At 42.7% G+C, this 142,378-nt stretch overlaps 6 protein-coding genes across 25 annotated transcripts in view; 3 read left to right on the top strand and 3 right to left on the bottom strand.

Moving 5' to 3' along the window:
- TULP3 (TUB like protein 3) overlaps window positions 1-28,407 on the bottom strand; it is a 33,179-nt gene extending 4,772 nt beyond the window's left edge. The window contains exons 1-10 of one of the 10 annotated variants that reach the window (XM_065849210.2): window positions 27,198-27,777; window positions 16,462-16,606; window positions 15,608-15,659; window positions 9,510-9,672; window positions 7,396-7,572; window positions 5,443-5,573; window positions 3,562-3,759; window positions 2,939-3,051; window positions 2,435-2,549; window positions 442-540 (exon numbers count right to left, since the gene is read on the bottom strand). In XM_065849210.2, coding sequence (XP_065705282.2) covers window positions 442-540; window positions 2,435-2,549; window positions 2,939-3,051; window positions 3,562-3,759; window positions 5,443-5,573; window positions 7,396-7,572; window positions 9,510-9,672; window positions 15,608-15,659; window positions 16,462-16,535 — 1,122 coding nt within the window. In that variant the 5' untranslated portion in view covers window positions 16,536-16,606; window positions 27,198-27,777. Of the gene's footprint in view, window positions 1-441; window positions 541-2,434; window positions 2,550-2,938; window positions 3,052-3,561; window positions 3,760-5,442; window positions 5,574-7,395; window positions 7,573-9,509; window positions 9,673-13,212; window positions 13,364-15,607; window positions 15,660-16,221; window positions 16,315-16,362; window positions 16,408-16,461; window positions 16,607-18,619; window positions 26,603-27,197; window positions 27,789-28,156 lie in introns of those variants that run through there. The other 9 variants (XM_071814995.1, XM_065849235.2, XM_065849295.2 and 6 more) reach the window with 9 other exon arrangements.
- A 3,489-nt stretch (window positions 28,408-31,896) lies between these two features.
- FOXM1 (forkhead box M1) lies at window positions 31,897-40,843 on the top strand. 3 transcript variants are annotated; one of them, XM_065857471.2, is made up of 9 exons: window positions 31,897-32,021; window positions 33,056-33,652; window positions 34,606-34,754; window positions 34,971-35,192; window positions 35,601-35,729; window positions 36,290-36,334; window positions 37,267-37,342; window positions 37,957-38,138; window positions 38,671-40,843. In XM_065857471.2, exons 2-9 carry the CDS (start codon window positions 33,103-33,105, stop codon window positions 39,715-39,717), a joined length of 2,400 nt encoding a protein of 799 aa, XP_065713543.2. In that variant the 5' UTR covers window positions 31,897-32,021; window positions 33,056-33,102; the 3' UTR covers window positions 39,718-40,843. The 3 variants fall into 3 exon arrangements, with proteins under 3 accessions (XP_065713543.2, XP_065713550.2, XP_065713564.2); XM_065857478.2 differs by lacking the exon at window positions 36,290-36,334; XM_065857492.2 differs by lacking the exons at window positions 36,290-36,334; window positions 37,267-37,342; window positions 37,957-38,138.
- Window positions 40,844-56,108: 15,265 nt separating this feature from the next.
- Window positions 56,109-81,181, top strand: NRIP2 (nuclear receptor interacting protein 2). Of its 3 annotated transcripts, none has more exons than XR_011741428.1 (7): window positions 56,109-56,766; window positions 61,722-61,898; window positions 67,697-67,779; window positions 68,229-68,356; window positions 71,128-71,180; window positions 72,022-72,174; window positions 72,926-81,181. XR_011741428.1 is itself a non-coding variant. In XM_071814975.1 (6 exons), exons 1-6 carry the CDS (start codon window positions 56,536-56,538, stop codon window positions 72,112-72,114), a joined length of 765 nt encoding a protein of 254 aa, XP_071671076.1. In that variant the 5' UTR covers window positions 56,109-56,535; the 3' UTR covers window positions 72,115-81,181. The 3 variants fall into 3 exon arrangements, 1 of the variants encoding a protein (XP_071671076.1); XR_011741427.1 differs by having other exon boundaries at window positions 72,897-81,181; XM_071814975.1 differs by having other exon boundaries at window positions 72,022-81,181.
- ITFG2 (integrin alpha FG-GAP repeat containing 2) lies at window positions 77,312-103,257 on the bottom strand. 7 transcript variants are annotated; one of them, XR_011741417.1, is made up of 15 exons: window positions 100,565-100,782; window positions 98,960-99,055; window positions 98,472-98,513; window positions 97,486-97,663; window positions 97,033-97,172; window positions 96,435-96,583; window positions 95,237-95,331; window positions 92,691-92,744; window positions 91,672-91,763; window positions 91,035-91,152; window positions 90,182-90,355; window positions 86,388-90,032; window positions 86,244-86,297; window positions 85,249-85,341; window positions 77,312-84,712 (listed from the first exon to the last, which is right to left on the bottom strand). XR_011741417.1 is itself a non-coding variant. In XM_071814962.1 (12 exons), the coding sequence occupies exons 1-12, from the start codon at window positions 101,338-101,340 to the stop codon at window positions 89,887-89,889; spliced, it is 1,353 nt and encodes a 450-aa protein (XP_071671063.1). In that variant the 5' UTR covers window positions 101,341-103,257; the 3' UTR covers window positions 86,333-89,886. The 7 variants fall into 7 exon arrangements, 4 of the variants coding, with proteins under 4 accessions (XP_071671063.1, XP_065705401.1, XP_071671068.1 ...); XR_011741418.1 differs by lacking the exon at window positions 86,244-86,297; XR_011741419.1 differs by lacking the exon at window positions 86,244-86,297 and having other exon boundaries at window positions 88,920-90,032.
- Window positions 103,258-103,375: 118 nt separating this feature from the next.
- On the bottom strand, window positions 103,376-120,997 carry FKBP4 (FKBP prolyl isomerase 4). The gene is made up of 10 exons (XM_065849390.2): window positions 120,735-120,997; window positions 117,169-117,313; window positions 115,805-115,947; window positions 111,334-111,454; window positions 110,652-110,808; window positions 109,234-109,324; window positions 108,810-108,893; window positions 107,864-108,049; window positions 107,145-107,384; window positions 103,376-104,031 (listed from the first exon to the last, which is right to left on the bottom strand). The coding sequence occupies exons 1-10, from the start codon at window positions 120,816-120,818 to the stop codon at window positions 103,933-103,935; spliced, it is 1,350 nt and encodes a 449-aa protein (XP_065705462.1). The 5' UTR covers window positions 120,819-120,997; the 3' UTR covers window positions 103,376-103,932.
- Window positions 120,998-131,109: 10,112 nt separating this feature from the next.
- Window positions 131,110-141,978, top strand: LOC136103935 (TRPM8 channel-associated factor 2). The gene is given in 11 exon segments (XM_065842490.2): window positions 131,110-131,312; window positions 131,314-131,675; window positions 131,897-131,951; window positions 134,778-135,641; window positions 135,674-135,780; window positions 137,803-137,880; window positions 138,426-138,686; window positions 139,479-139,718; window positions 141,506-141,679; window positions 141,682-141,842; window positions 141,946-141,978. Coding segments are annotated over 11 exon segments (2,538 nt in total).
- Window positions 141,979-142,378: the final 400 nt, after the last annotated feature.

The following is a 142,378-nucleotide window of genomic DNA, read 5'->3' as shown; positions in this document are numbered from 1 at the left end:
TTGCTACTACACCAGAATACCACCTTATCTATTTATTATCTATCTGTTGTAATACTGGCTAAGAATGTACGCTCCTGGGAGAAGCAAGTTTGTTCTGTGTTCATCCAGCTCTCAGCATAACAGAGTCCTGCTCATGAGGAGGTGGTGTAGGTACAACAGCGACACCACACACTAGCCATTGCAATAGCTAACTAAATAATATTTACACTGACCAAAGGACAAGTAAGGATACCAACACTACTAAGAAAGCTACAAATTAGGTAAAAAAAATTGATCAACACCTTCAGGCTACATGGTATTTACTCTCTATGAAACTCACTAAAGCCTAGGGTATTAACAACCCTGCACTAAAAACCTTAATTGTCAGTGACACCCAAACCTCTTCCGGAATGTTTTAACCTCTTCCTCCAATCTGAAACATGACCAAACTCCATAACTCACATTTCGTGGATGGATTGGAATTCGCTTATGATTCATATTCATTCCTGGAATGATCACAGACATTTTTCTGGGACCCTTGAATCCTAACACATTGGTTTCCTGAAAGACAAGGAAAGACATTGTTTTCAGTAAATGGAATACTCAATCTCAGAGAAGGAATGGCAGCAAAACTGTACTTGAATCCACATTTATATTGGCTTTAGAGATGTGCTAGCTGCAACTGTAGTAGCAGTTATCTAACTAGAACTGTGTTTAATCACTGAGAATAGCTTTCTCTCCCATTTTGAGAACTGCATTAAAAGACATACATACTATTAACTAATTTTGAGCACATCTGTTATCCTAATGAAACATTTATAATGAAATCAGACAAGTGTAATTTCCAGACATAAATTTTTGCATCTGAGGCAAAAACATGTTAAAATCCTGGTAGTGAACAAGTGTTAAGTATGATAAAAGGGAAACATCTTTGACCCAAGTCTATATTATCTATATATCAGCATTTAGGCTAAAATGTTCCTGAAGAATGACTGACATTCTTCTTTAGGTGCTGGTTTTTGCGTTTAAGAACATGCCTACAATTTTCTCTCAAATCACACTTCCATAAATGACTAAGAACAGACCCAGAAGGCAAAGTATTCAGCATCTGTCCAAGCTTCAATCTTAAAACAAGCAGATTTTTTTCAGAGTACTTCAGGATGGTGCTCCAAGTGGGTTTAGCATAAAAAGCAAAGGAAAAAAGTCTTGGCATTCTCAAACCACCCATTTAATAATGTCAACCAAAATCCAAGGGTCCATTTAAAGTGTTCTGTAACAATGTCAATGATAACCTTTAAAATTCCTAAAGACCAATTAAAAAGCCAGAATCTTTTTGAAGTACTGAATCGATTGATAGGAGTGATATAGCTTCTCCTAACATGCTGGTGCATTTTACACACAGGTCTTTGGAGCTGCAAGCTCTATTATTTCACTTCAGAAAATCTAGGGACATATATGAGAATGAGAGTACTGATTTTATACATATATAAACTTTACAAACTTCTTGTAGATAAAAGTTCAGAAATCTGAAAAGTTGACTTCATATTATCTGCTGTAGTAATTTTAACACCTTGCTGTGTACAGTTATGTACAAAACTGAAGAATACTGTATCTAGTGATACTTCTTTAAACAGGCTAGTACTGGAATTATCACATATATTTTTTTTCCCAAGTGGCACCAAGATCAACAGTAAAAAAATCTAGATCATGCTCCAGTAGGCTAGTGTGCCTTTAAATTTCTGCTGCTGTACCTGTGTTAAAAATAAAAATCCTTCACTTGACTGGACAGCATTTTGTAAAGAACCTCAAATTTTACTCAAACTTTAAGACTGGAATATGAAACAATGTGAAGTTGAGATCTCTCACATAATTCTAGAGTTGCCACAAGTGCCTCCTCACTCTGAAGCCTACAGTGAGGTGATGCACAAGACTAGAAGAAGAAACCATCTCCAGGACAAAGCTAGCGAATCACAATTGCCCTTGGAAATATATCCTTACCAACACCTTTCAGCTGCTACTGAAATAATGCCAGCTTCTTCCTATCCACCAAAATTCCTTTGGTTCTGCAAAACATAATTCTTCTTCACAGGGTACTCCCAATGCCTTTTTTGTGTCCACCAGATACCAGCTGGACAACATGCAGTTCATGCTTTGGCTGGCTCTATGCAAAGGATATGCTGAATAGTCACACACCAAACGACAGGCCAGGTAAGGTGGTCATTGGGCTGTTAGTTTGTGTCCCTCTCTCTCCCCTGGCATTGACTCTTTTTTTTCATTAAACTTGTAAGAACTTGTCTTTGAGGCCTCTGCCCTTCGTTGTATCTGGTTCAAATTGGTCAGTTGGTTCCAAAGTTAAGTGGGGGAGGCTGCCAGGAAGTATGATTTTGTGGGTCTGGTTTCCTCAGTAACCAGGCAGCAAAAAAGGAAGGGGCAAAAGGGGAGAGGCACTACTTACATAACAAATAGCTGCAAGCTCCTGTCTCATATAAGCCTTCTCCACTAGACCTTGTGCCTTGACTGGGCTAACTCCATGGTCATAGACTGTAAATTTAGTTCCCATGAGGTTTGACCTAATGTCAGGTTTTGGAAAGACAAAGAGAGAGGCATCAGTGGAAAGTTATGTCATCTTCTGAAGGTATTTGTACAGCACAGTGAAAACACACACCTTCTGCTATCTGAATCTTCCTATTACTAGCTCAGTAAGGAGCAAGTGCCCATATCAAACTGAGGCTGTAACCTATCCTGGAAATGCATCAAGCCAGAATTCCTTCTCTGAATTGCCACAGTCAATGGTAATACTGAAGAAAGGTTGCCAAACCATGTGAATACAGATTTCATTAAGCAGGTCAATACAAGTTCACTCTTTCTAAATTGATACCAGATTGCTATTTATAACCCCAGTTCAACTAAAAAGAAAATCCTATCTCTCCTGTCAGTAGTTTTCACCTGTGGTTCTCACCTGAGTTTTCCAATGAAACTTTCCCCTTCCCGGGATAAATCAGTTGGATCAACTGATATGAGGTAATTGGATGTTTTGCTCTTTTTTCGTTTTCTCCCTGCAAGAAGGAATGTCTGGAAATACAAAACTTTGATCAAGACCGGAGTTTTGTAAGAATGCAGAGGTATTGCTATCCAAACTGTTATCTCTTCATTTCCCACATCCATTGCCCTTTTTGTTCTGTGCTGTTATTACCGTCTCCAAAGTTTTGATCTCTTCCACAAGTGCACACCCTGAAATCCTGTTCCTCCAATCAGCTCACTCAGCAGTCTAGATTTAATACAACTGTCCTTTCTAGTCTTCCCCCCTTTTCTTCTGGAGCAGCTCAGTCTCCCTGCTCTTCTTTATCGTTGACTTTTTCATACTTTTAAAATTTCATCTTTCATTCCCTCATCATCCCTTCATCATCAGTTCCCTGCTTAATGCCTTAGCCAAATATAAGCTGTCCTCATCTGTATGCTGGCTCTCCTAAGCTTCTGGTTTTGGTTTGGTTTTTTTTTTTTTACCAGAAGTTCTCTCTTACACCAAAAATGTTCTGTGGTAGGAATACAATAGCCAAGATAACTGTGTGCTGTTTCCAATACCTTTCTGTTGTCGTCTCTTTCCAGATGCATGTAATAAGTAGGAAAGAGGCCACGGTCCATTCCCTTCTTATCTCTAGTGATTCGACATTTGACTGTAATACCACGGGGTGCAGGGCATAATGCAAAATCCTCCAAGTTCTCTACTTCTCCCAGCTGTACATCTGTCTGAGTGGATGGACTACAGGAAGCACCTGTTTCCTGTGGGAAGAACCATCATATTAGCAAATTAATATCAGATCCAAGGTTCTGGTATTCCCAAAGAAAAGAAAAGTCTGTTGAAACAGAAGATGTCGTGTCTCAAGAAAGTATTTGGGAAAGGGAGGTTAAATGAAAGGCCACATGTGTTTCCCTCCAGAAAGTGGCTGAAAGTGACTTTTACTCCGAGGAAAGACTAGCCCTCCAAGGGGTGGGGAGAGAAAATACCCATTAACCAGGCATGAGTAAATTGCTAAGAAGGGAAAAATATTATGATACTGGAAATACTCTAAGCAAAGAGCCTCTCTGCTTTTAGAGGTTCAATCACTGTAGGAAATAGGCAGCATGATTGTCATTGTTTAACTGGAGCTAGCAATAAAACCACAATAGCCACTCACTCATCTCCTCCCCCAATAAGGGAGAGAATCAAAAGGGAAGGGGAAAGCTTGGATTGAGATAAACACAGCTTAATACAATAACAAAATACTAATACACTACTAGTAAATATATATATATATATATATATATATATAAAATAGAAATAAAAGATACTCAAGGCAATTCCTCACAAACACGCTGAGCAGTGAGTCCCAGGAAACAGCACCTGGTTCCACAGCCAATCCCAGAGAGAGAAAAGAGGAAAAAGAAAAGCCCAGAGGTCTCTGCAGGATGGCAAAAGGCCAAGCTAAACGTCCCGACCAAACTTCTCCGGCTACCCCCAGAGAAAGAGAGAAAAGCAGAAGAGCAGAGAGTGTGAGAAACCAGAAGGCCCCACTCTTAAATCTGAAGCATGACGCTAATGGGATGGAATACTCTCATTGATCAGTCTGGATGTCAGTCAAGCTCTGCCCCATCTCTGCCCTCCCTTCTTCGATGCCTCACATCTGTGGGCAGAGCACTCAGTGGGTCTTCCTGATGCTGGTCTCTTCCAACTCACATAGTTTGTCAGTATATATATGTATGTATCTCACACACACACACGAACACAAGAACACATTAACACAGGAAATAGTTAGAACCAGAGTTTTAGAAGATGGTAGGATATGTTGCAGTAATCAGGCACAAGGCTTGGCCACACAACCATACTGTCTTGCAGCTGTTTACATGCATCAAGTACTTTTTAATCCCTCTACTCCTTATTTTCCCAGGCTTCTCACTCTGATCCACCTTGACCTCTTTCTTGTCCCTCTTGAGTCCCTTCCCCTAAACACCCCATAAAGAGTTTTGTCCAATCCCAGAATTCTCTGTTTCATCCCAAAATTCTGGTCCTCCTTGCATCCCACAATAAATGCTACAAATCTTCAGGCAGTTATCTCTCCTAAGTTTGCATGGCATTTCAGTTTCTGTTAGTCATCTTGGTGGATTTTACACCAGAGAAAAATGGCCTGATCTGTCTCCTTTGAGGGTCATAAGAGCAGCTGATTATGTTCCCACTTTCACTGATCAGGCTACTTGGCTTCCTCCACCCACCGTTGTTCTTTTGGTCATTACTAGGTCTTTGTATTTAACTCAAAGGCCCTCTCAGTCAGATAACCTGACAGTCATGACCTTCTTCTGCCTTCAAGGATTAATAAACTAGCTACTGTAGTTGCAACTATTACTTTTTTTAACTCAGTGCTCAAGGGGTTAGTACTAAAATCAAGCATGTGCCCAGCCATTATCAGAAATGTATTTTTATACACTTACTGCAAAAGATTTCTCGCTGGTTGCAGAACTAGGCCTCTCAGATTCAGGATACGGACAATGAGATGCTGGTCTCTTACCAGCTTCTTCCTCTTCTGTGTCCTCCTCATCAAAATTCAGACTGCCTGAAATTCCTGTCAGAATGCAGGAACAAACAGTTAACCTCTGGAAGAAGGTGTCATGAGTTCATGGGATCACTAATTCATATCTTACTCTTGCAAAGCCATTCAGCTCTTGCTCTTTTAATTAATTTCTGTTGTTTCAACTGCTGATTTTCTTAATGTGCTACATATTGCTTCCTGGGTCTTGTAATTCAATCCCCTGGTGCCACTGTGCAGATGATTAAGCATACTCTACAAGATATAGCATACTGCTTAGTGTATGTTGTCATTGAATTAATTTTGCCTATTTTCACACAAAAAGCCCTCCATGTCTTAAGAACAAAAAAAGAAAATCCAGATCAATATGCTGACACCTATGCCATAAGTTGGACTCTACAGAGTTTACATCCTTTACCATTTCCTCGTAGTCTTATACACACTGAAGTGGAGTATGGTAATTTTGCAGTAGGGCCCCTCCTAGTTTTACATCAGTAGCAATAACTCAGGTCTTGTGAATACTACTAATGATTTGATTTTTAAAATAGAAGTGCAGACTGAGTAGCTCCAATACTCATTTATTTAAGGTTAAACCTCAGCACAGTTATGTAGAGATGACTGTGGGTATATAACTGAAATAACTCCAGATAAAGACATTTTTAAAAATCTGCTGTAGACATCACTGTTTGGTGTTTCCTTCCACTTGAAACTGCATAATCTGGTTCTGCGATCCCATTCTTTAATTTGGTTGTAGAATGGAAAAGGACATTAAGCACTATGTCAAATGAACACAGCCTGCTAAGCTGAATTAATTTCTGAGAGCCAATATTAAAACAGTGCTCCCACATGGCACTGCATAGAAGGGGCATTGCTGGAAGTTCTTTGTCTCAGATGAAACAGAAAAATACAGCTTTAACAACCTGCCAGTAAACTTCCCAAAGCACATTTGGAAAGAGGAAAAGCATTAACCCTAGTACTCCAGCCAATATTAAAATTCACTGTTTATATTCTACCTCCACTAATTTCCCCTGAAGTTTCTGGGTATTTTTTTCTTGCTTCCTTTACTAACTCTTGGATAATGTTGCTATCCATAGGTAGGCAGCTGTTGCATCTCACAAATGAATGGAAGTATTTCCATCCTTATATATATGGTAGTACCTTAACACAAAGTATACTGGAAACATTCTGGAAGACAGGCTCTGCAAAATAAAAACAAGCCATGTACCTTATTAAACAGTAGCCATTATTTTGTTGCAAAGTGCTTAGGCTGCATGCAACAAAAAAAGTTTCCTGTGGCACTGGCAGCAACGTTAAGTACTTGGCAGACAGAGATGGACACTCCACCAGGAGACTACTCAGTGGGAAACAATTACTGAATACAAAACTCTAAAACTGTTGATTGCAAAAGCTTCTGACTCAGGAAAAACACTTTTCATGTTGGTCTCCTAAACAGTTAAATTACGGCATTTACTGGCTACAGAGGGTTCTGCTGTTGTGAAAATATTCAAGCATCGTATCCAGATATAATATATTTGGAATAAAAATATGGCAAATGTTAGCAAAATGTGAAGCATAGCATTTTGTCACCAGCTCTTTGGAAAGGTCAGAAATTATACAGCACATTGATAAACCTTTAAAATGTAATTGGTATGTTCCAGTTAATATCAGAAGAAGGAACTGCAATTCTGCATTTCCACATGCTATAAATTCTACTAGCTCTGGATTTAAAAGTAATATCCAGATACCTGTTTCATGATTCCTCATATTTTTTAGTTTTTTTAATGCTACTGAAAGAAAAAAAAAAAACATAAGAAGTAGGAGAGCCCTAAAAAAGACCTTTGTCCTTGTAATCTGTTACCTCGTTTCTGTAAGATTTCTTGCAGATCTGGCTTGCCTGATGTGTCTGTTAGAGCCTCTCCATAATTTTCCTGATCTGCATTGTATTCTGTTTTGGAAGATCCAGCAGAGAGATTTTGGAGCTTGGTATCCAAATCTTGCATTTCTGATTTCAGGAAGGCAGCCGGTCCATCAATGCCTGCCGGTCAAAAGGAAATGGAATACTAAAGTCTATTTTATTATGGCTAAAGACACATTCCAGGATAGTTCTGCTTTTCATTTTTCTTTGCTCAAGCATCCCTTTAAAGTATTGATATATACTTGTTCAACTTTTGCCAGAAGACTTAGGAGGAGTCAGGCCTGACTCTGGTACAGACCACCTATTAGCTTAAACATATCAGGCATCAGTTTCTCTATTTATAAGTATAGTGATTGTATCTACCTTTTCACAAGGCCTTAAGCAATTTAAACAAGTTGTATTTGTCATGCACCTTGATGTCTTTCAACTTATTTATGGGAAACTACTCTATTTTCTTTTCCTTCAGGTTCCTTGTTTACTCCTGTGCCAATAAGTGAGTGCTCTACAGTGAACATCGCAAATCAATTTGATAAAAATATCTAAACCCACAGGCAGAAAGACACTAAATGTATGCCCTCTATCTTTTTGGTAGAAATGAAGTTTTCATGTTTAATCATGCAACACAGCTGTGCACTGCACTTTGTAATTGGTGGAGATGTCTTGATGTCAGGGTCTGGCATAATACTTAATACATGTTTGTGTAGCGCACAATATGTAAATGTAGTTCCAGCTTTGGATTTCTTGCTTTCCCACTGCTTTCTTTCTTAAAACTTTACTGCTTTATCTAGTCACCAGATTTCTGACATGTTTACTGCTGTTATCACTTTTTAACAGGATTTGTTACTACTGAAGTACTATGGAAGCTAGTGAGGAAGCAGTTTTCATTTTTCTTTCTTTTAGTTTCAGTACTACTGAAGTTTCCTAACTCAGAAGTTATATCAATCTTTTATCTCACTCTCTTTTCCACTTAAAAGTGTCTTTCAACAGAAGCTTTCTCCCACCTGATTTTAAACACATAAATGATACCATCCACATCACCACACTCCTCCCCATCCTATGATCATGAAAGACATCTGGAGAACAAGAAAAGCGTTCAAAAGGCAGGGGATAACATAGTTCCAAATGTGACCTTCCAATCAGGTATTGCTGGTTTGTTTGGGCTGTTAAAATCCTACTCTACGCTTTAATTCCCTATTAATATAGTGGTGTTATTATAACATCCTGCGATAACATACATCTCAAAGCCTTAGGATGCTTCCTGTTACTTTCTTGATGGGCTGATGGGATCCTGACTCTGATAAACTACTTCCTGACGTTTCCACTGGAATATAGGCATTTCATTGCTGTTCTTTTTTCCATCCTGTGACATGCAAGTTTTAAGGCTGTCACTACTGCATTTCTTTTCACTCCTAACAGAATGGTCACTATTTTACTGTAATATTTTGAGACCACTGAGTTACGGCCTTTGATACCACCTTTGTGCTTGTGACTTTCTAGACCACTACAGCTTGTGATGTTTCAGTTGTCTCCCTGAAGCCCACAGAAAACAATAGATGAGGTAAAAACCAGCAAGAACCTAATTCGGTATTCATAAGACTTTAGTTTTGCTCTTGTCTACTTCATCATTCTGTCATATGCAGTCTTGAGATACATACCATGATACAGTGAAGGAAAGTACAGGCAGTCGCTAGCTCCCTTTTCTTTACCCTACAGCTTCAGAAGACTATCTTGCTTCAGATTTGTATCTCCCTACCTTTATAGAAGTTCCTAACCCATTTCTATAGTTCTTCTTAGCTTAACACAAGAGAGGGACTACTCAAAGGCACATGAAGATACATTCTCAGCTGTCACAAAATTCAGGTTAATGCTTTTGTTTGCTTTTACAGTTCAGTGTTGCTCAACCATACTGTACTCCAATGCTACTTCTGTACATACAAAGGTGTGTAATGAATGTTGTTTATCACTTGACCACTGTCAAAGCAATGTAGGTACCCATCTGTGACATAAAATGCACTGACATTTTGAGGAACATTGTTGCTAACCAGCTGATTACTTACCATGCAACATAACTTCACTGTGGAAAGGTGTAGGACTTTCTACTAAAGGAGTCTGCTCTTCACGCCCTTTGGGCTTTGACTTACACAGCTTCGCCTCAGGATTTGGCTGTACCATCAAGGGATCAAGACGTTTCTTCCTCTGCTTCTTCTCTAGAAGAGCTCTCTGAGAGAGAAAGAAAAAACATGAAATAAGGATGAGTAACCACTAGGTTTGTTCAGCCTGGAGTAGACTGAGGAGAGACCTCATGGCCACCTACCCTTTCCTCACAAGGGAAGGAGGAGGGGTAGGTGCTGATCTCTTCTTTCTGGCGATTAATGATAGGATCTCAGGGAATGGCAGGAAGATGTGCCAGGGGAGGTTCAGGTTGGACATTAGGAAAAGGTTCTTCACCCAGAGGGTGGTGGAGCACTGGAACATGCTCTCCAGGGAGGTAGTCACAGCCCCAAGCCCCAAGAGACTGGACAATGCCCTCAGACACATGGTGTGAATTTTGGGGTTGTCATATGCAGTGATAGGAGTTGGACTTGATGATCCTTGTGGGTCCCTACCAACTCAGGACATTCTATATTCTATGATCCAGAGAGGCAGAAACCATGCCTCAGCAATTGGCAATTACATGCCACTGATCAGTCAGGATCTCAAATCAACCTGAAATACCCTTGTGATATCTTACAAAAATCCTAGACAGAGAAATCACTGTGTCTTTGGAGTGAGACATTGCCTTTGATTCTTCATCAGTGGTTGATGGGTGATGAGAATGATATGTGTGTATTTTCTGACCTATCCTCAGACCACCAGCAGATAATTTAAACTCCTTTCATCCAGTCTAACTGCAGCAATCCTTAATATAAATAGACAAATTCAGCAGTCATTTATAATCCAATATGAAACATTTCACAAAGTAAATGTTACAAGATGCAGCATGGTCATGCAATTTTATTACTCCATGCATCCTACTTACTTAAGCTGATAGAGTGGGCAAAACAGGTCACAAGGACTCTTTGGTCTTTCCACTGCAGTTATGATTGGACTAAACATTCTGTCATTTAGGGCAACTTCCTGTGCATACAGGGAATGTATAATTTTTCCTCCCTATTTTGTACAGTTAAGGTAACTTTGTATTAAGAGAACTATCTCCAACACTATCTGTAAATGCTAAGTAAAAATGAGAGCCCTTGCCCTATGCATTATATGGCAATTAAGTCTTTTACTATATTAGTATAACATTTCTAAAAATCCTTAATCAGGTTTTATACTGCCACTGCAGTTATAAATGCTGTTACAATGCAGCAAAAGCAAGTCAGGGCTTGGAAAGGAAAAGGCTTCTACCTCTAAAGCTATCATCTTATGGGGAGAACTGAAAACAAATAGTTTCCAAAAACTGATGTTAAGAGATAAGACTTTGAGGGGAAAAAAAATGCAGTCATTAAAATATTATAGGACTGATCCAGTAAAAGGAAAATTTATCTACGTTGCAAAAATTGTCCATCTAATTCCAGATTAAAAGGAATGAACAGTAAAGCAAAACGTTAAAAAATAAACAGTTTTTCCAAGATACAAATACATTTGATGCTTATGACCGCCTACTAAATGAGAACAGAAACAACTTAAATCAAGGCAAATGGTGACATTGCACCATTTTAAAGACAGCCACGCTTAATCCTGAAAAGTTAAGGTGATGCATGAAGAAGAAGGAAAAACCATATTCTAATATTCTGTAATGCACCACTATGGAAACAATGTGCATGTGCCTTGCCATAGATGCAGTTTATCCATGCCTGCTTCTTAGGCACCTGAACACCCCGGAAAGTCATTCTTGATGACAGAAACCCTTTATCCATCACATTTATTTTCAATCTCCAAGGACCCATGAGATAAACCATACCAACAATTCAATCCACTTGAGATACGGACATCTTTGGAACCCTTTCCTCTCCTATTATGCTTTTTTTCTCTCTCTTGTTGGTTCTTTCCTCTCCTATTAAGCTTTTTGTCTTAAGCGAGGTTAGTTTCTCAGGCAACTTCTCCCTGAAGAAATTCGCACACAACTCAGCCATTGGTCCTTTATTCTTTATGCTTTTTGAGCATGGAGCTAAAAAGCAAGCAAGCAACCAGCCACGAAAACAAAACAACATTTTCTATTTAAGTTCATGATTACACTTGGAATACTGGACTGCAATACATGTAGTGTTTGTTGCTGCAGGATTTTTTGCAAGGATTGTCCTGCAGGTCAAAAATTACATAGAATTCCAAAGAGATTATCACATTGCTCTAGATGAAGAAAATAAAAATAAGCAGAAGAAGTCAAATTCTTAGCAAACACTAATTACAAATAAAATTTGTTTTCTAGAAAGGTAGTCAGACCCTCCAGAAGAATTTACATTGGTTTTTGTTGTTTGTTTGATTTTTTTTAAATTAAAGCTGGGCAAAAGTAAAAAAAAGAAATTGTGAGAGTTTATAAATCTCTAATAGTTTAAATAAAAGTACAGAGGGAAAACAAGAATCAAAACATTATATTCAGAATAGGGGCTTGAGAAAACTTTTTGCCAAGGCAACTACCTAACAAATAGATAGACATAAAAAAACAAACAAACAAACAGACACATCCTAAAGGCAGTAAGAAAGTATACAGCTACTCCTTGAATGGGAAAGTGAATTTGGGATGTAATAACTTTCAGGATTAACTGATTATTGTATTAGATGAGGTTTTTTAAACATTTCACTGCTCACCAGTCTATTTTTTTTTTCTTATTATACTACATTCTGTTTCATCAAAGAGTTTCTAGGACTCACCAATCCAACGGGATCATATTGGTTTATACTGAAACACATACTTTATTGCCGGTAGATGCAACCGACCTTCTTGCAGGAACTTCAGGATAATCTAAGTTACAAAACCCAACAGTAATTTAATTTGTTTTAAAAAGGCTTCTCTCTACTACCGTGCTTAATGAGGTAGAAAAAAATCTACAAGCCTGCTGACAGGATAGTAGCAGTTCATTTTCTCTACATCAGGTGGCAGAGCAGCCTTACATTCAGTACTATGTATTCTCAGACTTATTCCACTAAGATGAGTCAAAAAATGGCAATTTTAATTTTGTCTACTAACTAGCTACTAACACTTTGTCCTCCAGCTTTGTGTTACAGTAAAAATTCATGTAACACTACAACAAAAAATTTAACTAGTTCATGAACCAGTACATATAACCTGTTAAATAAATAATAGATACAGATTATAATGATTTGTTCAGGATTTTGTGAACTCCATGTATTAAATACTTTCAAAACCATTTTCTTTGCACCACAGAAAAACATAACATCAGAATACAGGATGATTAAAAGATCATAAAATACCAACTACAGTTCTAATGAGCTTCCAACAAGCTAAGAAGCCCAATATGTTAGATGAATATATCATAGTAGACTTTCAAGACAACTATTTTAGTATTCTTTCTACAACTGCGATGAACAGGAAGACGGTATACGAGAAGGTTCCAACTACTCCACCCTTGAAGTTGCAATGCCATTCTACTTATTATTTGGCAGGGTCCTACCTTAGTAGACCATGCAGGACAGATTCTAGCTATGAAACATCCTCTCCACTCTTCCAGCTCCTCTTTAGTTCGTGCTGAGGCAGTAGTGACTGTACTAGTGATGATGGCATTAACAAAATTTCATGTCAAGAGTAAGTAAGTACCTTACCAGGTGTATTCAGAAGTATGCCTTCAGCTTCACGCCCTCCACTCACAGGGAGACAGCAGCAGTGCACTTTGAGCTGCCGGTGCCTCAAAAGACAGGAAAACACCTTCTACTGTTGGGAAAGTAAGCACTGCCTGAGCAGTCACACACTGTCTCCTCAAAGAAAAGACAGTAGTCTAGAAAAAACGTCCTGATAGGCAGAGCTGACCCACAGATGGAACTTGATGCTATGCATTATTATAAATACTATTTAACTGCAATTACATGGTTTCCAAACCTATCAAGAAAAATGAATGACAGGCATGTGCCTTTGCTGTGGCAAATTCTCTCTATGGTCAGATGTTCTAAACATGATCCTGCTGGATTAAAACTTTTTGCATTTTTTATCCCAATTCCTGTAAATGCTTAGGACAAATTAGTCAAGCAAGGCATCAGCTGCCACCAGCAATGAGTCCATCATGTCCAACAGTGATCTCCTACTGACCTCTGTTTCTTCAGATGGCATGGTACTATTCATGTAAAGGTTAAAAACAGACTTTCAAAGGTAATATTCAAACCTAAATATGCAATTCTAAATTAGAGACTGTTAGCATTTCTCAAGAAATCTCATTTGCAAAGAGAGGGTGTGGTGTTACAATATATTTTACTGACATTTTCTAGCTGTTGTTTTTGCAGGTGATTGCAATCTTAACCAAATCCAAGAGAGCCTGAAACAAAATTGCAAAAGGGTATAAATTCTTTGAACTCAGCTCTTCATGATTCAATTGACAGTTGCTCCAAGGAAATGCCACCCAGCCCAGCAGATTTTTTTTTGGTGAAACAGTAATGCACCCCTATGACAAGGTCTAAAACTATGCACACATTGACCACAGTGTCTAGCACTAGAAGCCAGTGATTACTACCAGCTTGTGACCCAAGACAACAGTCCTCAGACACTAAAGTTCATCATCAAGCAGTCAGACCATCATCAGGTTTGGACCTTCTACTGAGTAGCATTTGGCACTAAATGCTCTTTTACTGAGTACTTGAACTAATGCTGCTTGCCTTTTTAAAACAAACAAACAAACAAAACTAAACCAAACCAAAACCCCAAAACAAAACAAAAGAACTACTGTTGCTGGATAGCCTACAAGTAAAAGGATTATAAATATGACCAAAGATAGAATCATAGAGTCATTTTGTTTGGAAGAGACCCTCAGGATCATCAAGTCCAACCATAATCTAACCTAACTAGCACTAAACCATGTCCCTAAGCCTTTTAAACGCCTCCAGGGATGGTGAGTCCACCAGTTCCCTGGGCGGCCTGTTCCAATGCCTGACAGCCCTTTCTGTGAAGAAGATGAAATGCCTACATATACACAGATGAAGTTGGTAATAACTCCACTGGCTGAAGCCAAAGCTAAGCAAACTCAGACTAGAAATAACAAACAAATCCTCATAAAGAAGGTTATTTTCCACCACAACAGTCCCCTGAAGATTCTTATGTCTGGATTTAAAGATCCTCAGCTCTGAGAGAGAGCTCTTATAAAAAAGATACTTTAATTTGAACACAGATTAATGCAAGACAATGATTTGTAGTCTGTGGAAAATGGCCAGCTACAGAATCACAATAATCTCACATCTTCTGATCTATTTATAAGCATTTAAAATTTTATAGAGGAAGAATATTAAGGATGGACACTTCATTGCTTTGAAGAACATGGTGATCCAGCAAACAGTGCTTTAAAAACTGAAATCTATAACCTCATATTTGACAAATGCTGGGCTGTAGATGTTTTCTTTATAGGGAACAAACAAAAAAAAAAGGCAAAATATGATGGAAATCTTGCTCAACAGTAGTGTTAAGGAGGACTTTCTATAACTCAGGGAAACCTTTTCTTTTAGGATTAAAATGTACGATCTCCTGCAGCCTTCCTTTCTTTTGATTCATTCTTGCATTGTGGTGACTCCATCTGAATGAAATAAGTAGGATGTATGAAAAATAAATGTATCAAAGAAATCAAGCCTACAAGCCACAGCAAGGTTCACTTAAACTAATGAAAGCCATGAAAATCTTTAAAGAAAAACATTAGCAATGAGTTCTTATTTGTAATCTTTAGACCAAGCATTTTTAGCACTTCACCCCTATATGAGAGTGGTGAAGCACAAGAACAGGCTGACCAAAGAAGCTGTGAATGCCCCATCCCTTGGAAGTGTTCAAGGCCAGGTTGGATGTGGCTCTGATCCAACTGGTCTAGTGAAAGGTGTCCCTGCCCATGGCAGGGGGGTAAGAACTAGATGGTCTTTAAAGTCCCTTGCAACCCAAACCACTCTAGGATTCTATGATTTCTCAAGTCTCTAGATGGCTAATTTTTGTTTTCATATATTTATTTTTACCAGCTTCAGCACTATCACTTACCTGATTCTCTAGTTTCAGCTGTCGTAGTTTCATGCTTTCATCCTCAAAGATTCTGAGAAAGGGAAAGAAACAAAATAATTACTGCTCGTAAACTGTTTGCATTGCAAGAGTACAGGTTATTCAGAGACTACAACTTCACCATCAAGATTTTAAAACAACTGTAAAACATAACTTCTATCCCACAAGAAGACCAAGTTACAAGGCATTAAAAAGAAAACATACTTCACATTCTGTCATAAATAGGACCAAACTGTAGTTTAAACTTCTTAGTAAACTGTTTTGAAAACATTATATAAGTAAAAAAAGGCTTAATTACTGGCAGATGGAATATGAGCCATTCTTGAGGTGGGCTATGAGACAATTTCTATCCAATGGCTTAGCAAAGTTCAGACCAATTCAGTAAAATCCCTGCTTCTTCATAAAATACTCAATTCCAAATTAACTCAGAATTGTAGATTTTGTCTTGGAATCAAACCTGCACCATTTCCCCCTCCTGCCTGACTTCCCAGAACTATTTTTAATACCTGAATCTGTATTTGCAACACCTGATATTAATTTCTACAGATGAAAAAAACTACTTAAGTGTTTTATACACAACTTTCATAAGGACTCACTTTTTTGTTCTAAGTTGTGTTGCATATAGACTTCCCATTTCCTTTTGCACAATCATGAATTATTATGTAAAGTGCAATTTAGAGCAGTTAACCCTACAAAGGGAAAAGATTAAATAACAAGTAAGCACATATTCTGCCTACCACAGTTGTGCAGTTTCCCCCTACACAGCTTTGACAGAGACCTCTCTGGAAGTAAGAAAGCATCAGGAAGAAAATATTTAATATGAGAAACAGACAAACATTATATATTTTATTGATATCATGTAGAAAAGGAAGGCTAGCCAAAAATTCAACTTAAACAGGAAATTCTCCATCTGGTTTAGGTATGCAGAAATGTCCAATGATGTGAAGTCACCAGCTGGCAGACAGTGCTGAACATATAACCCTAACAAGGAAAAAAAAAGAGATGGTGAGAAACAGGGAGAGAGGTGGGGTGGTGTTTCTGCAACACATATGCCATGGAAATTTGATCACAGCACAGAGAGCTAATGAGCAGAGAAAGGGCTCAGAATCCCATTAATCCCTAGTAAATCCACATTTGACTCAGCTTCCAGACAGGCAGATGACAGTCTGGAGGTCCTTACAGACAGACTACCCTAGCCAGCACAGGTCCTTGTTCTTGAAGGCTTAAAAGTGCAGAACAAAAGTTTTATATACAGACATATAACAGTTTATATACTCTAAAATTGGTGCTTATTGCCAACTAATGCTATTTTACAGCAAGTTACCACTGGCCTGGTTTTTTACTTTGCCGTTTTCCTTATTTCTATAATTTTTGTCTAATATATTTCAAGTATTGTCACATAACAGGTCTAGGACCTTGAAAACACTTTGCTTCTAAAAACTGACGTTATTCCTCACATGAACCAGTAATAGGTAGCACCTTGGATTTAAAGGTAATGGAGGGCCTGGAAGAATGAATGTTAAGAGGAAGAGAGAGCTGTTGCATGTCCCCACCGCAAACGTTATACACTTGTCTTCACCTGCAAACATCCACAATTTAAGAAAGAAACATGCAGAGACACACCTTTCCAGTGCAGCAAAATATACTTTAGTTGTCATGTGAAATTTCAACATAAATTTAAAATGTGACATGCTTTTTATTTAAAGCATAGGCGATGGAAAAGGCCATCTTTGGTAGTCTGAAAAATGCCTGAAAGCTCCAGGTAAAATATTCATGACAAAAAAAAAAAAAAAAGGCAGGGGGAAGGGAGGGGGAAGGGAATATTCCTTTTCATATGCCTACTGACTTAAGAAATAAATGACATTTGTTAACTGTAGACAAGAGTTTGTTATAAAGCAATCTCTGTAGCTCTCAGAGTTATGGACACATTCTTATATAATTAAAAAGAACTACAAAGGTGTCCTGTGTAGATACAAGCTACTGTCTGAGGTTTTGTTGCTTTTCCTAAAAGAAAATGCATCCCAAAAATTAGTCTCTTCTTCAGAAAATAAAAAGCAATAAAAACACCACAACTTTTGGAAATAAGCTTCCAGGTTTTCCTTTTTACCTGGAAGATGGCAAAATGCTAATATTTTATGACTGACATATATGCCTTATGGAAAACCTCAATGAAAATTATTTCCTTCATATTTTTAATTTATTTCCTACCCACACTGGAATAAAGTTACAGAACATCAAAGACAGGTCTGAAGACTGTTGGAACAGGACCATAATGCAAATTAAATGATGCCTTACCACCAGCTGCTAAACTGAGACTCAGACATGTTTGAAACACAGAAGATTCTAACATATCACAGAGCCTGGTAAAGCAAAAGATAACAAGATTGTTCTCTTTCACAATCATCTTGTAGCAGGCCACAAAATGAAAGCAGCCATCACTTGCCATTATAAAGTGCAAGGATTCATACAAGGAGCAAAATAAAAAGAAACAAAGCCATGAGCACTATGGCACTTTAAATAAAATAGTAGCTTAAAAAAAAATTACACTATTTTTACCTACTCTTTCTGCACTTGAAAGTGTAACATAATAACCAGATAAAAAAGAGCTTCCAGCACATGAACACACTTCAAACTTTTTATACCCACCACAGTAGGGTTGGTGTTGTTACAGACTTTACAGGAAATGGCTGTGCCAGAATCACTCCTACAGTTCACTCACTGCTCAGGAATGCAAGTAGTGTGCTAATACAGCTGTAGGCTTCACACATCCTTTCAGATCGATTAACTACACAGGCCAGTATATCTACATGCTCTGCCAACATACCCACACAAAACCACTGTGCTCTTCGCTGTGCTTTTCTGTTTTAAGGGTTTATGCACAGTAAGAGGGATTCCAGTAGGAACAGGAAGAATAAGCAGCATTTTCACAGATACAATACCACAGTTCAAAACAGGAAAAAAAACCCACAACCACTAAACCAGCTGCCCGTTTACCTTTGATAAATAAGAACTGAAAATATTCAAGTAGCCTATTGCGACCTTCCTCTTCCCAGCCGCTGCAGTGGAGCAGACTACAGAAGACACGGCCCACTAACACCTCAACTACATTTACCAGAATCCACTGGCTCTCCTACTAAAGCTGCATGATGGGTAATGGACACGTGTCACAGAGGAAGGAAAAAGTACCCAGAATGTAACACAGAAATGAAGACTAGCAATTACCCAGGATACAGAATAAATATGAGAGTAGGAAAGCAACTATTTAACAAAAACACTCAACTGCAACTGAGAAGATACAACAGCATGTCTGAATGTGAGAGAAGACAGCAAGACAAAGAGGTTTGCAGATCCACTCCTCCTCACAGATCCGTTTTCACATTCAACATAGTCCAACATGAAGCAAAACGTTTCGTTTTCAACTGATACCACCTCAAATTCCTGCTGAAATCAGAATTAGTCTTCATATCGTAAGCAGAAATTAGTGTTGCAACAGAACATGAATGACAGATTTATTTGATCTTTCCTAACCATTTTCAGAATATCAAACTAAACACAATGAAGAGATAACACACAAGTTATGGAACAGTGCCATTCATATGTGCCATTAAGGCTTCATTTTTATGCAGTTTATTTTCATTCATGTAAAAAAAAGCACATAGTTATTTCAAAATGCACGTATTATTTTTCAATAACACACTGCAATTCTGGAATTATAAACTATGTTGTAAAGCATACGTATGGATAGGCAGAGTTAACACTCTTGTTTTCATAGCAACTTCTCTGTGTTCCTGAATATATTACACTTAAAAGAAAAAAAAAAGAAAAGTTATATTCTAAGCACTTGGCAATAATTATCATTGAATCAGCCAAATACAAACTAGTGGAATAAAGCAACTCTGAGAATAATGAAATACCCTGATAGTAAAGCAGAACAACATAGAAAATAGGGCAAGAAAGCAATCTACCAGTCTGAAAATGGTCTTGGTGTTTTGTCTGAAGTCCCACATGGGAAAGGATTCTGAAGAACTGAAAAGGGTTCAACAGAAAGCTGAACAAATTGATCAAGGCCTGGAAAATTTACCTCTTAGCAAGATTCAAATGCATCCTACGGTTTATTCATGAGAAAAATAATGAGTACACTCCACTGCATTCCATGGATTTGAGGCCACAAATGACTATTGATGAGAGAGGAAAAGAAAATAAAATCCAGGCATATGTAACTGAAGCTAAACAAATTCTGATTGCAAATAAAATTTTTATTTAACACTGTGACTAATTAACCATTGGGATACATCGCGGAGCTGTGGATTTCAATAGAAAACAACAGGTTTTAGTCAAGGTTGATTATTATTATGCTAAAAACTGCTGTCATGGAGTAAGGCTGTGGTTTCTTTCAGATTTCAGGTGTGGTTATCCCTGATGGGAGAGCTAAGCATTCTTCTTCAAGTTATATCAAGGGACCAATTAAGTCCCCTTTCTACTGTGACTGTTGAAGCTCTAGAGAGGCAAATAAAATGTTGCCTTTATTATGGTTAGTTTTGCAAGGAATTGACTGGTTGCAGCTGTGAGCAAGAGGCCACAAGGAGAGGAAGCAAGAAAAGGCACAGAAGAGCAGCCTGTAGAAAGAAAATGTTCTACATGATCTTTCATGTAGATCTACATGTCTTTCACTGGCAAGACAGATTTTAAATATGGTGTGGCAGTTGCACATCCCCCTGAGTTTCAGAGCCTTCAATGGGGCAGTTAGCTCTTCAGCACCTTTTTTGCCCCACTGTGCCTGTCCCCACATACACACTTAGGATGGTACCAAAGTGCTGACAGTCACATCCTCCCCTACCCCAGGGCAGGGTCAGTTCACCTCCACTAGCTGGTGGGGCAGGAGGGGCGGGACCCTCAGTCAATTGACAGGGTCCTGTTAAGAACCCTGAGTCAATTGATAGGGTCGTTAACAAAGGAGGTGCCCAGAGTAGCTGCGAAGCTTCTGGACTATGCTGTAATGCCCACAGCAGGATCTGACCAGACTATAAAACCCCCTTTGAGTGGTCTTCTCGGAGCAGCGGGTCTGTGAACTGGAGCCCTCTCCTTAGACTGGGACACCATACATTATATGTATAACGCCCTAATAGTAAGTGAAGTGTACCTAAAAGTAACAGGCTGTTGAGGTTAAAACAGCCCAGCAAGAACACATTTGGCCTAAAGCAGTTCCCTTGAAAATGCGTCTCTTTTGGGGTGACTGTTCACATGCCAAATGTAACTAGGTAAATAATGTTGCAGTCTAGTACTGACTGACTGCATCTAAGTTAATGCAGAAAAGAGTATTTATCAGTAAAGGAGACACAAATGTCTCTTTAAAGTACTTGCTCCAGTGATTTTTTAATGTAAAATGAAACGGTGTAGGCAAGATGAAACAACCACTCAGAAGAATCTTCAGTTTCAAAATGGTTATCTGTGGAATCACAAAACCATAGTATAATATCATCTCAAAAATGCAATGGGATATGCTCTGCACTATTACATATCTACACCAACACGCCTTGAAATAGGAAGAATTTATTTGGCAGGAGATTGTCAGGTGAACTAAACAGGAAACTGCTAGTAAAGTAGCAGAAGATTAAAAAATGAAGGGTCTATGGGACAAAAGTTGAATTATGGTGAAACAAAGAATAAAACATATGCAATTTGGTAAGATTCCTTTTCTAGAAATTGATTCATACTGTCTTGGTGGACAAGTTGACCTTCAGCCAGAAATGCACTCTCAAGGCAAAGGTGGCTAACAGCATCCTGGGCTGCTTTAGGGAAAGCACTCCCAGGTCGTGGGACGTGACCCTAACTCTCTGCTCAGCATTGGCAAAGCCACACATGAAGTGCTGTGTCCAGTTCTGGCTCCTCAGCACAAGAAAGATATGGACATTGTGGAGCAAGTCCATCAAAGGGTCATAAAAATAATTAAAGGAGTGGAGTATATTTCATGTGAGGTGAGATGGTTGAGCCTGGAGAAGGCTCAGGGGTGATGTATATACATATATAAAAATATAAACATATATAAATGTGTATAAATACCTGATGGGAGGGTGTAAAGGAGATGAAACCAGAGGTGCCAGCTGACAGGACAAGAGACAATAGGCACAAACTAAACCACATGAAGTTCTATCCAAACGCAAGAAAAAACTCCTACTGAGAGAGTGGTCAAACACTGGAACAGGTTGCCCCAGGAGGTTGTGGAGTCTCCATCTTTGGAGACATTCAAATCCTGACTGGACAACATCCTGTGCAACCTGCTGCAGCTGATGCAGCTTGAGCAGTGGATCCATTGGACCAGATGATCTCAAGAAGCCGCTTTCAACCTCCATGATTCTGTGTTTCTGTCTATTCAGATTCTGGAGATCACAAGGTAAATGGAGATAGTTTAGAGCCTGAGTCTGAGAGAACAAACTAGATGACAATAAGAGAATACAGGCTGTTACAAGAAAATGCAACAAGCATAATGAAAAGTTTAAATTCTGAGTTCAGAAATATTTTACTACTGTACTTCTTAGTGTTTCATACACCATCGAAAAACTGACTCACCAAGTATAAAAGACTAGCTCCTCCTACTTGGAACAAGGGAACAGAGTGATTAAAATAAAGCAGCACTCTCTGGACAGAAGCTAGTAAAACTTCCATCTGGACTATAAAGAAGAATGCAAACAAAACATTCCCTACTATCCTGGGAGAGCAGAAAGTAGATCCTTGTTTTCCTTAGCCACAAAAGTCTCAAGTAATTTGTTACAGCATCCCTAAGGTGAAGAGAGTCTTCTTTTCCTGGAAGAAAGGCCAAGAGAAGCCAAAAATTCACACAGACCATTAATCACTAAAGCCATCATGGATGCTCGGAGGGTGGCACAGAGAAAGACAATAATAAGAATATGCACATAAACTTATCTTAATGTGTGTAGCCAAACAAGGGGTTTTAAACTGGGGTTTTATTACAATAATTGTAAGAAAAGGGAGACAAGGAATCTCCTGCCAGACACATTACTTTGAGAGTTCACAGCTGGTGACTCCCAGCGATCTTGACACTAACAGGGAAGATACAAATTCACAACATAGATTTTCAGCTCTTAACCACCAATACAATTACAGAATGCTGTGCTTCCAAAATCACGTCTATTCATATGAATTTAATGAAGCTTAGGTTTCCGTTAAAGAAAAGAAACTTTATTTCATAAGCAGAACACCAGCTTTCTATTTAATGCCCTATCAACTATACACTCCAAATCCCCATAGTCATTTCATTGATAGAAATTGTGCTTTCCAAGGAAAGCGCAAAGCAACATCCACAAGGGCTTAGAATCCTGACTCCTATGATCCTCTGTTTATGAATTATTAAACCTTGTCTATCATTCTTGTTGACATCGTAGCCCATTACAACATAAAACCAGCTAAACATAAAGCAGTTGCTATTCTCTCCTAGCAACAAAGTCAGCAGTTAAATAGCACACAGTATTTTAACCCAGCCTAGATAACAAAATTCAAAGTTTCCTGAAAATAAGCATATCATATGTCATGCCATGAATTGCACTTGTTTTATAGGCTTTTGAACTAGAATGAGGTAAATAATATAAATGAAATTTTCTGAACTGACACTGTAGAACTGATTGTGGACTTTCAGTTGCAGTATAGTTTTTTATTTTTAAAGGATTGAAAATGGAAGCCATTAAAGAGAAACAGCAAATTTTAATTTCCATTCCAAACTTGATGACTCGGCAAGATACTGCTGCTAGATTTAGATTCTTGTTCTTTTTTCTTCTCCTCGGATTTCACCTAAGAATGCTAAATGAGAAAGGAGTACAAAAGTGACCACAGATTTCTCTAACAATAACACAGGCAGTTAGAGTTCTAGCATCCCACAGATATGTTTTAAACAACGCTAGGAGTAAGGGTAAATGCTCTTTCAGTAGTCTAAGACAACAGCTCTAGGCATATCAACAAATTCACTTAGAAGAGAATTCCTCCCATGATCCAACTACAACACAATCAACAATTTTATTTTGGAGATCACCCAACTGTACCTCAGTGACAAAACAAGTCAGGAACTATCCCAGTGCAAGTCTGGTCACAGGAAGTTATCACACATATAAAGCCATAATTATGCTGAAATTAGGTCATTTGTCCCTCCGACAGATACCATATCAAAGGAAAAAAAAAAAAGGAAAAAGAAATAATGGTTGTCCCTATAAAGATGGGTCATCAGTAACTTAAATTCTAAATTGTAAGAGATGGGAGAAGAACCTATTAGAAACTGAAGAGACAATTCAAACAAGGTTCAACTTTAAGACAACTCTTTCATTGTTCTAACAATTGCAGTTAACAAGTTCATTTCAAGTAGTATTTGGAAATTTTAGTGACAGGTGTAACAGCGTTGCTACTTTTTCTCTCCTGTCACATCATAGGAAGTGAAGGTGATTCCTTCTTCACTCACACTGACAGCAGTGGTATAAAATTGCAGTCGCAAAAGGTTTTCTTTTGAAACTGTACTCCTAGGAGTACATCTCAACATCTATAAAATATTTACGGATTCCTCTCATTTTGGACAGATTTCTTGATTATAATGTTCAGACTTGAAAGGGATGAAGCAAACAAGATATTAAGCCAATTCTCTTTTATCTAAGGATAAGATTTGTAGAATTAAAAAACCTGGAGTTTACAAAACCGTGATTGTTAATTGCAAGGTCACCTGTGGCCAAACAAAAATACCCAAGGACTAACAGAGATACTGATAGGTTTTAAAAGGAAGTTTAAAATTCTCTGTCTTCCCTTGATTACAAGTATAGCTAAAATCATTAGCAAAGTATTTTGTGTTTTTTCCTCAAAATGATAATTAAGGTTCATCTATACAAAACAGTCAAGCCCAGCAGCCATCAAGATTCCTGACAACTGCAACTGCACTAAAGTTTTTTAAATATAGAAAGGGCTTTTGGCTGGACAGCTATAGATGAAGTTACTGTTGAGTATTTTTCAGTCCACGGGCTCATAATCTTTTGAAAATTTAGCTTTTTGACAACAGGTCCTTTTTTGAAGACACTGAGGAAGTGTCTCAGAGTTCCTGAGTTCACAAACAGAAAACCACTAACCCATGGACGTCTAGTGACCCGAGAAGCAAAGAAATTAGGGGAGGGACTGCTGTACTTGACACAGAGTTTTGTAGTCTCTGTAGACTCAGTTCAAGATTTTTGTACCTTGAAAATTGTATTCCTTATACATGACACCTGCAAATCAGAAGCTGAAGCACATTTGTAAGGCAGCATGTGAGAAGCTTTTACTGTTCCAGCACAAAAAAGGTAAAGTTCAGTCTCCAAGATTCTAAAATACACACATACTACCATAAGAACCAAATTCCCTTCTCAATATTTTAAAGGCTTACAATGATTTAGGATGACTTTTATCTGAAAGTTTCTACTGTATTCAACGTAATTAATTTCCCGTAAGTCTCAAAATGAAGAAAGAAGGTATAGCACCTATCAAAAACATGAAATAGCACTAACAACCTTATTGTTTTCTAAAGCATTAATATAGTTGTGCCATGTCTACCCAAAAGTCAATAAAACTTTAAAATTACCTTGAACAATTTCAGCTGCAGTCACCTTAAATGGAAGACAGTGTTGGTAGACAAGCAGTTGGTTAACACAATGCCATAGTTGCAAGGGACAGCCTGTCTCAGAGATGGCCTAAAGCCAAGATATCAGCTGTCTATCCATCAAGTATTCTACAACACGTTTACAAAACTGTATTTAGGTTTTACTTCTCCCCTTTACCTCTGTCTACCAGAAATAAAATACTTTTTATATCTTAATGTGTATTTTACATACTGCTCAATAGTAAAAGTAGTTCACACCAGGAAAGATGCACACACAAAAGACAACTGGTTCTCCAGTACAGCCCTTTTTTAACTTTACAGGTAGTATCTTCATTTCTACAAACTGCCAGTTATTATGTATCACATTTACTTTTTCTATTGCAACCCACTGTTTGGACAACTGAAAATTATTTTACCAAACAGGAGTTCTAATTACTAAATTAGTGATTTATGAATAATTTAACTATTCTCTTCTCAGGAAAATAAGATCCTTCTTTAAAATGCAGTCTTTTTCTTCCTGCAATTTATTATAGTGCTGCTGAATATTCTAAGTTCTAAGTCAGACTCCTAAAAATAATAGGCCTTAAGGTTCTATTTTAAAACTACATACCTTTATTTGGATTCATGTATTCTAGTTTTCTTGCTTTAGCCATTGAGACTAAGAAAGTTCAGGTAACGGACTTTGTTTCATAAACTGGGGGTGGGAGGGAAGCAGATACCACATGAACTGCCATTATATTTACGTTATTTCTGTGATTCACCCATGAAAGTATGCAAACATGTTTCTAAGTAGAAAGAAATTGTACTAGTACAATTATTATCAGAAAAGATGCACCATTTCCTGTAGCTTCAACTCTGTCAAAATTAGATGTCTACTATCTATCCAAGGACATTCATGTGCCAGGTCATCGGGTTTTAAAAAACTGTTTCCAGAAGTGATATACAAATCCCAGCCTTTGAAGTCTGCATAAAGAATCATCTTCTAACGTTTCACAGCATATTTTGTTGACTCAAGCAACTAGGGGACCCCTTCTACCTCTATGGCCTGTTTACATGCTCAACTAAAACTACCAATTATATCTCATAAATAAACACAATTTCTTCTCTACGCTGTGTTCGCTATAATCCAACTACTAGAAGTCTAGGTTTCTCTTTATTTGCTTTTCCTTTCTCTATCCAGAGGCCCAAAATGCATTTTTTCTTGTGCTTTTACAATCACACTGATTCTGTCAAAACCCATTTTCACTGCCTGCCTGCGTCCTCACATTCAATTTCAAATAATTTTGGTTTTGAGCTATTCAAGTGCCACAGGCATAAACTCTTTCCAAAATCTCTGCTCCAAAATTGACAGTTGTTTTTCCTCTTACATCAGTTAAGTTCCATTCAGTCATTTCCTTTTCCTTTGCAATGGCATACGGAGTATGTCACCACAGACCCGAAGAGCTTAATCAGGAACAGAAGAGCATAATAACATTGCAAGAATGCTTCACAGCAACACCTAGAAACAAGCAGAGTGAACCGAGACCACACAAACCCAGTTTAATCTATATTGAGAGGAGGCATACATAATACATAACGTCGAAGAGTTAAGTGCATACAGTACAACCGGGTTACACAGCCGTTACGCGCGGGCAGGAAGCGGGTGTTACGAGTGCACCACCGCCCCAACAGCGCAACGTTACCCGGCGGGTGTTCACGCCACTGCTCGCTGCCCTGCGCGCGCCAGCAGCCTCAGTGACGCCACACAGCGGCATGCGGCTCTGTCCGCCCAGGCCTCGCTGCGGCCGCTCAACTCACCATCTGGCGCTCTACAGCCGGGTGGGCGCCGCTTCTGATGCAAGGCAGAGCTGGACGCAGCCCCGGGTCAGGTCGCCTCCCCGAAACTGCACCCGCCCGCCGGCACCCCTGGCCTCGGCCAGGCACCCGCGGGTTCCTGCCGCCCACGACCCCTCTTACCTGTCGTCGATAGGGCCACTTCGGCCCCTCGGGCCCTCCATCCCCAGCCTCGCTGTTGCTATGGGTCCAGGCCGCCGCACCCAGCTCCGGCCTCACCGCTACCCTTGGCAACGGAACTCGGTACTGAAGTGCGGCGCCATTGGTTGAAAGCGCAGCACACGGGCCGTCTATTGGCCGCGGCGCCTCGGCAGGACAAGAGCCACTTGCGCCGGGCCCGAGCCCAGGCCCGCCCCCTTCTCCCGCGCGCCGTAGGGCGAGGGCGGGTCTTTGCGCCAGCAGCGCCGGGGGGCGCATGGGGGAGAGTAAGGGCAAGGCTGTGGTGCTCACTACCCTCTGCCTCGTCCAGAGTTGGAGTAACAACCCCTTCAAGAAGCCACGTCGCTTAGAAAGCTCTTTTCAGAGCCCCCTTCCCCAAGGGAGCCTGGCCCAACATACCCCATCCCCAAGAAAATACCCTCTGCACCTTTGTGGCATTCATCAGGAGAAGGCAGCTAGCATTAGCACAGGGCTTGACTTAAATCATCTACCCTCTTCATCCTTGAAAGTAACATTGGAACATGTCTTTTCCCACCAAGTTAGATGTCAGCCTGCCTCCTTGAGAGCTCAGGGTTTGCCTTCACCAGTACATCAGCAGCACGCAGCTTCCCTCTTTCCTGCAGGTATTTCATTAGTTGAGGCCGCTGTCTCCAAGTAACCTTTACTCCATACTCATGCTCGGGAGTATCTGTAACTAGTATTGCTGCTGACTCCCCTCTCCCACAGGGATCAATACCGAATGCCAGCTCTTTTTCTGCATGCCAAGCATGGCTACTTAGTTGTGGTAGAGTGCTGCTGCACCTCCAGTGTGTTACGGAAGGCACCTGTGGAGTGTCTACATCTGAGGGACTATAGACTTCTGGCTCCACAGGCTGAGGAGCAGGTAACAAAGGTATTTCACTACAGTTTTCCAGACTGTTCACCTGGAGGTTGGCTTTTGCTGTTGTCCCTTTTTTGGGCTGGCTGTGAGAGCGCTGTGTGTTCTTTCTTGAGTGATTTGGATGATCCAAGGGCTGGACTGCATATCGATCTGGATTCTTAAAACTTAAAGAAGGAAATGTGCAGGCTGTAGCTCTTTGACAAGCTCCTCCTGCATGAAATAAACTGTGGTTGACATCCTGATTCTGATGTCTATGAGGACCACAATGCTTCTTCTGGCAAGCTTTCAACACCACTGACTTAGTTGTTTCAAATTGTGGACACACCTGAAGGGAAAGACATAGTAATAATAATAATAAAAAAAATATTCTCCAGACAAAAGGAATGCCAACCTGATTCTACTCGCTCACCTATCAAATCTTTTTTCACTATGTCTTCTGGTCTACAGCTAAGAAAATCATTACTAACAGCTGCTAAGCAGGACATACCTCTGAACCTCATCATGTTTTGCCACTCTTCTCTGAAAAGTGATTGGGGTGCAAGTGAGCTATTCTCTGGCAACTTAAAAAGCACTCAAGATGTGAGTTTTAAACAAAAGTCTAACTTGTGTCTACTCCTGTAACCCCTGTAGATTTAAAATAGTTCAAACCTGGATTCTGTTTGTGTTTTTTTTTCTTCTGTGTCTTAGCACAACTCTGAATAGATTCAATGAACTACATTCTCAGTCTCCCTGAGGGAGTTGAACTGAGAGCAATCCAAAGTTATTTAAAGGATTCCCACTTAGCTCCATCACCTTAGATTATGTTAATAAGCCTCTAAGAATATTCCCTCAAAACATATTTACTTCAAAATACAGATAATCTCTCTATTCTGGAGTAACAAATCAGCCAAAAGCCACTTCTAAAATCAGTTTTCTATAGAATATGGTCAAAGCTCAACAATTTCTTTGAAAGAATCTGGACTCTTGCTCAAAACCTGGAAATCCTTATTATGGTATTCTCTGTCTTCTTGAGTATAAACAAAAAGAGTCAGGTTCTACTTCTTGCAATTTGTTTTTCCTTAGAGCACACGAAACTAGGTTCTAGCTATGATAATTACAGATCACTTTCAGCATTCCTAAGTTGCTGCATTAGTCCCTCAAAAAAACTAAGTGCAATTTAATTAAGGATAGTGACTGTATGCTGTACAACTGAACTGTTTGAGTGCAAAGCCTTTGTGCAGGAAGAAATAAATTATTCCCTGACAATTGTATCCTGGCACATACTTGTAAGAACATAGGTGAACCGCTGACTTTGAGGAGATGATTTCCTGGCTTCAGAGGACATGTAGGGTAGTTCTTTACCAATGTAGGAATCTAGCAGTCAATAAGGTATGAAAAACTTAGATAACATCAAGAAGAAAGGAGCAGAAAATCAGTTGCCACTGAATCAAGTCAACAGAAACTCTGCAGAGGATGATTCAAAAAGTTACAAACCTACCAGGATCTTCAAATTCAAAAATATGTAACAGTTTCAGTGCTGATAGCTTCAAACAAACTTTAGAATCATTGTATATTTGAAATCAAAGAGCCAAGTACCAGTGTGAGCATTTCCACCTCTTCCAAACAAAAAGAATGCTTATTAACCGTAGTTATTTTACTTAATATTTCAGAAGCCATAAACCTAACTGACTCAAGCATATAAAAAAAATTTAAAAATTGAACATATGATAATTCAGGGTTAAGGCATGACAAAAATAACTCCAGGTCACCAGGAACAAAGGAGTCTTTCATGCAGGTTTGAAACCACACTTCCCAAGCCTGCTTTGTAGAAGAGCAGACAGTCAAGCAGCAATAACACTTGAACAGAGTTCTCCTAGGTGATGACTGTTGTAAATGTCTTTGCAGCACCTGTTTGCTTAAAAAAGAAACAATCTTTCCATTACATGATATAAGGAGTGTCTTAGGACATTGCAAACAGTCCCTGAAATACTTTTTCTGACCAGAAAAGGAGCCCATTAGAAGAATGATACAGAGAGAAATTATTCAAAACACACAGAATGGAAAAGATGGCAGGTTAGATCAAATAATCCTGAAGTGAAAGCCAATATTCTCTAAATTCAGCAGTGTCAGATTTAAACAAAACATTTAGTACCTCAACGTGTAACATACAGGCAAAACTGAAAAACTATCACTGTGGGATGTTCGATACCAACCCAGGCAGCAGAGGTATTCCGGTCTACAGGTTTTGTAGGAACGCGTCTTGGATTCTCAGCCGAACGTAGTGGAGTTTCATAGCAATGGACGGGTCCCTCTTGCGGCCTCTCAAGGAATACCAGCTCTGCCTTCCTGGATTTGTGGGTACATTTCTTCTTCGGAGGCATCAAAAGATACGGTAAAAACACCGAGAAACCTCATGGTGCTTGTTAGAGCCAATTGGAAAAAGAGGAAAGCACCCAAGGAGATGCTAAAGAGCTCTCAAATCTGTAGAAGGCAAATAAATGGACTTGAAGACAAACTTGTTTGGAAACTTCAGATCTAGTTTTTAACAAAAGTAAAACATTTATGCAGTGGTATATTGTCCACATCTCTATACAGACTTTGTCCTACCAGTTTGACTTTCTGTCAAATTTCAGGTAGATTTAGAAATGCACAGCAGAATAGATAAATGCTCCAAAGCTTCACTAAAGCCAATAGGCAAATACACTGGGGGACACATAAACAAAGCAAGTGATCCAGCAGCAAAAGGAGTTTGCCTTTGAGAAAGACTCAGTGTTACTGGAAAAAAATCTTATTTCTTATGTTTTGTATTTAAAATATGTGTTTTCACAGGCAAACACACAGAGGCATTTTTCTTCATTAAAAAAATTTAGAAGTAATTTGGAAGAAATCCATCTATGATAAGGCCTGACTAAAATACCGAAATATAGAACCAACTATATTTAGAATAGGCTTGGCCACTGAAATTTTAAGGAAATTCAAGCCACTAGGAAAGAAGAGAAAAACAATTTGAATGGGAGTAGCTGATCTACTGAACCAGCTATGTCATCATCTATCAAAAAAAACATAAATAATTTATTCATATTAGCTCAATATCTAGTCTAGTCACAGGAAAAGAATGGTTAAAGAACTTATAATCATAAAAACTTGTTTCCATTTTTCAATTTAACCCATAAAACTGTTAGTACTCCCAAGAAATATTGTAGGGCCAAGATAACCAGAAGTCTTTCCATTTCCAGTTGCTAACTACCCATACTTTTTAATTTCAGGATTTTTAAAGTTTTTAAATACAGAACATACTTGACATTTCCCTCCTGTATTCTACATATCTTACAAGATTTTTTTTTCACCTAGTGAATAAGCTTTAATTTAAATTACATTGAATTTAATTTTTCATTCAGAAACAGATTAGCACAAACGAGAAATTTAAAATAAAACGTTTTCTGAGAAATGCATTATCTTACCAAATACATAAGACTGCAGCAGCCTGACTGCTCACCAAACACACGGCCTCCTCAGGGAGTGCTGCGAACCCCCTAGCCAGATACAGCCGCAACACCCGTTAAACGGTGAAGCTCCCTCAGCTTTTCACGAAGGACTACCCGACGTCAGCGACTGGTGCTCAGGCACACGGCAAGGCTCCCAGCCCGAGCCAGCTTGTAGGAAGCTCCCGAGGCTGCCTCTGCCGAGGTGGGGACAGCCCCAGCTCTTCCCAGGTCACCGCCACATCCGTATCCCCCGCCGCCGCAGCCGATTGGCCTGGTCTCGCCCCACTTCCGCCCCTCTCATTAGCCCAGGCCGTCACGTGGTGCCAACGAGTCGCCAGGCGCCAAATTCAAACCGGGAAACGATCTCTTCTGCGAACAGCAGCCGAGCCCGGAAGTGCTGGAGTTGTTGCTTCCCTCCTTACTTGCTGTCTGGCTGGGGAGTTGGTGAGTCGTGATCTGCGCCCAGCACCCTCCATCCACCACCACTTCTTGCTCCCCGGTGTCTCCCCACAGTAGTTTGAGGCAGAGGCCGGCGGCGGCAGAGGCCGGCGGCGGCAGAGGCCGGCGGCGGCAGAGGCCGGCGGCGGCAGAGGCCGGCGGCGGCAGAGGCCGGCGGCGGCAGAGGCCGGCGGCGGCAGAGGCCGGCGGCGGCAGAGGCCGGCGGCGGCAGAGGCCGGCGGCGGCAGAGGCCGGCGGCGGCAGAGGCCGGCGGCGGCAGAGGCCGGCGGCGGCAGAGGCCGGCGGCGGCAGAGGCCGGCGGCGGCAGAGGCCGGCGGCGGCAGAGGCCGGCAACCTCGCGAGAGCCAGGCTAAGAGTGGAGGGCGGCTGGGAGAGGGAAACGTCTAGGCTCAAACTCAGGCGGGGATGCCCTGAGGCACTCACCGGCAGGCACGGCAGGGTTGGGGTTGGAGTGGGTGAAGAAGGAGCCTTTTAACACTCCCTCTTCCCACCCGCGGGGCCGTACGGACACACAGTTGCTCCTGGGCCTGTACTGGTGGTAGCAGCTCGAGGCCTTTTAAAGTGGTAAACTCCCGCAGGGATGCAACCTTTTTGAGTCTGATGAAGGGTGATTCTTCTGTCGTTGTTTTCCAGTGATCTTTTTCTAAGAGTGTGGAGTAGATTGCAGAGGGTCACATGTGTGCCTGTTTGTAATGCTGAGCATTTCTATTGCTGGTCTCCGACTGCTGGGTAGCACCTAATTTTAGGGCTGTCTGCTCTCTGCACATAGTTTTTATCTGCTGGACTCTTCGTAGTTTGTATCTATGCAGGTGATTCCTACTGAGACTTTGTTGTTTGGTTTTTTTGTGTGTGGTGGTTTTTTTTTTGTGTGTGTGTGTGTGTGTGGTTTTTTTGTTTGTTCCTATCTTCGTACCAATTGCTGAGAATGTGTGTTCTGTGGGAGACTCTTAGCAGTTTGCTGCACCTTTCCTAGCTGTTCTTGCCCTCTGCACTGTTACGTTGAATCTCGTGTTTTGCAGGATTTGTTCTTGTCCCTTTCAATGGAGAGTGACTGTATAGACCAATAATGAGGACCAGCCCTCGCAGGCCCTTAATTCTCAAAAGACGGAAACTGACCCTCCCACAGAAAGACATATCCAGTACTTCAGCAAAAGATGAGAGCAGTGGTCAGGATGAAAAGATTCCTATGCAGGAGCACAGCCAGGAGGACCGACACAACAGCCAACCCAGAGACAAAAGGAACTGTATCCTGCAGAAATTCCCAGCAGCAATAAAGATAATTGACCACCCTACCATGCCCAACACACAAGTGGTGGCCATCCCTACAAATGCTGATATCCAGAGCATCATAGAGGCACTGACAGCAAAAGGAAAGGAATGCGGCAACAATGGGCCAAACAAGTTCATTCTCATTAGCAGTGAGGGCACGTCTCATTCAGCACGTCCAACACAATCACAGCATCTCCCATCAGAGAAGAAACACAGTGCAGCAACCAAGGCTGCAGGTGGTCAAGAAAGAGACAACAATGTTAAACAGACACCTGGTCTTGCAGGAGAGACAATGCACTGCCATTCAGGACTTGATTTGGTGCTTGGACAGGAACAGGAGAACAACAGTATGTAAACTTTATCTTTTTTTTTTTTTTTTTTGTCAGATAGACAAAGGGATGTGAAGTGGGCCAATGAGAGTAGTACTTTTTGGTGGAAGAGATGGCATAAAAAGGTGTATAGCAAAGCAAAATTTTAGTGCTAGGGGAAGAAAGGGCTGGCTTTAGGAAGTCAAGTCTAGAAGAACAAAATACTAAGTTTCATTTAGCAAAAGGGTTATGGCTGAATTCAAGACTAATATAGAGTACCCTAGTCAGTGACAAAACATATAGACCTAGAGTTTGAAAAAGAGATGATTCCCATTCTTCAATAACTAAGTGGCAAGTCTGTTTCCTTCTTGGCTGTCTCATGAAGCTGTGGAAAAGGTGTTAGAATTAGGATGAATTTTACTTTGAAACGTTGCTCAGATCAAATTTGTATTTGCAACTTAAAATAGCGATGTAGCTCTTGAGTTGTAGAAAGTCTTATCTCAGAGTATAGTACTGTCTGCCAGGAACACACAGACAGCTGCAATAGCTGCATTTGTACAACCAACCTAATGAAAAATGACAAAACTCTATTAGTTTTCATTGCTGCAGTTCAGAAACGTGCAGTCACATGAGCTTCTGACTTGGGTACTGTGCTAGATCTTTCAGCTGGAGGTTGTCACCACCTTCCTTGGCCTCTGCATACTAGATTCATCCTTTAGCTAAAAATATTTGAATTATTGAAATACTGAATCAACATTGTCCTGTTTCGATTTAGAGCAGTAGTTTGGTTCGAATGCTTGTTTTTAAGGCTGCAGCTTTTTTCAGAAATTGGTCAGATTCAAGGTTGAATTCCTTCCACAAAAAACATTAGCATTGCAATACCATCTTGTCCCTATCTTGAGACAGAGATACCTCTTCTGGAAGTATGCCTTCGTTTTGGGGGAGAGGGTTACTTGTGAGTAAGCAGAGCTATGGGCTTGTTGTCCCAACAGGCAGTGGCAAGACAATGAGCTCTGTGTTGGACGATAGTCTCACTAACATCCAGTGGCTGGGGAAGATGAGATCTGGTGGGCTAAGTCCCTGTTCTGTGAAGGGAGACACAGAGAAAGAGAACCAGATACCTCTGCGGGAAAAAATCAAGGTAAGTAGGAGAAGACAATGGAGTATGTGCTGAAACTTTTCATAAGGAGATAATCCATGTGGATCAGAAGACTTGCAAGAACTAGGCATCACCATCTTTAAGTAACCCAAGTTTGGCCTTTACTGATTTCAATAGCAGAACCTGGAGGATCCAGGGCTGTTCTGTGGTCCTTGTCAGCTTTGTGAGCACTCATGTTTCATTCCTTCTGTCTCTCAGACTGCAGAAGATCCTACTGCTGCTGCAATTCCTACTGCCACTGCCACCTCCTCCCCCTCATGGCAGGGTTCAGTGTCGGAACGACCTCCTTACTCCTACATGGCCATGATCCAGTTTGCCATCAACAGCACTGAGAAGAAGCGTATGACTCTGAAGGACATCTATACCTGGATTGAGGATCACTTCCCATATTTTAAACATGTGGCTAAGCCAGGTTGGAAGGTAACAAGCAGGCAATCTAGTTGCTGTGGGCCACAGGGTGACATTATCAGAAGCCTTCTGGATGAAAATGAAAAGTTGTTCCCTGGCCTGCAGAGCAATATGGAAATTAATTTAAACACCCCACCTCAGATACCCTCTCATTTCATATGTTCCCTGTTCCACTTCTTCTATCCGTTTTCTCATTCCACTTAGGCAAGATGATGGGATGTTTAATCACTGGAGTAAGAACAGGGATCTCAAGAGTAAATAGAGTAAGAGTTGGCTGGGTAGGCAGTGAATATGAAGGTCCATGTTGTCAACATTTTGGAATGTAATCCCTCTGCCAGACAGTCATGTCTCAGGTAGACCCTGCTGTGCTGATAAGAAAACTACCCCTTTTCAACTTCCTTCTCATTCCTTTTTCCCCAGAACTCCATTCGGCACAACCTGTCCCTTCATGATATGTTTGTCCGTGAGACATCTGCTAGTGGTAAAATCTCGTTCTGGACTATTCACCCTGATGCAAACCGTTGCCTGACATTGGACCAGGTATTTAAGGTGAGTGCCTTATGCAAAGACCAGGACAGGCTAGCCAGTTCTGAAGTGCCACACTAGCCATATGCACCTTATTGTAACAGGAAAGTTAAGTTGCTTTGACATCAGCTTTTTTGTGCTGGATTCAGTCACTTCTCTTGAAAAACAGACAAGGTCTGTGTTTGAAAGAAAGGAGCTGTGGCTGTGCATATGAACTGGAGCTTCTGTGGGATGTTTATCCTTCAGGTGGTGTGCCAAATGTAATAGTGAACTTGTTCAACCTCTTTCCATGGGTCTGATTCAAATTTGTAGCGAGAAACTTTCCACTGAAGTCAACCAGGAGTTCCTATACTGTTTGATTAGAGAGTCATAGGATGGAATTGCTCTATTCCAGCTCGGTACTTTTGGAAGTATCAATTTGAGGGAGAAACAGAGCTTGTGAGTCTGGTATAGGTGTGTTTAGACTCTTCTGTGTTTTCTGCAGTGTTTGCTCAGATTATACAAGGTTAAAATGTCTCATTTGTTCCCTTTTGGTTGATAACTTCATCTTATTTTTCTCCCTCTCAATGCCTTGCTGCCACCAGCCACTGGACTTGGGGTCACCAACATCGCCTGAGCGCTCTGAATCAGTAAGACTTACCCTCTGGCTCGGGGCTTGGGCTTCCATTCTTCTCTTGCCAGTCACTGAAGGAAAGGACAAGAGGCTTGGGGAGGGGGACTTGGTCACTACTGCACCTGGTCATATAACTCCATGCACACCCTTTTGTGGAAAGGAGTTAAGCCAAAGATTAATTGCCGTCAGATAATATGCTCTCTCTACAGCTGGTAGAGCTGTACAGCTTTTCTAGAAGCCTACTGCTGGGATGCAGTGGGCACCAACAGGCTTCAGAGAACAAGTCCAGACAGATTTCTTGTAAAATCTTGATCTTCATGGCAGCAGTCCCAATCTGTTCTAGGGCTCAGATCCAGAGATAATAGAATCTCTCTGTGCTTCTTTTTCATTTTGGAATTCAGCTGCACTGTGACTCTCAGAAGGATGAACTTGTTTGCTGTCTCTCTTGCATTTGCCAGTGTTAACAATGACAGATTTTCAAGCAGCCAGTCACTTTTCTGTCACAGCTACAGCCCTGGCCTTCTTTCCATCTGCTTAGACTTCTGATTCCTCTGTTGCCTGTGCTATTCCACTTAAACATTTATCTGGTCTATACTTTGTATAGAGATCCAATATACAATAAATTTATCCTATTCACTTTCCTCAGACACCAAAATCAGGTCACTTCTGCAGTAGAGCCTGCAACTGGAGCAGCTCTGTTATGCCATCTTTTTCTACACAGCTTTTGGTTGGCAGCTGGCCTTGAGATGGCATGGCTGCAAAACATCAAGTGGTACAGAGATAAAGCTGGCATGAGTGCTTGGTCCTAACAACTGCTCTCTCTGTATTAGTGCAACACAGGTTTCTGGATTCACAGTTCTAAATGAGGCAACAGAATAAAGATGGATTTTTCTCTTTAAATCTCTTTCTTTTCTCCCTCTCCTCTTTCTTATTTCACAATGACTGCAGAAGCAAAAGCGACATCTTCCTGATCCTCAGAAGACCACGGGAAGCAACAGCAGCAAAGCTGAACCCCAGAATGCACGTGAGTGTCTACATCAGCCTAGGCCAAAGAGAATCAGTCCCATAAATCTGAAGCACTCTCCCAGATACCCTAAGGCAGGGGAGTCAAACTCATTTTCACTGGGCACCACATCAGCCTTGTGGTTGCCTTCAAAGGGCTGAATGTAGGAGTAGTTACCTTTATACAGTTCTAAAATTACATTTGGCCCTTTGAAGGCAACCACAAGGCTGATGTGGCCCCCAGTGAAAACAAGTTTGACACCCCTGCCCTAAGGAATAAAAGTGGCAACTGTTATCCAGGTTTAGCAGCTTTTAGGCTTCCTACTGTCAGGTTTGGAGCTGACGGCAGCATTGCTGTTTCAGAGAGGATGGTGGAGATTGGGTACTCATATGGAGTGAGAGCAGAGCTTGCCCCAACTTGAGGGCTAGGATCTGTATGAAGGACTATTTTCTTGTTCATGAGGCCTTCTGGCTTGGGATTTGTGTCCTCAAAATTAGCAGAGAAGTCAGGTGGGTCTATCTCTGATTGGATGTTTACTTTGGGGTATTTAGAAGGACTTCCTGTTAAATGCCTGGGTTTCGGGAGGTTGTAGTGGAAGGGCAAGAGGCTAGAAAGTCCATTCTTTTCCATTCCAGGACGAAAGATGAAGCCTTTGCTTCCTCGCATCAACTCCTACCTGGTTCCAATCCAGTTTCCTTTGAGTCAGCCTCTTGTCTTGCAACCTTCTATGAAGGTTCCTCTACCCATGACACAGGGAGCATCCCTCAACAGCTCAGAGACTTTCCGGAGCAATAAGCGTGTGCGCATTGCTCCAAAGGTTGGTTTCTTGTTTTCTGTCTGCCATCCAGTCTAACCATAATCCTATTTTCCTTTGTGTGCCTGCTGCTTTATATTCTGTCCTGCTATGATTTCTCTTTCCCCTGTGTTCTTTTTCTTTTGATAACATCAGGTTTTTGTCTTTTATTTTTTCCATGTTTTCTGGGAAAGCTGTCCTTATTTCATTATTTCACATGTAGGAGGAATCAAAGGGCTTACAATCTTCCAAAAGTATTCAGGTCTCCTTCCCTGTGTACTCCTGGGAGTTCCTCATAGCAGAAGTGCTTTGAAGTGCATGACTTCCAGTCAACTGAGCTAAAATCCTTTCCATGTGATCTGTGGACTTGTTTGTATCAACTTCACACAGAGATCAATCTCTAGCTGTTATAGTTACTACTTTCTGAAGATCCTCCTCTTAACTGTTCTGCTGTCCTTAAGTGACAGTCTTTCTTTTCTTCCTTTCACTATCATTTGCCTTTTAGGTGGGTCAGATCCTTGCTTACTGACTGCATATCACTTATATTTCTTTCTAGATGTCACTCTCTGCAGAAGAGCCATCCTCTTTACCCATGGCTGCTATCAAGGAGGAGAGTCAATGTGATGAACTTTCATTTTCCCCAACACATTCCCTGAAGGAGACAAGCTGCCAGCCTGGTGAGGAATCAGCTTCTTTCCCTGAGAACATCTGTATAAAGGAGGAAGAAAGCTCTCAACTGGATGACTGCCTGTCCCCATTTGCCTCAACCCTAACAGTAAAGGAAGAGCCAGGCTTGTTCCTCCCAGTCTCATCCACAAAAGAGAAGAAACAATTCACCATACTGAAGTCACCATCTAATGGTGACACGTTAGTTATAAAGAGGCGTGAAAGGCTGGAAGTGGGAAGATCCAGAAGGAAACAGCACCTAGCACTGCCATGCTCAGAAGAGCCTGTTCTTGTTTTGCCAGAAAGCAATGGCTTTGACCCCTACCAGTTAGGGACAGACCCCCCTTTCCTTCAGGAATGCCAGCCTCTTGAGAATGTGTCACAGTTTAGTTGCTCACAGGGGGAAGAGGGGCCCTTTAAAACACCAGTCAAGGAGATTTTCAGCAAATTGCCAGTTTCTTCCACTCCCAGCAAAGTCTCAGCAACTACCAACTCCCCACTAGGAGGCCTCGATCCCTGGAAGTCTGCATTCTTATCCAAGGGAAGTCATGAGCTGGACTTCAGTCCAGTGAGAACCCTTCAGTTGCCATTCACACCCCTCCAGGAGAACCAGGACTTGCTGGACTTCAACAGCACGCCGCTTAAAAATGCCCTCTTTGACTCCCCTCAGGAACTGCTCAATACAGAATCCAGTGACATAGTGCATGCACCCCTCATGAGCTCTCCAGCTTTCACTCATGAGTCTACTAAGCAGTCAACTGTTGAACTGCCAGCCAGTGGCTTTACTGAAAACCGGTCACTCATGGAGGGCCTGATCCTAGACACCATGAATGACAGTCTGAGCAAAATCCTTCTAGATATCAGTTTTCCTGGTCTTGAGGATGAAAACTTAGGAACAGACATTAGTTGGTCTCAGCTCATACCTGAACTGAAGTAAACTGGCCTGAGGACTGAATTTGGCTTGTTCTGGTATTACAGAAAGCACTCTTCTGAGATCTGTTCATGTAGCCTAAGGAGACTGCTTTTAACTAATTCCCACATTCATGGGAACACAGGGCATTATTGACTCCTGCTAAGCTGGGAGACAGGCCCGTTAGCTGCTATGAGCTGTATTTATAAGCTGCAATAGACTATTTTATGTGAAACGGGATAGAACCTTTTTAACCTTGTGGTAGAGGTGAGAGTGCTTGGAGAGAGGCTATCAAGAGAATGTCTAGGCAGGCCCTGAATTGTATTTGCTGTTCAACATACCAGAGGAAATGGATGCACTCCTCAGTTATGTACAATAGGAAAGAGCGTAGGAACCTCCTAACTCTGTCCTTACTTCCCTTTACTTCATTCTCCTATTACTTAGTATCTTCCGTATAGTTTTAATGGCTGTAAATACTGTACATTCCTTAAACTAGCCCTTAATTATAATAAGATTTTTATTCTTGTAGGGTTATGGGAATATTTGGGCTGGTAAAGGGTTTGACTTAGAGTGTTTTCCATATGTTCCACATCTCCTGTAATCTTCTACCCTAGATGAGAGCTCAAAAAAAGTTTTTCTTTGACTTTTGAAACACACTGATCTAGACCGTTCTGAAGGTTACTGGGGCAAAGATCTGAAGAATCACCTGTATGTGACTCAAGCCAAGCTGAAACAGGTTATCTAGATTGCAGCATAAAATTTTGGCTTGGTTTCCTCTTCCCAGGCTGCGATCAAGAAGAGCTTGCATCAAGCTCTATAACTCTTCTGGTTCCAGAGTCCTATTATTATGTACCTAGAGGACTAGGTAAAGTCACTTTTGCAGTAAGATGGATTTCTGTTGAATGGTTAAAGCTGCTACAATCATCAGTTGAAAAAGTAAAAAAAGAACCTATAAATGCTGATATTCTTACTAAAAAGTGACCTCTGGAAACACAAAGTATAGCTTCTCTTGGTGCAATAGGACAACTCATCCCAGTTCTCTAGAAGTCATGTCAAAAGAGGAGATTGCCATGGAACAGACCTGATCTTTCTGCTTACAGGCAAATGATGGTTCATGCATCTACATACTCAATAAAGCTTCTGTGGGAACACAGCTGTGTATTGTCTTTAGTGTTTTTGCTCTTAGCAGTGTGCTCAGACTAGGCCTTAGCATGAATAACTGATTTTTGCTTGTCTAACGTCTTTTCTGTGATCACATAAGTGATCATTAAGACACTTTCAGTATTCCTCTGGCCATACCACATTGGATTTGGCTGCTCAACCCCCTTACTTCATATAATATACTTTTTCCTGCTGTTCAGAGGCCAGTCCTGACTTTACAAGTTGGGAACATACTAATTTAGTCTAAAATATCAGAATACTGCCAGCAAGCTAGTTTCTGTACTTTAGAAATGCAAAACAAGCCTCACTCAAAAGTATGTATTTCTGTTTTCACCTATAAACACCAAACTGGATTCAGATGTGTGTGGTTTTCGAAACTGCAGTTCTCTCCTGTGCTTGAGGTTATTTGCCCTTAGAAGTTGTTTCAAGCACTTTGTATTGGTGATTATTGTTTCAGTTTTTCTGAGAAGGAATATTGGACCCCCTGATCTGCATTTCTGTCTGCTTAGCACAAATGACTGGTCAGCTTGAGACCAAAAATGAAAAATGTTTTACAAGGCTGCCATATGAATTTTGGGCCAGAAGTTGTTTGTCAGTGATGAGAAGTTGAAGTTCCATCACTTCTGACTGAGTCTCAGGGTTTCTTTGCCTCTAAACAGGAAATAAGAAAGGACTTCAGAAAGCTTTAGGACTGAGAACTGTATTGATTTGCGAAGACTGCCATTAGGGCAGGAGGTCTTGATTCATTCTCTGCAAATGTCCTCTAGTAAGGAGTTCATGCCCTCCAGCTGGAGCGAGATTGTTATTTTCTAATCAGGAAATTGCAACAGATTGCTGTGAAAACTAGTCAAAGCTACACAGCACATCTGTGTTCATGGAGGAGAGCTGAGAGCAAAGCTATAAACCTAAATTTAGGCTCAGGGTGAAGAAGAAATGCAGACAGAAGGCAAGATGGCGCTCATGAGGCAGCAGAAGAGACACGCTTGGTGGTTTATGGCATATTTTCTGCTAGTACATAGCAGCTAGTTACACAGCTGTCAACACTACTTGGGTTTCTCAAGACATCCTATCTTCCTTTCACTTCACTTCTTGTTCCTGAGAAGACACATACACACAATTGTTATTCAGGATCCAACTAACCAAAGATCACGTTTCCATCAAATTATGAGATACTCTTGTCCTTGGGATGGTGTGAATTTCAGGCAGCTGATCCCTTGCTGTCCCTGTTAGCTGAGGTGTTTTGATGGCCACCTCACATCATATTTCAAACACAGTAGTTCAATCACAGTAGTGCCTAGTGACACTAGTGACTAGTTTCTCCTTCTGCTAAGTATCCCCAGTGGGAGCTCTGGCAATTGCATAAAAAATGACGAGAACAAGAAAACTGTTAAGCAGTCATATCTACCTGCAGCACATTTCCCAGTGTTTTGCACAACCTAATTCAAAGCCCTGCTTGTTGACAATTCCACCACAACCCTCAGAAAGACTGCTTTGTTTCTCTCTGTCAGTGTTTGTCTGATATTCTGCCTGGATCCTTTCCTTAATTTCATCTTTTTACATTCCCTGCTATGAAGTCCTACAAAAAGCTATAGACACCACACTTATGTCTGAGTGACTGCAGCCAGCTTGTTGAAAACTTAAAGTCTTGGCTTCTCTTTCTGTTCTTTCCCTGCTGGTATTTACATGTCACTGTTTATGGGAATGAGTTCCTGCAGCACATAAACTACTATGAAGAGAAGTTGTTGGAGTGTGGAAGTCACAGATATTTACATCTTTAGCAGTAAAAGCTGTCACATCTCTGTGAACACTTGCTTTTAATACCCATTCCTAGCCCACAGAAGATCTGCAAAATTGAATGTGATCTGGTGTTGGAAGGCGTGTTATGAGGCAGAGGAGAGCTGCACTTCTAATTGCTCAGCATGCAGCTGCCTGGATGCCTTTGGATTAAATTGTCAGAGTTTGTTACTGGAGGTCATTGCTTAGGCATCCTGTATTTGTACAACTGGAGTGTTCAAAGATGCCATTGCTGAGAAGTGAAGTGAGACAACTAAGACAACTGGAACTCAAGCACTTTGTACTTTCAGTTTCTAGAGGCATATGCAGTGAGGTCATGGTGGGAACAGTGGAAGCAGGGCTGCAGAGTAGGAGTATTCTGTTTTGAAAATGTTTGTAATGAACTAAAGGCTAAAACAAGATGACGGAGCTGCCAGGCAGAAGTAAAACATTGTGTGAGGAACAAAACTAAAGATATTATTTTGGACTGTGGGGAACCAATTATTGAACTTGAGGTACACAGGGAGAACAAAGAGTTGATTGAGGACATAAATTCTTCTGCAGTCAGGTTGGATGTATAACAGAGAACTTCTCTAGCACAAGTCCATCATCCTCTCCATTACGCAAAAGCACATTCAGTACTCAGAGCTGAACAATGATATGGTTGTCTGCCTCTGTTCTGCAGAAATTAGCTGAGTCAAAGAGAGAGAAGTACACCTGTCCAAGAACAAAACACTGTGAACTCCCGCTTTGGATGGATACAGCCTCCAAACTGCAAGAACCAGCCTGTGTTCAGCTCAACCAAAGTTGGACCTGCACTGAAGGACTCCTGGGCCTGGTCTTGCCCCAGTCCTCATCCTCATTATCAGGAGACAACATTGAGTCTTACTTTGAGGAAGAACAGTCGCCTTCTGTCAGGAGCTGGTGAAAAAATACTAGGACACCACATCAGACACAGACAAGAGAACAACAGGGCACTGCAATAGGGTGCAGCAACAGCACCCTGTATAAAAGTAGAGCATACACTGAAGTTTAGGGAGTTTGAGGCACTATATACAGTGGACTCAGACAGGTGGAAGCATATAGGTAATTGTGTTATGGGATATAAAATCTGGCCCCTCCCTGCCCCACTCTTGGCACAGACAGAACAGGTAACACAGCAGCATTGTTCAAGAATAAAGATTATTGATAACCTCCCCCAGAAAACACATGGCTCTGCTTTAAAACAGCACAACTCTTGGGCAACACTGAAACTGCAACGGTATTTCCATAGACAAAAGCCATGCTTTTCGTCAGTGTCTCCCTCTGCAACCTCTGCAACTTCACATTTTGAAAACATTGCTCTGGAAATTGTACAGGATCTCTTTTTTCTGATTGTCAGCTGGCAGAGGTGCAGGGCTTACAGCCAGCCCAAACCAAAAGAATCCTGACGTCTTCCCAGGAGTAGCTCCACCACGTATCTCCATCCTTACTGCTGATCTGAAGTGCTTACTTGAAGTTTTATTCTGGCCTGGGAATAAGAAACACGTCAAATCACACTTGCTCAGCAAGTGACAGCAATGAAGCAGTGTTGTCAAAAAGTATAACTCAAAAGAGATCTATGGTTTTAACCAGATGAAAGGCTTGGTTGGTCCATGACAATAATAGCAGGAGGAAAAAAAGTATTTTATAAGGAAGAATGGGAAACATAGTTAAGGCTTTGTGAATAAAGATCTTCAGACATTTGGGATAGGGGTGTCACGATACTGTCATATTGGCAGCTCTCAGGAAACAGGAGGTCTGTTTAGCATAGGGAGTTGTAACTGGGCAAAGACTTGAAGACTTCTATGTTCAAGAGCAGAGCAGTGAAATGGGCTTAGAATAGAGGAGATGTACAGAGGAGAAAAGAGGCCAGAAACTAGTTATCACCTGTCACTGCCGACTCAGTATTTGGATTATAGTGTATAGGTGTGACTTTGTAAGATGGTAGATGCCTCTGCCCATCTTTCTTCAGTAAGGGCAGAGCTATACTTCTTGTCTTCTCATGAGCTTATTGTAGCTGTAGAGCAGGTAGGCACAGTTAGTCACACCCCTTGTGTAGCCCTCCCCAGGTCTTTTCTGAGTAATGTGCAGGAGCATCCCAAGACTGCCCTTGAGCTCTGATAACAGAGCAGGCTGCTAAACACCTTCTAGCCAGTGAAAGAAAACATTAATTTAAGGTATAATTTCCAAAGGATCTGGGACACATAAACCTACAGGGAGAAAGCAAGTGCTGTGGGTGCACCACTCAGCTGAAAATCCTGCCCTGTGCCTGGCAAGAAGTGCAACAGATGAAAACTGGAAGATAATTCTCTTTCACCAGTTGAGAGTGGTTCCTTATATGTAATTTTGTCACTGAAAGGAACTGGATGCCCCCTGACACGAGGTGAGTAAAGATGCTTGCCTCCTTTTTGCTTTTGCAACTTGGCTGATGGAGAAAGAAGTCGAGCCCTTCCCCATACAGAAGTGACACTGTTTCACAACCAAGCAATCTTTTTGTGAGGGTGTCAGGCCTTTACTTCTACCAAATGTAGTCTAGATCTAAACAAAATGCCTTTTTTAGTAAAATACCTCCCTTTCTCTTTAAAAAATATTATGGATTTAGAGAGCAAAATGACAGGCTTGAAAAATGTGAGTTTGCTCCTGAACAGGAACAGCCTCTTTCTTCTTCCAGCAGAGGTGAACTACAACTGGATAAAAAGATATTCAGGGTATAACAAAGCATTAGCTGTAGAAAACAATCATCTTGCCAATATAATAGGCTCAGGCAGGATCTCTCAGCAAAGCATATTTTATCAATGATTTTGCAAGACTGGGTGTTCTACCTAATGGTAGGCACACGGGATAGGGCAAAAAGCCCCTGCTTGTATCACCCTAATCCTGGCCACAAATTCCCTTGTCTGTTCCCCGTTGTTTGGGTACTGCAGGATTTACAGACTATCTGACACCTGCCTCAGTTTACCTATCCTATTCATTAGATTCTAACAACTCCCTTCCCTTATTGACTTAAAGTGCAGATTCCTGGCTCCCTGGCTACCCTTCCCCCAGCTTATCTTTTTAAATACAGTAATCAGTTTGCATTCTGAGACTAGTTTGAAAAGGCTGTTTCACATTAAAGGTTCACAGCCAGATGTCTCTCAGTCCTCCCCCCTGCTGGGGTCAGGTGCCAGATCAACTGTAAAAACAACATTCCTCCTTCAATGGCTCCTTATATTAGCTGCCTGAGAGTAAGAAAAAAGTGTCTTGCTTCACTAGTCATCTCAGACTGGTTTCTCGCTTTGATAAAAGAAGAGATTTAGAACATGAAGGCCATGAATCTGAACTGCTGATGCAGTTCAAATGTCACATTTGTCCTTGAGTTTCAGTTACAACTGAAAACCATGATACACAGTTTAACAATACAGGCAAAAGATTATGCAAAGCAGATTCTATTCCACACCTCAAATTCTGTAGGAAGTAATTATATAGAGCACACTGTTAAACTCTTTTGCATAGAAGACATATTATCAGAATTATTTATCTTCCATGTTTGCTTCCTTTTTTTGATGTACCCTATCTAAAAAGATAAACATTTAATTACATTGTTTAAGAAAGTCAAGCAAAACAGTCAACACAAATTATTATTAAACCACAGTCAGACATGGATGGCCTATGTTCCCTGCTGTTGGACTCTTATTTCCTACTCATGGAGGGATAGATTGCTAGCAATAGGACCTTTATTTCTCTAGTAATTGTGACAGTTGCACATCCCCTGATGAGATTTGGAGTCTTTAGCACCTTCTGTGCCCTACTGTGCCTGTCACCACAGACACACCTAGGATGGTGCTGACAGTCATGTCCTCCCCACATCTGGGGGCAGGGTGACTTCACCTCCCACGGGCTAGGGGGACAGGAGAGGTGGGACCCTCAGTCAGTTGACAGGGTCCTAAACAAAGGAGGTACCTAGAGAAGCTGAGAAGTTTCTGCACCATGGTATAATGACCACAGCCAGATCTGACCAGGCTATAAAATAGGGTCCGCACCGAATACTTGGTTTGAGCAGTCTTCTCAGAGCAGTGGCACTGTGAACTGGAGTCCTCCCCTTAGACTGAGATGCCATCTAAGGAGACTTCCTAGCATTGAGTGTATCTCACCTCCTTGATTAGGTGAGTGGTTGTTTTTCTCTGCTGGATATATCCCTGAGTGAGTCCTTGCCTAACCCAGGCAAGTGATTATTTCTTCTGGGTAGCCTTGGGTAAAAGAGACCTCTAGTTTTGTTTCCCATGAGTGTATGTGTGCATGCTGTGGATTGTCATTATTCTTACACTGTCATACCCCAACAATCTCCTCAACTGATATCTGAATCTGTATTTTATGTTGTCAGAGTGCTAAATAATTATATAAACCCCATTTTTCAGTTGGTTTATTTGCTACACTTTTCTGGCTAGAACAAAGTCTGATTTGGAACTTCTTGTCTGCATAAAACTGACTTTTGAGGTTGAGGAGAAGCTGCTAAATTAATGTATACTGTGATTAAGTTACAAAGGACATACTCATAGTAAGTCAAAAGATATGGTAAATGCTTTCTAACTACCTGCCAAACAAGGGGATATTTTTCAAATTTTAGACCCTCTTGCATGACAAGCTAGAGACAGAAGATTAAGTAATAGATTGTTTAGAAGCAGAGTACTTAGCTTATGTTTAACTAGAAATTAATAAGTGTATTGTAAGTAAGCAACTAATTAATTACTTATGTAAGTGAGATTGTGCTTGTGCCAAGAGCTGCCAATGTGGAGAGGTCAATCAGCCGACACATGAAAACACCCCAAGAAGCCCCCCAAAAGAGACTGTGGTACTGGCAAATGGATACTACGTGGCAGCAAAGACCATGAAATAACTAACTCTATCTTATGTTTATGCAATCATTTCCTAGTACAGATGTATGTGAAAATTCCCCAAAACTGTAATGAATATGCAGTAATTGTGTGAGTATAAACAACGCAAGAGCATCCAGTCGCTGGAGCACTTATGGACAATAATTCCCAGTGTTCCCCAGCACTGTCAATACCTGCTTAACTATATAATTGACTTTTGTTGTTAAGTTTATTTCTCCATTTCAGGGTGCCTCCATAACAGTAATGTAGCCTGTAGAAGGTAAGTTTTGTTATACACATCTGTGGTTACAAACAAGAGACTGGCTCATTAGAACCATGACTGTTTGAAAAATGAATAGACCAATTTTCCAACAGGACCAAAACCTCCTCATATCCACTGTACATCAGAGGATTCTTGATATTGCTGACATTTTCTATAGAATACTTTTTTTTCACTACAAATATGGTATATTTTCTTGGTGTACTGTATTCCTTCACATTTTATGTATTTTTGTGTAGTTTTTTACAAAGGCAAAGTTTTTTATACCATTACACAACAAGCCAGAACATCCCATCACATTAAGTAACACGTACATGTTTAGATTACTTTTTTTTTTTTTTTAGTTATGAATGCTTAGATTACATGTTTGTCTATGCACAAAGTTATTTTGGATTGTGGAACACTATGAAATTCCAAACATAATTTCTATTCTGGATAATCATGTATATTGTTAAGCCGTGAAACACTCCACTGAGGAGTAGTTATATGACTCTTTCGGTATAATCTGTCATGAATTATTGACATGCATATTCTACTTCAAGCTTCACCTCAAAAAAGCTTTTGTTTGGGGCAGTTAAAGTTTTGTCTGCTTACCTGTTGTTACACACACAGAGGTAACTAGAGGAGAAATTCCTTCAGGCATTACCATGTCAACCGTACATGAAAGTTTAATAAGAATATTGGTTGCTGAGAACTCTGTCATCCTCTTAGGGCTAATAGGTGTTGGGGTACATTGGTGTTGGTCATTTTTTAAGTACTACCTACTAAGAGCACAGGACCAGGCTATTCCAAAATGCCAAATATCTAGCAGATGAGTTAAAAAGCCAGCTTGGTTGAGCAGGGATCTTCTTCTTGAAATACAGTGAAAAAATAAACTACATGGTCAGTGGAAGCAAGGTCAGGCAACATGGGAGGACTACAGAGATGCTGCTTGCCATTGTAAGGAGGAAATTAGTGCTGCCAAAGCTCAATTAGAACTGAAGGTGGCCAATACTGTGAAGGACAATAAAAAAGGCTTTTAAAAATATATTAATGGCAAAAAGCAAACTAGAAATAATTGATGAGCATTAATTGATGAGCATGGTCATCTTATTAACAGGGACATAGACAAAACCGAGATGTTTAGTGCTTTCTTCACCTCAGTCTTCAACACCAATAGGGACTTGGGGGTTCCCATAACACTGGGCTGGAAAAGCATGGCTGTGATTTCCAATGAATCTGGAACTTGTATGTGATCTGCTACTCCAGCTAAATCCCTACAAGTTGATGGGGCCTGATGGGATTCATCCAAGGGTGCTTAAAGAGCTGGCTGATATCATAGCAAGACCTCTCTCTGTGATTTTTCAATGCTCTTGCGAATCTAGAGAGATCCCGAAAGACTGGAAGCTGGCAAATGTTGTCCCAGTCTACAAGAAGGGCAACAGGGATGATTCTGGCAACTACAGGCCTGTCAGCCTCACTTCGGTTCCTGGCAAAATCATGGAGAAGATTGTTCTGTTACTTATTGAAAAACATCTGAATGACAATGCAGCCATTGGTCCCAGCCAGCATGGGTTCATGAGGGGAAAGTCTTGCCTGACCAACTTAATTTCATTCTACGACAAGGTTACCTACCTAGTTGACCAAGGCAAGCCTGTCAATGCAATCTTTTTGGATTTCAGTAAAGCCTTTGATACTGTCTATCACGGTATCCTCCTGGAGAAGGTGTTCAGCACACAGCTGGGTAAGCACATAATGTAGTGCGCGAGCAATTGGCTGGTGGGCCGAGCTCAAAGGGTTCTAGTAAATGGGGCTTTGTTGGGCTGGTGACCAGCCACTAGTAGGGTTCCGCAAGGATCCATCTTAGGGCTAATACTCTTCAATGTCTTTATAAATAACTTAGACTTGGGGCTTGAGGGATTGCTTAGTAAGTTTGCTGATGACACAAAATTGAGGGGAGTTGTCAACACTCTCGAGGGCAGAGAGGACCTGCAGAGGGATCTAGACAAATTGGAGAACTGGGCAGTCACCAACCATATGACGTTCAACAAGAGCAAGTGCTGAATTTTGCACCTGGGACACAGTAACCCTGGCTGTACATACCGACTGGGGAACGAGATGCTGAAAAGCAGCTCTGCAGAGAAGGATCTGGGGTTCTGGTCAATGGCAAGTTGACCATGATCCAACAGTGTGCCCTGGCAGCCAAGAGGGCCAACTGTGTCCTGGGCGCATCAAGCACAGCATTGCCAGCCGGGAGAGGTAGGTGATTGTCCTGCTCTGCTCTGCACTGGTGCGGCCTCACCTGGAGCACTGTGTGCAGTTCTGGGTGCCACAGTACAAAAAAGATATTAAGCTACTAGAGAGTGTCCAGAAGAGGGCTACAAAGTTGGTGAAGGATTTGGAGAGGAAGCCGTGTGAGGACTGGCTAAAGTCACTTGGTTTGTTCTGCTTGGAGAAGACTAAGAGGAGACCTCATGGCGGTCTACAGCTTCCTCACAAGGAGAGGAGGAAGGGTAAGCACCGAACTCTTCTCTTTAGTGACCAATGACAGAACCCGAGGGAATGGCAGGAAGATGAGGGAGGTTTAGGCTAGACATTAGGAAAAGGTTCTTCACCCAGAGGATGGTGGAGCACTGGAACAGGCTCCCCATGGAGGTGTCACGGCTCCAACCCTGACAGTATTCAAGAAAAGACTGGATAATTCCCTCAGACACATGGTGTGAACTGTGGGGTTTTCATACACAGTGACAGGAGTTGGACTTGGTGATCCTTGTGGGTCCCTTCTAACTCAGGACATTCTATGATTCTAAATCTTGTAGGCTGGAAGTGCCAATACATCGTCGGTGCTACTACTGTCTCTTTCTCAGTTTCCCCATGACCACACTTCATTTCATTTTTGCTCCATATGCAGTGTCTGTCTTCTCCTTTACTTCTCCCTCTCTTGACAGGGGGCATGTTACAGATTAGGACTTGGATGATGTGAAAAAACATGGTGCTCCATGTGTCAGGTTGCCAATAGTCCTGCCAGCCCTCTGAACAGGGCTTTCATGTTTGTGGAGTTTCTGTCGGGAACAGTCTGCCAGAAGAGCAGGTGTCTCTACACAACCCCAAGACTATACATGCAGACCAGGACAATTGTCAGCCTCCAAACCCTGCCCCCACCCACCAGATAATTTTGGTGCACATATGCTTACTCTTTGTAGACCTTCACCCACCCCCTCTCAGCCCCTCCTCTCACTTTCTACATGTCTTACTCACCCTCTTTTTCTCCTTTCGAGGCCACTTGTGACCCTTGTCATTCCTTTATGAATACAAATAACAATGTAGCCTTAAAATTTTTGACAATTAATAGTGCTTGACGTATTTTGCATCCAAGAGTAGGAGGTGGAGAAAGGTCAGGAATGCAGCTGAGCTGACACCATAAAGGCCATAGCTTGCAACTTGTGGGATCACTGAGGATTCCTTCAGCATTAATGTAATTTTCCAAGTATCTGCCAATTAAAATATCAATGCCATAGAATGGTCTGATCTCAGGAGCTCCACACTGCAGCTAATTAGTGCTTGACATTCTGCTGTGCATACCCATCAGATTGACATACTAGAATAACAAGTGGTTTACCATTTCCCACAGCTGAATCTGAGTTTTGGTTTGTTTGCTGTTTTTATTGAAATGTTGATTGTTGGAGTCAGGAGATCATGAGATAATCTCAGTTGTCATTCAAATCCTGCCAAAGCCCAGCCATCAAGAATGCAAAGAACAGCTGGGTAATATGATGTACAAATGCAGCCTAAAGGTTAAGAAACCAAAGGAACACAGTATTTATAGTTTGAAATAAAATGACATTGTTAAAACATCATTTTTATCCATCAAATCCTTGGGGTCATAACAAATCCCTCTGTGTACACAAATCTGCTTCTGTACTAGCAGTACTACCGTACAGGTGATTCCATCATAAAATCCTGAATTGTTTGAGCAGAAACTATCCATACTGCATATCAGTCTCATGCAGAGTAATTCTTGTTCTCCTGGAAAGGGGCAGGGAACACGGGGAATTCAATTCAAACAGCCCAATTGCTTCTATAAATGACAGCACAGGAATGCTTTTCTCAGGTAAAAACGACACCACCACACAAAAAAACCCCAACACTAAATCAAACCAACCAACCAACCAAAGAAAAGATCCCCACAACCATTTTATAATAAGCCTTTTGTTGAAAACACCTAGGGTCTCCCTGCTGTGGAGGAAGTTTGTCAGGGTGTCATTCTTGGCTTTGATGTATCCCTTTTTAAAAGCTGAAAGAAAATGTTCCAATTTTTGGCTGTTATAAACATTTAAAAAAAAAAAAATCTATTTTACACCCTTAGCAGAGACATAGTTGGCAACTGAAACCTGAGATTGTTCAGTACAGAGTGTGCTCCAGTACAGATTTGCTGGAGTGTATGGAGATTTCTTTCTGAACTTGCCCTTCACAACTGCCAGCAGCTGATCATGGTAACAGGAGTTCTCTTGCATTCTAGGAACTCCTGCTGTGCTTCAGGGAGTGGATAATAGGAAGACCTTGATGAGAAGAAGGTAACTCAAAGAGCCAAATTGAGACAGGGTTCAGAAGACATAGGATCATAGAACCATAGAATCATTTAGGTTGGAAAAAACCTTTAAGATCATCGAGTCCAGCTGTAAACCTAACACTGCAAGTCCACCACCAAACTGTGTCCCTAAGTGCCACATCCATACATCTTTTAAATACCTTCAGGGATGGTTACTCAACTGCTTCCCTGGGCAGCCTCTTCTAGCACCTGATAACCCTTTCAGTGAATAATTGTTTCCTAATACTCAATTTAAACCTCCCCTGGTGCAACTTGCGGCCATTTGAGAGGAAAAAAAGAACAAGGTTGGATAAGGACCATCATAGTCACAGATTCAACAGTCCTCAGGTGTAAGGCTGGCGCAAAACAATCAGATAGTGCAGAAAAGCACGAGAAATGTGAAACACTATTTTCAGGGCTTGGGTTTGACTGCTTTAACAGGGATGAGCCCAGTGCCTTGCATCTCCCAACAAAGAAAAAACACAATGTGGAAAAGCTGCGTATTCATTGAACAGTCATTGCTCCTGAAGAACCATCCACAACAAGAATGTGGTGAAATAACCTCAGCTTGTGAATTTAAAATCAAAATAAAATCAGTAAAAGTCTTCAACAGAGCAACTCCTCAAACAACTGGGATACTCCCTGATGCTCCTGGAAGAGGGAGGTAAAATATTTACTTTGTCTCATGTTCTTTAATCTGGGAGTTACTACTTAGAGCAAAGGACTCTTCCCTTCACTACTTCAGGTACTGTTCATTAATTTCTTCAACAAAGGAATAGCTGGCTGGAATTTTTACCTCTCCTTTTTCTTGGCTGGGCAAACTGATTACTGGGAAATCCTACTTTTCAGTGCCTTTCCTCAGAAATATGGGCAATAATTCTGAATTCTTCAGCATTTCTCAGACATGGACGAGATCAACACCAGGGACCAACAGCCATGAACACAGGTGCAGTGCTGTGGCTGTGTGGTTAGAAGCTGGAATCTTTTGCCCCAGAACTCTCACTGACCTGTAACTGCTCAAGCTAGAAGGCCAAGCTGCTAGCAGAAGGGAGAAGGGCTTTTATCTTCTATGAAGGTGGAATGGTTCTTCTGTTGTCTAAATAGCACTGTTGCACACCCTGTAAGAATTTTTATATGAAGGTGGACAATAGTGAGGTATAACAGGTTACGATTACTGTATCAAGGAAGAGAAATAATCTCTTAGTGCATATGGGATTGTGTATGAATGTTTCTAATCTATATCAGTTGTATTTTTCTAACACAGTTTGTTGGTGAGTCATACTCTGTGTTCCAGGGCCTACAAAAGATGACTGGGAAAGCCATAGCTACTGGGAATAAACTTAAATTTGCTGCACTGTGGTCTGGTGGCTCTCCATTAGAAAACCTTTCAGAATGTCCATTCTGGAAAAAAAAAAAAAAACAACCAAAAAAAAAACCCTGAAAGAAAACTGATCTCTGCTTTAGAAGAACAGGATGGAAAAATAATAGCTGAATAGAAAAAAAAAACAGTGACAGAACCCAGCATGCCTCTAAAGGGAGAAGATATCTTAGCTGATTCCACCTCCATCAAAATGATAGAGGTTTTCTGCCAGATCTGGGAACTAACACATCACAGGATATAAAGACTGATATAACTGACCTGCTCTTTGGAGCAGAATGGATGAAGGAGGGGAGAAAGCTTTAAATAAGATTTGAAGAATTCTCCTCTTTGAAGCACTAGGAGAGAAATGCTTTGTGAGTTAGGGGCCAGGATTAGCTGGTCAGACCCTAAAGCAGGACTAGTCAAGCAATGGCTTCAGCACAGCTGCCAGGCAAATAAATTTTGATTTCCCTTTGCCAAAGTGTGGTGCAAGAACAAACAGCAAAGAGTGGTTAACTGCAAGAAGGAACTGGCACTGGGAACCATGAGTGCTCTCTCCTCTTCATGCCAACATGCACATGCGAGGTGGGAGATGATCTCATCAGAAATTGCATCACTTCTGCCCATGGATTTCAAGGTAGGGACTGTAGGGCATCTGGTCCCAAGATGTTCTGTTCTACTTTATAGTTTTAAGGTCTGTTTTGAGGTTTTAAAGAAATCGGCGCTGCCATTGCTGCCAGCAGAAGCAGAGCTGCCTTGTCAAGCTGGCCTGATGAGGTATTCAGAGTCTTCAGGAGGGAAACAGGGCCCTGTGTAAGAGTAGAGGTGCATGATTCAGCACTGGTTTATGAGGACTCAATAACAGGACTTAGAGGATGTTCAATGAGGCCACAAGAGGTCAAAAGTGTGTGTAAATTAGGAATCATGCCAACCTAGAGGCAAGAAAGCAAGACTGTGGGAACACAGCTTCCCTGGGAATATCCATTATTTAAACTCTCTTCTTAAATGGGCTTGCAGAGAGACAAGGATAGTTGAAAGCAGCTCTGCTGAGCTCTTGGTGGGACTCTGCCTGCATCATGATGTTGGAGATTAGCCTTGCAGTGCAAAAGCAGTTAGAATATATTTCTACTCTCATTCCTGCCAAATCTAGTTCTACAAGTTGGTGCTGGAACCATGGTTCCTTGTGTAAAGAAGTTAGCATACTAGGAACAAAAAGGTTAACCTCTTCAGATTTCAGAATGACTCTAAAAATGACCAGCTTCTCTTTCAATGTTTGAGGACCAAGAGAAATGCTAACGTTGTGATGATTAGCAGGGAGTGTAAGGTAAACAACCTGGTTTGCTTTATACTGAGGGCAACATCCTTGTAGCTTCTGTGACCACACTGAGGTCCCACAGTGGCTGACTGTATATGGACCATGGGATTTACTTCCTAACATTGCAAACTCAATGTTTTGTTTTTATATACAATATAGAACATAGAAATAATTGGTATCAGTAATGTTGGAATGTTACATACTACTAATCTAGGAAAAAAAAAAAGGAACAACAGAAAGCTTACTTTTGCTGTAACTTCCATAGTCTGTTGCTGCTATTCCTTCTATGTCATACAAGAAAGCTGTTTCACCCTCAGCTGACATTCATGGAAAGGTAATGCTGTTTTCAGCTTCATATCTGAGTAAAACTGAGTTTTCTCCTCTGTATATGACATCAGAACTGCTGCTTGCTGGGGCAGCGCATTAAGCAGTGAAAAGGGATCAGTTCAAGTTGAAACTTAGAGTTTCAAACAGGATGATGGAGGCAGAAAGGTAAAAAAGTAAGCTCTGTAATGTCCTCTCTCCCCTGAGAGATGAGATGTCTTCTGTAGTCCAAACATCCCAGACTGCTGCAATGTCAGCATCCTCTTACTGTAAACAGCGAGTCAGGTTCACTGGTATTGACTAAGACAGTGATTTTAGGCTCCTGTAACTTCAGCTCTACATGGAGAGGGGTGAAAATGAGGTTAGAGACAGACCAAATAAATTTGCCCTGACCAGAAGCTGAAACCAGGCCTGCAGCATCAGGCTACACAGTAAAATCCTTCAGTGCAGCCAATTCCAAATGCGTGACACTCTCTGCAGAAATGAGACTGGGCATGTCTGCCAGGAGCCTTGAGATGGATGCTCTCTCCCATTTACTAAGGCACTTCATCATCGCCTAGACCAAACCATGGTGTTGTCAGTATTTACAGGATCACTGAGATGCGCCAAAGCCCCCGCACTGAACTGCACAGCCTGCCACTGAGAGATTCGCTGTCTCTTCAGCATATTGGGCCGGGGGTAGGGGCGGGGGAAGGCAGGGTTCACACGCAGGCGCCTGAGCCTGTGTGCATGCGCACAGCCTGAGGGAGGTAAGTCCAGCCCCCGACCCCAGGGCCAGCCTTCTGCTGCTGGATTTTTCCAGCCGCACCATCCTGCCTGCTCTGCTGTAATTTATGGAAACTGGTTTCTGATGTGGGGCTTTTTCTGTTACCACAGGGACCCACCAACTGGAGGAGGCAAAGCTGCAGTGAGGGCAAGAGAAAGGACAGAGAGGGAGAGGTGAGGAGCAGAGGGATACCGAGGGTTTGGAGAGGACAGGAGGAGAAAAAAGCATAGAGACAGTTCACAGATGGGTGAGTTGTAACTAAGAAAGCAGGAAGAGAAGCAGAGAAAGGGAGAGAAGGAGACCTGTGAGGAAGGGAAAAGGAAAGGAGCTCAGAGACTGAGTCAGCCTCAGGAGGGCAAACACCAGGAGGTAAGTGCAGGGAACACCCCAGCATACCAAGAAGGACCTGTTCTGTCTGAATCTTCACCATGAGCACAAGGAAGAGCTTCCCACTGCTACTGGGGAAAGGAGACCAGGAGGAAAAGCAGAGTGAGGGTACTCCTGACCTGGAACAACAGGAGTGTGAGGTGGAGCTGAGGAGCAAAGCTGTTTTGCATCAGAAGAGGCGCCTTAAACAGACCATCCAGTTTGTGCACAAGGACTCCGCTGACCTGCTGCCCCTGGACGGCTTGACAAGGCTTGGCACCTCCAAGGATCTGGTGAGTCCAGTGGGACCCCATTTGGGAGGGGGGCTCCTTATAGCCTTCATCCCAGTTGGGAACTGCTGCCAGGCTTTGTGAAAGGGTCATGGGTTCAGCAGAAATGAGACTTCCCTTCAGAATCATCTATGAACAGGTGAGGGTAAGGGTAAATAATGAATTCCCCATTTTTTTTGCATCCATCTTCCTATGCATCCGCATAGGGATCAAACTCTTCAAAGAGTTAGGCAGACATGAAGTAGAAGCACTGCCCAGGATCCAACTTTCCACTCACCCCGATACATAAATATGTTCATCTGACATGTATGTTTCCATGTGAGACATCTCTGAAAGCCGCCATGTATTCCTGCGTGATCCAGGTTAAAAGTAGACTCCTCCCTGGACTAGCAGTGAGGGAAGCACAGTTCATGAAACTCCAAGATGCTTATGTTTGACCTTGTCAGCTTTTTGCATTATTGTCTTTTCCCCCACTCTTTGGATTTCCAGAGGAGCAAACATAGGGCAGGACCACTAACCAGGCATGCAGGCAGCTGCAGTGGCCAGCACCCTTGGATAACACCTTTGGGGAGGAGGAACAGGAGTGACATCTGTGGGCATCTTCTGGTGGAGGCATGGAGCAGGAGGCATCAGGGAGGGCATCTTTTCCAGGAGCCTGGGCAGTATGTCATCTGGAGGGACTTCCCTAAGGCAGGGAGCAGTTTCCCACGGGACCTCTTGCTGGCTTAACTGCACACACCTCCCCCTTGCTCTGGCAGATTTGCTGTCTAACTCCTCTCCGCTGTGGAATTTAACTGCTCAAGGATGCAGAGATCTAAACCATTTTCCCAAAAGAAGGCTTGGGTCTATCCAGTGATGGGGGTACAACCACTTATTTCGGCTGTGCCAGTAGGTGTTACAAAAGGTCTTCCACATCCATGCATCCTGTGCTTCCCTCTGTATCCTCAGATCATTGCAGCAACACCACAGATGCTCATGCATCTCCTCCATGCATCATGTATCTCCTCCAATCATTTCCTGGCTTCCATGGCAGGCCCCACAGCTGCTGGCAGCCAGAGCTGCTGCACACAGGGACAGATATGTGTGGGACAGGCAAGGGCCCAGGCACTGGACCTGAACCGAAGCTATCCCCCTTGCTGAAACACTCCGGTGCAGCTTTGCTGCACAGAGGAGGGGTTAGTGCTATGTTCCTGTGCTTGTGCACCCTCCTGCTTCCACCATCCTTCCCACAGCCACCTCAACTGCTGGACAATAGTGAGGTATAACTGCTGAGGCTCAGCAGGGTCAAGGGTGGCTCCTCAAAGTCACTCTGAGCTATCACCTCATGCTTTGCCAGCCCTTTGCAGCTGCACACATGGCTTTCAACAGGGACAGGTCTTGAGCATCCCACTGGCCCTGAATACAGTTTCTGTCTGAAGTGCAAGAGGGAAGTCATGTAAGTGTCATGCTAGCTAGGAATGTGGCCTCTCCTCCCTGCAGGGAAGGAGGTCTGGGCACACTGGTACCTGGAAGGCGTTGTTCAGACTGACAGGCTAACAATGGTGCTTCATACCCTGGTAGCATTGCATCTCAGGAGAGCATAGCCAGAGGTACCTCTGGGTTCTTCCTTGTATAGCTTTTGGCAGGGAAAAGGGAGGAGCCACTTCTGAGTCTTTCAGTGCATTTTTGCTGAGCCCAGCTACAAAGGCTGAGAGAAACACATCTATCTACCTGTTTTGCTTTGGAATTTACTAGTGTCACGCCCTGCCCCAAAATGATAACTAAACAGAGGCCTCTGTGGGAGTCCTGCTCAGTACAGGTGGCAGCCTTTGCCTCCAGAAGCTGACATTTTGAAGCCCCTTGTTCTAATGAGACAGACCTCGTCCAAATTGCTTGCCATGAGTAGCTCTCCTGGTCAAATTAGCCATTCTTGGTAGGGGACTTCCTTGCATGCAGACAGCATTTGGTCACTCAAAACCACTGCAATAGTTCGTGTTTGATCTGTAGCAAAATGACTGAAACATTTTAATCACAGAACAGTGAATAAAGCATAACATATTTTCTGCCATGGAAATTTTGCACTGATTTTAGAAGGCACAAAATTAAGTGTGGCATCTATGCAAAGTTCGCACACATAGTGCCATACCTGGGGTCAATGTTGTAGCTGGAGTATCTAATTGCTGGTTTACCTTGGAGCAAGAGAAGAACCAGGCCTTAGATTTCCATGAGCAATTGAGAAGTCCCTGCAACTTGATGGGCCACTGTGAAATTGCTGTAATGTTTTGGGGTCTGCAAATTAAGAGTCCAAAATACGCTTTCAGGCACTCTTCCATCCCAGTGTAATACTCCATCTGTTTCCTAAATTGATCTGCCGCCCTCCTGAAGGACAGGAATGCAAGGCTGCAATCAAAGCAGCAGCAGGAAGTAGCACTGGAACAGTTGATTGTTCGAAAGAGTGCAAGACATCCCAGAGCCCTATAGCACTTATACTGGGAGGAAAGTTTAATTAATTCCCCAAAGCATGTCTCCATTGACAGTGTCAGAGACTCCAGCTGTGGCAGCCCCACATTTCCTAGAATTAGAGCAAGGCCTCGTGTAATTAAAAAACCCTAAGTTTTCTTACACAGTCAAAGTCAGGCTGTTACTTTTCTCCACTCTTTTATGTGTATTGTGGCTGTGCTTCCAGCAGTGTTTAGGATTTGATGGGCCCAACATGTTTCTAACAATTTCTAATAATATGTTTCATTAGACACCTCGTATTTCCAGCTCTATAACAACTACAAATATGACACTTTTAAATTTTTTACTGAAAAAAGAAAAAGTAGCTGCATCAGCTAAAATATTCTGAAAGTACCAAGAAGATCTGAAGATCTGTCTTCTCTCCCAAAAATCAAGATCCCTGGCTCATACCACTTCACTAATCATAGCAAGGCCTTGAGATTTCACACTGGAGGGCTTGAATGTGATCAGTTGCACTGGAAACCTGCTCTGACCCTTCTAAGAGTCCTGAGAAGGCCTCCCTTCCAGCTGCTGGTCAAAACTCCCTTCAGGTCTTCCCTCACCATCCTCTTCATCTCATTGTTTCTTACCAGCCCAACAGAGAGAATGGTGTCCACTTCTCTGTCTCACTGGTGAGACAGAAGACAGGGAGGGCCCCAGAAATCTGCTCTTGAATCAGATACCTCCACAGTTCAAAGCTCAGCTACTCCCCACCAGTGCTTGGCCTCTTCTCAGCCTGAGTGACAAGAAGGGGACAGAGACAGAAGCTGAAAAGGGCCTGCTCTTTCCATGGGAAACCTTGCAGGGAGAGGGAAAGGTCCTTTGCATGCCAGATTCTGAGAGGAGGCAGGAGAGAGGATGGGAATTTGGAGACCTGCTGTCAGTTTCCTGCCCTTTTCCCATGGCCCAGCTGTTAGCTGGCAGCCAAACAGGCACTGTGCTCAGAGTATTTAGGGAGTGAAATACAACAGCCAGCTCAGCTGTGGGCCTGCAGAGTAGGCTGGGAAAAGACCTGGAAAAGAGGGATATTTTTACCTTACTTTTTCAACTACTGCAGTGTCTCTCATGCACCATGCAAATGTTTGACTCTCATCCCTGTGCAACAGGGAAATAGAGGCAAAATGGAATTGGTACAAACAACAGCTGCTCTCCTGCTGCAACAGTTTGGCAAAACTGACAAATCAGTGTGCTTCGAGTTGTGATTTACACACTTCCCTGGCCCCAGCGCTTTGATCAGGCATAAAGCTAATGTGAAGCACATACCCCCTGTACAGTTAATAACAGCCCAGCTAAGTGGCACATCTGGTCTAGTTCAGATATTTGGCCTGCACATTGATAAGATCCTGTATCAAAATGCTGCACTATCTGGAAGCTGATTTTTTAAATGTGTTTTGAGAAAGATAAAAGTAACAGTTTATGCTCTAGCACATTAGCCCCTGTAGATTCATTGCCTATCTTCACATAGGCAGTTGCTATTGAAAATGCTATTGGCAGCTCTGAGCACCTGCTCTCCTGGAGAAGGGCCATGGGGCCAAATACACGGAGAAAGGACAAAGCTACCTCCAACAGACCTACTTCATTGCTGCTGCCCATTGTTGACTCAGTAGCTGTGCAGGGACTGGAGGAACTGGATAAACATTAGGCAAAAACTAAAGCATCAAGGCAATAACAAAGGGAGCTTTCTTTCCAAAGGAACACTTTCCTGTGTGTGTATGCAATGTCAGGACAAGAAACTTTCCATAAATTTTTGTCCCTTTTGGTGCTCCTCCCCTTCTGCCCAGAAGAAAGGAGGTAGGAATACAAAATACATGAGATAACACGAGGCAGGAGTAAAGTTTCTTCAGCCATTGATCTGGCTGATGGTGTTCCCTTCTAGCTGTGAACAGCATAGGGCTTCATAGATGATCCTCCAACTAGGAAGGGAGTCAAAACAGTATCTCTTCTGATGGAGGAAAGCAGAGACAGACTCCAAAGAACATTAGAAGCTAGCTTTAGTTTCCTATGCAGGGGAAGCTTCCTTCTTCACTACAAATAATTGCTTTTACACCTAAAATTTCTGGAGTCCTGCCTTCTTATCCAAATGTACATCACACAAATGCTGCATTCACTGTCACCTCTCACATTAGAAGGTGTGAGTGTGCCTGGGTGAATGTCAGCACACACCATCAGGCAGTGTATTGCAGTATCTGAACAGATATGAGACTGCCAATTGCATGTTTAGCTGAAAGAAGCTGTGTGAGGAGAGCATGCGTCAGGCATGTTCTTCTCTTCCAGCAATTGGCATCCCAGAGACCTGTCTGTTACAGCATCTCAACATTTCAACATCACCTTAGTGGCTACAGAAAAAGTCTTGGGATTTAAAGAAAGTTTTTTGGGATAAGGCTGTCTTTCATCACAATGATCAGTTGGGTCAAGCATCTGCTTCCTTGTTCTTAGCTCCATACTTAGCTGGAATTTCTCTTTCTTTGTGATGGAGACAGCAGCCACATAGTGTGGTCCAGCGGCGCCTCTTGGAAGGCAATCTGAACAAGCTGCGGGTCGAGACCAGGGTTCAGTCTGCATGGGTTCAATCTCCGCTGGCAAAAGACCAGGATGAAGAGATGGAAAAGGGAGAGGATAGGACAAAAGAGACTTCACCCCTGCTAATACAGTGCCAGGTAAGGCAAACAACACAGTGCTGCTGATTTGATAGTGATGGCAAATGCTCAGTGAGTTCCAGCTGCCCCACTCCCAAGGCCCATGCAAAGTTATTAATCGCAAAGACAGCTGCAGACAGAAAGAACAGATTTCCTGCATGGCCTGTCCTGGAGTTTGGATTCAGTTCTTCCAACAGAGGAAAGCCTTTCTGCCATGTGCATTCTAATTGTCCATATTGGAAGATAAATTACCTTAATCATATCTCCTTACTTTGGAGGCCAGCTTTCCTGTGACACGAGGTATTTCATAAATGCATAAAGAAGCAAGGAATCTCTCTGTATCACTTTAAGACAGGTGCCCGTAGTTGATTTACACTTAGTGGAACCAGTCTGGTCTGATTCTCTCAGGCGTCAAAGGACCTCCTAAGAAAGTGGCTAACTGTGCACTGAATTAGTGGTTCTTGATGGAAGCAGTATTTTTAGCTCCTTTTTCTTCTTGTATCCTCCTATACATCAAGACACATTTCTCCCTGGCCACTGTAGGTAAGAAAGCACATCCAAAATTGTGGCCCATGAAAGACAGCATCATGGTTAGAGCATGTAATATGCAGATATGAGGCTCACCAAGCTATAAATGTGGTATACAATATCAATTTTAAAGCTGTTTTTATTTCAGTTACTTGTCCGAAAGAACATCTGACATGTTAGTGTAAAGTCTACACTTCTAGGAAAAATACATATACCTTTAAAAATTCAGTTAGTATAATTAATTACCTTATGAACACAGCCTGGTAGCAAGTTTCTGAAATGTTCAGATCAAGTGCCTCAGTACTACACAAAGCCACCATCTGGCTTGTTTTCCAGGCTTTACTGTTGCAGTTAGGTATTGCTTACCCTGGGTTTTAGACTGTGATGTAGCTAGATTAACTTAACTATACTTGTGAAAACAGACTAGTAGGATGAATGACTCTCAGTGTAATTTCTCCAAATAGCCAGACTCTTTTTTTTTGAGCAAATGAAGGTGTTTCCTTTTATTTAGTCACCACTCTGTGTTGTTGTGTAAGAGGAAACTCAGTGACCAAGGGTGTTTTTTTGGCAGGTATGTACATCCAACAAGGACACAATTATTATATCCCAGGGGCAGTAGCTAGCTCAACGTCAGAGTCCACTACTTCTTCCCCTTTTGTGTTTCCAATGGACTGTACCCCAGCTGTCACACACATTATATTTTCTGTCATGGAGGAAGGTTAATGAACATCACAGTCAAGGAAATGGGTCTAACACTTCACTTAACTCTCCCTGAACTCAGTACCTTCTGCACAGGCATTTTCTTTTTCTGCCCTTAAGAGCCAGTCACTGTTTGTCACACTTAAATCTTTTTACACTGACGGAAGGGAAGCTCTCTCTCCCCCTTCTTTTTAGTCTTGCTGCTTTTCATGTTCACATTTGTGAAATTCAAAAAGCCTCATCTGTAAGTATCAGATCTATTATAGGAAATAGCACTCAGGCTGCCAGTTCATTTTAACCAGAGAGGTGAGCTGGTACCTTTTGGAGAACTGCTTGACTATGATGTAGTTTTTATTAGAAATGGAACAGGACCCCAGTGAAGTCTCTTCTTTCTGACAGCAGCTTCCAAGAAAAGATCATCCACCAGCATAAAGCTTCCATTTATACTCAGGCAAGTATGCTGAAAATTTCAAAGTGATAATAAATGTATCATCTCACTAGTAACTGAACGTAACTAGGAAATAAAGCTGAATCTATGTAGACTTCAGTGATACAGGGCAACTCAGGCCATGAAGTTTTTTTACTGTGACAGGTTATAGTTGCCCTGTGTCTAAGGCCTTTGTAAGTTTCAGAGATCACAGACAGACCCAGTCTGTAATAGTTGTACTGCAGAGGTATTCACCCTGCTATTTACTTAAGCGGCTTGCTCACATTGCATTTCAGCAGAATTGCCTGGTTTTGTGGCTGGTTTTGGAAGCTTGTCGTGGCTGGCATCTGCATCATAAAATCAAGCTGTTATTTGGAGGGGGTCTTGTCTCTTACTGACTTGGAAACAAATGCTGAAAGATTCCACTGCTGTCCAAAGCTGCACAAAGGTGCCAAAGCAACCTGGGATTAATCAACCTTGGTCGGTTAAAGCAGCTTCTTGACTCTTGAAATGACACTGTATCAGAAAATAAAGCTCTTTATAAAAGGTGACCCTTACTGATTACCCTCCCCTCTTTCTCTTTCTTGGAACTCCCCGTAATTGACATTTACTAATGGTGACTGGTAGTAACAGACTGAAAATTCTGGGGCAGAGGTGAGAGTGGGCAACATGATGAAAAGTACTCTTGGTCCAAGAAGGCTTGCAAGTGCTCATCAGGTGCCTGTGTATTCCTCACCTAATCTGCATTATGTTTGTGGTATGCTGGACCAAGGACTCTCCTGGTGAGTTCTCTGGACAAATGATTAGTGATATAACTGGAAAGTGGATAGCTTTTGTGAGGCTGCTGGAGCTCATAACTCTGCAGGGCTGCTTAGTACTGAATGAAATGACATATTTTCTGCAGAATAATCACTGTTTCTAACCTAAAACTTTCCCAGACTGCTCTGAAACAGAACTCAAGAATCTGCCTAGTGATACAGTTTAGGTTTATGATCAAAACAATGCTAAGGGCTCATGCATCCCAGGTCTGCCTGCTCCCAAAGTGATTCCTTAGCAATTGCTGTATGTAGTCCAGGTCTTCTGTTTCTGAAGAGCTGATATAATGCCTTTTCTATAGCTAGACAATGAACAGCTGGCTTCTGTGAGCCACAGGGATGGTTAACTCTTTCCCAATAGAATCCGTGTCTGTTAATGAGAAAGAGCTGATTCAGCTGAACACTGTTGTCAGGTTGCAGTCTGGGCAGATGTGGTAGCATACCTGACCTGACACTCATGACTAATATACCTGCTTAGGTAGTGAGGAGGCACGAGGAAGCCTCTTCTATGAAGCACAGTACAGAGGATGAGGAGGTAGATGCTTAGCATGTATCTGCACTATGTGCTTTGTCTTGCTGCGGTCTGGCCACAGTCCTTCTAGGCAAGGTTGATTTATCAATGAGGACCAGACAGCACAGATATTACAGAGCTCTAAAAGCATAATGGGAGGCATTTTGTCATAGAATTGTAGAATGATTTGGGTTGGAAGGGACCTTAAAGAAATATTACCAAAGTCATGAGTTTCTAAATAGAGTGCTTTGTAGCTCTTCCCATTCTGTGAGGCTCTAGCATGCTCCCTCACTTGCTTGAAGTAGATTTGTGCCAAGAGGAAGGAGGCATGCATGAACAAAGGGCAAGAGAATGGGTGTGCATTCTGGGAACAGGCAGAAGCTTATCTGTGTCTCCTACGAGCTCTACCATGTGTGATCTGCATTACCATGGGACAACAGTTCAACCTGCTCTGCAGTGAAATGAGACTGTTCATTTGTCAAGGAGATGGGGGAAATATTCATGTATGAATGTGCAAAGAATGGCAGAGAGAGCTTTTAGGGGCTGGTTTGTCTGTAGTCTTTCATGAATCTTCCATCTGATATCAGGTCAGTTAAGTTTTGTGTTCTCCCAATCCTGTAGTTCTGTGGCAATTTCCATATATGTGGCAAAGAGCAGCCTGGGATTGAGTGTAGAAGTCAGCATGACTGAGACTGTAAGACGCACATGATATAATGGGGAAGGCACAATGCTGGCAACCAAAAGTTTGTGATATCTGTCTTGGCTTTGACTTTCCTGAAGTATTCAGCAATATATGCCTCACTTGGTGCTGTAAGGAGTCATAAGTGTTTGCAGTCACATGGGACTGTTAATTAACTAGACATAATTCTTCATGAATAAGACTTTAAAGAAGAAAAAGTATAATAACCAAATCAGGAGCTGTTGAAATAGGTATCTGTGCATATTTTCTGTGTAGATGCTGCTTGAGCACTGCTCTTTTTTTCCTGGATGAGGCCACACAAGGTGATTGCTTATCCTTCTAAAAACACTGATGTTACTTAAATATAAATGATACACACATGTATGTGTCTTACATGATTCTTGGTGAACTCTGTAAAACAATATAGGTGGAGATCTCCAGTGGTCTTGCAGTTCTTGAGAAGTAGCCATTCTAGGAACATGGTGTATCTAAATGTTCAGAATGATGACATTTTCTATACTGATGTACTGCAGATGCAGTTTAGACCACAGGAAGAGCTCCAAGACAAATCAGATTTGAAGTTTCCAGGATGTTCTCTCTGAGGTTGCCTTGAGTGCAATTAACACAGAAGCTACAACTGGTCTGTTTGCAGCATCCCAGTATTTCTCACAGGAGGTGTTTTCTCCTTTCTCTTTATAATATCTCACAAGCAGCATGTTTTCAAAAACAAAATATTGGAAATACAGGATGTAGCTCTCTGTGATGATAAACCCATGTAATAATCATAAACAGATTTAGCTAAGAAATTAGGAAAGTGAGATATTTTCCTTGACCCTACTGGTGCTGCACTGAGTCCCTAATGGTCATGCTTAAGGTGTTCAAAGCATTTAAGCTCATCAGGAATGAGCATAAGGGTAGAGAAGCTATGAGAAGTCTGTTGCTTCTTCTGAGTGGCTCATGGCACTGAGTGCCATAGTGGATGGAAGAGAAGGAATCACAGGAAAAATACAAATGATAGCAGGAGGAAAATGAGCCTCCCAAGCAGGAAACTCTGTGATTGGAGGTTTTCAGGTGTTGGTGCAAGACCTTGAAGAACTAGGCCATCAAGAAGGGATATGGTTAGGAACTATAGGTAGGTTCAAGTCATATTTTCTAGATGACAGTTACTCCATTGTTTTCAGTTTCTTTGCTAAGTCCTGCTCCTCATTTTTTTTTTTTTCTGAATATAACTCATTGATGTCCTTGATGACCCATTTTTTCAGACCTCTACCACATATGAGACGTGCTGTTACCTCAGCACCTCTGGCCTGCCATTAAGGACCTCATCCTGTTCCCTTTCAAGTGCAAAGGGGTGAAGAAACAAAATGGTCAAAGTACTGGGCATTATTCAGTAAGATCATGTAGAGGTGACTTGGGTGCAGGGCATCTAGTCTCTCCCTTTGCTAGATGACACCACCTGTGAATATTGTAGTTGTAGTGTTCATGTCATCATATTTCCTTAAGGAGTTGTCTAGGAACCTAATGTAAGCTCCACACAAAATAGACACCTCTTGATTAGGTTGTTTTTTTGGATTCAGGGCACTTGGATGTGTCAGTTATCTTGGCAACTGCCTTTAAATCCAGGCTCTTCTCAGGGATGCATGTCCTGGTGCTCCTGCTTCTCCCACAAACTCCTCCTTCTGGAAGCTGCTTAACTGAGAAGAGACATCTAGCCCTGGAACATTGTTGCCTGTGACACCAGAAGAAATGGAGAGAGGAAACCTACAAAGGCTGTAGCACATGTTTACACGCCTTTAGAAGCTTTTGTCACATCAATTATTGCTCTGCTAATAAAGTCCATGTGGCTTTTCTGAACAAATTCATTAATTATGCATCTCTTGACTGGAATACTTCTAAGTTAAAGCTGCTAATAACAGATAAGTGTCTAGGTAATTAAATACAAATTAAAGAAGACAAATTCAAAAAGCAGCCTTTGGCAGAGGTCTGCAGAGCACTGGGAAGACCACCATTGTATTGGATGACTCTCCTGCCTTCTGACTACTGCCTAAAACACCACATCTTTGGCTGTGTGTCTAAGAAAAGTCTAGCGGATTGTCACACTGTTGAAGGAGTGGGTATGCCAATTTCGAGCCCACAGTAATTATCTGTTGTTTTTTCTAGTGCCAAGGTCAGGCGTTGAAAGCGACTGTTAACACTGGGTGTCTACCCAATCTCATCTCCAGGAGCTGTTTAAACCAGCTGGGGTAAGTCTTTGCAGAGCACAAACGGAGGGGTGGCTAAAAAGAAAGCTTATAGCAAAAACCTAGTCACTCTCATTCCCAGCCCCAGTGATAATTACTAGCAGCTTTGCATGTGCACAGGGCTATTTAGAAGATGATGTAGAGGGTGGGCTACAGGGCAAACCCTCAGAAGCACTGACAGAGATGTGTGCAGACTAGGAGGCAGAGCTATGTCATTCTGTCTGTGTGTACTGCAGGGCAAACCTGCCCACCTGATGTTTAGCCTCAGCAGTGAGGAACCCAAATTAACAGTGCCTTATGGTTTTGCTTGTGGAATCTGCCTCCAGACATGTTGTATGAAATAGATTCCTCCTTTTGTGGGTGTGTTCCCAATGAGACCAAGAAGTACTGCCATCAGTTAGAAGTCCTGTTTTCCCTCCTCTTGAGGCAATAACACCTCTTGTGTCCCACAGGCTGGAAGAAGTGTCTGCCATGGACAGTGGAGACCTCTCTCTTCCCATCCCCAGCGTTGTTGGCCGAGTAGAACATATGGAGTTACAATTTGGCCAGGAGACAGTGCTGTGTTCAGCACTGGTTGTAGGTGAGAGTGCCAGTCCCTCCTCTTCCCCAATTTTTCTGTGTCCCTCTTGCCCTGCCAAGGGCATTTAAAAGGATCTTTGTGAAAAGCGTGATGTGGTGGGAGGTTGGTGACGTGGTCACCTACACTGCTGACCAAGGTCATTATGCTCTGTGAACACCCTCAGCCAAAAGCACAGGCTATAGGAAGAGTACAGAGAAGACAGAAGATGTTGAAAGTGGGGAGAAATTAGGTGCTTTTTTGTCTTAACAAAGGATGTGAAAAATTCTCTTTTCCTTCTATAATAGACCTTTCTTAAAATTATCCAGACTGCTTGATTAGTCCTCTGGTGCCCCATGTTCTCCTATTGAGTGGGCACTTATGTCTTGGGCTGGATGAAAGTCATCAGAGAAACCGACAGAGGACACAGCTTATTCCCCAGAGTGTTTCTCTCTGTATTCATCTACCTCTGCTGCAGGGAGAATCCTGGAAGAACCTGGTAGCCCCAGAGTACTGAGTGTCCCTTGATGTCTTGAGGCAGGACCCTTTGAAAGAAGGAGCCATAAGAGAAAAGGTCAAGTCAAAATGCACTAGAGCGTATCCAGAAAACAGCAGAAAAGCTGCATGTTATGCATTTACATCAAGCTGTGCATATGCTGAAAACAATTTAGTCATCCTTTATTCCCCTGTTCTTTCTCCCTAAAGCTAATAGCTTTACCCTCTTGCCTTTATCTGTCTCTTCATCTTCCAAGGCCTCCCTTGCTCTCCCTTTTCATGTTCATTCTTCCCACTTTCTTAGTAATCTAGAAAGAACTTCCTCCTCTTCCACACTCTAGCTCATTCTTCTTCCCTGGTTTCCCCTCCACTTGTTCTTGCCCATCATGGAGAGTCTGTATTAGTACTAGCAGAGGTGAATTTACCCCACTAGCATCTATCTGTTTTGCTGGAATGTGGAAATGGCTGTCTGGAAGGAGCAGAATTGCCTTACAGTGCTCTTGCTTATGTGGTCATAAATTATAAAATACAGGCACTGATTACAGGGCAAGCAAGCATCCAGGAGACATTGGAAGTGTTGATGATGTTACTGGTGGCTGCAGAATCCTGCAGGCTTCAGGACCTGGGAATTCCTCCTTCCCTGCTACTGGAGTCCAGATGGATGACTCTAAGACCCAGAAGGTCGCTCTTGCTCAGTCCAATGCATGTTCCAAGTGGCAAGGCTGAACATACATTCCAGAGAGGCACATACAGAGCAGACACAAACAAGGCCAGCCACACAGATTACCACACATAGACAGTGTCTTTATCAGCACTCACATAAACACATAGCCCAGTCCTGGTCCTCTTCTCTGGTTGACCAGAATAGAAGCTCATACTTAGTCTCTAGATTCACAAGCACACAGAGTCTTCAAATAACAGCACAGCTTCTAGATCTGTCTTATATCCATGTCTGGACCGTGGGCCTCTTACCTATCCACTGGCCCAGACTTTCAGTCTTTCCAGATGCAGGTTTCCTCCTACTCCCTGGCTAGACCAGACTGAAGTTTACTAGCTAATTACGTATAAAAACCCACAAGCATATAGGATTAAATTCACTGAGGAAATAAAAATACACCCAAGTTTTTATAATTAGTGGCATTTAGACCTCTCAAACGTATGCTCTGTCCTCTTCAGTTGCTGGCTTATTAACCTAAGTCCCCTGTGACCCTGGTCAGAGCTAGTACCCAGAGGTCTCTTGCATGCTGACCTCTTCAGTTGCTGGCACGTAGACCTACAAGCTTTGTGACCCATAGTCCGTTTACTGGAATTTAGACCTTGCAGCACATGTTGCAGTCCCTCCAGTTGCTGGCAGCCAGGTGTACAAGCCCTACAGCCCGTGGTCCCTTCCCCAGTTACTGGTGCCCAGACTTCTCTTGCACACTGGCCTCTCTGCTTGCTGGCACTTGTGAGCTATGTCCTCTCCTCCAGTTGCTGACACAGACCTATGAGCCCTATGGCCTGTGGTCCCTTCAGTTACTGGCACCTCTTTTGCATGCCAGTCCCTCTGGTTGCTGACATCTAGAGCTATTTGCCGCTTAAGCTGTGGCATCTCCTGCACTTGTGGACACTTAAGGCTTGCAGCAGTCACATGTAGGATAGAAAGGTTACACAGTAAAAAAAAACCAAACAAACAAAACCACAACACCTTAATAAAATTATTTATTAATATTGTGGTCATCAGGCACAGGGTTTGACCACAAAAGTGAACAGAACAATAGCCTGATTGCATTTGACTGGCCCCTTTCCCCCCCTCCTCTCCATTTTTCCATCCTTGTTGTTCCCTAATCCACCCTGCTGCTTGCCTTCTTCTACCTTTGGCCTTTCCCCTACACAGCCCATAGTAAATTTTATGTGATCCCACAAGCCCGTTCTCATATCTCATGGTAAGTTTCAAAAAATCCTACAAACACTCTCAAATATCTCATTATAATCATGGTCCCTTTCTCTCATCAGCTGCAAAGTTCTTTTTGACCCTCTTCAGGGCTGTGCCTAAGTAGCTCCTTCAATGACTCATCAGTCAGTGGCAGAAGAGTGCTGGTCTTTGTTATTGTCACTGTTACCATCTGTTTGTTAATGTTTGTGCGTTTAATCCACCACTTTCCTTGTTATTTGTTTTTTAATTTATACTGAATAGACCATAATCATATAACTTTATGAAACAGACCCTCTTGTATTCCACATCCTCTTACAGGAGATACAGACTTCAGAGGGGCAGTTTATATAGTCTTTAGCCTGATGAGTCTCTTCTCTCTTCCCAGATGATGAAATGCTGGAGTTTTGCATTGGTCTCCAGACTCTGTTGTCTCTCAAGGTAAGGAACAGCTTCTTGCTTATTGCAGGGCTCCTCTGAACAATTTCTCCAAGGTTTGCTTGCTGTAAGCATCAGAAATACTTGCATCCACATATTCCAGGGTGCCACTTGCAATGCTTGTTGCACAGCTGCCTGGCTGGCTGCAGTATGCTCTGAGTCATTGATTCCTTTTCAGTCCTTCTTATAGGTTTTAAGAAAGGAATCACCCAATAGGATACTATCACATCTCCCATTCTTTGTATTCCTGACCATACAAGTTGCAAACAGGAAGAGGAAACAAGAAAAGGCAAGACACACTGTGTCATAAGTTATATCTGTGTCATCTTTTGAAGGCACATGTGAACAAGCTCTGCCATTGCTTTGAGCCAAATGAAGCTGCATGATCACATTTAGTGTCCAACACTAGCTGAAAATGGGTGGAAAGAGTCCTCTCCTTTCATCAGCTCAGTTCAGAGTTAGTGTTCTGCTGAGCCTGATTCCTAGGTGACTCAGAATATGGCTGTGGCAAGCTTGCTCCTGCCTCTCAAGTACTTGTAGCCACATGTCAGACTCATAAAGCAGGGAAAGCATTGTGCTGACTGGCTGAGTGGTGTGAAGACATCAGCTCAGAGGGAGTCTTAGGAAGAAGGGAAGGGAATGGCCCTGTGAAGGGTTTGGAGAGGAATACATTGAATGGAATAGGAGCAAGGCGGCACCATGGGGGACAGGGAGGGGAGCAGTAATGCCTCTACAAATCCAAAGGGGTGTTGTTTGATAGTTATGCAGGTTTTCCTCGATCAGAAACACCGTGATATTTGCTGTCTGAAATGTCCTGCAAGTAACTGGCTCTCCCCTTCTTTAGTGTTGCATCGACTTGGAGGAAGGAGTCCTGAGGTTTAAAGCACTGAGTCAAGAGCTGCCTTTTCTACATGCCTCTGAAGAGCCTGGTCAGTGACTGACTGCATTCCCCATGTCTGGGGCTGAGGAGACTTGCAGCTATGAGAGAGAGATGACGGTGAGGCTCACACGCCCCTAACCTTGCTGAGTTCTAGGCTGAGGCATTCACTGGGAAGCAACGAAAGGGTGCTGGAAGCTGTTGTTGGTGGGAGTGCCTCACCTTGAGAGGTATCCCTCCTTTCAGTGGACCCTCTTGCTTGTCCTCATGTGCCACATGGGCATTTTGTTCTTGTTTTTCCTGTCTGTCCCAAGTCACTCCAACTTCTGCTTCTGTATTAAATTTGCCCTACCCTTATTCTTACAATACCCTCTGTTCATGAGGCAAGAAAGTCTCTGTAAGCAACCTCCAGTTGTTCTGTGGACAGGAGGGCATTGCTTTCTCCAAAAGCCTCCAAATATTTATGTGAATGTTTCCCTCCTCTTTGCCTCCATGTGACCGGACCCCACTCCCTTCTCTTTCTGGGAAGGTCTCTGTGGCCACTCCCCTCACCTGTGTTCTGGGAAGCTGGATTTTGTTACTTTTTGCTGGCTCGGAGCAGAACAGAAGTATTTCATTGGAAAAACATTGCAGCAAGAACACTCTTACAGTTTTTAATTTTAAGAAACCTTTGCAGAAATGCAGGGGATAGTTGCCTAGAGTACAGTGGACACACAGAGGGTCTTGGGCTTTGTCACTACATCCTTGGCCACTAAGCTATATTATATGAATGGCAATGCTTATAATCTCTCGGTGTTATACATCATAGTAACTAGACTTGCACACCCCGTTTTTCTGACCAGGCCTCTGTTCTCTGCGCTCCATCTTCTAGAGCTCCATTCCTGTCACCTCTGCTGCATCATCAGAGATTCTGCCACTCAGTTTAAATATTGTGAAGAATTACAGCATCCAGAGTCTTCTGCTCTGTCAGCTCCTTTCTTTCAACTTGAAATCTAGTCATTGGACACAGATACATCATCAGCCTCAAGTCCTGGCATCTCAGAGGCCATCGACTTCGCTAGTCCTGCATGAAACAAGAACTAGACTTCCTTGCAGTCTCAGCTCAGGTCAGAAGACTGTGAACTCATCTGGGATGACCAGGGTGTTTATTAAGTCACTAAATTGTTGGGTTTTTTAATTTTTTTATTCCATAGCAGTATGATAGTCTATTCTTTACTAGCTCTAGGAAAGGTACACCAGATCTGGGCTTGTTCCATGCCTCATGACTACTGATTCGCCATCCAAACTCTGCACCAGGGTCCCTTTGTCCACCCTTAGAATGTCATGAAGTCCCCATATTGCCTATCTTCCTGGATTAAACACTGCTGACTCTCTTCCTTATCAAACCACTCATTCTTTCTGTTGTGCTTCTCAAATAACTTACGTATCTATTTTTGCTTTTTACTGTTAGTTCTTTCCTAAATCAGATGCTGTATGCTGTAGTTTATCACATAGTAAGGACAGCAGAGTATCACTGTTAGTGGGTGTGACTGGCATCTTCTCCTCCTACATCAAGCTAGTGATTTTTATTGTTAGTCATCATACCTTGCAGCATCTGATCTGTTCCATGGCTTCCTTGCCATTCTGTGTGTGCATCTGATTATTTCTGGTTGCATGAACTGCTTTCCATGAATCTCCTGAATGATATCAACAGTTCTCTCATTTATGTCAGGACCTATGTCTACTCGATGAGCCTGTCTTCCAAAGCACCAGTAATTCCTCCTGGACTTTTATCACTTGCATGTCTGCTTGGCTTCTCAAACCCCAGGGTCTTTAATGACTGTTTAGACTTCTACTAAACCATAATGTGTGTCAGCTGGAATCTACATAGTACCTAGGTCAACTCTGCTGAAAAAAATTTGTTTGCAATAGATGAAATACATGTTCCTGTGTGCAGCAACATGCCTAGTTTCTAACTCTCGTTGTCCTCTAAAAAAGGTATGTGAAACAATAGCAAATAATCTGCTAAAGCTGACTGATACCACGTCCATTACATCTCTTATTAGCCATTATTAGCCATTAACTTTTATGATCTATTAAAAAGAAGACAAACCCTAAACATTAAAGCTAACTCTAGCCCTAACTGAAACCCTAAACCCTAACCCTGATTCTAAATCTAACCCCTAACGCTAACCCTAACCTTAAATCCTAACCGTTAAATCTAACCTAAAAACTAAAACTAAATGCTAACCCTAACCCTGACCCATAATCCTAAATACAAGCCCCTAACCATAAACCCAAACTCTAAACATAACCCCCTAAATCTAACCCTCTAACCTTCTTACTCTAACCACCTAACCCTAACTCAATTCCAAAACATAAACCTAATCCTAAACATGCTAACTATAAACCCTAACCCGCAAACCTAACCCTAATCCTAACCCTAAAGTCTAACCACTAAATCTATCCATAAACTCAACCCTAACACCAACCACTAAAGCTGACCCTAACTCTAAACCTTATGACAAACCCTAACCCTTGAATGTTGACCATAAACCTAACCACCTAAATCTAACCTACTAACCCCCAAACTCTAACCTCATAACCACAACCTTAAATCTCAAATCCTAAATTTTAACAATCACTCTAACTCCTAACACTAAACCATAATGGTAACCTTATCCCTAATCTTAACCCTAAACCAAACCTCTAAACCTACCACTAATCTTAGCCCTAAATGCTAGCACTAACCCTAACTCTAACCGCAAACCCTAAAGATAACCCTTAACCCTAACATTAAACCTAATAATCTGACCCTAACACTAGACCCCTAATCCCAACCCAAACCTTTAAATCTATCCCTAGCCTTTAATGTAACCCCTAATGCTGCCCTAAACTAAACCTAATCCTAACATAAAACCTAACAAGACCTAACGTGAAACTTTAATGCTGACCCAAACCCCTACCCTGACCATAACCACTAATTCTAATCCTTGGCCCATAACCCTAAACATTAAACCTAACTCCCTGAATCTAACTACCTAACTCTATTCCACTTATTCTAACTCCCTAAAACTAATTTCAAAACCCAACCCTAATCCTAAATCTAACACTATCTCTAACCCTAACCCCCTAAATCTAACCCTAATCATAACCTTAACCCCTAAACCTAAACTGCTAACTCTAATCCCTAATCTCTAAATCTGACCATATTCCTAACCTACTAATCCTAACCCCTAATGTTATTCCTAACCCTAATGCTATCCCTAACCTCTAACCCTAGCCCTAACTCCAAACCTTATAATTTAACCTAATCCCTAACCCGAACCCCTGATCCTTAACTCTACACCAAAGACTAACCCTAGACCCAAGTGTAAACCCCCTCACCTAACCCTAACACTATTTGATAGCTTTTGCCAGTGCCCACAAAGGGTCCTGCTTTCCCTCCTGAACGCCTGAAAGCTTTATCCAGGTTTTGTGGAAGCTGGCCTGAGGCCTTCCAGCACATCCCTGCAGTTTTGCCAGGCTTTGCTGATGCCCAGGCAGTCTCTGCTGCCTTTCAGAGTGTCTGACAGCTTTTGCCAGGCTTTGCCGATACCCACAAGTGGCTGCCAAGGGAAGGCGAGGGCCACCAACAGCTTTCAGTCCTGGCTACTTCTGTGCGGGAGCCCTAGGTGGTGGGTGTGCATTTTGGAGCTGGGCTCTGGTGAGGATTAGGTGGTAGAGCAACCATAGAGATCTGGTGTTGGTGAGGCTGTGAAGAGTCTGCCAATGGAAAGGGATGGCCACCAACAGCTTTCGGTCCTGGCCACTTCTGTCTGGGAGCCAGGGTGTCCATTCTGGAGCTGTGCTCTGGCTAGGGTGAAGGTGTTGGTGAGTGGGAGTCTTCCCAGAATGTTAGGGATTGGAAGGGACCTTGAAAGATCATCCAGTTGAATCTCCCTGCCAGAGCAGGAACACCTAGATGAGGTTATACAGGAAGGAGTCCAGGAAGGTTTTGAATGTCTCCAGAGAAGGAGACTCCGCAACCTCCCTGGGCAGCCTGTTCCAGGCTCTGTCACCCTCATTGTGAAGAAGTTTCTTCTCATATTTAAGTGGAACCTCTTGTGTTCCAGTTTGTACCCATTGCCCCTTGTCCTATTGTTGGTTGTCACTGAGAAGAGCCTGGCTCCATCCTTGTGACACTCACCCTTTACATATTTATAAACATTAATGAGGTCATCCCTCAGTCTCCTCCAAGCTGAAGAGACCCAGCTCCCTCAGCCTTTCCTCATAAGGGAGATGCTCCACTCCCTTAATCATCTTTGTTGCCCTGCACTGGACTCTATCCAGCAGTTCCTTGTACTTCTTGAAGTGAGGGCCCCAGAACTGGACAGAATATTCCAGATGCAATCTCACCAGGGCAGAGTAGACGGGCAGGAGAACCTCTCTCGACCTGCTAACCACTCTAATACACCCCAGGATGCCATTTGCCTTCTTGGCCACAAGGGCACAGAGCTGGCTCATGGTCATCCTGCTGTCCACGAGGATCCTCAGGTCCCTTTCCCCTATACAGCTCTCTAACAGGTCATTCCCCAACTCACACTGGAACGTGGGGTTGTTCCTACCCAGATGCAAGACTCTACACTTTCTCTTGTTATATTTCATTAAATTTTCCCCCGCCCAACTCTCCAGCCTGTCCAGGTCTCGCTGGATGGCAGCACAGCCTTCTGGCCTGTCAGCCACTCCTCCCAGCTTGGTGCCATCAGCAAACTTTCTGACAGTCACTCTGTTCCCTCATCCAAGTCATTGAATAGTACTGGTCCCAGTACCGACCCTTGAGGCACTCCCCTAGATATGGGCCTACAACTAGACTCTGCCCCATTGACCACGACTCTGGCTTCTTTCCTTCAGCCACCTCACTACCCGATCATCCAGGCCATGCTTCCTCAGTTTAGCTGCAAGGATGCTGTGGCAGATGGTGTCAAATGCTTTACTAATATCAAGATAGACCATATCCACTGCTTTGCCATAATCTATCCGCCTGGTTATGTCCTCATAAAAGGCTATGAGGTTGGTCAAGCATGACTTCCCCTTGGTGAAGCCATGCTGACTGCCCCTAATGACCCTCTTATCCTTGAAATGCTCCACTGCAGGAGCTGCAGCTCTAGTTACAGGAAAGCAGTGAGCTTGGGCAAGAAGAGTAATAGGTGAGACTGATGGTTGACACTAGTAAATGTCTTGGGGCACTGAAAGACAAGAATTACACGGGTCAGGGGGGAGGCACTTAAAGGGGTACTTTAAACTGGGCAAACATTTAATTTTATTTTTAAACTAGCCAGATACATGAACTTTAGCAATTGCATGTTATTTTAAAATAGTACCTGTAAAAACATATTCTATAACCAGCAGTCAGGGTCCCACTCATGAATTCAAAAATGTCCAGTAAGAGAAAGACTGATGCAGAAGGAAGGAAATTTAATGATGGGAAAGCGAATACGTTTGTGTTTCAAGGAGAAAAAACAGTACGTCTTTTGTGTTATGAGACAGTGTTTGTGATTAGGGAGCACAATGCACATAACCGAGTGGCAAACACAAGGCCTGTGGGTCTAATCTTAAAATTACATTCAGCCCTTCGTGTTGCGGTTGAGACGGACAAGTGACATAGACCAAGTTCTTCTGAGATGTAAATAGATCTACCATTTATTGCTACAAGTGCACTTTATATAGTCTTTATCAGTTCACACGTCTTTTTACTATTGGCTACAAGTTCCATCAGTAACATCTCATTGGCTGATTTTGCTATCATCAATGTTACTCTTCAACTCCCTTCTTTCTCACGAATACACCTTAATATCTTCAGACACTCCTTTACTCCCATCCTTCTGACGGGTACATCCCTTCTTTCTCACGGGAACACCTTAATACCTTCAAGGCTGATCTCTGTTCCCATACCCTCTGTCAGGGAATCCAGGGACCCGCCATAGTTTCCCACAATTCCCCCTTTTAGTATTTGTGCTAAAAAAATTGCCTTCCTTGTCTGCTGCAGGGCCCTTCGCAGCAGAGAAATCATGCATCACAACATTAGTAACACAATCACAACAATCATCAAAACAATCAGTCCCGTTTTCACTACTGGTAACAACCATCCTAGAAATCCCCAACCACTAAACAATTTATTTAACCAATCCCATCCATCATCAGCTTGCAACTTCTGTAATCCCTCTTTCAGAAATTGTATACTTTTATTCAGAATGATCAGACAAGTTCATAGAGCACATACCATCAAAATCTTCACACCCATGTCCTTGAGCTAACAACAAAAACTCTATTGCGGCTCTGTTCTGTAGTGTAGCATGTCTTACAGAATCTACATCTAAGAAAAGTCCACTTAAAGCCTTAAAAGTTCTGTTAGATTGCTTAGCTAGCCAGCATCCTAATTTTTCTAAAGTATTTAAAGGTTTAGCTGTGCCAACTCCAGGTACAAGAGATCCTACAACCCTTAACCCTGATTCCCAAAGATCTACATTATCATTACATTTTGACTCACATACATGCAAAAAGCATTCTTCCTGTCTTGCTCTTCTGTAATCTATTATCATAGATACATTGGGTGTTAAGAGAGTCAATCGTCCCAAACTACACGGTCCTTCAACAGCATTAGAAGGAATTCCTAGCCAGGCTCTATCTCTGCAGATCAAGAATACACCATACGGGAGTTTTCAGGGTCATTGTCCCACATTGTTAACGGCACCTCTTGGGTTCTTCTGCGAGGCATTACACCGCCGAGTTTCATTTCTATAGTGACCAAGGGTAGCACTAACATTTTGCAGTTTTATCCATTCATGCTCTTGCATATTGTTCTGACACCTTGCACAAACCAGTTGGATACAAGTGTCCATAGGCACAGATCCCAGCAATTCCAGTTCCTGCGGTTCAATATCTGCTTCTGGGAGGCAACTAATCCATGTTGATATTATTACAGTTTGTTGCAATGCCTTTGCACCAACCACTGTTTTGCGACAATTGTGTGATGCTGCTGTAGTCATCAAGGGGGATGCCAACCAAACGTGTGGAACAGGTTTACCGGAGATGTCATAGCTAGGCATACGGAGTCCTGGCCAGCCATAATTGCTAAAGTAATCCACATGTTAGTCTTTTCTGTGCAGGCATCCAAAATGCAGCAGCTGCAGCACTCATCATTAGGAAGGCAACACGGGTTTCACATTTCATGCAGGCAACCATTGCGGCACTTGATCTGTACAGACACAAGCATAGCCTCTCCCCCAGGTTAATAACTTGTGTGGACCCATCCATTGTCTCTTGGGCAAATCCCGTATCAACACTTTTACCCCTGGACCCACTCTCTCCTGAGCCACTAAAGAGGAAAAATGACATAGAATAGGTGGTGTCTGGGCATCATCAGAAACCTGCAAAAAATTTAAAACATCCATGGCTTTAGCCAAGCGTGCATCAGGTGGCTCACCCAACATTCCCCTTTTTTTTTTTTTCTTTTGGAGAAAACGCTTGAGTGTTCCATGGGCATGCTCCACAATGCCTTGACCTGTAGTAGAATGGGGAATACCTGTCACATGAGATACCACCTAAAGCTGTAGAAATGAAGCAACTTTCTGGGACACATATGCTGAACCATTATCTGTTTTTACCTGCTGTGGAACACGCAAAAAAGAGAACACATGCTGCCAATGGCGTATTACATCTCGTGGAGTCTCTCCAGTATAAGCAGTGGCAATGAAGGTGTCTATAGAGAAATGAACATTCTTTAACTGTCCAAATTCAGGTATATGTGTAACATCAGTCTGCCAAATTTGCAGAGCTCAAAGGTGATGAGGATTGGTGCCATAATAAGTAGGAATATGCTGACCTTGACAATCAGGGATGCAGCAACAATGGTATGTGCCTCAGAATTTGGGATGCCAAATTGTTGTCTCAAAGTATGGTAGCCTTGATAATAGAAATTATGTGAGGCTATCGCCTGTTGCTTAACATCAGGAACAGGTCCCAAAGCCACCACTGAAAATAGAGAATCTGCTTTTGCATTCCCCTCTCCTATGAAGCCTGGCAATGTGGTATGACTTTTAACACGCACAACATAATATTAATAATGATGCTTCTGAATTTCGAGCCATAACAGTTTTAAAATACCAAATAGCTTTTCATTAGACACGTGTCCCAATACAGCTTTATCCAACTGTTGTACAAAAGCCTGGCCACATAAGCAGAGTCTCTTACAATATTCACAGGGCCAGGAAAGGCCTGAAACACTATGGTCATTGCTCTAAGTTTAACCACTGACGGTGACCCCTCCTGATATTCTATGTGATGCTGCCATTGTGGCCCATGCTTCCAAACAATGGCTGCCTTGCCTGTTCTTCCTGATCTGTCTGTAAACACTGTAGGTCCATTTACTGGGTTAGATTGATTCAATTGCTTCTGACAAAATTTCATGTGGCTCCCTAATTTAATCACTGGATGTGAGGGCAAATGGTAACTGATTTGACCCGTATAATTCATCATAGCTGCTTGTAGTGCAGAATTATTAGCCATGCACCATTCAAAATAATGACTCTGTACAGGAAGCACAATCATTTCTGAGTCTCTTGCCATTAATTCCATGCAACGTGATCTGATTTTAATAATCACCTGAGCGACCAGTTCAAAAAGGCCTGGGGTTGCCTTTTTAAATTTGGCTGGTAAAAAGACCACTCTAAAATACATAAAGGATCTCCTCACTTCTCACGCCATTGTGCGACCATGGCAAAATTTATGCATTGATCAGTTAAAACAATTGCTTGTATAGGTACTGTCAAATCAATTCTCCATACATGTTTGTTACTGATTACTTGTTCAATTTCTGCAATTACCTTCTGTGCTTCCGCTGTCAAAGTACGTGGGCAGAAATGTCAGTGTCTCCTCACAATAGGTCGAACAATGGTTGCAACTGAGAAGAGGGGATTTCTACATATAGTCTCACCCAATTAATCAGTCCTGCCAATTTTTGTACGTCATTCAGTGTCTTTACTTTCACTTGCAACTTTATGGGTTGTGGTGTCACCATCTGATCTAAAACTTTCATGCCCAAATAAAGCCATGGCTGTTGTCGTTGCACCTTCTCAGGTGCAACAACCAGTCCATACTGATTCAATGACTCACGTGCCTCATTTTACATATCATCTAATTCTTGTGGTGTTGCTGTGGCCAACAAGATGTCATCCATATAATGACAGCAATACCCTGATGGAAACAAAGCATGTACCAGACTCAGAGCTTTTGCCACATACCACTGACATATGGTAGGTGAATTTTTCATCCCTTGTGGCAGCACTTTCCAATGATTCCTTTTTGCTGGCTCTCCATTATTCACAGATGGAACAGTAAAAGCAAATTTTTCCATATCTTGTTCTGCTAAAGGAATAGTAAAGAAACAGTCTTTCAAACCTATTACAACAATTTCCCATTGCATTGGGATCATTGTTGGAGAAGGTAAACCTGGCTGCAGAGCTCCCATAGTTGCTATAACCTCATTTACTTTTCTTAAGTCATGCAATAATCTCAATTTTCCGCATTTCTTTTGACAACAAACACAGGAGTATTCCAAGGGCTATGTGAGACCTCTATGCATCCCACAGCTAGCTGTTCCATCACAAGAGACTGCAGGGCTGCAAGTTTTTTTTGAGCAAGGGGCCACTGATCGACCCATATTGATCTTTCAGTTAACCATCTCAGTGTTAAAGTGGGCCGACAAACACTCTGCATCACAGTGGCGCCTGCTAAAAATCCATAGTTATCTGTACCCCCCACTGCCCTAAGCAATCCCTTCCCCATAAGTTCAATGGGGCCGGGGTCACATAAGGTCTCACTGTAGCCCTTTGATTCTCAGGATTAGCAATCACTATCAGCTTGGCTGACATCAAACTGTTTGCAACTCCACCTAGTCCCATCACCCCCAAAGTATTTGAAACCAAGGGCCAAGAAGGAGGCCATTCTTGCTATGAAATTATGGTCACATCTGCTTCTGTATCAATCAGTCCAGCAAGCTTCACCTGGCTGGGAACAGAAGCATCCATTATGAGTGTACAAACCATTCGTGTCCGTTTTTCTGACACTGTTTGAGAACAAAAAACAAGTGGTTTTCCAGTTGAACCAAATCCACTGTCCCCACAACCAACCTGCTCAGTCCTAAGGAACAGAACTCAAAAAAAGCACAAATTGAGCTAAACGCATTCCTTTTTCTGTTGTCACAGGTGGGGTTGCCATTGAAACCATGGCACAAATTTGTCCTGTACAGTCCGCATCAATAACTCCTACGCATACCATTAATCCTTACAGAGTACTACATGATCGTCCTATTAACAAAGCACTGAGTTCCCTGTCAATTGGTCCCTAGGCATCCAGAGGTACTTTATGCACCTCTTGCGTTGTTGTAGTCACTGTGTGGGTGATGGATACATCCATCCCAGCTGATCTGCTGTTTTGTCCTGATAGCCTGTCACAGAGGGCTGTCTGTGTACTGACCCTAGAAATGGGCGGCCAGGGCTGCAAGGTGTTGTTAATTGAGGCATTTGTGTCTGCATGCACTCCTTCATGCTCTTCTTGGCGTTTCTCTGCTGAAGTGGCTGTCCATTAGAGTGAAACTTAGAGTGACACTGCTTAGCAAAATGTCCATGTTTTTTACATTTGAAGCAAATTAGTGAGTCTGTACCCCAAACATTGCCAGTTTTGCTTGCACCTTTTAAAACCTGTCTGCCTTTATGTGGACAGGCGAATCTTACATGTCCATTCTGACCACATCCGTAGCACATATATTCCTGCATTCTTGCTACTGCCATAGCTGTAGTGAGTGCAGTCATGTTGTGCTCCACTGAACCAAGCTTGGCACAAGCAGTAATCATTGCTTCTAAAGTTGGATCCCCTGGCAAAGTTTCAGTCACTTTCTGGCAGTCTTCATTAGCATTATCACGAGCTAGCTACTTTACCAACATTTCCCAAAGGTGTGCATCAAACACTTGACGTTCGACAGCAGCTTGTAATTTCTCAACAAAGGAAAGGAACGGCTCTTTAGGACCCTGCTTGATAGTGGTGTATCTTTGTTTCTGTTCCCTAACTCCGCTGTTCTAACTATAGCCTCAAGCCCTATGGCTTTCACTTGTTCAAGCACTAGAGGGGGCCATTGCACTTGATGTTGCGGATTACTGAAGTGTCCCAAGCCCAGCAACAGATCCACACCATTACCAGAACGGGGATCAGTCTCTGAACGCTGCAGATTCACCACTGCCTGTGCCTCAGCTCTTTGTTGCCAAATATTTAGAACCAGTGCATGTTGTACAGGTTGAAAAATAATCTGAGCCAAATGAGCAATATTATAGGGTACTCATAGCTTCCATGGATAATAGAACACATCAACTGCATAACCACAGGGGAATTAGGGCCGTATTGAGCAGTGGCTTTTTGCAAATCTTGAATCACCTTCCAGGAATAGGGAACATGCTCATGGGGCATTCCCACTGCAGAATTATGATATACTATGGGAAACGTCACAGGTCCAGGAGATTCAACAATTAACAGCTCGGCAATGGTAGAAGGAACTGATATATTTTCCGATAGATCCCAGTCCCCTATTTCCATAGCTTTAGCTTTCAGATTTTTCCAAAAACGCACAGGGTCCCGTGGTCTAACTGTAACTGAAGCCAAAGGTAAATCCCCAAGTTTTAGGAAAGTTCGGTTTATGCCCTGGATCTCCACCCCCACCCTCAGGAACTTTCTCTGTCACAGGGCAGGGAAGGAGTGGATCTGGGGGATTCGGATTCTTAGGAATTACATTCTTGGACTCACTCTGCCTCACCGTAGGATAATCCTCATCATCTGAATCTTTAAGCAAGGAGGGAATATGAAGACAAATGCTCACTTTTTTTTTCTGTGATTGATAGCAGCGGGGCAGAAGGTTGAACGCACTGCCCTGACCGATGCTTAAGGAGCCCCTCCTGAGACCATATATAACTCAACGCTGCTTTTTCATGTGAGTGCTTCTTTGTTTTCACCTGATCTGAAGGCAACACATACGAATGCTCCTTGTCTATTGCTTTTAACTTTTCAGGAGAGTGCTGCAGACCCCCATCCTTCTCCAAATCATCAGATAACACAGACTTAAGGGGGCTTGAAATAGTATGCAATCTTGCCTTTTCCTCCAAATCTAGCTCAGGAGAACCAGGAAGACCAACCCCGTCCGCTGCCTCTGCCTGATCCTGTTGCTCTTTTAACCCTTTCAAAGTCTCTAGCAACAAGCGCCACATTGTTAAGTAGCTCAGTTGCTGCTTTGGACCCTTGGATAGTGCTATCAAACACTTTATTTCCCAAGTCCATCCATTGTTACACACTAAATGCTGTCACTCTATTCACTTCCAAACCTTGCGTCTTGCCCCATGGTAACATCTTTTGTAAAGTCAATTCCAGAAGGCTAACACCCCACTTCTTCAGAAGCAACTTCCATGTAGATAATATAACACCCTCTTCTTTAGAGAGGTTCCCTCCCATGTTCCCGGTGGCTCACCTAACACTCCAGGTGCCGGTGTCTCTTCAGTGATCCAGATCTATGGCAGCAGGCCCCGCTGCTCTTTCAGCTACATCAGGCTCCATCCCCCCGGGTCAGCACCGGCTGTCACAGTTCTGCCGCTGTCCCCTTCTTCACGCAGGACCACATCGGCGTGTTTGAATCACGTTGGGGTCACCAGATGTCACAGTTGAGACAGACAAATGACATAGATCAAGTTCTTCTGAGATGTTAACAGATCTACCATTTATTGCTACAAGTGCACTTTACATGGTCTTTACCAGTTCACATGTCTTTTTAACTATTGGCTACATCAGTAACATCTCATTGGCTGATTTTGCTATCATCAATGTTACTCCTTCAACTCCCTTCATTCTCATGAATACACCTTAACATCACGGGTACATCCCTTCTTTCTCACAGGTACACCTTAATATCTTCAGATCTCTGTTCCCATACCCTCTGTCAGGGAATCCATGGACCCGCCGTAGTTTCCCACACCTCTGAAGGCAACTGTGAGGTTGATGTGGACCCAGTGACAATGAGTTTTGACAGCCCTGGTCTAATCCTACAATGTCAATACCTGGTTTCCTCATCATCAAATAGAACTCCTTATGGGTTTCCATCTCCCATAGTTCCTTGGCATTAAATGACATGTTGTTACTGACCTTAGCACATCTATTCTGAATTCTTGCCCAAACTGATGTTTTCTCCAAAGAGCACTGTTTTTGTGCTATTACATGGGAATCCCAGCTTCCACTCTGAAAGACAGAAATCTTGGCTTTAAAAGCTATTACAAAACAGGACTTAGAACATCTCAAAAAAGCAAACTCAATCCTATTTACAAACATGGTAATTTTTAAAAGTCTTCCTACGTTAAGTAATTTTTAAGTGGGTTGGCAAGACTGAAGACTGTGTCAATAGTAGTTTCTTTTGGAAAAATCTGTTACACAGATATACTTCCCTACCCCCAATTCCAGTAATTTCTATTCCTATTGAGAGACGAGGGGAAGGAAGAAGCCATCTAAAGGTCTTTTCCACTGGTGATCAAAAAATGCTAATACTTTCATATGGAAAGTAGAAATTTAGTACAAACTGCCACATCAGTGTAGGACATATGCACATCCTGTATGCATTCAACAGCATCTGCCTCACAGTGAGGCCCATCCCTTCAATATGGATAATGGAATGTTATTATTTAGGGATAATTTCTCTGAACCACCCTGGTGGTCAGCTCCTACTAGGGCTACTTTCCAGTAGAGTGGACACAATAGTTGTGAACCAGTCTGCAGGGAAATGTCTATCATAAAAAGTCTTTAGAACAGAGAAGCATTACAGTCTGCAGGTGCTATGTATGGCTGAACATGCCCAGGGATGGGGATTTGGACTTCTGAGGTCTCTTCCGGAGCCTATGCACAAGAGGTACAGTTATCCCAAGAACATGCACTCTGCTGAAGCCATAATCAGGACCATTTCCAGGAGGTTAGGGTCACTTGGTTTTGAATGGAATGGGAGCTCCAGCCATCTATACTCCCAGAGGAGTATAGATGGCTGCTAGTTCTGAAAGAAGGAGCATCTATACTCCCAGAGGAGTATAGATGCTCCTTCTTTCAGAACTAGCAGGTGAGTTACATAAATGAGGAGCACTGAGCCACCTACACACCTTTGCAGTCAGTCCTCCTTTCAAGAGACTCCACTGGCAAATACCAGGATATACCTTTAGAGTTATAGAAATAACTACATTCAGCAAAGAACAGGGACAGCCAGCAGGTTTATTACATCTCAGGAAAATAAAGGAATCCCATACCTTTATTTTCTCACTAGTATAATAAATTGAGCATCACTACCAAAGCCATGAATCCTTTATCTGCAAATGCCCCTTCATGTACACTCCGCAAAGTTTTTTGCCAGGGGAAATAACCTGAAGCACTGACTTCAGGAAGTCTTGACTGTAACCAGTCTGTCACTTTGGAGTTCATGGCATGAAAAAAGGAAAGTAATCTTTTGGCCAATGAACAGTACAGAAGTTCCACTTAATTCTTCTGTAAACAGTTTTCATTTTGCTCTTGTGCTCCTTGTGCATCTGCAAGTTATGTGCTATAAGCAATATAAAACTGCCAGAGGAAACCTTCAAACACTAGTATTTTTCCTCTCAAATGGTTTTAGGAGCTGAAGAGTTTGGGGGAATGGCATTCCACAATGCAGCATGCTCGGGCATGCACAGCACACAACAGTATTCTCAGGGCAACAAGGGAAGAAGGCTAGGTTGCATAGGTTGCCCTGTCCAACATCTGCATTGGTTTTGCCCCATTTTCTTTGAAGATGGTTCTTAGGAAAATGGCATCTCTCTCCCATTAACTCCTTCCTGTTTCTTCTCAACAATTAACAGTCCAACAGCGGATCAAGTTGACCTTCCTTCCTCAGAAATCATTTGACCTGTATGGCAAACTTTGTTTGGCATAAAAGCTTGAATCATACAACTGTTTGTATCCCTCTTGCACTTGTGTGGCTAATAAAAGTTTATATTTGGCATGGACAGACAGCATTGAGTTGTTCTGTTATCAGAGTAGACAATCCTGTTTTCCTGCTAGTCCTCATGAAGGATTACAATATAGCAGCACTGCAAAACCCAGCTACCAGATTAGCTCTGTCTGGCCCAACTCTCTGGCAATTGTTGCAGGACCCTCTGGAGTTCCAGCAGTGGATCAAGAGAGAGTACTTCTGTGGAGAACACCTGCCCCACCAAAACCAAACAAGGTTGAGTGGGACCATTGCAGGCACAAGTTGTGGTAAAACTCCATCTGTTTTTGTCAAAGCACACACAGCAGAAGAGCCCATCATCTGTGCAGCAGTACACATGCCAGGTTGTGTGAGCCATGACTGAAAACCCAGGCATTACTATTTTCTGTTGCTTGAAACCATCCTGTTTCTGTCACCAGTGGAGGAGACAGAAGCCACAGAATTAGGGGGAGTGAAGAGGGAGCAGGACAACAAAATACACAACCTTAATTAGAAAAACAGCAGTCTGTGTTCAGGATGGAAGAACAGCATATGTCAAGACATGGACCTGTTCAGGTACATCGTTTCTGTTGTATGCTTCTGTAAACTGCTCTGCACAGTCCTGCTCTGTCGCCGTCCCTACTTTGTGTCAGTTTCACCAATCTTGAAGTTCAAGATTAAAATCAGGTAGCAACAGGGCTATGTGGAAAGTATCTCAGAATACAGTGAAACCAACCTGTTCACCCCACATGCAGGGACATCTGCTTCTCTCAGCTTGGCCCCAAGGGGAAGAAATAAGAGCAGAAACTGCTACTGCTTCACCTGAAGGGAGAGAAGGGAGAATCCTTACTTGTTTCAGTCATTGGAAAGAGCAGCTTTATGTTTTGGGAAACAGAAACCTGGAAGTAGCAGGAACCAATATACTGTGATCCTGCTAACAGCCCCACTGGGATGGGTGGCTATACATCTCAGCATGATGAAAGATGACGATTTCTCGAAGTTACAGTGCAGAGCTGACAAGCTTCAAGACAATATCTTGCTTTAGCACATCAGTAGATGGTCCCTGCACTATCAGCTCTCCATTGCTGACAAACTCAAGCCATGCTTCTCTGAACAGCAGTGTTACTAAACCACTGTTATGACCTGAGAGCTCCTGCCTGAAAGGCTGTTGTACACAAGCACTTAGTAGACAGGGGAATATGGAGAAATGCTTCTCAGCGAGGTTGTTAAGATGGAGAGAAACTTCCACTGTACTTATAGAGCAGGAAGATAGAGTGGTCCAAGAAGCAAGAAGAGTGTTAGCTGGTACAGGGCAGGTCATACCATTTCACTGCTCCATGCTTCAACTTTCACAGTTATCATAGAGGGCAGGAGCTGAGCAATATAAAGCTTACATAAATCTATGGATGGAAAATGCAAAGAAAAGGTAGGGCTTATTATCTAAAGATTTTGCCCTTCTATCACGTAGGGCTACTTCAACAATAGTCCTTTTGATCCAAGGGCAAGACACTCACTTCCTCTATACAAAGTTTCTTCTCGTGGTTAGGGCTGCCCTTGGATGTTCTACAGAGTACAGTACAGCAGATCTTCAACAGCTTGGAGAATCTTCAAATGTTAAAATTTGCTAAGGAGAGATCACTGAATTCTATTTGCTCTAAGATGCAACCCTCTCAGGCTGTCATAAGGGTGAAGGGACAGCTCCATTAATTATGCATGTCCAATAAAACTTCATGCAAGTGAGAGAAGATAATAGATGCAAAAGAGCAGGTGAGCCTGCTGCTCCTATCCTAATAAGCTGAATTAGGCAGGGGGAAAGCTGAAATGGTGAAAAGCAAAATACCAGAAGTATGTAGAAAGGTTCCTGCCTCGGCCTTTGCATATGAGTAGCCTGTGAGAGAAATGGCCTATTCCAGGCTCCACATACTATCAAGTGGAACATCACCTCCAGTCCCCCTCTTTCAGTTGTGCAGGACTCAAAATAACATGGCACTCTCCACAATAAGAGGGAAGTGTGGCATTTCTACTGCTTATTATGGAATGGCCAAGCACTCATAGTACCACATATCCATGGTTTAGACAGTTTTTTCTTATCATCAATTTCACAGCTGCTTTGTTAAGTCTCAGTCATCTCTGGGATCACCACGCCCAAGAAGATGGAGAAATGCAACGCCTCTCAAGTATAGATAGAACTGTTACCCCTCAACAACTTATTAGTGCAAGTTGCAGTTCTTCTCATGCATGTTTCCAGCTCCTCAGAACAGCAGGTGGCTTGTGAGAAATTGCTTGGCAGAAGACCAGCAGCAGAGCAAAGGCAAACAATGCCCGAGTCTACTTTAAAAACATATCTGAGTGGCAGAGAAGGCCCCTGTCTGCTCCCTAACTCAATTCCTCCATCTGCAGCTTCTGCACTGTGATTCTGCTAAGAATTCAGAAGTAATCACTGGTGCAACTGAAAAAACATGCCAAAACAGAAACAGAGACCGAGCTCAGCTGTTCTCTGCATTTATGTCCATAGTGCTCCTTCACAGTCACCCATAAAACACTTCAGCTACTGGAGAACATGGAAACTGGCAATGGAAGGCAAATAAACAGGACTCTGGACTCTTGATGTTCTGGTACCTTCCTCAGCTAAAAGCAAAACAACCAACCACTTCCACTTAAGTCAAGCACATCCTGTACAGCCTTTGCTGTTTGGAAGCTTTGACAGAGATAGGAAAAGAACAGTCTCATCTTCATTAGATGCTCCATTCCAGTCAGAGAAGAGTTTGCGCTGGTATTAAAGATGTCAACTTCCATGTGAGTTGTTATTAAGGATGCTGGATGACAGTGCAGTGGGCAGAGGAGTCTGTTCCAACATGGTCCTGACACTGCGAGGGGCTGCTCTGCTGCCTTTTCTCAGGAAAATACAATGTTTTGTGAATCAGATCTTTGACAGCAGAAACATCATCTCTTTCTAGAGAAAAGGGAGAAAGACAGTTGTTAGGGATTCTCAACAGGGAGTATGAAAGCCCTTTTCCTTAAGAAGTACTTGGAACGCTAGTTCCCAGCACATCACCTGCTAGCAGCCCTTTGACTTTTTTCCTTCACCTTTACTGCACTCACCCACACTCAGCTGCTGCAGGAGACTTCCAAACTCTGGGTCACAATCCAGTATTTTCAACAGGTTGGTTGACTCCATTCTCTCCAGCTGCACATCCCAGTAGATGTAGATCTTCTGATTGAAGCTGACATAAACTAGGCAGGGGCTGTTCCTTTCTCCTTTGCATGCATAGAGGCCTGCAAAAATTAAGTGTGGAGATCTGACTACTGATCTGTATAGAGAAAGCAAATTGGTAACTTCTCATGATCAAGTACCAAAGTTGTTAGCAGAAAGCAGGGAGCACTTGGGGTGAGCAGCACAGACATGGACTTGATCATATGAAGTCCCTTTGAGACAACCCAAGCAAGTGTCTCTAAACTGTTAATGAATGGAGCTTTGGGATTTACAAGCTGCTTCTGGCAGGTCTAAAAGAGGGGACTGAGCAAAGCCAAGGCTCAGGCTGGTTCCATAAGGCTCCTTATCTCCATTTGAGAACAGCTTAGAAGTCTGCAAATTACAAAAGCAGTGGGGAAGACAAGAGGTCACTACAGCACTCTCAAAAAGGACAGGGGAAAAAAAAACGAAAACAGACAAACAACCATCAAATCCGATCCCCAGGCCCACCCCCCCAAAAAAAAAAAAACAAACAGGAAAAAAGGCAACAAAACCATCACAGACAAACCTCAGCATCACCTCCTCCCACCCCTACTTTTCCCAGATGCCACTAGATGAAAGATTAGCTGGGCCTTTTGCATTATTCGTACAGGGAAATTATTCCCCACTGCAGACAGACAAAAGGATTTCAGGTCTTCCCGAGGGCAGTAGCAGCTTTGAGTGAGATGCTGTGAGGGCTGCCTTTGCAGTCAGGCTCCTCACCTGCACAGAATGCACTGACATTCTCATCTGCTTGAAATCTGGCAACGGTCCGACTGTGGTCAATGATGTATGTCTGACCATCCCATGCACAGGCAATCACCTCCTCATGCCCATTGCCCTGCAGGAACCATAAGATCACATATTAGCATGGATCAACTATTCCCAGAGGCAGTCAGTATGTTTTCTGCTTGTTCAGAGACAGAACACTAACATCTGAACAAGATGTCACTTTTGGATGTCTTGTCCAGCCATTTTGGACTTGTCCAGACTTTTTGCACCTTGAGACCATCTACCTCTTCTCTATCATAATCCTTACATATCATAAGAGTTTGTAGCCAACTGGGGTATATTAGTAGCGTGCAAAACCATTCAGCTTTGCAATAAGATAAAACAGAATCTGGGGAACAAAAGAGTTCATAGCAGGATGCTGGGCTCATTAGGTCAAACATGCAGACCCACCTCAACCTCTTGCAGGTGGACAAACTGACATGAATACAGAATGCTCTGGCACAGGCCAGGGATAACCATAGCCTTTTTCAACTGAGTGATACTCCCTCTGCTCTTCCTAAATTCATATACAAAAAGCCATCTTGAGTTTCCATCTGTACCCCTCCCAGTCCTATTCACAGACACTCACAGTAACATCCAGCTTTTCAAGAGCAAACAGCTGATGATCCACCTGCACAGACCAGAGCAGCCTGTCTGCTCCCTCCATGAGTTTCAATGTCCCTGAAGGGAAACAGAAAACAATACTGTCTTGAGAATATTAAAGGGGAGCAGGTATTTGCTAACACTGGGCCCTGCACACTCCCTCAGCACTTAGGGTCTGTAGGCAGAGTATATGGCCCATAGTACAGGCTGTGGTTGATAGCGGAAGACACAGTCTCAGTTCTGGGAAGGACAGTTTCTCTCTACCAACAATCAGGTTCCAGCATCCATTTCCTTTACTGCTTTTGGAAACAACTCAAGTCCCTTCAAGTACAAAGACACATCTATGCTGTGGTTTAGAAGCTCCTGTCTACACGAATGGCACTGTTGAACTGCCATCTGAAACAGTTGTCTGACTACTGAGTAAGCAGGCAACTTAGGAGCCAGCAGATGAAAACTCTAGCTCTCCAGCTCAAGCTTTCACTGTGTCTTTTGGCCAATGACCTAGGCTCTTCATCTTCCTTGCTGCAGCATGACTTCAATAATTCTAGTGCCATAGGACCATACAAGTAACTAATGTTTGTAAAGTACTTTGAAATACACTGATGAACAGACTGTACCAGGGAAGAGGGAAAGGCAGATACTAGTGACAGACAGAAAACACAACAGGTTTCCTACAGATAGCAAGCCTGTGCAATGTAATACCCAATTCAGTAAAGAAGAGAAAGACAGGTTCAGCTTTAATATGTTTCATCATATCCTCAGATACAGGCATGTTATCACACACCTGACAGTGACACTTCTTACCTTGGCTCCTGTGTTAGCTTTCATATATGTCAGCAGAAGGAGTCTTTGAATCAAATTCTCTTGCAGGAACCAGGATTTCTGAAACCCAGCTCCAACTTCTTTCAAAACCAAAACCTCGGAGCCCCTGGCTCCCTGTTTTGAACTAGTGATAGGCCTTGGCCATCCCACAGACCTTTCTTCCAGGATAGTAGTAGGACTTACCATCCAGAGTACAGAGAGCAAAGAGACCTGAGCCACTATTCTCACTGGAGCAGCCTGTAAATGCAGAAGAGAATTACAGGAATTGATGTTGTCCACTCCCTCTCCTGAAAAAATTATCCAAACCAAGGTGATCCACCCTGCCTCCTTTTTTTGCCCAGCTTTGACATTTTGTTTAGCAAATATATGCAGATTCTTGCAATCAATCATAAATCATGCTGGCTTTTATTTGTAGAGCATCGGCATCTCAAAACCCAAAACCTCTGGTTTGCACTGATATAGGCATATCTGGCTCTGCTGGCTGCTCCTAGGAGTCTCTTTGTACCACATATGCACTTGCAGGCCCATGGCAGTTCTGATTTTAGTGGACTGCATCGCATCCTCACGATGCTTCAGAAATGCACAAGCACAGGAAGGACCATCACAAGGGACAAAGTGAAGAACAGCTTAAGCCAAAGAAGAGTATTACAACTGTACCCTCACTGCTTCTTTCAAGGACAGGAACATGGTCTTTGGCTGTTCCAGGAAAGTGCAAGGTAAAGAAAAAAAAGTAAGAGGTCCCACCAGAGGGCCAAACCCTCAGTCACATTAGCACAAAAGCACCTCTATGGCAACTCCTGAATGAGTCTGCAGAGGTCATGCTACCAATTCTATTGTTTTTGCTACAGAAAAACTGCACAGAAGTTGTCATCTTCCAGCAAACACTTGTCAGAGGCTAGAGAGCCCACGCTCTATGAGCAGATTAGACATCTGCCTTCATACTCATCTACACACTCAGCCCTGGCATTTCTAGACTATGCTTATACAGCTGTGAATTTCCTCCAAGCAGTATCCTCTCCAAACCCTGTATATCACAGTTGTGTGCAGGACAGCACTGACAAATACAACTAGTTAAATCTGAAGAGGGTACTACCCTTTGCACTGGGCTGCTTCAGCCTTTCAATATACTCTCTAACTAGCTACCAGTCAGAAGAGACATGCAAGGTCAGTTTTGAAAGTGCCATCACACTTGGTAGGGGAGGACTGGAGTTGCATTCAACTACAGCTGCATTTGAACCTTGCAGCGATGAATGTAGGAGGGACACTTGCTCCCTGAGGTCTGCAGGGACCCAAGAAACCTTGCAGTCAGGGACAAATGAGCAGAGCTGAAAGCAAATGGGCTGTTTCCTCAGAATGACGTAATACTGAAAGCCTACCTCAGATGCCTATAGACAGCTCCAAACTACAATACCCTGCACATTCCCGGGACACAGACTATCCAAATTCTGCAGATCAGCTTAGAGTAAACAGTCAGTGAGCACTCTATTGCTCCTAGCTGACATTTATCCAGACAGGTTCTGATCCAAAAGATCTGCTGTGTCCCCCTCACAAACTGGTTAGCATGGCAATCTTCAGCTCTTTCATTATTAATGGCCCAGCATCCGTGGGCTTTTCACCACCTTGTCTTCATCCCTTATTCTGTGTAACTTCATTTTTCACAGACACCTTTCATTAGATGCAAGGCTTTGTTTGCAGTGAAATAACTGATTTCATGTTCTGTTGACCATGTTGCTTGAAGCAGCATCCGAGATGCTGAAAACATGACAAGCTCAGGAACTAGGGAGGAAGGGTATTATGGGGAAAGGGAAAAAGAGGGTGCTCTTGCCCCCCAGCTCTAATTACACTGGACAGCCTAAATCATTCTCAGAGAGCACTGCAGGGGGTAATACCTAGACAGAACACATGCAGTTGGATTCCAGGTAGCTGCAGACAAGATAAAGTGATCTGCATCAGGAATTTTCCACCTTCTTGTATTATGCCCACATGCTCCAAGGCAGAGTGAATGCCGCTTTTTCTCCATAGGTACCAAAACAGTGTTCAGCAGGTGCACCAGGCGCAAGTCAGAGCACAAAACAGTTACACAAAGGAAGCAGCGGCAGTGTTTAAGAAAAGTCTGGATGCAACAGCAGTGTGTCAAGGCTGAGAGGAGTCAGCAGCTGTGGAGAGTTTAGATACAACTGTTGAACAGAAGACACTGGAAGGAGAGAGAGGACAATGAAATATGCAAGCAGCTTTGGAGGGGCTGTGACTAAACAGGTGACTGAAGCGCAGGATATAGCTGCCTGGTATCCAGAATCAAATGCTGAAAAGCACAAAAGCAAGAATAAAGATGAGGCTGTGGAAAAGAAGAGATGTATCTAGGGAAAAAGAAGAGAGCATAAGCTGCAGCCATGCAAAACGAAAGATCAAGGACATCTGTAGGAGCAAGGCATGGTAGCCATTCAGAATAACTAAATGCGGGCTAGTGGAGGCTGCAGAGAAACTGTTGTGCTAGATGAAGAGTAAGAGTTATCTAGGGAAGGACAAAGGCTATAAAAAGTTCAAATGCAAATATCCAGCTCTCTTCCTTTGGAAGCTGCCTAATAGAAGATGAGTTCCCTCTGTTCTTGCAGCTGTCTCCCACTGTTATTTTTCAACCATGGGAAATGTGATTTAATGCTGGACTGACATATTGAAAAACTATCAGAGGCAACTGCTGGGCCAGAGACCCCAAGCTCCTAATCTCTCACCTCGGCCAATGCTACCAATTAGATGAGTGGAAACATTCTTGTTGTGAATTCGTCCCGATGTCTGGTGTAGAATAACATCTCGAATAGGGGCCTCGCTAGGGAAAAGAGAGACAAACATCAAGGAAAGGTTAGGGAACCATGCCTGTGACTCTGGCAGAACAATCTCAAGAGCAGTGTACTCCAAAGGTCTACAAATTCAGAGATTATCTGATGGAGTTTGTGCATAGGTTAGTCCTTTAATGGTAAAGACCAAGGAAAAGGAAGCATGCCACCTAGGTATGAAAGGAACTTACTAATGTTTAAAAAACAAAACCAGAATTATTTGATGCATCAGAAAACTGGAAAGAGCCAAAAGAAGTCAGTAAAACATGTATTCTAATAAAGAAAAAAAAAACTGTATCATTACTGTCATGTAACCCTTGCTGCTTTTCACTCAGGAAGTGGTTCTACTTGGGGTTGAAGAGGCTCATCAGAGATCATGCCGGGGCTGGGCTTCTGGCTAGGAGGGTACCATTCCACTAAGCTCTCTAAGACACCAAGAAGACTTGCTTAGCTCCCCTCCTGCTGCAGTTTTTTGGGTCTGCCTTAAAGTGTCACAGGATACCACAGAAGCACCTGAGTTCCCCACCAGAGTCCTTCCAGCACCAAGGACAATAACCTCACTGCTCATCCAGATTGCTTTGGTTGTGATCTACAGCACTGGCTGCCAGGGCCATTAGGAAAACCTCCAATTACTACACCTAGAAGAAATGAGTGAATGAACCTGAAGTGTCATCCTAGACTTCAGACTAACTGGGCTTGGCCCAGCCTTTCAGTTGCTACCCTTTCCACCATTAGATAGGTCACCAGACTGCCCACCACCCTTCCTCTGGAGATCTAGGTCATTCATTTCCCTGCTTTAACCCCCAGTACTGCCCCTCTCAGTGAGCTGGTTTTGCAACTCTACTTGCCCAACCCAAGGAGAAAATAGTGGGATAGAAGGAAAGCAGCAGTATTCACCTTTTGTGATACGAGACATGAACAGTAATCATGGAAGCCTGGATGTAGGTGGGCCTAAGCCTGAACTCCCCATAGTACAGCAGGTCACTGAAACAAGGACAGGTGACAGCAACCGCCCACCCTCAGAAAGGTGGTGTCACGATGCTCTCTTGTGACAGGCACCTACAGAAGAATCTCCTCATCTACCCCATCTACTCACCTGCTTGGGGCAGAGCTGTCCCTTCCCTCTGTCATAGCCTGCTGCTCAGAATCCCACGTGCACAGCAGAATGGCATAACCACAGCCTGGCTGAGACACCATCATCTCCGGTGAGCCATCAGGGCGTGGGTTCACAGAGAGACTGTCCACCTATACTCGTAGAATATAAAAAAAAAAAACATGGGTAGAGTTGAACCAAGAACTTTGAACACCTCAGAAGGTTTTGCTGTGCTCCTTGTACCTAAATTTGAATATGGGAAATCTTCTGAAAGAGCTGAGCTGGAGCTGAACAAATCCAGTTAGAAGCAAAATGTCCAAGTTACAGTAAAAGGTTTTGCTTCCCTACCAAAAACCACTTAAGAACACAGTAGTATTTTCCACTAATGCTCTCTATTTGGGTGAGAGCAACTGATTGTTTCCCAGACCAACCCACCAGCTGCTCCCTATATACAGAACAACCACTGGGCAAATCTCCTTTCAAGCCATCAACACGACAATTGCTTCATTCATAGGACTGAGATTTTGTGCTTCTTCCCTTGGGAGAGCCACCTCTTGAAGACTGTATGACAAGTTCTGCCCTGAATATCCTGTTTCCTTACCTGACCTTCTAGCAGCCATTTCTTCAACAGGACCAGCTGCCCAGAGACATGGTCTGAATTCTCCAAAAAGTCCTCCCAGCGGAAGGCACGTACCACCCTGTCAGTGTAACCCACCACCAACTCACACTTCCCATCTCCATCTGCAACAAATACAAGGAGAAAGATGGGCTGTCTCAGGCTTTCATAGCCCCAAGACCCCCAGCATTCAGAAACCATTGTGCTGGTTTCCATCAGGTAGCATCCCCGAGGACCCCAATCCTGTAATGAGAATTTGCTCTTAAGGAAAATTTCTGTAGTTCTTCCTTCTCTCTCCCATGACTTGGCTGTGGTTTGTTAAAACACCTGTTTCCGCACGACAGTTATTTCCTTCTGCGAGTCCCAGATACTTTTTCCCTGCACCTCATACCCACAAATGCCCTCAGCCTTCACTCCCACACCAGTTTTCCAGCTTACCAATGTCACTGATCAGCATGACCTTGGTGTTGGCAGGTATATGCTGCTTGAACACTGGCTTCTGCTCTTCTGCTGTAGCCAACTCATGGTGGCCTGAAGCATCTGGGTGTTTTGAAGTTGGAGAAGTCAGGTCAAAAAGATGAAACCAGCCTTCTGCACTCACCGCCACCACGAGATTCTAAGAGGGAAGAGAAAAACCTTTCAGTTTTTCCTCTTTTAGAAACTGCAGAAGCTGTCCCACAGCAGAGCAAGGGAAGATACAAGGGTAGATCCATCAAGATCAATGACTGCTACAGAGGGAACAGAAGGAGGCTTTTGGCCAGCCTACAAAATACTCAGGTACTGCAGGGTCCAAACTCTTGTCCATCCTTGTCAGACTATGATATCAAGCCAACGTGTGCATGCAATCCCCAAACATTGTGTGGCCTTCTCAGTGCTCAGTTCAGCTCTGCTCCCCACTGGAGCACATGTAGCTGCAGTATTTTAGGTAGGGTGCCCACACCAGGACTTTTGGACTCAGTGGTCCTGGTTTCACACTCAGAAATGTCAATCCAGCAAAAAGTCATATTAGACCCAGTGAAATTTGCTTGGGAGTCTAGACTATTCTGTGGCTTAGTCTTGTTTAGATGACCTTAAATGCATACAGCTAACTGGCAAGAAGGGCCATAGCCTACAGAAGGGAACAGCACAGAGCAGGGCAAAAACTACTGAGGAAAAGGAGTAAAAAACCACCAAAGCCTTGTGGCACTCACACATCGGGACTTGCAAATCTTGCTTTCTGAAAACAGGATGGTTTTCCTTGCTCAATAAAACTAAAACCTGCATCTAGCTCACAGACAGATACAGGTTATATGTAAACAGAAGAACAGTTTTAAAACAATAGTGCTAACTCTATGAGCAAGGGCAGGATATGATATTACCCTGATCTCCTAAGCGCCTCCCACATACCCCACAGACATAGCTGGGAAGAGTTTGGCTGCTCTCACCTTTCCTTTATTGCATACATCTCCCACACCAACACATGTGAGCTGCAAGAGAAAAGGCAGCCATACATGAGAGAAGGCAATCCAAAATAGCAGTTGAGAATAAGCCTATGTCCTACCCACTCCTCTCTCCTAAACAGTCTCTTGAACTCTAAACAGCTTTTTCAAGGACAAAGAGCACAGATTAATGGACAGAAACACATCTGCTACACAACTGCCCTGGGGCAAAATCCACAGTGCACAGCAGCACGGTCAAGATGGGACAGAAGCCCAGTTTCTGTGTTTGTTCAGCACTTTGCTCTTCACTTCTTGTCCATGGGCTAGCTATGGGCAAAAGGAGGGTCTTGCATAACTACAAGAAAGGCATCAGAACCAGTTCTGGCTGCCATTGCCCTCTGGTCTACATATTCCTATGCAGTAGTCAAGGACAGCTGGCTACACATACATCTAAAAAAGGCCCCAACCATTTAAAAAATTTGTCGAGAACTGACCATTCCTTGGCAAGATCGCACAGCCCAGGGTTTGCTGTCGTCATTCTTGTAAACAAAGAGTTTCCCGTTGGTGTCTCCCACCACTAGCTCATTCAGCTGTACAAGAGAATCAGGTTAGTAAGAAGAAATTCACAATTACAGTAATAGTATTTCCACACAGTAATAATTACAGAATATCTAAAAATCACTCAGTGGGAAGAAGCAAAACAAGATTCAAGACAGCCTCGAATCAATAGAGAAGGTCTTGGAAAAAACAAAACCCTAATTTTACTCCCACAAATAAAAGAGCTGGAGAGTGGATCCTTTGAGCAAAATCCCATTATCCACTGCTTCTCTAGCAATTGTTTCAGACATCCTGCTTTGCTAACCTCATCATCTTGTTTTCCACCCTTCAATCTAGATTGAGTTCATCTTTCTCTAATCACTTGAGGAAGATAATAACAATGAGAAAAATATAACCACCCAGAAAGAGGCTGCAAGAACACCTGCAATAGACTTACACTGGATGTTCAATCTCACTGATGAAGGGATAAAGATCTTTCAAAATGGTGATTATATCTTTAAAGACTGCTAAAAATCACCAAGCACCGCAGCTGATGAGCCTATTCCTGCTATCCCATCTTCTGCATCATGCTTCTGTGTATTTAAATTGTGTGCACTTCATAATTCCCTGCACACATTACCCCACATAAAACAACTTCTTTTGGGAAAATTTGTTTTATTATCCACCGCATTGTTAGCCATGACACTTTTTTAGGATAGCAATATAGACCTGTAATAAATTGTGAATAAGAAGGAACAGTTTACATACATCTGGTTAAACTAATCTCTTTCTAGTTACAAACAAATCAGACCCATCAGAAACAAGCATTTATGAGACTGACAGGAGCATTCCCGATACACATCCATCCACTCTACAGGTCAACACTGAAACTTGGCTCTACCCTGTTTGTGATCCACTATGTCCCAGCAAAGCATTTCCCCACACCTCCACATCCCCACCATCGCAAGCGGAGAGTATGTCTCTTTGAAACTAAAATTTCATCTCCCTGCTAGCTATACATCACCCAAGTCCCATGCCAAGGGTGCCTAGCTCATCTAATGGTGATGGAAGCACTGACCAGCTGTAGCTCAGAACCACTAAAACACTCAAGTTTGCGAAGGGCCTCTGGGGGCCCTCTCATCCAACCCCTGCATCTCTTACATTGATCAAGCCCCTGTCAAGCTCTGAGTTCCTCCGGGGGTGAAAGCCCCACCACCTCCTCCAGGAACCTGCTCTGGTGCCTTACTACCCACTCGATGTTTCCCCTCACCTGTGTTAATTTCCTTCGCTACCTGCGACTGCTGTCCCTTGCCCGGCCACTATTCACCTCTGACAGGGCTAGGGTGGCGGCTGCAGGCAACCCCGGGAGGCTCCTCAGACCGACCACGCCTGCCTCCCGCGGAGGCTCGCAACTGGGCACGCTCCAGCCAAACTGAGCCTAGTACTCGGCCTGCGGAAGCACCACTTCCTGCGGCCTGCTGCCACGGGCCCGCCCGAGCCCCGCCAGCCTAGCCACCACCCGCCCGCGTAGGCCCACAGTCAGCCACCCCCCGCTTCCGGACCGCGTCGTTGTCGGCATCTCCCAGGCAGATGGCGTGCGGGAAGAGGCTGCCAGCGAAGTCGAGCGCCACGCACTGCACGTAGCTGACGGACCGCATCCCGCCGCCGCCACCCGCAGAGGCGGAACTCCCGGCGCCGGCCGCCAGGCTGGGGCGAGGGCGAGTAACGGCGGCTCCGCAGGTACGAACTTTGCCTGCGCAGCCGCGGAGCACGCGCAGGGCAGCGAGAGATCACGTGAGGGCACGGTAGGTGGGGAGGAGGCTCCCGCGGGAGTGGGGCTCGCAGCAGGGAGGGGCCGGCAGGCTGGTTGCAAGCGTCGCGCGCCTGTCGAGCCCCATCAGCGTGACCGCTCCTCGGGCGCGGGGCGCCCCGCCGCACCCCAGCCCCGGTTTTCAGCGACCAGGGCGACTGAACGGCCAGCGCAGCCTCACGCTCCAGGCAGCCGGGCCTACGGCCCTTTTGCCGAGCGCCCGCCGCGGCACGCTGCGCGTCCCTGTGGCGGCTCAAGTGCCCGACCGCTGGCCCGTCACCCTCGGCGACCCAGCCGCCCCTTGCCAAGCAAGTAACAGCCGCCAGAGCAGGGGCCTACCAGTCCCAGTTGCTGTTTTACATTATCCAGCCCGTCTGAACAGCAAAACTGTTTCTCCACTGCCTTCTGCAAAAGAGCTGTTTAATTCCTGATCAGATCCAAGGGCACAATCATACACACCTGACAGCACTGCAGTTTCTTTGTGTTTCTGTTGCAGGTTAGCCAAACATCAGTTGCTTTCGTTTTCATGGGTGACAGCGGAACAGGACACTTCTGTTACTTCAAAGATACTGTATGACTGTTACAAGAATAGCTCACAGGATAAAGTATTTATAAATTGAGATAGACATGTATCATTCACAAAGTCATTATGGCAGTTATTTTAAGCATTCTTGTATAAGGACATAACTAATTACATGCATAACTTCACTTATACACTACTATGCCATCTTCTGCTGGCAACCAGACCCATTTTTAAAGACAGCACAGGACCTCCTTTCAGCTGCCTCAATAGGGCATGTTTAGTGGCTGTAGTAATTTAGATTCTTAAAATATTTCCTAGTTAGTTTTGCAGTAACAATGAAGGCAAAAATCATACTTTAAGATTGCCCACAATTAACCTACACACCCTTAATTCTAGGAATTTTTAGATGCTCCACAGAAATAATATTTTCGCTTTCAAAAATGTTGAATAGCAATTCTTGTGGAACATCTTTGAAAAAAACTGTTGTTCAAGAATTAGAAATGGCCCTATGATTCTTTCATAGCAACATTTTCAGCCACAGGGGCTCATATTTCCAGTAGTTATCCCCAAAAAAGTCAAGCTATTTCCTTGCTGGAGAAGAACTCTTGCTTGACACTCCTGCTCCATATTGTTCTTGTGTGTCTGGAAACCCCCTCTTGTAAAGTCAGTTGACAGACACTTTTCATACCTTCTTGTAACATTGCGGTTAGTCATGCTTTGGTACAAAGTGTAAACAGTTTTCACATATGCATGGCTGATACTATTGAATCAGAACTCATGAAAAGCACCTGCCTTACCTGGCAATGGCAAGATTTTACTAAGTAAATCAAAACAGCATTTCCTTAAATGCGATGACCAAGTCTTTTATCCTGCTCCTTCTCCTATACCCCCCTCCATGTACTGAAACTCAAGGGGCACTGCTACATCATCCACAGAGCAGTGCAGTTCACAGCTTCCTCAGCTAGCTCCAACCCCAAAGCAGGTGGTGACCTTCTTGTCTTGGCTCTGGGGACAGGACAGCATGTCAAGCAGGCCTTAACGCTTTGATGACAGTTCAGTGATAGGTCTGCCAGGCCCAAGCTGGTGCTCCTGCAGAGGCATATACAGGCAACCTCCTGGCCCCTAAGAAAGCCATGACTAACTGCATGCTTATACAGTACTTTCATCTCAAAAGAGACCAGGAATTCAAACAAAGATTTCAGATGTCATGCATACTAAAAACAGGGATACTCTCCGAAATACACAAACAATTCCAGGTCATCCCATGCCAGGGATAACATACCTTTCTCAGTGCAAACAAAAAAATCCCATTTCTGTATCTGAAAAAGAAATTATCTACCTCCTGCAGTCCGCAAAAACACATCCCTGTTGCTAGAGGGCCTCAGAACAAGACAGTGGAGATGCTGAGTTTAACTCTACATAACAGCATAAACAGAGAAGACAAGTTTTAGTATTACATTCCATGCCTGCAGACAAACAAAAAAACCCCACCACAACAAAAAAGCCCTCACAAAACCCAAAAGCACACCCGCCCCCAAACAAGACAAAATACTGCAGAAAGAAACACAGTATCAAGTAATATTTTTCTTGTGGGATGGGGTAAGCAGACATTAGAATCGCTCAAGTTTGTAGTTCATTAGAAATTAGAAGTATTTGTAATGTGTTAAACTATAACAACTTATTTTGTCTTCAAAACCAGTCACTTTCAGGTATAAATAAAAGTGTCTTTTTTTTTTTTCCTGATCAGTTTTACAATGTGAGGGGGGAGATAAAGCTAGCAATATGAACAGAAAATAAGCTTTAAGTATAGATTACAGACTTGCTTTGTGTAGTTTTCACCAACATTTTTTCTTTTGCAAATAACTGGGTAAATACTGCATCGACTATTGTTATAATTTGCTATGGCAATGAACAAACACCACAAAAATAATCAGATACTATGGCTACTGTACACGTATGTGGATGAGAAAAATGCCAAATGATCAAAGGACAGTACATTATCTTAGTTCTGTGCAAATTCCAATAAAAAGCCACAAAAAGTTCTGTTTTCTTGAGTTGGAACTTTATTAAGCTGCGACTTTCACAGTCTTCACCTTCAGCAATTTGCAAAGAGGACGCATGTGAGAAAGGTTACAACACTTAATGGAAAGGGGCCCCTTACTGAACAGGGAGGAAGGGGGCAATGCCAAGGCAGAACAACTGGAGGTGCCAATTTGTTCTCGAGTCTCATATGAGGACTCCTGGAAAAGGCTGATTACTTGAAAGAAATAAACTGAGGAAGCAGAACCTGGGATTAAAGCAATCTGGAATCAGGAGACAGACAGTAATGGCAAAATGCAAATAAACCAAGCAGAGTAAATCCAGGCAGAACCCAAAGAGTTAACAGAGGCCGAATGAATAAATAAAAGTCCCTAGGATTAAACCAGATTTATGCTGCCACTCAGCTTCTTCAACAGACATGTTAAGCTGTAACTGACTGTGGCATGATGGCTTCAGCCTCTGTTCCCCTGAAGCCACTATCCAACCAGATAGAAAAATAAAGGTATAATTCACTGGAAATTCTTTTGTTTACAAAACTACAGGAACAGGGTTTGTCTTCACGCTTCTGTGTCAACTTCCAATTTATCTTCAACTCCGTTCTGCTCATCTTTCATTTCTGCATCTTCATTGTGGCTGGTTTGAAGAGTAGCAGCTGACTAAACAGAGAAACAAAGATATTCTGTTGTGATACAGAATTGCTAGCAAATGCAAACAATACCACAAAGAGTATTTAATTCTTATCACTAGCATACCTGGTTCTCCCTGCAAGACTGAATTAAGTCATTAGGACCTTCAGCCAAGAGAAACTGAAAATTTCTTTGCATTTTTTTGTGCATCTAAGAAACCAGAAGCAGTTTAGAGGAGACTGAGAAATTACACTGATGTTAGATGGCTATGATATGTGACACTTTCTTCAATTGCCCTTTCCCTGGCATTTTCCTGCCCACATAAAAAAATATGGAAGGCAGAGAGCCATGTGGTAAGGGTCCGAGGTCAGTTTTTTCAACAGGACATAACCAGCACATCCTGACCTTGCAATAATTTTCAAACACTGTAAAGGGAAGTAGAAATGTCTTGTCCTCATCTCAGAAGACCGCGAATTGCTATTCCACCTGTCGACCTAGCACCCTGAACCATTTGTTTTATTATGAGGTTACATGAGAACTAGACAAGAACAAGATGGGATACAAGCATGCACGGTTAGTGGTGGGAACAGGAGGGGAAAAAGGAGAAGAATCCTTAAACTGTTACATCAAGTTAGCTGCAACAAAAAACCACAGCCAAAGAACATTCAGACAAAAGCCTTTCATCCTCAGAAGTCTCCTGTGAAGTATGAAAGAGTGAAGTCTCCTCTACACAGAAAGTCTGTTATCTAGCAATCCTGATCTTTTAAAAATACACACTTTGCAGATGTAAACTAATGGAATTAATGAAAAGAACTACTGATGCAAGAGTGGCTATTGAACTTCAACAGACTGTAAGATATGCAAATGCCAGGTATTTCAGAATTATAGTCCAAGCTGCTTTCTTAGCAATCAGAACATATTTGTTAAACAAACCCTCTTCTCTGGAACATCTTCATGTTGTTTAATCTGGAGAAAATGAGGCTCAGGGGAGACCTTTTGCTCTCTCCAACTACCTGAAAGGAGATTATAGCAAGGTGCCACCAGTCTCTTTTCACAGGTAACAAGTGACAGGACAAGAGGAAACTGCCTTAAGTTGCACCAGGGGAGGTTTAGATTGGATAGTAGGAAAAAAATAATGTCACTGAAAGGGTTGTCACACATTAGAACAAGCTGCTCAGGGAAGTGATTGAGTCACCATCCCTGGAGGTATTTAAAATAACTGTAGAAGTGGTGCTTAGGGACATGGGTTGATGACGGACTTGGCAGTGTTAGGTCAGTGGTTGGACTTGATGATCTTAAGCATCTTTTCCAACCTAAATGATTCTATGCCTCTAGCCTTTTGCCAAGAATACCAGTCTACCAACGGTCTTTCTTACAGGCTGAGGTGTAGTGTACATTCTGAAAAGCACAAAGGCAGCCTTTCCATACTTTTAGTGGGTATAGCTTGTTTCAGCAATCCACTCGTCTCTGAACAGATCTTGCTATGTCGCACACCTCATGGAGGAAGCCAAATTCCCAGCAGCTGTGCTGAAAGAAACCTGCACAACAAAGCCTGCCAGCTGGCAATTAAAACCTTTTATTTCAAAAGGGAGGATGCCCAACAGTGAAATAATTCCAGTTTAGTTGCTATACCTTTACCTTCCCGAGATTTTTCATTAAAGACTAGTAAAAATTAAGGTACTGCATGGCCATATGCGACAAAGCCTAAAAGAACAGAATGCTTTCTTTCAGGGTCCACTAAGCAAGGACTGTTGACATTAGCCTGCTTTAGCCAGATAAGTATCTACATGAACAATTACACTTTCTGTGCAGAATCAGTGGGGAATGTCTTCATTGATGTGTGTGTTTACACTTCTCCATGAGATGTAGACCAAATCCACAGAACTGCTGCTACTCTTTCAAGAGAAACACAAAACACAACCAAAAAGCTACAAACAAAAACAGCTTGCCCAACCAGCCATCCAGTCAGGGGTGATTACCCTATGCTTACTATATGACTGCTTCAGCCAATGAAGAAGGGAATACATCTCCCATAGTCTCTGGGAGATAAAATGACTTCAGATCTATCTCATTTTGAAGGACTAGGGGAGGGGAAGAAAAAGAGAGGTCTGTGAAGTATGTCATATAGGACTGTCGGCCAACAGGCAGAGATGGCCAGACTGTCAGGATATACTCATCTGAGGACAGTGGGCCCCTTGACAGACTGATACAATTAACCACAGGAAAATGACATACCAATATCTGAGAATTTTTTAGAATCTCCATGCATATTCTGAGAAGGTGGACATAAAAATCTGTTAAAATTACCTCGCAATATGCAAGCTGCCAGACTCCCCCAATGTTACTGAGAAAATCTGAGTCTGATATAAATCCCATATTTGTCTTGGAAGTTAAAGGTTTACCTAGTCCTTCCGGACCATGAGGTTTAAGGAAAATAGACAGAACACCTCCTTAGGATGTGTGGCTCTCATCAGTAACTTTGAATGTTTCTTCCTAGCTGATACAACCTTGTTATAATCTGTATTCAAATATTGCTGCTGTTAACTGAACTAGTATTTACTAAACTTCTAGTAAAAGCTTAGTAGGAAAACCATCCACACAGTAGAATAATGCATCTTCTGAAAGTCTGAATCCTGACACTTTGTAATCAATTGGTGACATTTGAGTTAGAGAACATCAACTGCATCTTAATGTCTCCATGACAGGCAAGATGGTGCACAGCACCATCTGTTTGACAGACATAAGGTCTCAGTAAATGGGCCACTCAAGCTTCAGAACAGACTGTTCTTTAGAATAACCAGTTAAAGCAGAATAGGTGCTTTTTTTCAGTTCTTGAATATGATTGTGTTTGTACCTCATCACTTCAATAGCTTTCTGATCAACACTGATATGTTGCAAAATCAGCTGAAATAAGTAAAAGCATTCTGTGCAATGCTTGCTACTGGTTGTTATCTTGTTCAAACAAGACAGTCTAGACATTTTGATCACTGGCTATTTCCATTTTTTTTCCTCCAGAGAAAGCTACTTGAATGTTCTCCCACTATCTTTATCTGTACTAGGTGGTAAGCTGAATATCTAAAACACCATTCCTTGTCTAACATGTGACACCACCTCCTATATTCTTCTGGAGTAATGTTACTTACCCTTAAGTCTCTGTCTGCAAGCCTTTGGAACATGTTGGCATACATCTTTTTCTCTTTTTCATGCTGCTCACGTATTTTTTGCTGACAAGTTACCAGTTGCACTTTGGCAGCTTTGTTACTGGGATAAAGTTGTATCACTTTCTGGAAATCTGCTCGGGCCAATTCAAAGTCATTGACAGCCAAGTGCGCCTCTCCACGCCGGAAGAGGCCTTTTTCATTATTGCTATCCAATTCAAGTGCCTGCATTGAAGAACAAAGCCACATTCAAGAATACACTTTTAAAAATAATATGCAGTCAGAACACTAGAGACTGCTAGAAACTGTACCTGCTGATACAGATTTTTAAGTCTTTTCAGGACTTACTGAGAGTTGAATACAGTCGAAGCACAAAGAGGACTGAACATAGCAGGCTATCAGAAGAGAATCAGCAAATTTAAGCCCTAGCTCTATTCCAGTTCTTTGAAGGACCTTTGCCAACATTACTACCTTCACCACATCTCAGTGTTTCTAGTTTTTAAATAACATTCTCAATGCAGCATTAAGTTAATAAAATATATTCCAAGGACAATAATTACAAAAATAACCTATTTGATATTTTTAAATCATGTATTCAGTACTGAACTGCCAGCTGATAAGAAAAGCCTGGTATCCCTCAAACTGTTAGAGTAAGGGGTAAACTGTCAGATTGCTTGTGCAGCTTAAGAATGAACCCTTACTACCTTATTGCAGTTCTCCAAAGCCTGGGAGTATTCCTTCAGCTTGAGATGGCACATAGCTAGATTAAGGTGAGCAGCAAGACTCAAGCTTTTGGCTTTTGTATCCTCCTCATCAGAGAGTCCCGACTCATGCTCCAGCCACGACACTATCTTCTTATACTGTAATGCTGCTCGTTTGTATTTCCCCTCCTGTAAACAAGGGAGTTCAATTGTCACACAGCTCAAAGTAACTTTCATCTCCCTCTTCCCCCTTCTGGTTACCTTGAACAATAGATATGAAAAAAACCAATTCAGAGTAATCAGAAAATAACTTGTAACATCAAAAACATACTACTTCTGAAAGCCATTCCTGCACAGGATCAGAAAATTTCAAGGAATACATACTGGTTCCCCCACTAAAGCTAGGGGTACAGGCCAGCAGTGATACTTCACTTTTAACTCCCACCTAATATTCAACTTCTGATACAAATCAAGGAAAACTTCTGATACAAATCAAGGAAGATGGGGCACTTTCAAAACAACACAACTATTGCTGTGTCATGATAATGCGAAAGTCTGCCTTTAGCTGGTCAAATTGTTTCAAACAGCTTCTCCACACATCTCTATCCAAATGAAAGTTTTTAATTCACAGCATATTCCACAGTAGGAACTTAAATAATATAACCTTGCTACTATTCAATGTATGCTTCGAAGTTATCTGTAGGTACAGCAAACACCTCCGACAGGGTGAACTAACTCCTTGCAGAGTTAGTTGTTTGGATATTCCAACTCTGAGGCTCCTTTTTTTTTTTTTTTTTTTTTTTCAAAGACACCTTCCCCTTCAGTCCTCCCTGCAGAACATCATAGAGAATACCATGAACATCACTCTGAAATGATAGAACCTGTAATCATCAGCAGCAGTTTACGACACGGACTAAAAAATGCTATTATTGCTTGAGTAATAGTTTACCTTGAAGTACTGAGTGCCTCTCTCCTTCACAATGCAGCTTTGTTCCAGCTTCTCATCTGTGTTCATTTCCCAAGACTCCTTAGCCTACCCAAACAGGAGCAGTTCAAGTCAATGACAGAACTTTGGGGAAACCAGAAGTTGTATCAGCTGCTTCTCACTAACAGAGGCAGGTTCGGCAAAGCAGAGTTTTGCATCACTAATATAAAACTGGGCTAGAGCAAGAGAGATACTATCTGCAACAGACAGGAATACAGTAAGAACAAGGGCAGTTCCAGCCAAGATCTCCCAGTGTGTCATCATCTCTGACAACAATGGTTTCCCTATTTCAGATCAGCATTCAAGGATTCCATTGTCCTTGTTTAAGCTGCACTCACTTCTTCCCTCATCTCCCAGTCAGTTTTGCGAAGTATTCTCTTGTTCCTACCTTTTCAAAGCTTTTGAGTTTCACTTCATACTGTAGCTCCACATCTGGAGGGATCTGAAACTTCTCCTTCCCAGAACTTCCAAAACCATAGCTGTAAGATTGGGTGGTGGGGTAGAAAAAGAAACAAACAAGAGTTCCAAAACTATCCAGCCAGCCACATTTGCTACATAGGAAGCTGGAGGCAAAATCCCCATGCAAATCTGGGATGTCTATACAGCATTATTGTAAAACAGAAAGGCTTGAAGAATTTTGGTTACTATTCTAAAATTAGCAAGCACAAGGCAGAATAAAGCCAGAGCAACCTGCAATTTATTTCATTAATCTCTAGGTTATCAGTTACTATTCTTCCCCACCCCACTTTTTTTTAAGCTTATATGAAGGAAAAATATATTTTCAACTTATACACATCTTGCTTTATATTCCTGGCCTGAAACTGGATGTTTCCTCCAGAGCACCTGTATTTTAGTACTATACTCAGAAATGCAAAGACAACAATAAACAGAGATTAAGTGAACAGCTGTACACTTAACATGCTGCCAATCAGCTGATTAACAGTAAATGTCTATAGAAAGGTTCTGCTCTGCAGCTCCAGTAAGAAACTGCATAGTGGCAGGAAAACCCTCAAGATCAGACTGCTTTGCTTTTCTTCTCCCATCAGGTTCAGTTGCAGTTTTAAAACTAAAAAAAAAAAACAAACAAAAAACAAACCACCAACCCTGAACTTAATTCAAGTTTGATGGAAACAAACAGCACAAACTCCCCTTGTTTCAGATGTGCTCTCACTGTAAAGAGAAAATTCTTCTTATATCCAGTACTGTTTAAGGTTACAATACTGGGCAGTCATGCATCTCAGCTGTTCTTGCTCTCAGAAAGTTCTTATAATGGTCCAAGATGTGGATTTAACTCTGCTTTGTATCTCACAGGAATCTTGGAAGTTCTTTTTCCAAAAGGGTTTCAGAATATCAGTGAACATTTTCTATTGACAGAAGATTTCTGATACTCTTTACTAACCACATCACCTAAGGACTAACTACATGGTCACATCAGGCTGCTCAGGAGGCTCTTCAGCTTTTTCCTATTCTGAGGCTGTTCTTTAGGTATCTTTATATGCACAGCTGTACAAGTTCTGTTTCATTAAGAGGAACCACAAAAATGTAAGTTAAAGAGAGCAACTTCCTTTTTTTCACATTCACCAAGACTTGCACTATAGAGTCGTAAGTAAATTTCTTTTGGAGTGCTACTACTTCACAACCAAAAGTGATCTTAGCTTTGTACTTCTCATACGTCAAACTTTGGGGGCTGATCAAGGTTTTACTACAGCACTGAAACACGCTGTAAGCCATTAAAATAAAACACCTAATTCTTGCCAGATGCTTAGTTTAAGTCCTTCAAATATCAAAAGATCAAAACCAGCGTACTTGGGCTTGAGATAGAACACAGATTCCTCCAATTTCTCCATTTTTTGAATTGCCTTCTCCAGACCATGAGGGAGATCATAGTTGTCACCTTCTCCAATCTCAAACCGCAATTCCCGACTGTCAAAAACACGATCTCCACATCGGCCTTCAAACTGGACTGGTAACAAAGAACAGAACAACCCAGATAAGAAGCAGAAGATATCTATGTATGGTAAGGTAGCACAGATTATACAGGGAGTGCCAAAGCCTTCGCCTAAACAGTCTTTTCTCTTTTTAACAGCTACCTATGCATGCTGGCTACTAGCCACAAATAGAACTTCTAATGCTAAACCTAAGTAATATATAGATGAATTTTAAAAATTACTATTTTTCACTCCAACAAGTGCCAGAATTCTTTCCCCTCATTTCTCAGCAAATGGAAATACTGTATTAGACTCATCTACCTTGTGATCAGATAAGCACTTTATTGGATTCAGTATCTCTGGAGAACACAGTTGCTGCTGGAAAATGTAAACCTCACTGGAAATAAAAGAATGAAAGCTTACTCTAGGTTGTTAAATTACTTAGTAAAGGAAAGAAAAGCCATATATTCTTCACTCTCAGAGCAAGGAGTTGTAGATGGGGAAAAAGGTTCTGTTCTCCCATATGTTAAACCTGTTTACTATTTGTGTAATATACTTACTCTCTACAACAGCACCCTCGTTAGGCTTGGAGTAGCCTTCCCCTTTTTTACGGATTCTTCGGATGATGCCACCATCTTCTTCATCAGTGAGGTCCTCCCCCTTGAACTCAAAAAGTTCTATCTGTGGAGGGAAGAAAAGCCTTGCATTTATTCTCATCAAATCAGTTTAGTAACTCAGAGAAATTGTTCTCCAGAGGTCTTCGAAACTATAGCTGTTCAGGAAGCCACTGTAACATATTATATAGCCTAGGCTATGAAAATGCTGCTGGATGGAAACCTACGTAAGAGTTTCAGATTACATTCAGACCTTTACAGCTTTTTTCTCCAGCAATCTTGGTCTCCACATACTACAAATTAGAACCTTTAACTGGAAGGACTGTGAACCTGTCTTCTGAGCAAAGCTTACATGAGCCACAATGCTTAGGGACTATTGCAAAAAAAAGATTCTGCTGGCCTATTTAACAGTATTTCTGCTAATGTCTGCAGGCAGAAGTATGGATAGCGGTTTTCAGGCTTAAGGTTTTGCTTGTTTGTGGTTTTGTTTGTTTGGGGGGGGTGTGTGTGTGTGTTTTTAAATAAGGGGGAAAATAACTTCTGAACACATTAAACCAGGAAGAATTTGCTCTCAGCTGCCACTTTGCAGTGCTACCACTTGGATCAGCAGCTGTCATGCCCTCTTCCTTTACAGTCAAGTAGAATCACCAGTAGTGTCACTGCATTCAAGGGCCAGGGAAATTTGTAAGTAATGCAAAGTCAAAAGGAGCACAAAACTTAAATATGCAATCCTTAAAGTTCTTATTACATCCTTAATTATATCTATGGTCAAGTTCAGATCAACTCTGAAGTGCTTGGAATGGAGCCCAAACTGATTTCAAATTTTTGTCCTGCATTATTAAAACAAAATCAAGAATATCTTTTCAGACTTCAGCTATTCCCCACCTGTTCTTTCATCCTCCCATTCTTGAGCCACAGGACAACAGTTTCAAAGCTTCTGTGTCATTATCCCTTGCATGTCTGAACAGTTAGTATTCTCATTTTACTTGTTACGTTTTCCTCTCCAGGCTTGCCTTATCATTGTGAATTCTGGGATCATTTAAGAAAAAATATTTCCAGAAGAATTATAAAAACCAAAAAATATTATCCAGCCCACCTTTCATCTACACTTGTTGCTGCAACAAAATGTTCAGAATTCTTAAAGGCTGGTGTTAATGTAGGACATAACCACCCGGCCTGAATCTTCCCTCCCAAGTCTCAAATACAAATCATAGTTTGAAGTGGGAGTGTCCTGATAAGATGGAAAACACAAAACAAATTTGTTGTTGCTTCTATGAAATTAAGAAAAACATATTCTGCTATGCTATGTTTGAGTAAAACAATAGTAAAAAAGCACAGAATGGCAAGCCATTATGATCAGCATTGTTTAGACTATGTACCTCATTTAAAAAAAAAAAAAGTTCAAGATTTATACTGTAGAGGTTCATTACACTGGATTTAAGATACCTGGAATGCAAAAGGAATTGAATATTCACCAGCACAACCGTACTTCCACTTTGTATTTTGATGGACACCTAATAACAAATAACATTCTGTTTTTTCTCTTTGGTCTGCCTCAAACAAGCTAAGTCACTCCAGAACATCCCAGTGATGACCACACAGGTTTCCTCTTTTTTTCTTTATCTGAACAGCAGTATTCTATAGAAGAATCTATTTATATTGCTCAACAAAAGCAATCACGAGGAAAAAAAAAAAAATCCTAACACAGCCATTAATTTCAGGTCATAACCAAAACCTGATGTGGTGATGACACAGCTACAAAATCTTTTAACTTAAGTTTTAGAGGGTTCTTTTTAAAGCAACTCATACAAAATTTTGCTATGGTGATGGCACTTGCAAGGGAACCACACTGACATTGTTTTAAATAATAAAAACATAGGAGCAAAACTAAAGAAAGTGTAAACTTCAGAGATTTTAAGTGCCTGAGAGTCATGAGAGTCAGAAACCACTTCTATGTAATAAAATTTAGGAAAACTTTCTGCACCTAACACACCCAGCATCACTTATTTGTTGTAGCATGTCACTTGCAGGCCATTTTGTTAGGAAATCACAAAACCACCACAGCCAGCTTCGATGTTCGATGTCTTTCCCCCCCGCCCCCCCCCCCTCTTCCTTTTCTCCTTTAACATTACTGCTCAGGCAGGTATACAAAAGGTCATGAATGAGAGACTACTTCTACCTAAACAGGTCCTAGAAGATAGAGAGGCCAGACTGGCATTATTAAGAGGGAACTGAAACATCTGGGTGACTCTATCAGATAGGCTCTGTAGTACTCTGATGAAACAAATCCCATCTTGCAGTTAGCACTTTAATTTACCAAATGTTAGGTATTATCTCTTGTTGCAGGACAGTGAAGTAGCATCATCCTGTGTAGTAGTGCTAAGCCCTTAAGAATGTCTTACTATGCTGCCAAAGTAGAAGGCCTTAAACTTTGAGATACTGCACATGCACAGTAAGAAGCAGAAAAGCTGAACACCTTCAATAACTGGCACACTGAAGTTCTTGTTTGTTTTTCCTTTCCCTTAACTAAAATGAAGTGATCAGAACAAGATGAATGGTAGGAGAAAAAACAAAACAAAGCAAGACAAACCATTAGAGTTTGCATGAGGTCAGAACACAGTAAGTATGTGTTAGTGTTTTTATCTTCCCCTTCAGTCCTGCCCTATTACACCCACTATCACTTGCATTTGCGCAAAGCATAAAGCATTCCAGCAAACGTAGTTTGATCTGATATAAATAAGCCATGAGTATCTTCAGATTATATATTAGAAAATGTTGTTTAAGAGCCATGTACAAGATAATATTTTTTACCAGACAACTGCAGAAATAACTGAATTAATTTTGATGCACTCAAAACAAGTAAATTCTGATCCCTTAGTGGCCTATGATAGTACGTGCTGTATTTTTTTAACCCTTCCGCACAAAATACATCTTAAATGCTATTACTCACAAGTTCATGGACAAAAAAATGCAAATACACTATCCAAATGTAATACAAATAGAATATGACACTATGTTTAATTTACCCTTAACAGACACTGTTTCCAATAAAAATCTAAATAGGCTTTCAGTCCCTACTCCATGAGCTGTTTTGACCTTTCTCAAATACTGCATAAAACATTCAATCTTAGAGCAATTATCAGAGCTTAAAAACTTTCCTTATGCCCCCAATGGAGGAGTCCATTCCACTGATTAAGTATTTTAGAATTAAGTAACTTAAAAAAAAAAAAAAAATCACACTTTAAAAGAGCCCATCTGCTTTCTCTGAAGTGCAATTCATTTGAAAGTGTTTGTTAGAAAATTGAACTGTTTCAACAGTAAGAAAAATATATCCTCCCAAAACACTGTTTAGACTGTCTGTCAGAGCATGCTCCAGGAACAGCTTTAATATCATCCTGTATGGAAAAATCAAACACAAGTCTCAGCATTCTGAGCAACCACTCCATGAAATAATAGACAAGGGACAGGTACTATTTCTACCCCCTTTTTGGGAAGGCTGGGGGACAGGGGCAGGATGTCTTGAAGTCCACTAGGAAATGAATTCTGTCCTGTTCTGGTGAGGTTAAGAAATACCCACACTAATAGGTAACATGCTCACCAAGACATGCAGTTCACCTCTGAGGAGACCAACGGCCCATGTGAACCATAAAACTAGTGTTACCCAGACACCAAACTCAAGAATCCTGAATCTGTCACAGGAGTGTGTACAGATGATTTTCTCTGACGATATAGCCTGGACTCACAGACAGACTGGTAATCAACAAGCAATGGAATTCAAACTGTTCATATGGTGCTGTAAGGCTTATTAAAACACTCAGCTCTACAGAAAACAGAGTTCATAGTTGCAGGGCTGTTCAAAAACCATTTTATATCCTACAGTTTATATAGAATAATTATCTCTTTTCTCCCCCAAATAGCTCATAAAAGATCATGTTAAAGTTGCAAAGAAAACATAGTATGAAAAAAACATTACTGAGGACATTAATTGCTCTGTTGTTGAAAACTTTATAATGTTTAATATAAGTATCACACGTGAAAAGAGGATTAAAGATTTCATTTCTTCACTACTTCAGAGCTCACCACTGAGAAAGTCCTCCCTCCCCTCCCCTGCCCAGCCCCCCAACCCAAACCATCCTAGGCAATCATTCCATAACTGTAAATTTGAAACTGTGAATACTGAAGAACTTAAAAATATTTTTAAACTCAAAAAACAACAGAACCTGAGCCACTGCACATCAGTAGCAGCCAGATCAGAACTCTATGCCTTCCCCACTTTACCCTATTTGACTACATTTTTCTCTGTAGAAAATCTCACATTCTTGTTCTGAAGGGATATTACATCACACATTCTCTACAGTGAAATATGATCTCTGTTTGGTTTTCAAGTGTACCATTTTCATGACCTTCTCTCACTTACCTCAAAAATCAGTGTAGAGTTGGGAGGTATCTTTGGGGGGCTTCCAGCTGAGCCATAGGCATATTCTGGTTTGCACGTAATCCGACAGATTTCACCAACCTTCATAGTTGCCACAGCAATATCCCATGCTTTGATCACCTCACCTATTTAAGCCAAATTTCAATCACATGATTGCTATGCATACATGCAAGACATATGATCAGCTATGAAACTGAGCATCATTGTTTTTAGTATACAACAGCTAAGACAAATACGAAAAGACTTGCGCTCACTCTGATTTATGTCTATCAGTTTTAACTCTAATTATAAAGTTACCTGGGGATCAAATTTAGCTGTATTTATTCATTCTAGGTTAGTGATTCTTTTCCTCCCCTTACTTCTTTCCCACAGCTTGGCACAATCTCAAGTGCAAGGAAACAACCATAGACTCTTTGAAGAGGAAGGTCTTAGGGTGAGAGATTGCCTGCTCATATTTTGAAAACAATCCAAAACAACAGGCTTTTCTCTATATACTTTATCAGCTGGCTAAGAACAGCAGGAGGGGTAACTAAAAGTTACATGCACTTGTAACAGAAAGAGGGAGGAATATAAGTAGTATTCCTTCTACAGGCAGAAGTGAACAGAAGCTGGAACCTCAAGTAACAAAATCCTATCTTAATGTCTCTTAATCAGTTCTCCTACTTGCTGCTCCTTTCAGCTCAATCCAGCAGCCTTTCTCTTAGTGTTATGTTAATAGGTACACTTAAATTCTGCAGTGTACTGAAATCTCAGATTATCTCCCAAATAAAAAAGCAGCAAGCAATGAACTACCAGGAGAAAACTCAGATTGAGTAGTAAGATTTGCTGGAACAAGGATGTGTGGATTTTTTCATAAATGAAGGTTTTTGGTAATGAAGAAATGCACTGCTTCAAGATTCATATTCTGTTTCATTTGGGAACTTAGGGAAAAAGGGAGTTTGTTTTACCACACTGCAGCTGACAGCTGCCCTTGTGCACCCTGTGTCCCAGTATCTGGTCACAATTAAGTACAACTGAATTTGAGTCTTCTGTCAAAAAACACAATTAACAAAATGCACATTCTGGTTTTTTAACTACCCTTTATCACTATACTTCAGGGCAAATTTGCTACCCTGGAGTGCTTTGCCTGAGGCCCATGAATTCTTTCACAGGCTTCATCAAGGGCTACAGTTTTCTCATTGAGAAAAACGTCAAAGCTGTTCTGATTGTGCCATTCTAAGACAATAAACCTTAAGCTCTGAAAACAAGTTTAAATAGCAACTTTAACATGCAAAGGAGCCACACATGCAAGGAAATCCCATCTCAATTTTTACCAAAACCGACCAATACCAAACACAAGATATTACCTTTCCCCAAGTCAAACGAGAATTTGTCTCTCCTGTCCAGACTGGAATCAAATTTTGTGCCATCAAGAAGCCATCCTGTGTAATGGACGGTCACTTTATCACCTATCATTGGAGACTCTGTTCCACTGCCTTCTCTCTTGATAACCTGAGAAAAACAGTAAGCAACATTAAGATGCTGAAAACTAAGTCTGCCTATTGGACATTACTTCCATTTACTTAGGTGCACATGTTATCAGCTTCTGTAGACAACTGAAGTAAACCTGCAAATACTTTATCTGAAAATCAATTGACTACAGATTAGCAGTGTTGCAAATGCAGGAACCTCAAGATGGCTCTGCTGTGATAGCAGAACTTAATTGCCAACAGTTGCACCAGCTTACAGATCTCTGCATCTATAGTTCACAGTGTCACTTACCTTTCCTCAACATCATTTTTAGATATTCTCAAAAGTTAATCAGGTAAAGCATTACACTTTTTTTGCTTTATTCAAGTACTTTCCTCACCACCACTCAATCATTACCCACAATCTGGTATTCTAGACAGAGCATTTCAATACAAGCTGTTTCATTCCATGTAAAGTCTATTCTAACATGTAATCTGAGATTCCTTGAGTTAAACCAGACAGCTTAACAAAGGTGAACAGAATCTTGTCCCAATGCAGGTTAGTTCTAGCAGCCAACACAGTAACATTTAGGAATTATTATACTGTATTAGTTTTGTCTCCCTGCAACTCTGACATGGATTGCCAGTACCCCAATTTCACAAACAGCTACAAGGATTTGATTTTCTCAAGAGGTTCCCCAGCTAGCAAGTGCAGTATCAACTAAGTCCACACTATACAAAAAAGCAAGATCAGCCAGTTTCTCTGGTGTTCATTTGAAATGTATACAAAAATAGAGAATAATACTGACATATCACATAGGGATTGCCCAAAACAGCACTCCTGAAGTTCAAATTTGAGTTTTTTCCAATATTGATTGAAACCGCCTAACCAAAGCTCCACATTACTTTAGCTAAGCAATGGAACCAACAGAGGACCCTATCTGCTTGCATCTATAAAGACCTGGAAAACATATAGTTGATAGAAGACAGACAGGGCAGTTATACAGAAGTATGCATTTGTGTCCCCTCTTTAAAGAAAAGCTGTAAAAACATCACGCTACCTGCTCAGCTTCCTAAGGAGACAATACTTGGTGTCGAAAGGGACGTCTAACCTCACACAGCTTTCCATCTCCTTACTCAGCACCACCTTAGTGCTACAACAGTTATTAACATTATAGAACTAATATATTGATTTATCTCCCAAAGAAGGCAAAAATTCAAGCAACCACTCTCAGAGAGATAGGGAAACAGAGACATATGAAAATAATGTGAATCTGGTAATCAACCAAAGCCCATACAGTGCATCTAAACTGGTAATTTTACAGCAGCCAATCTGAAGTCACTTCAAAATATTAACTGCGTTTAATGGAAATGTATGAAGCTTTTCCAAACGCCATATTCTTGTAGTGTCATACTGAGTTACCCAACACAGAAGTCATGAATGTCTGATTTTCAGTATTTATATGATATTATTCTTTTGCATTTACTCCATTTTCAGAAGACTCAGGTTTCAGTTTTCATATAATAATATCGCAACCCTATTTTCCATAAGGTTTACATTTCCCTCTCAGGTGGAAAAAACCTGATTTTTCTGTTCATATTGTGATTGTGAATTTTTCTATTTTTAAACTTTAACTCTTACACTAGAAATAGGGCAAACACATTTAGCAGCACCAGGTAAAAGCTTCTGGGTACGATTATGATATAAAGCTAATGAAGAAATAAAAAAACCCTCCCCTGGAACCAGTGCAATGATACAGCATAAAATTGGTGTAGATCAGTTCAGAGTTAGACACTTGATTTCAATCTCTGCATTCTGCACTCCAGCAATTACTAGAAAAACAAAATCCACGAGTGCTGGACTTCGTGACATCTACTGCATTTTGTCTTATCAATTCACCATCCCCCTTTTTTTGAGGTTTTCAGAACATCAGTGTTTTTACCAGTATACTTTTCTCCTCTCCTTTTAAAAATTTGTTTTAAAAACAACCACTTGCTGCTTCTCCCTCATCAAAAGGTGGGTATTGTATGGAGTAGTCAGAGACTCACTGCCTGTTACCATGCTCAGGGATCTGAGATGCAGGAGACCTGCAGGCAGCTTCCTTGCAGCCAGGTAGATGAGAACTCCAACCTGACATTGTGCTACATGCAAAAGATATAAACTCTCCCCAAATGATGTTAGCAGTAAACATGACAAAGCTGAGTATAGAGGGCAACCACAGATCTTCCCTCTGGCTGCTGATACCTCTCCTGAACTGGAGACAGCGACTCTGCGATAAACCCAGAATTTAAAGCCAGAAGGCTCTGAAACTTAAAACCAGAACTTTGTCTTTGCTGTGGTGCCACTTTTCTTCTTCCGAACACTAGAACTCTGAAATTTCACTACGATTAAAAAAATGCTTCTAGTAACTGCTGATGTTTTTAAGAGAGACTAAAGAAGTTTCTAGACATATGGAAATAGGAAATATCTGACAGAGGAAGCCAGATCAACTCCCCCTCATGGTATAAATTCTCCTATCCTTACCAACTGCCTGCCCAGTACAAAGAACAGAAGCCAGTCGACCAGCATTCTCAATACATTGCACAAACCGCGACCACAACCAGCCCTGCTGCCAGCTCTATCAATGACTGCTCCTGCAGATTGATAAGAGCTACTTTTCCCACTGAAGCTGAACCACTGGGCAGCCTTTCCGGCTCCTGCCGCCGAGGTGCATTTACATCAGGCCCACGTGTACAATGCACCATCTCAGCTTAGAGACCATACTCCTACCAAGATGGAGAGCCCCATTTCTAGAGCCTTAAAGACTGGCAAAAGGAGGCAGCGCAGCACCAATTTGCACCAGCTATAAAGATACACAAAACGCACGTGCGCTGCCGAGGCACTGTCCTTAATATCCAGCTCCCGAACACGGGCGGCGGGGGGGCGCGGACCCGGCGCCCCCCCCCCCCCCCAAACGAGCCGCACCCTGCGAGCCAGACGGGGAGTCCGACCAGCTCCTTCACCCCCCTCCCCCACCCCCAACCCCAGCCCCGGGGAAAGGTGGAACGCAGAAACAAGCTCCTCTTCCCGCCGCAGTCCCTCGTGACCCCGGGGTTTCCTAGCAGGCAGCCCGGACTCCGGCTCGCCCCGGCCCGGGGGAGGAGAAGGTGGGCGAACAGTAACGAGCTCTCGGCAGCCCCGCGCTCTCGCCGCGTGAGAGACGCAGCAGGCGGGCAGCGCGTGCGCGCCCGTGGCAGCCTCCCGCCGCTAATGTTCAACCGCGAGGGCTGCGCGAGCCTGCCGGGGGGCGGGTAGCCCAGTAACGGTCTTGTCCCCTTTCTCTCAGGGGACAAACAGGCCCCAGCGGGTGTCGGGCGCCCGGGGAGCACCCGCTGGAGCGTGAAAAGGGACCGCTCCGCCCCCTCCCCACAGGCCTCCGAGTCAGTGCCGGGGGATAGGGACGGGGAGCCGCAGCCGGCGGTACCTTGAGGACGCCCTCATCCTGCTTGGGGGTGATGTCCGTGCCTTCTAAGGGAGCCCCGTCCGCTTTCATCTCCTCCGCCGTCATCCCGCCTGCCGCTGCCACCGCTGCGTAGGGAAGGGCCGCCTCGTGGGGTCGGCACCGGCCTCCCACCGAGCTAGGGCTAGTGCCTCGCTACGCCTCCGCCTCTGAGCTACGCGGACAGGAGAGAGCACCAGCGCGTTTCGTCCTTCCTTCCTTGCTTGCTGCGCCGCAGCGCCAGCCCCCTGGCCAGCGGGGCGGAGGAAGGGGAGGGGAAAGGGAGGAACCGAGAAGTTTCTAGAGGCAGCCAGGCTGCTGTAAAACAGCCAGTAGTGCTAAGGGCTAGGAAGGAGGGTGCAGCTTAGAGTTTATTCAACAAGAAGAGGGAGGGCGCGCATTTACAGCGCTGGGCGGGCGGGGCAAGGTATGCCCAGCTCTCGTAGGTGGTGCAGAGTAGCCCAGCAGCGAGGAGGATCTGTTGTGCCCTGTCCTGGTTATTTTACTCAAAGCTGCACGTAGAGTAAAACCGACAGTCCTCCCACCTCAGTATTAGCAGGCCTTTGCAGATGTGTGGGTGTGATTTTGCCCACCACAAGCCTGTGGATGGTTACAGGAAAGGTCGTAGAAACAGGCATAGAAGTGGCATGCCGGTAGCGAGCGTAACAGTCTTGGGAGCTCAGGTGTCCCATTAGACATGATTTGATTTAAAACAGTTTGTTACCCTGGACCAGTAAAGGTGAAGACATGTTTAGGGCAGAGAGTGTGAGCTCTGTGTCTTGCCTGTTCCTATCCATCAGGGTAAGTAGCACTCGTTTGTGCCTTGACCTGCTGCTGGAGTATTTGGGGATGCATTGGTAAAAAGAGATGCCGCTCTGAATATGAAAAGCATTGGTGCAAATGTAGAGGAATTAACAGATCAGGTTGTAGGCTTATTCATCATCTGTACAAATGTCATGAGCTGTATGCAAATTTTGGCCAAACCATTTGCAACTTCCAATTACCTAAAATCAGACTAGGATCTTGTCTATTCTTTTGGGCATAACACTGGCTCCCTGGGCTATCCTGACCAGCTTTGCATGCTCCCTACCTCAGGCCATGTCTTCCTGTGGTGCCTTCCTGCCCCTTCTTGGACTTCCCCTTCTACCGTTTTCCCACTGGGCACTGGATGTGGCTGCACAGCGGCCCATCCTGCCTGCCTGCCACAATTGTTTTTCCATACAATCAGGTCCACAAAAGAGCTGGGGCTGCACAATCGTGAATGGATCACACACACCCACTGAGCAGCTGTGGTTGTGTGTGCCCTCTGTCTTTGCATCTTCTGTGTGATATTTGATCCTTCGGTAATGAAACTGTACGTTAAAGGTAAAAATAAAGAGGCACACACACTGGTGTTCAGTATTCCAGAGTTGCTTTTGAAAACTGCACTGGTGTCTCAGGGCTCAGGTCCATGCAATGCAGACCTCTTAAGTTCAGAAGGGGTCCCTGCAAAGGCTTCAGAAGGTTTGGCCAGCACTGTGTGAGATTGCTCTGGGAGTGTGCATGTTGCACACTGTCCTTACTCTGCATGCAACCTGGAGCTGTTCCATGCTAGTATAAAGCTGCATCTGTGCACAGTGCACGATGACTCTAGCAACCTTAGGCTGGCTTTGCTGATGTCAAAGGAAAGTAGTAGCAAAAGAGCCTACATAAAGAACTTGTATTTACTTCAGCAGATGGGTGTAAACTGCAAAATCTAAAGGTTTCCCCTGATAAAGAGCATGCTTTTCAACCCCAAGCAAACATACACTTCAGTGCATTTTCAAACAGTAAGTAGAGGAAAGGTGTAGAGGAAAATAAACAGTTGGGGTTTCTGGGTACATTTGGTCCAGACATTCTATCTGCTGTCAATTTGCAATTTAATAAGGATTAGTTATTTGGTTGCAGATTAAATCTGTGGGAGGTACAAAGCTGGTTCTTTGTGTAGACCCAAGACCCTGATACACTGAGGAACACAGAATATCTAAGCTGGTTCTGGTCCAGTATGTAGACATGCTGCCTAATTAGCTACAACTGCCAAATATGCTAGAACGAAGTTTAGGGAAGTGCTAAAAGGCAAATAGGAAAGGAGATCTTTTAGTGGAGATCTCTTACAGGTGTTATATACCTCCTATTTTCAGCCATTCCTCTGTTTTCAGCATAGCAGGGCAAACCCTTACATAAGTAATTTAAACCCTGTGCAGCAGGCTATGTCCCGTAGTAACTTTTTGAAGCCTGCTAAGATACTGTTTAAGGGCCTTCATTAAGGTGCATCAGACAGAAATTGAACATTGGCTGTATGTGGAGGGCTTTATGGAAAAGGGGGCAGAGACTATGAAAAAGGCAGTAAGCATTTTAGGTGATGTCAATGCCATAATGCTTTTGCTAGGGTACATATGGGTAGAAGGCAGGTCAGAAGTCTCCCTTGTCTTTTAAAGCCTTGTTTTAAGCCTCTTTCAAGGCATGTTGATAGTACCACAGCATTGGAAAGGAGCCTTAGTCTAGCACATTGAGAAGGAAGGACCTTTGGGATGCTGTCAAAGTGTCGACTTCCTGGGTATGTAATGGTTTGAGTCACTGCACTGTGAAGATTCACCAAAGCCTGCCATGACAGGTTGTGGCCTGGAGGTTCACTTCCCCAGTTGTGTGGTTCAGGCTGGCACCACAGATTCACATGAACAAGGATAAGAAGGTAGATCTGTGTAAGTTCAAATATGACAATATAACAGCAAACAGAATAACCAAAAAAGGGAATTACCCTGAATATTCATTTGTCATTGGAACATGAACTGAACCCAAGCTAATGAGCACTGGGTTCATGCTTGATTGGCTTGAAAGGGCCGAGCATGGCAGGTCCCAGCCATTGGCAGGGACAGCCCTGGTGCTAGCTGCCAGGGAAGACGCAATTTAACCCATTATGGCTCAGGTGTGGTAAGGACATTCCTGGAGAAACTCACAGGACATAGGCAAGAGCAATAATAATCCATGTTATTTCAAATAAGGCCTTAAAACATTGATTGATTGTAAATATCCATCTAGCTCCAGTAACAAAGAGCTATCAGGTTGGTGCAAAAGGAATTGCAGTTTTTGCATTGTTAAAATCTGCCATTTGATATTGGAATGCATTCTTAAATGTGGTTATGTTGTACATCATTTTAATGTGCTTTTCTTGCTTTGTTTTTGTTTTGTTTTGTTTGTTTTTCTACGAAGCTATTACTTGCTGTTTATTTTAGAGTATGGAAATGATGTTAGACAAAAAGCAAATTTGAGCAATTTTTTTATTCAAGTTCAAAATGGGTCGTAAAACAGAGGAGACAACTCACAACATCAGTAACACATTTGCCCCAAAAACTGCTAACAAAAGTACAGTGCAGTGGTAGTTCAAGAAGTTTCACAAAGGAGAGCCTTGAAGATGAGGAGCATAGTGGCCAGCGATTGGAAGTTTACAATGACCAGTTTAGAGCAATCATCGAAGCTGATCCTCTTACAACTACATGAGTAGTTGCTGAAGAACTCAACCTCGAGCATTCTATGGTTGTTTGGCATTTGAAGCAAAGTGGAAAGGTGAAAGAGCTCAGTAAGTGTGTGCCTCATGAGCTGACCAAAAAGAAAAAAAATCATTGTTTTGAAGTGTTGTCTTCTCTTATTCTATGCAACAACGAACCATTTCTCATTTGGACTGTGATGTATGATGAAGAGGGGAATTTATATGACAACTGGCAATGACCAGTTCAGTGGTTGGACCGAGAAGAACCTCCAAAGCATTTCCAAAGGCAAACTTGAACCAAAAAAGGTCATGGTCACTGTTTGGTGGTCTCCTGCTGGTCTGATCTGCTGTGGCTTTCTGAATCCCGGTGAAACCATGACATCTGGGAAATATGCTCAGCAAATCAATGAGATGCACTGAAAACTGCAATGCCTACAGCTGGCATTGGTCAACAGAAAGGGCCCAGTTCTCCACACCACCACCCAACTGCATGTTGCACAACCAACACTTCAAAAGTTGAACTGCTTTTTGCTTTATAAAATATAATGGTGCATGGTAAGATGGAACCAATGTTCAGTTTATGTGAATTGCACTTTTTTTTGGTTGCAATAAGCAATGCTACCTTTGAAATCCACAGTAGGGCACAAGCCTTCATCATTCTAACCCTATGCTGTTTGTGGGGACATGTCTATGACAGGCCATTAAAGATGTCAGCTGCTGCCCACCACCTGAGTTACACCCTGCCCATTCATTCTCAGCTTCAGTCAGCTGTCCCAGTATCCCTGTTTTGCCTTGCTGCCTGGAAGTATATAACAAAACAAGTCATGTGCTGTCCTTTTAGTTTAGAAGGGATAAGGTTGCTTTTCCTTATCCTTTACTACTTTACCACAGATTGGCATGGGCCATATGCAAAGAGGGTTAGACTTCTTCTTTGTTCCCTCTTATATTAAAACACTCATCCCCTGCTTTAAAAGCCATCAACATTTAAAGGGAAGTGATCTGAGCTGTTATATAGTAGGCACACAAATAAGACTCAACCCTTTAAGTGCTGGGTTGGAAAAGGCTCCCTGTCTTCAGTTCCAGGAGATTTCTGATCTTTAAAACCAATTAAGATTACTGGACAGATGTATGTTTAGACATTCAGGTTTTCTATGTCTCTGCATCCTATTAGACAGTGAGTGTACCGTAATGTATGCATGTCAACACCATCAGAAAGGGTGGGCTTTTTTTTTTTTCTTCATAAACCACAGCAGGATTTTACTAGGCTTCAAAATTGCAGTGTTGTGTAATCTACTGTTGTGAAGTGCCATATGAAAATAACACCAATAACAGTAATTAGAGATGGCAAATGCCTGATTGATTCTGCCGCACTTTAAATATTTTTTTAAATTGATTTTCAATTTGTTTTCCAATAACTCTTAACACTGTAATTGTAAATATATATATATATATATCTATAAATACAGTAAGTTCCTTTGGTATTTGCTTTCTTGACCCACTTTCAGAGTTGTCATTAATTTAATAACCCAGTCGACTTCAGCTCTCTTTCCCTTTGATACAACAGCTTTGTTTCTTTTACTTTTGTTATGTAACATTAGAAAGGCTTTTCTTGATGTATTTTTTTTTCCTAACTTTGTCTTTCATATGCAAGATTTCTTGCTTGGCTGCCTCCAGCTTCTGCATCCTACTTCTCCAGCTGCATCAGGGGGAGTTCAGGTTGGACATTAGGAAAAAGTTCTTCACTGAGAGGATGGATGGTCGCTGGAACAGGCTCCCCATGGCACCAAGCCTGACAGACTTAAGGAGCATCTGGATGATGCTCTTGGTCATATGGTTTAGTTTTAGGTAGTCCTGTGGGGAGCAGGAGGTTGGACTTAATGATCCTAATGGGTCCCTTCCAATTTGAGATATTCTGCAATTCTGTGATCTCCACTAGATGCCATCTTTTACCATGGTTTTGAGCAGTTTATTAAGAAAGTTTGTTGTCCGAGTTTAAATGTATTCTCTTTTGCATGCAATCCATTGCACCTAAGTTTATTGCTTCATCTCACCATCCTTTTTGCACATTGCTTGATCTTTATACTTCATGGCTTACTACTTTAGCCTACCCCACTGGTGCCTTTATGGTGCTCATGCTCTCACAAGTGTTGAAAAGGGTGGAGAAGCATGCTGACCGTACTTGAGATGTCCAGTCCTGAGAGCTGTCATCTCCAGGTTAATGCAAATTTGAGCCCATTCTCAAGTGGTCCAACCTCACAGTTACCCAGCCTGCTGTATGTATGTGATCACACACTGGATAAGACCAAGTTCCTGATACTCCAGCAAGGCAGAGCTTGAGCACATTACTGACCTAACATCAGCCCAGGCTCTCACTTGTATGCTTAAGCCAGCTCTAGAGCCCACTTACTCTTGCAGTGTAAAGTATGCCATAGAACTTTGAAGTACACTTTCAATTTTTATGTGTGTTAAATTTGCGTTTGTGCTGCACAACACGAGTTGTAGAATCACAGACTGATAGAATGGGTTGGGTTGGGACTTATAATGATCATCTAGTCCAACCCTCAGCAAATGGTGGATGTCAGCATTCATCTTCTTGCTCAATTTCTTGATAGACATGTTAAGAAACAAGAGCTCACCTGTTCCGTACTGCATATAGACTTTGCAGCATACTTGGTGCTTGGTTACTGTGCAGACGGCTAGGCTGTATATCTGAAATAGAGGAAAGACTGGAAATGCCAAGGGTTTCCACTATTTCAGAAGAGCAGCTAAGTCCCTAGGAATTGTGTCTCTCTCACTCACTTAGAATGCCTGTGTTCTTAAGAAGTGATCCAGGCCAATGGCTGTCCTATGCCTTTTGTCCTCTTCCTGTCAGTTATTGCACAATCCTATACTTTTTACTCATGGAGATCCTCTCGGGCTTTACAAGGACCTTAAAGACTCACCCCAAAGTGACTGAGCACTTGACACACAAAGTCTATTCACTTATTCACCCTTGGAGCTCCCTCAGATCATCTGTCTCCCAGAAATATTCTTCCTGAGGGGACCAAGGGGTATTCATTTTTTTGTACCACATCCCTTTTGCGTAGGTGTGATGGCTTCTGGACAGCAGATGATGGAATCTTAAGTCTTCATTTGATGAAGCCCCAATACCTACCCATCACATTTTTGTGACTTTTCCAGAGACAGAAGAAAGGCTAGGAGAGAATTAGTCATCTAGAAGGATTTATAAATGTGTGCTCCAATATGTACTCTCAATAATTTCAGCTCAGTGGGGAGTGGGAACTGTCTGGAGATGAGAGGTGGAAGAGGCAGGAGGGAAGACAAGGAATCAAGAGTCTTTGACTTTGTTTGAGACACTGTCATAGAGAATTTTCACTTCCATGTTCAGAAGGGAGGCAACTTGGAACCAAGATATTCCCTCTGCTTGCGCCCACATCTGGTAGTTGTTTCCTCCTAGTTTTCACGACAGACACACGTCTCAGTCTTCTGCAGCTTCCCACAATTCTTGTTAGACATGGGAGTTATCTGTGCCTACTGTGTCTTTTCCCTTCTCTCTCTAGGAAGGAGGAGTGAGCCTGTAGGTGTATTTGCTTTGGGTCCAATGAGTATACTTCCTCCCTTCTCTCCACACTGAAATGGTTAATACTATGGAAATGCAGAAATTGTGATTACATAGAAATTGGGAATTCTGTTGTATGGTGAAAATGGTTAAGAGAGTTAAAATCCTTCCCAACATGTGGAAATTGGCTTTGCTAGAGGTAAATGAGGAGGGGTAAAAGAGGAGACAGAGGACTAAAACAAAAAAACAAAACAACAAAAAATAAACTTTATTCGAACAGAGTCCACAGAAGTCCCTAAGGGGTCTCTCAAAACACGTCGGGGACACAGTCCCCCTATTTATCCTATTTCCCCCCTCGACCGCAAGCGGTTCCTCCTCCTTTCACCATTGGCTGCAGTACTCAGAGAGTACAATCTTTCCCACAGCTCACTTACAACCCCTGTTAGCTGTTACATATAAATTAGTTTTTCCAGCTAGCTTATACATTAAACATGTTACTACTTCTGCACTGCTCCTGATTAATTGTTACTCTACAGCCAATAGCACAGATTCTCGGTTTCCCGTCATGCTGTATCTTTTTTCCCACCCTTACTGTAGGTGGAGTACGTGCACTGAGCTGCTTCTATGCGGACAAGATGAGTTATTGTTACAGTGCATCAGGGTACGGACTGCAGCGGGGTTAGCGCACAGACAGAGAGCAAGGCCTCTAACCAAGTTAATGCCATTACCAAATAACAACAAACCAATCAAGCATGTGAATCATGACATCACATTTTTGCGAAGATGTCATAGCCATTCCTTACACTGGGACAGCCATGCCCGGTTCTGTGTAAATGCCAGGGAGCACCCATTGTTTTAGGGATCCAGAGGCTAGGATGTTAGCTTTCAAATCCTGTGATAAGAAGGGTGGGAGCTAAGAAGTAAGGGTTGTTTTTTGCTGGATTTAGTTCAAACATAGTGCTGTGGGGTAGTCCTCAGGTAGCATACAAATTACTGAAACTATCCACCTGATTTTTCCCCTCCCACACCATGGTCAGTGTGTCAGTATATTAGTATCAAATCACAGAAGCCACTGGAAAAAAAACTTGAGTATTTTTCCAAGCTGTCTTACTACTTTGCTGCATGATTCCTGGTAAAACGACCAAAACCACTTTGACCTCGTATTTGCCTTTAAATGTAGGGTTTATTCAAACCTGGGGAAACAAAGCTGGAATTCAGACTAAGCCAACAAACAAGCACTAAATTACTGGACAATGTAGTTTTTATCTGATGTTAATCAGCAGCTTTGACTCATAAATCATATGTAAAACAATATGTCTCACAGGAATTTGGGTGAAAAACAGGACCTTCCAGGCATGTACAGAGGATAAGCAATGAGAAAGATACTGTCATTCTTGATGAGGTTGCTGTTTCTGAGCACCCTTGGGCTTGTGACAAATCCAAATCAAGAATGCTGCTTCTCCAGGATTTATCCATTTTTCTGTGTTTGCATGCCAAATATGAATGCATGTGAGGACCAGAGAATGCGGCTGCAGTGTTGGCATGGAATACTGCCAGGGAAAGGGCCAGGCCCACCCTGCAGCAACTCCTTCCTTTGCCATACACATAGTGTTCCAAGTCACTTTTGTGAATCTTAAATGACAGGAACTAGGTGTGACTGAGTGATGCTCTCCACCTTAAAACCTTCTGGTTTGCACAGTCGCAGCCTCACCAGCTCAGCAAAAGACAGTTTTGGTGAAGAGCTAAGCCAAACTTTCAAACTGAGGGAGCCTAAATAGAGCGTGTGTCTTGGTAATCAAGGTCAGTACCCCTCACCTTACTTCATAGGTGGGAAAACAGGTGAAACAAAGCTGCAGAAAAGGGAAATTATTTCCTTGAGATCACACGGCAGTTTGGATCTGGGAACTAATGCATGAATCTCCTGTGCCCAGATCTGCTCTCCTAGGTACTGCGTGACTTAAAGTGCCAGTTATTCCAGGAGAACTGCTTTTCTCCATCATTTCTGCTGACTGTCCTCCCCATCACAGCACCTCCTGATACTAAGCAAGGGCTTAGAGTACCTAAACAGAGATGGAAAAGTACAACTTTGGAATACAATCTTGCAGCAACTGTGTGTAGCTCTGTACATATCCAGTTGGTAATTAACATGTGAACTCCATGTCTGAGTTATGCCATGTGATGTGTTGATAAGTTCTTTTCATTTTCTGGCTATTTTCATGTGGACCACCTCTACCAGGCTAATTTCTAGTAGATTTCTTGGAGCCTCTGGCACTAGCTCTCTCCAAAGAAATTGTTAATGGGAAAGTGAATACTTTTATTTCCCTGTTCTCCTTCAAGATTGATAGCCAGCTAAATATGTGTGCCCAGGTGGCCAAAAACGCCAACAGCATTCTGGTTTGTATCAGGAATAGTGTGGCCAGCAGGACTGGTGGCTGGTGCCACTGTACTCAGCCATGGTGGCGCCCCACCTTAAATACTGTGTTCAGTTTTGTGCCTCTCATCATAAGAAACCATTGAGGTACTAGAGAGAGTGCAGAGGCGGGTGATAAAGCTGGTGAGGGGCCTGAACACAAGTCTGCTGAGGAACGGTTGAGAGAGCTGGGGGGCCTGTTTAGCCTTGAGAGAAGGAGGCTGAGGGGAGACCTTATCACCACCTACAACTACCTGAAAGGAGGTTGTACCATGGAGGGTGTTGGTCACTTCTCCCAAGTAGCAAGTGGTAGGACAAGAGGAAATGGCCTCAAGTTGCACCAGGGGAGATTTAGGTTGGATATTATGAAAAAATTCTTCATGGAAAGCACTGTCAGGTATTGGAACAGGCTGCCCAGGGAAGTGGTGGAGTCATCATCCCTGGAGATGTTTAAGAGGCGTTTAGACGAGGTTCTTCAGGATGTGGTTTAGTGATAGAGTTAGGTTAGGCTATGGTTGGACTCGATGATCCTGAGAGTCTCTTCCAACTGAAATGATTCTGTGGTTCTATGTTTCTATAAGATCTATAGGAGAATTTGTTGAAATAGTTCCTTTCTTTTCCTTCATCATCTTGATAGACTTGTCACTTCTGTTTAAATGACAAATAATGTAATAACAAAACCAAACAAGCAAAGAAAAAAAAATCCCAAATCTCTGAAAAAGTTAATGTCCACAAAGCTACTTTCAGTAAATGATTCCCGTTTGTTTGGAGTTCCTACTAGACAACAAAGAAATGACTCCACAGGGTTGTTACAGCTGTCCTTTATTGCTGAGCCATACTGTAATGGAAGTTGGTCTTCTCTCCACCAGACCAGAGTGACCCAAAGATGAAACAATCTGTCACCTATGAGCTTTTAGTGGGTGGCTTTAGGCCATGGGACTTCACTGGCAGTTTTGTTCCTTGTGAGCTTCTACTTGTTGGAAAGGATACCTGCCCTGTGCTTGTGAGCTCTAAGAAGCAGGATTTGGTCACCCTTACACAGTATGGGAAGGGATGGATGGTGGTTGTTTCCCACGAGGGAATTTTGAAGGTTTTCCCAGTTCCTCAGAAATGCTGCGGAGTGGCTCAAGCCTTCCCCCAAGGCCCTGGTTGAGGCCCATCTTCATTTGGCTTCCCTCTCCCAGCTGCTGCTCAGGGCTGACACTGAAGTACAGGCTGGGGCAGAGCTCAGCCCCTCACTGGGGCTGTACTGTATGGATGCCTATGATGGAACACAGGCAAAAGACCCGGTTGACTTTCTAAAGAGGGGTGGAGGGAGCCAGGATGGGATACAGCTGTTGTCTTCCAATTTAAGGGGAACCTTTGTGCTGTTTGCAATTGGAAAGAATGGTGTCTTTACCTGTTTCCAGGGTGGCTGGGCCAGGCCTGGGGAATTCATTAAAGGGGAAGGAAGTGAGGGGAACCATCTTTCAGAGCAGTCTGCCTGACTGGGTGTGCCGGGGTGCAACACACAGCACCACAAGGACAGGAGGAGAAGCTCCTCTCCCTTTGCCCACATATTCAGGGCAACTTTTTCACAGTTCAAAACCAGGTTGGAGGTGGATCACCAGGCAAGCCCTCTGGGCCAGGCTCTGGCTTGCTGCTGCTAAACCTGCTTGGCGTGTTACGTGCAGAAATTCACCTTCTGCAAGTGAAATCCAGAGGCTGGCACAGAGCTGAGAAAGCGAAGTGGGTGCCCACCACCTTTTTCAGCTTCTGACACAGGCTGTGGGATTCTAGCCTGGCCCTTTGTGTCCTGAAACAGTAAGGATAGAACTTGGGGTTGTTATGATTTGCGTTGCACAGCTCACTAGGCAGCAGAGTCCTTGGCATTGCTCTGCTGCTTTCCTCCACCTCTCCTTGCCAGACTATACCTCTTGCTACTTTTTGCTGACTTACACAAGGCACAGCAGTTTCTCCAAGGAGTATGAGTGCTGCTGTGCTGCTTCTGTGTGGCTGCTTCATTTCACTGCTGTGAAAGCTGCAACAATTACAGTAAAATTCCTTGCAAATTTTTCCTTTACAGCATTTTGCTTGTGGATATATGATACTACATTTCTAATACTTTAAAATAAATAATTGGATTTGATAGTTTCTGGATGCTCGATTTGTTTCCCAATAAAGGTATTAGAAAACTCTGCTGTTGAATTCAGCAAAGAGCTTAGGACATAGATAACAAATGAAGTTAATCAAAGTTTTATGTTTGATTATTGTCCCGTCTGTGTTGCATGAGCACGTTCCCACCACCTCATGTACAGTTCATGGAAGAGGGAGAGGCATAGAGAATTCAGCAGAGAAAAATTACATAGCAATTAACAAGACTCTAAATGATAACTGAAAGTGAATTACATCTTGTTTAGGGTGCTTTTGTGGTGGTTTTGATTGGATGCAGAGCCACAGAGAAATTTCTGTGCAACACAACAGCTTTGTGCATCTGGGCCTTTCTGGTGGCCTTTGTTTAATACACAGAGAATTATACTGCACTCTAAGACAGGTGCTGTGCCATATACCTGAGCACATAGTCTGTATGTCAAAGAGTCTCAGTAAAGTAATAACCAAAGAAGAACTGCAGATATAATTCCTGCCCTCTGGGCGTGCAGAAGAGCAACAACATTTATTCTTAAAAAGTTGGCTGTAGTGGCCACATAACAACAGATTCTTTCCAGGTGTTCAGGGAAAGCTGTGTTTGGCATGTGGCAGAATGCAAACCCCCCTCTCTCCCCCCGCCTCCTTCAGTATGGAGGGAGTAGGCACATCTCCCTGTCTCTGCTACTTGAGGCTAACAGCTTCTTTTGTTTGGCCCAGAGCACCCTGGCCAGGGCCATTAGGAGCAGGGATTGCCAAGGCGCCAGTGAGCCGCTGGGCACCTGTGACCAGTGTGGGGGATGTTTGGAGGCTTCAGGGGTGCCCCACACACGGTGTGGGGGTGCAGAGAAGCTTCTAGAATGCCTACAGTCAGGTCTGATCAGCCAATATAAAAACGGGACTCTCTCGTCGAGACTGGGCCCATTGTCGCCGGTCTCTCAGAGCACGAGGAAGATACTGCCGCCGAGAGCCCCCTTCCCCGGGATGGAGACCCCACTTGCCTTGCCGCCACGTGTGTGAGTAAAACCCCTCGCAGGATTGCGAGTATATTTATCCTTTCCGTGCACATATGCACATGTAACTTCCCATGCTTAATACAAGCACATATAAAATTATTTCCTCGCACAATCGCGAGTGTAACTTTATTCCGTGCACATTTGCACGCGTACTTTAAATTATTATCCTTGCACAATCGCAAGTGTAACTTTATTCCCTCGCACAATTGCGAGTGTATTATAAATTTATCCTCGCACAATCGCGAGTGTATTTTCCTCCCGTGCTTCCACATAAGCACGTGTAGTATTCCGTGCACATTCGCACATGTAAGTAAATTAACCCTCGCAGAATTGCGAGTGTATTATAAATTTACCCTCGCGGAATTGCGAGCGTACGCTTTACCTTTATCTCTTTAAGAATAATCCTGCACCGTGTTCAGGCAAGTGTGTACTCCTCTGGGACTCGGGGATGGTTCCGACATTGTTTTGGGTGAAGCCACGTGCATGCACTCTGTGGACGACCTGTTGTACCAGTTGCTGTCCCTTAATAATTTTCCTCAACTGATACCCGAACCTATATTTAAGTCACTTTTGGAGTGCTAAAACCCTGTTTCTCACTGGTTTAATAAAAGTTGTTTTGGACCCTGTTGTCCCTTAAATTAGCCTCGGGGTGCCTCCGTGACAGGCAGAACCAGGAGAAAGTGTAAACAAAGCAAATGAGAGTAATTCAACATGTCTTTATCCACAGTGATGTGTAAGAGTTATGCAGAAACAGCAGAGACAAGAGGGCATTGAACAGTATAATCTCTTTGCCCTGTCGATTCCAACTAGTGGTAATGTCAGAACTATGTGTTAGGGCCATGATTCAACTTCCCGTCACTCCATTTTTGTCTAGCTATAACTCTGCCTTTCCATCTAGCCCATCTGGCCAGGCTATCATTTCTTCAGTTCTCAACAGTGGAAGAAGGTGGGAGAAGACACAGGGAAATCTTCTGGTTTTGCCTAGTTGATAATGACTATGGTGGGGTAAATGGAGAAAGTTTCTGTTATAGGAGATATGCCAATTCCTACAGCATTTGCACTTTAAACCTGCAGTTTAAAAAATATGAAAATTCTTCTGATTTTTTAGTTTCTGCAATGTATTTTGATTTTCAAGCTGCTGTTCAAAGTCAGAGGTCTAGAAACTTCCTTTTGACTTCTTCTTTCTCTCTCTTTTATTAATTTTTTTTTTTTTTAAATGAGTGCTGTGATTCTTACAGATTTGCTTGGCTGCAAAAACTGAGGTCTTAAAAGGAAAATAATGAGGTACTGATGGATTTTTTTTTAAATGAGAGAACTGACAACATGATGTACTAAGATGAGGGGGGAAGAAGGGGCAGGGATGAACAAAGGATTCTGGGATGGGGGCTATATTGGACGTCTCCTGGTCCTTCAGGCACCAGGCCAACCTCGACCTCAATGCTGAGTTTCTCCTGTGTGATGTGTTGGAGCGGGATTGAGTGACAGGGGACATACCCTGCATCTTGCTGGTGCATGGTGTACTAGCCTTCTTGATCTGCCTGGACAGCTTGTGCCCCGGTCTCTTAGCTGCAGCATACTATGGCCAAGGCTGCGTTGTGGTGGCAACCCATGAGAGCCAGCTGTTCCCCCCAAAGCTGGTCAAATTCCTGCTCAATGCTATCCACTGGCTGGATGCTGAGAGAAAGGGGCTAGTAGGTATGAATGCTGGCCTGAAGAAACTGTGTAGCTTTCTCTCGCAGAAGGAGGTGTAGTTGCAGCTGTTGGAGCTGTCAGGCAGCTTCAGCGTGTACTGCTGCTCTTCTTGCAGCAACAAGGAGGGGGAGAGGATTCACACTTTCGTGGCAGAGGGAGGTGGCCTGCTGATTGGAGGCCAGGCCTGGTACTGGGCTTCCCAGAACCATGTTGAAGCTGCTGTGACAAATTATCCTGGCAACAAAATCCTGAATCACTTTGGGCTGAGCATCGTGGGGCAGAGTGTCCAGGCAGCTAAGCACCCAGCCATGAGGTCTGGGGAGCACTATCACTTTTGCAAGGTGCTCACTCTTTTCAACAGACACGTAGAAAAGCATGAGGAGCTCAAGGCTCCCTTGAAGAACTGGCTGCAAAGGCTAGCACAAGACTGCACTACCTTTCTGCACATCCCAGTCCACAAGTGTCCTGCTTATGCTTTGCTTCACCGCATCCTGACTAAAGTGCTTCAGAGAAGTGGGATCCCACATGTCAGCAGGCACTGCCCTGTCAAGAAAAACTCTAAAGAGGCAGTCCTTCTCTGCATAGCGACTGAGCTGTCGCTCACCATGACAGACAATGCACCGAGCTGTCGCTCGCCATGACGGACAGTGCAGCCCCACTGCAGCAATCTGCTGCTGGGGTCTGTGCTGTCCTTATCACTGTGGAAACTGATGGCACAAACCCAGGTGAGGAGTGTATCTCCCTTCCTCTTGACACATCCTGTTGGTGGTATCAGTGGGATGTGTGTCCTCAGTGTGCATGCGCCTGTGTGTGTCTGAACATGGGCACATGTGCAATTTCACTGTGCGTTTGTGAGGAGGCTGACCTCTGTGTAGTGGCAGACAGGCTCCTTTTATGGTCAGCCCTGATTTTAGCACTCTGAAACACTTTGTGAAGGTCCTGCTGCTTCGCTGTTGGTGCACAGACATCTGTGGAGAAGAACCACCTAGCAGAGATGCCTCAAGGTACTTGTGCAGTGCCATGGCTTTGGCAAGAAAGCTCCCTGCGAAGCCCTGGGCTCTACACTGCAGATTATTGTTGCCATAGTTCTGTTCTGATACAGCTGTCTATGGGGCCATCCTATGAAGAAGTAGGAGTTAGGAACAAAAAGTTTATTTTTTATCTAGATAATTTCACCCTGAGTTGTAGCACAGTCTCACAACTTGTTTTGTCAGCACAGTTGATGGAGGGAAGGTCTTGTTTTGAGGGGAAAACAAGAGGCTGGAAGCATTGTGAGAACTTTTTGGTCTGACACCACCACTGAAGCCAAGGTATTTGGTAATTATACCCTGAACGATTTGTCTAAAGGTTAGGCCTTGTAGCTATACAACCTTGCTGAGATTCCTGCTTGTAGGTGATATGTTTAAACTCTAGGTTAAATTCCATTACTAAGGTATTATCCCCTGGACAGATTAATCTTGGGTTTTTTTGTATTAAAATATGATTGAGAGGAACTGTTTCCAAATGGTTCTAATGAGATAAGGGAGACTGTTCTGGAGTGGCAATGTCTGAGTGCAGAGGATACGCAGAGAGAAAACTTGTGGAATAACTGCTCATTGATTTTAACATTAATGAGTCAGGACGAAAGGGGAAAATTGTTAGGATTGGCTGGACTGAATGCATTGGATCGAACACAGTATTTTGTTTGACCGGAAATATTCAGAATTTGTGTCATTTCACATAAACAAGGAAGAAAGAAACACTAGCGAACCCTGAACACCATTTCAAAACTACCTTGGGTACAAATTCAGCGAAACTTGAGATGAATTGGTGAAACACTGTGATATGGTCTAGTTTTCCTTTTTCCTTGGATTAGGTTTTGCTTGACAAAACTGGTCATGTGTTCTTGGAGGACAGGAAGGGTTGTAAGCTGGGTGCTTTATGACAGTTCAGCTCTTTTTAGGACTTTCCCTGTTCATTTTGAAATATGCTTGAGTAAACTTTATGTCAGGGAGTGGATTTTGCCTGATCAGTACAATGGAGATGGATCAGTTTTTGCACTGTGTATCATGTTTACAGAGATCTAGGCAGAGAAGACTTGCATTTCCATGGCAACAATGTCAAGAAACATGCTGAATTGTAGTGGTGTGGTGGGGTACCCATCTTATGATTACATCTTGCATAGGATAGTCCTTTTAGGCTTTCTTATAATTTCAGTGAGCTAGAAATAGAAATTTCTGTGGGCTCTGGCTTTTACTGGACCAGTCAGTAAGGAAAACAGTGATGTCACTGTCAGTCTGTTGTTTGACCCTTACAACTTCAACTGTGTTTAATATCACCACAGTGTGCACCTCTTATGAGGGCTTTAGGGTAAAACAATCTGAGTGGAGGAGCTATTGGTTGGTTTGTTTGTTTTTGTTGTTTTGTTTTGGTTTTGTTTGTTTGGGTTTTTTGTTGTTGTGTTGTTTTTTTTCTTATTATTTATAAAAGATATTAGTAAACACATTTAAGCTTGGCATTTCCAGAAGTTCAAATGTGGGTGGGCTTGCTTGCTAATGGTGTGATGATCTTGCTCATGCTGCTGTCCTATTGCTTTAAAACTGTACTTCTGGCAATTTGCATAAAACATGAGATGGTTCTCTGAGTGTAGAACAAGGGAAAGGAAAATGATTGAAGGTTCTTCTATTGCAACTTGAATTCTCTAGAACCCATAACGTCAGGTCAAAGAAGCGCTTGACTGTTTAGGATTGTGTTCTCTTACCTTTTAGGTAAGACAGCCTGGAGAAGTACAAGACTCTACCTCCCTGAAGAGCACGCAGCAGTTATAACATTCCCTTTGCCTGGTGGTCGTTGCTGATCTGAAGATAAGCTGGCTCTAGTCTGGCTTCTACTTACACTGACGTATTATTTGTCAGGTGGGCACTCAAAAATAGCACGCGATGGATTTTCTCTATTGGTTTTCCTGTCTTTTCAGTCCTTTCCTACTGCTGCCACCCTGTGGCACTTTCAATGCATTGTCATAATTTATCACCTTGTTTCCCACTCTGTTCTGTTGCATTCTTCTTATTTCTGTGTGCTGGCGGGATAATCGAATGGGGCTGCTGCGTGAAGGCAGCTCTATGTGTTTTGTTATTGTGCAAAGAGAACTGATCAAGGTGATTTTCAGGCCCAAGATAAGTACTTGGGCTCTTCTCTGCACCAAACTTAGTTCTGTCTCTCCAGATCACTCATAACATACTTTCACAGTGCTGTCACTATTGCTTATGTAAATGTATCGAGATCAGATATAAAGTAGTTACTTGAGATCCCGTTCTCTGCAAAGTAAGAGCAGATAAATGCTTACCTGCATGGATATTTTTTGCAGTGAGATCTCTGCAGCTGAAATGCAAAGTTAACTCAGGTGTTTTTGTGTGACCCTGCAGCCACATGCTGTTTTTTCTTTACCAAGGGTGTCACATGGATGACCTCTCTCACTCCAAGGAGCTGAAATGGGCCCCAGGGGTAACACACACCTGTGATATTGCCTGCCAGAAACAGTCTAGTTCCTGCTTCTTGTGTGACCTCATTTACATCATAGTACCAGCAAGGAGCATCCTGGGGAAAGTGCTCATCATGGTAGAAGGGGCAGTCAGAACTCCTTTCTTCAAGCTTTGTAGGTTTGTTTACCTCAGTGCCTTTCTTCTTGGTGCTGCTCACAGATGCTGCTATCCATGTGACTGAAAGAAAAGATGGTCCCATGCTTAGGAATATTTTAGAAATGCCTGGGTCTAGGAATACCCAGATGTAGTATACTTGCTTTGCTGTACTCTGGGATTCTGAGTAAGTCACTTAGTCTCTGTGCCTGCTAGGTGGCAGGAGGTAGGTAAAGGAATTGTCACAAAATTGGCAAGATTTTTCTAAACCAATATTTCTTGGAGGTTGGAGTTGCCATTTTGGATAGAAATGGTTGTGTTGGATGGAGACAGGCTGACCTGTGCCGCAACAAAGCTTGCCTTGCACTCTGCCTGTTTTACTGTGCCCCCATGTGGTGATCTCTAGTCGCTACAGTAAATCTCTGTTAAATTTCCTTTGTTTCTGGCAGTGTGTCTCCTATTCCTGTATGCAATTTCTTTCTGTTCTTCTGTCAAACTAAACAAAACCAGGGCTGTTATATAAAACAGCAGATCTCTGCTAGAGAAGAAGAAATGAGATCAAGAGATGCTGGAGAACCCTGATGCTTCTTGTTCTCAGATGGAAAATGGGGATCTGTTCTTGCTATGCTACTACTCAGCTATATGCCAGTCCTTTTCTGCCTGTTTTCCATCCATTAAAGAGCCCTGAGGAGACTTCCCAAACATAGGATGATTAAGTAGTTAACAGCCACCATCCCCAGTCAGCTTGACTTCTAAGAGCGTGCTCAAAAGTCAGACCTGTGCTGAACTGATTTTCTGAGGTGTTGGTGTAGGGGAGACCTGTGGAAGCCGGTGGAAGGACTGTATCCAGCACTACTCTGCTCCCTGGGCAGAACTGGATGTTGAGAACCTCATCCTGACAGTGCCATCTGACAGCATCCTCTACATGGAGAACCCTCAGCCGCTGCTGACCCTGTGGAATGAGATAATGATGGCAATAATCATATTGACAGCCATACCAACAAAATTCCCAAGGCCAGAGAGGATTTTAAGAAATGTCCACATCTCATATGGTACATACATTGCCATATGGCCTTCTTAAGTGCTAAGAGACAGCTGGCCTCTAGCAGCAATGTGTTTTCCATTAAGGTTATTTTGCTAAAACCATACTGGGAACATATGTAAACAAACAACTGTGACCCTTGCATAGTTGTGAGCTACTCCATCAGGATGGAAACACAGTAAGGCAAGGCTTAAAAAATATATTGACCCTTTCAGATGAGGCATCTCAAAACTGGTATATCACTCAGCTATTCTTCTGCCTGCAGCAGAGCTGCTTACTGCAGTGGCTTTGACTTATATGTAGTTACTCATTCTCCCTCCTGAATGTGCTGCAGAATCAGTACAGCTGGCATACAGCAACCTGATTCCTACTTTTTTCCTGCCTCAGCGACAGGGCTGCTTCACACGTTCAGTGACGAATGTTAAACCCTGTGTGTGTCTACCTGATGGAGATGGGGTCCTCAAAGGTTATTGTGGGCAAAGCTTAGCCTGAAAAGATGTGTGCCTGAGGTGATGTCAAGGGAGAAGTAGAACCAGTGTCACTGTCAAAGCGCATGAGTGTGTAGTTTTGCAGCTGATGCTCCCCAACCCCAGCTTTTCCAGTTGTGAACTGAGTGATCTAGAGTCAAATTATATGGTTAATATGGAACTTTGGAATAAAATTTTGTTTGATTATTTCTCAAAATACACTGGTTAAATTTGTCATCCCACAATGAGGCAAGGGCTTGGCATGAACCCTGATGTTCTGTAACTCTTTGCTAAGGCACATGGAAACATTTGTTGCACATCGTCAGAGTGTTAGGTTCTGCTATCCTGAGCAAATGACAGTTAAAAAGATCATAGTCTGCAGACATAAAATTCCCTTCTGTTTTGGGTGGACTAAATGGTTTCACTCACATTTCTGGACCTGAACATTTTGGTGCCAGTGGCTGCTAAATGCAGGTATCTCTCATTAAAAAAGAGGGAGCTCAAGATCTTAGATAGTTCCTGCAGGAAGGGGGTTGCCATTCATGTTCTCCAACTTAGGTAGTCTACAAGCTTACCGTTCAGTCAAAGCAAGCTGTGTAGGCTCCATATGTAGCAAGTGTAAAGGGCTACAATAGGTGACTTTTGTATGAAGTTTTGGCAATCTTCAAGAAGGACAAATTAGGAATGAAGACACAAAGGAGACATAAGTTAAATCCCTTGCAGTGCAAGATTTATGCCTAGCATGATGCTGGGAAGTTGTTTATAGAATAGTTATCCTGTGATGTTAAGAACAGGCTTAAGCATGACAAGTTTTACCACCCTTAAGCATGACAAACTGTGACTTCTGTGTCTCATCCACATTGCTGACTACTGGAGTGCAGACCTGCGGTATCCACACTCTACGAAAGGAAGACTCAAGCTCTGCCAGGGTGCCGAATCATATTATTGCATGATTGGGTTGGTCAACTGTGCTCAGTTTGTGAGAGTTCAGGTGTATTTTGGTCAATGGTGAGACTTTTTTCCTCATCCTGAAATCTCAGGCTCAGTCCAACCATTAGTATATGCTTATGTATAAAAAGGGAAAGCTAGCAAAACTCCTTAACTGATAGTTCAGTACTACCTTTACACTGCTTATTTGATTATTTTTTAGGGTGAAACTTGTAGTATTTCCTTATCTCACAAAGGGAAAAAAATGTCATTCATGGTAATACAGTGTGGTTTGTGCGATGGAGGGAAGGCACTAGAGAAAAGAAAAAAAGACAGTCATTTATGTCTAAAAGGCACTGCGGTGAGTACTTACAATGTATGTTGGTACCTGTCTTTCCTGCAGGCTGGATGCGCACTGGCTACCGCATCATGGACCATCTAGATTTGGTGAAGGAGGTGTTAGACATGAAACACATGCAAACTACTGGTCTTTGGGGTCCTGTCCATGACCTGGGACACAATCAACAGCAGCAAGCATGGGAGTTTCCCCCTCATACCACAGAGGCCACCTGCAACCTGTGTCTGTCTGTGTCCATGAGAAAGTGCTGGGGATTCCCAGGCATCAGGCCCATCAAGCACTTAGGTCAAAGTGTCGAGAGGAAAGGATAAGACAGTATCTGAAGAAAGGCACTCAGCTAAAGGACTGGAAGATGTGGACTGCTCTGGAGACATACCTGCAGGTAACTGGGAAAAGCGGGTGTATTCTTAGTGTAGTCAGTGAAGCCTGTGTCAGAAGGATATCTGCAGCCTGGTGACTGTAACATGCCTTGTGTTTGTTTATAGTCTGGGTTCATCTTGAGTCAAGAAAGCACCTGAGGGGTGTCTTAATGCTGATGTCTCCTGAAAGCCTGCTTTTGCCAGACTTGGGCTTAGCTACTCAGGGAGAGAGCTTAATGCAATATACTAATCTTTCTCCTTAGGAGAGAAACAGCAACTGCTTCTTGTTAGACAGCATGGGAAAATGGTGATCAAACTTGGGCACAGCTCGTTAACCTGTTGCAGTTTTCCTGCAGGATGTTGGACTATTTGTCAAAAAAACCCTTGGCATTGTAAAGTGTCTAGAAGAACCAGGCTTCTAGCAGTATCCTGGAGAGTTACATCACTAGGCTTCTCTTTGCAAAACATAGCAAAGAGTGGAGTGTTCATATCAGCTGATGCACTGAGTGGAGCCAGTGTAGTACATCAAGTGGCAAAGGGACGGGTTCAGTTTATCCTC

The sequence above is a fragment of the Patagioenas fasciata genome, chromosome 1 (assembly GCF_037038585.1).
Source record: "Patagioenas fasciata isolate bPatFas1 chromosome 1, bPatFas1.hap1, whole genome shotgun sequence".
Lineage (NCBI taxonomy): Eukaryota > Metazoa > Chordata > Aves > Columbiformes > Columbidae > Patagioenas > Patagioenas fasciata.
The sequence above is the reverse complement of the archived record's forward strand: the minus strand, read 5'-3'. Positions and strand labels throughout refer to the sequence as shown.

What these genes read in the sequence shown, in the direction of transcription:
- FKBP4 (XM_065849390.2), bottom strand. Translation starts at nt 120,818, where the DNA reads ATGACGGCGGAGGAGATGAAAGCGGACGGGGCTCCCTTAGAAGGCACG. An exon ending in GTGTTCTATCTCAAGCCCAA is followed by an intron (nt 109,325 to 110,651) that starts GTACGCTGGTTT and finishes CCAATCTTACAG; the next exon opens with CTATGGTTTTGGAAGTTCTG. An exon ending in TTGCAGACAGAGACTTAAGG is followed by an intron (nt 104,032 to 107,144) that starts GTAAGTAACATT and finishes TTCTCTGTTTAG; the next exon opens with TCAGCTGCTACTCTTCAAAC.
- NRIP2 (XM_071814975.1), top strand. Translation starts at nt 56,536, where the DNA reads ATGAGCACAAGGAAGAGCTTCCCACTGCTACTGGGGAAAGGAGACCAG. An exon ending in TTGGCACCTCCAAGGATCTG is followed by an intron (nt 56,767 to 61,721) that starts GTGAGTCCAGTG and finishes TGATGGAGACAG; the next exon opens with CAGCCACATAGTGTGGTCCA. An exon ending in GTGTTCAGCACTGGTTGTAG is followed by an intron (nt 68,357 to 71,127) that starts GTGAGAGTGCCA and finishes CTCTCTTCCCAG; the next exon opens with ATGATGAAATGCTGGAGTTT.
- ITFG2 (XM_065849329.2), bottom strand. Translation starts at nt 100,660, where the DNA reads ATGCGGTCCGTCAGCTACGTGCAGTGCGTGGCGCTCGACTTCGCTGGC. An exon ending in CATGCTGATCAGTGACATTG is followed by an intron (nt 97,173 to 97,485) that starts GTAAGCTGGAAA and finishes TATTTGTTGCAG; the next exon opens with ATGGAGATGGGAAGTGTGAG. An exon ending in TGCTCTCTGTACTCTGGATG is followed by an intron (nt 91,764 to 92,690) that starts GTAAGTCCTACT and finishes GTTTCCCTTCAG; the next exon opens with GGACATTGAAACTCATGGAG.
- FOXM1 (XM_065857471.2), top strand. Translation starts at nt 33,103, where the DNA reads ATGAGGACCAGCCCTCGCAGGCCCTTAATTCTCAAAAGACGGAAACTG. An exon ending in CGCCTGAGCGCTCTGAATCA is followed by an intron (nt 36,335 to 37,266) that starts GTAAGACTTACC and finishes CAATGACTGCAG; the next exon opens with AAGCAAAAGCGACATCTTCC. An exon ending in GTGTGCGCATTGCTCCAAAG is followed by an intron (nt 38,139 to 38,670) that starts GTTGGTTTCTTG and finishes ATTTCTTTCTAG; the next exon opens with ATGTCACTCTCTGCAGAAGA.